General features: G+C 41.4%; 1 protein-coding gene across 1 annotated transcript; it reads right to left on the bottom strand.

Moving 5' to 3' along the window:
• Window positions 1-27,316: 27,316 nt before the first annotated feature.
• cdh24b (cadherin 24, type 2b) lies at window positions 27,317-120,279 on the bottom strand. The gene is made up of 13 exons (XM_078263328.1): window positions 118,765-120,279; window positions 99,797-100,091; window positions 90,672-90,791; window positions 85,036-85,203; window positions 56,278-56,459; window positions 45,338-45,594; window positions 43,725-43,861; window positions 40,688-40,809; window positions 36,597-36,714; window positions 33,727-34,047; window positions 30,952-31,159; window positions 29,481-29,964; window positions 27,317-28,309 (listed from the first exon to the last, which is right to left on the bottom strand). Exons 1-13 carry the CDS (start codon window positions 120,277-120,279, stop codon window positions 27,317-27,319), a joined length of 4,920 nt encoding a protein of 1,639 aa, XP_078119454.1.
• Between the last annotated feature and the right edge of the window lie 22,241 nt (window positions 120,280-142,520).

Genomic DNA, 142,520 nt, shown 5'->3' with positions numbered 1-142,520 from the left:
AGGCAAATACTAGAACAGTTACAACAGTCTGGTAAGTTCAGAAAATGACATCACTTTACTGTGATGCAGCCTTTAAAACCAGGAAAAGACCACACTTATGCCATATTACGATATTACGATATCCAAAATCTAAGACGATATCTAGTCTCATATCATGATATCGATATAATATCAATATATTGCCCAGCTCTAATATGGGTTATAAATTATATGTAGAGTTATGGATGTGAAAGTCAGTGGTTCAGGACCCAGATGGCCTGAGGGAAGAAACTCCTCCTCATCCTCTTGGCTTTGGCCTTGGGGCAGTGGTAGCGTCTCCCGGACCGCAGCAGAGAGAAGAGTCTGATGTTGGGGTGATGGAGCTATTTTATGATCCTGAGAGTTCACATTGGATGGTGCATTCAGCTGACTGAGAGCAGGTGATCCCTCTTATTCCCCCCCTATCTGGCTGTATAGTTGCTAAATTATGCTCCAAATGTTCGAAAGCTAGTCACTTACTGTGTCTTGTCTTCCATTTCGTGATAGGTAGGAAGAGTACAGGTTGTGTGCTGAAACAACTGCCTGTTGCTGCTAAAAAAATATGTTAATGAGAGCACTGACACTGAACGCTGAAATCTGATTGCCAAGGGTGGGGCATTGGGGTGTAGTGCCAGGCAGAGTATATATATAGAAAGCCAAAGTACAAAACACATGACACATTTGACAATCTGACAGGGAATGAATGGAAATGGGCCGGTTATATACTGCTGCATATATACAGCAGATGAGGGAAAGTAGAAACAAGTGAGCAGGTGGGTGGGGAAGATCAGATGACTGGGACTGGATGGAAAGGGGTAACTGCAGTGCAGATGAGGGAAAGTGGGAACAGGTGAGCGTGGATTTGAAAAATACTGGCTGGTGAAGCTTTAAGGGACTCAGTTTACCCAGACTGCATTTTATCATCGACTATTTAGTTGATCTCATTTGCTTCATTTAGCAAACAAGGTCAGTCGAGGAGATTTCTTTAAAATAATAAAAGCAGAGTCTTGTCTTTATTTTAAAGGCCCTACAGTTTTGTTAATTTTTTACGACGAGCTTTGTGTTATACAGTACAGTACATCTTTAAGGTCAGTAGAATGGAACTAGGTGATACCTGTTATATTATTCTACTTTTTTCTCTCTTTAATACATTTGATGATGCTCTGCATATTTATGCTGGAAATCTTTGCAGGATCGCAATGTCCCGGGGAGTATTTTTGAGCATACCCCATCCCGTCAGCCCTCGGACAAAGCCACGGGGAGCGCATCGACTCTGGGACGGAGGTCTCTGGTCGGGCAGTGGTCCAGACTGCGTTGGCCATGAAGGGCGGCATCCGCAGCCCCTCGCGATCCCATATCCGTTTTCGCGAGAGGGATAAAAAAGCGCACAGGAAACAAAAACCTTGAAAAATGATATACGACCCCGCCCAAATCACAGACATGTCGATTCGCACGGGACTAATATTATCACAGGACCTCGGTGTTCGGCGAAATATGGTAGGTCATTTGCGGGGGAATTTTTACTTCACAAATTACAGACATGGCCGATTCGCACGGGATTAACATCAAAGCCAACCTCTTTTTTGTATTTTGTATATTTTGTATACAACATGATGACAGTGGACTCATGAGTCTGATCTTTCAAGACCCACACATGATAGATGTCTTTAACCATTGTTAGCATTCAATGTCATAAAGTCTCACAAGTCTTACCATTAGCACACTGTAAACCTGAACCAACAAAACATTGCTTTTCTTGATTGACAGACTTCAGCTCTTTATACCAGGGAGACTATCACACTAATGTTATGCCATTGGGTGATACAATCCACTTTCTGATTGGATAATTAGTAGGTAGCCATATACTCTAATTAGCTGGTCTGACTGAGCTGTAAAGACAGACAAATATTGGACAAACATGATTTAATTTTTACAAATTGTTGTCTTTACCGCTCCTACTTTTAATGTCACACATAGAGTTGGAACTTTTGAGTGTTAATGTTCCCAGTTTTCCGTTTTTAATCTGCTTTCGCAGCTATTCCCAAAAGTGTTCCCTTTCTCTTAGAACTTTTGTGTTACTTCATTGTTGAAATCATGTGTAAACAAATGGTATTTTCACATCCTTAAAATGCTCCTATAAACTCCTTGACTTTGTCGTGTTGTTTTGCTTTACAAACTCACAAAAGCTGATCACCAACCACAGGCTGTGTGTCAAGCATATTGGGACTTTGATCTGATCTCGTACACCATGATTTGATCTAATGGACTCTAGTGGTTATGATAGAAATCTCCAGGTGGGAATGTAAGCTGCAGGAGTTTTGATGTAGCGAAAATGATCAAAGATTAGGTTGTTGTTTTTCTGAGGATGTTTCTGCTGCAGACCCCTGCAATGATCTGCCCTTCAGGTTAGTTTGTTTCCCAGTAAGAGCTGAATACACGGTGGGTTTCTTCAGGATGGTAGTCAACCCGGTTAAGCTGAAAGAAAAAAGGCCAGAGAGCATAACAGAGCTGTCATGCTGCAAGTACACCTGTTTCTCAGTCATTTTATTATTTTTCACAGTCAAAAAAAAACATTTCATGAGTTTAAAAATCTCATCGCACAAATCGTGAACAAAATAGTCATCGGCCCTATTCAAAATAACTTCACTCAAGTTGAAACAAGGGCTTGAAACAAGTCAACATATTTCTCAGGGGTGTTTTAGACTTAACATGGGATTAATGATTTATGAAGGTAAATATTTATATGCAGCGCAGCTTTGCCACTTACTTTAGCATCAAAGTAAAAAATGTTGGAAAAGGGATTAGGTAGTCTGGTTGATGATATATATCACTACCACTTTTTTAGGATTTCTAGCATGAACAGCAATTCCACATGCTGTGACAGAGCTAATTTCATAACAGTTGTACCCCTTTGATGCTTTGCAGCAGAAGTACAGGTTGAACATGAAGCCACTAATCGATCACAGCCTTCAAATCAAATTACTTTTCAATAACCAGCAGGCAACGAAACAAACAGTGGAGGAATTGTTCTCTTAGGCTTGGTACAAGTGACAGATGCCCTTTCCCTTTATTTAAGTGTATGGTTCGGACAGAAATTGAAATTGAGGAGAGGAGGGCAGGTGTGAAAAAAACATTAATCAATGTGTCTTTACAATGACAACACCAGACAAAGCTTTTCCTCTCTCAAGGACTCATCTCTTACAGTGATTATTAATTATGTACCTTCTTTCAGCATGTTTCCACAAAAAATGAGATATGTTTTATGAAAGGATCTAGGATAATTAGTTGTATCCTTTGAACTAATATCAAAATGTAAAAATAAACTAATTATCTCATATTGTTTTGACTGAGTGTGTGTGTTAGTTTGTATGTGTGTAATCCCATTCTTGAATAGTTATCATTAGACAGGGTAGCGTATTAATTAATAATGAGAGTGGATATACTGTATGTATGCCAAGTCAAGCATATAAATGTTCTGGAATGTAGAAGACATAAGCTATTAGGAGACTAGTACCGTGTGAAACCAAAAGCCGTAAGTTACCTTGTGTAAGAAACGTAACTTACATCACGTAACAAACAATCTTATTTTAACCTAAACCATGATCTTTTCCCTTTTTTTAAGATAATTTTTTGGCCTTTTATGACCTTTAATTGACAGGACAGCTTGAAGAGAAGAAAGGGGTGAGAGAGGGAAGGCGACATGCAGCAGAGGGCCACGTGTCGGATTCGAGCCAATGCCGATCAAAATTTAGCCTACATGGGGCGCACACTCTACTGGGTAAGCTAGAGGTCGCCTCTCTTTTCCTAGACTTAGCCAAGTAGTTTTGTTTCAATTCACAATGTTAACCACGTGTTTAAAACTGCGACCCTGCATGTGTCGATACGGGGACGTGTTGAAACACGCGTAATCCAAGATAATTGATTGACATGATGGTGTTAAAAGATGAATGATCAGGAGGTCACCAAAATCCCTAGGAATCATCTTTTGGTGAAGACGAAAGTCTTACAGGTAAGTCAGTAATAGCTGCAGTAATGTTTGTACCAGCTGCAGTTTTTTTCTTCTCTATTGTAGAACATAGGCGGCGCCAGGGATTCCCATAGCACCCCCTTAGCACCCGCAAGAAAGTGCTGTGGTTTCTTTATACAAAATATTTTCGTTAATGTGTAAATAATAGGGCTGTCAATCGATTAAAAAATGTAATCTAATTAATTACATACTCTGTGATTAATTAATCGAAATTAATCGCATACATAATTGCCTGAACCGATTTTTTTAAGATGGGCATTTTTTTAAGAAAGTAAAAAAATAAAATGAAAAAAAAGGGTACTAAACAACAGTTGGTGACATTAAAGAACAGCTTGTTAATTGCTAAGGCCATATGGTCAAAATTAAATGATTTAATAATAATGTATAACAATAACAATAACTAATTTCAGTAGTAAATTGCTGTTGAACGACAAAAACAACCATCAGACATTCACAATAACTTCAAATGCCCTACGAGGCTGTAGTTTACCAGTTTCATTGAACACACCGTCTGTGTTGTTTCCCCGATGGCAGCTGCAGATTGTTACATACCGGTGTTGAATCCTCTACAGTAAAACACAGTCAAACTTTACACCGTTTAGTGTTAGCTGTCAGCATTTTAACCGTTTTTAATCTAGCTACTAGCTAGCGGTAGGCTAACGTTAGCTGCTGTCGAGCCATTTTGATGCTAATAAGCCATCACCTCCCGTTAGCATTCCATTGACTGCCATTCATTTTGGCGCCACTTTGACAGTGAATAACTTTACATCTGAAGCGTTTAAAGACTCTATTTGTCCATTGTTTATTTCTAAAGAAACACGACGGTGTATAAAAGGCTCCATTACCTTGTACCTCACGTTATGGCTCCGTAGCAGACGTTTTTGTAAAAATAGGCTAACGGTTGTGTCATAACCATGCGACTTACTGTTGCATAGTAGAGGAATTACCGTATAGTACAGGAGAAGCTCGCAGGCAGTTTCGTCTCACATTAGCTGTTTAAGTGTAATTACTAATGTTAACTAGCATTTTAGTTAGCAATAATTAGCCTGTGCCTATGTTATCTCCTTACATATACCTACGCTCTCCGTCTCAATATTTGGAATGATTGAGATTTCTCTTGGCACAGCTACCAGAAGGCCTACAACTTTCAGACACGTTGCTCACGGCACATTTACGTTGTCTCTCTCAGTTGGAGGCTGCGCAGTAACGCTCAGCCATCACCAGAAAAGTGCTTCTAATGGCCTTCACCGGTCTCCGTCCAGAGCAACGGGATCTGTTGGTCCATTCTTATATACTGTCTATGGGATTAGCGAAGTGAGCGTAACGTTAGCAATGGATCCTTTTTTACTCCCTAAATGTCAACCTGTGGATACTTTATCTATTATATACAGATATGACTACATTAGTCATGTGTGTTTATGTGTGTAGTTGGCTGTGTGTGGTGTATTTGGCCTGCTGCATTACTCTTCTACAATATATAAGCTACTGTATGAAAGCTGCAGTAGTGATTGTGTAAACCCAGCTTGTTGGGTGGTATTTGAATATATGTTCGGTGGGCTAATCAGTGTTTTATGGTGCTGTTGTATCGGCAACTTTAGTTTTAACTTTAGTTAAAAAACATCAGTCTCTCTCTCCCTCTCGTTTGCTCAATTAGTAAACCGCAACGGAGGTGGGTGCGTATCTGCACTCGTGTGTTTAGGCTATGTGTGTTCACGCTGTGTGTGTCAAGGGAAACTCTAAATTTCAGAACACCCTCACTGAAACGTCAAGCAACCCCATAGCACCAGCAAAAGAAAATCTCTGACGCCGCCACTGTTGTAGAAAGATGTCACCTGTTGACTTTAGGGCTCTCCCTCTGGGGACCATGACATTTCTAAGCCATTAGTTTTTTGATATACCCTATCATGGACCAATATATTGACCTGCTGGTTGTGTTAGGAGAATGGTCAAATAGCTCCAGAAAGATTGGACTTAATAGATTCTTATCAAATCACAGAAAATTTCCCATTCATTTTGGACCAAAGTGTTGATCAATGCAAGATCTTGACCTGATGCCGAATGTCACCAAAATCATTAGGAATCATCTTCTGGGGAGCATGACTATATTATAAGAAAGTAGAAAACCAGCCTTACAATTGCAGGTGCATTGAGTGGAGAGCCGAAGTAACGCCCTTCTACTTCCAGTCCATGGGACCTGTCTTTCGAAAAAATATGAATGGGAGTGAACAGGGTGTTTGAATTGAGCCATGAATTACACATATGATGTTCATCAGTTTAAAAGATAATTTTTCAACTGAAGAAAGTCTAAGAAGTATAGGAATGTGAAAATACGTAATTAGAAAGACCACACACTTCAAAGTTGCATGGATGACGTCTCGCTGAAGCTACGATGTCTGTGTGTATCGTACCGGGGATGTAACGTTACTCAAATGAGCAGAGGATTTTGCCTGTTCTTTTGCTTCTCTGCTGAAAACACTTCCCTGGATAAAACACATCAGGTAAGATAACGTTACATGTGTTGTGGAACAGAGCTAAGCTAGCTAGCTAGCGAGCAAGTTGAGCATCAAGCTAGGTGAAGTAAATTGTGTGAGACGAGAGATGTAGTTCACTGAGCAGTTTCATAGAAAACTAAGTGGTCATATGACAAACCTACGGCTAACTGAGACTTTCTCCGGTTGAAAAACTATCTTTTAAAGTGATGGACATCATATTTGTAATCCATGGCTCAATTCATACGGGATCAAAAAATAATTTGCCTCTCCCTGTTCACTACCGTTCATATTTTTTCCGAATTAGGGTCCCATGAGGTCCACCGGAAGGGGCGTGACTTAGGCTCTCTATGGTTACTGCTCATTAAGTTGAATTTTTTTTGTGTATGAAAGGACCTGATGGCCGTACAAGAAAAATATCAGAGGTCTCCAAAACACTAGGACTTTGGGGACAATAATAATTTGAAACTAATTTCAAGGAAAATCAGCCAGGATGAACCTTAATAAATAAATGTGGGCTAATTAGGGAATTCAAACTAAATGACTGCTACATTATCATGAGACCATCTGGAATTCACCCAAAGATCCCTAAGTGTTCCCTTTCCCCCGCTTTTAGAGGAAACACTTAAATATCCACTTTCAAAAGATTTATTTTGCCCCTCATTATGGACTAAGTGCTCCACTTTTATTCATCTGTGCCATTTCTTAATTTAAACCCCCTGAGCCCCCATTCACAAATTCCTACTTCTCTGCCCCTAATTTTATTGACAGTTCTGTTTGCTCACCCTTCACAGCAGCTATCAAGAAAGCAGCTGTGGTCTATATTTTCCACCGCTGCATCAGCAGGGGACTGATGACAGCGATCAGAGGAGAAGGATTTGAGACAGCTGGGTTATAAAACCTACTGAGTCTATAAGTCTGTGAAAAATATTAAATTGTTATCTTGAGACCGAAGGGGGTATTATTGTTCAGTGCTCAGAGGAGATTCTCTTGACCTCTTGTAGCTGTTGCTCAGTAGGGATTTCAACCTAATATGGGAAATGCAATTACTGTGGCTTGGAGTTGCCGAAAAGTGAGTAGAACATAGACAGCGGATAGAAAAAGATAAAAGATGCCAACCAAATCTCTATTTTGCATACAGAGGAGAACTGTGTTGCATTATTGGCCCTCTTACAGTACCTAAATTAGTCCAAATTGTATTTTCTGATTAAAGACACATTTAGTAATCTATTTAATCTATGTAGTTGTCAGCAAAAATTTTAGCAGTGAAGATATAAACTGAAACATGGCAGTAGTGCAAGAGGTTTATCTGTGTAACCCACTCGAAAATAGCCTACAAACAGGATTAGGTTATTTCTAGTTTAATATTATATTATATTAATGTATTCTTAATTACTTGTAGTTATATTTTCTTTGCACGCCATATTTGTCCAGTAGTTGGCAGTGGTGGCGCTGCATAGGGGGAAAAACTGCTACACTGATCTTTAGAGAGAAGAAGGAAAAAAAAGCAACGGAACGATAGTGAGCTGAAGCCACGTTTGGATTTTCCACACTGAGTGAAAGAAAGTTAGAAATAAGACTTAAGAGCTAGTTAAAAAAACGTTTTTCCCACCAAATCTACTTCTAAGGAAGGAAAAGCAGAGAAAAAGAGTCGAACTTATGACAAGTTTATTTACTTCTATTCTTTTTCTCCGGTGAGTGTTTTACACGTGTTCGTCGGTTGTGTTACTAGCAGACATAGCGTGATATATGTGTTTACTGAGTCAAGCACGCAAAGTTATCTCTATCTTTCTATTTTTTTGCTGTTAATTCAGTTGTTTAATGCATTGTGTGAAAATGTATTGATATGTGTACTGCGTAAGTTAAAAAACCAATCGGAGTTGAACATGAGTTTAATGATTTGAAGTGTTATTCCAGGCTATGTTGAAGCTATGTTACTACTTGGTATGCTAGTGCTTGAGTTTCATGTGTGTAGTGAAAATAAGAATTTAAGCTACTACAATTCATGAATAAGAGTTATATTCCCAGATCTGGTAGTTATTGAGAGAGTAATTGAATATTGCCCTGCTCTGCAGGTTGGTTTTTTTATGCATGATTTGAGGGAGAGAGAGAGGGAGAGAGAGAGACTTCCATTGGACGGGTTTGCCATTGGACACACGAGGCAGAGGAGCAGAGGGCGTGGATGATCATCTCGCCTGCAACACGGACTGCTTCTACTCACCGTTTCTTCTTTGCATTGTACAGATAAGCGTGAGATCTCACCACACTTTAAAAAAAAAAGAAAACATACTACCCGGGTAGATGGACTTTGGTTTATTATTTTGGGGTTATTTCATCAGAGCTCTGATGAATCAACAAACAGAGTCTTTATTTTTTTCTGTTTTTTTCTCAACTGATGTGGAAAAGGGTTGAAAACTAAGAGAAATACTGATTTCCACAACTAAAAGGACATTACAAAAGAAAAGAGGAACAAGGTCATACTGTTGGATAATTGATGTTTAATAAATGCCGGCTATATCTTCTGAGTAAGCTATTTTGGTATCTTCTTCTCTTTTGAAAAGTTCCTTAGAAAGGCAGCACTTCACTCTACATTACTATATCTACAAGTGCCCCTTACATCTGCATCATGTTGCAAAATGCCCGAGGAAACCCCACATGGTATTCTCAGCATGCCTCAGTTTATGTTATCTAGAACCAACTATTGAATCTGATTGTTCGAGATGATGTCTAAAGCCATGGGGCAAGAAGTAGGAGGCAGACAAAGGTTTGGAGTAGAGCAGATTGATAGAAGAGAGAATGATCTCTGACTGGGAGGCTTCTGAGGAAAGAAGCCTGAGAAAACACATCCCATGGTGGACAAAAACGTTAGTGGATAAGGGCAATAGTACATTCAACAACACAAAAGTGTATCTAACCCATTTCTTTAAGCCGAGCACATGCACCCACGGTGCAAAGGGGAAAAAGCAAGCGTTGAAAGCTTGAAAGGACTATGATCCAAATGGAAACAAATAATAAATTGACTGACAGGTTTTCTAATACAAGACAAAACTGGATGGCAACAAAGTTTGAGGTGTTTTTTTCTATGCTGTTTAAAGTTCAATTTTTAAGTGTTTTTTGTTAACCAGAAGTAAAATATCTATTAGACAAACTGTCCAATTCTATTAATATACCTAGTCATACTAGTGATACTTAATGACTTTCACTGATTTCACGAGAACATTGGGGGGGGGGGGACAAATCCACAAATAGGCCTACCATTTTAATGCAGACAGGATTGAAATTTTCAATTTTCAATTTCAATTTCAATTTCAATTTTATTTATAGTATCAAATCAGTTACGTCGAGACACTTAACAGATAAAGTAGGTCTAGACCACACTCTATAATTTACAAAGACCCAACAATTCCAGTAATTCCCCAAAGAGCAATCATTAGCAATGGCTAAAGCGACAGTGGCGAGGAAAAACTCCCTTTTAGGAAGAAACCTCGGACAGGCCCAGGCTCTTGGTAGGCGGTGTCTGACGGTGCTGGTTGGGGGTGTGCTGAACAGTGGCAATAATAGTCACAAAGATAATGGAACAGTGACTACAAATGGTAGTCGTAGTAGTTCATGTCATAACAGGGCACTGAAGGGCGTTACAGGATGTAGCATGGCACAGCACAGCATGGGTGGGCGTAGCAAGACGCAGACACTTGGCAGGATGCAGCCGGACACTGCAAAGCATCGCCTGACATTGGAGGGCATTGCAGAGCGTTGGACCACACTGACAGCTCCAACCAAGATCGTGGTGGCACCCTAATCCAAGGGAATATTCTGGGCGGGAAAAGAAACATAAGGACTCCGGGGAGTAAACTCCCCAGAGCTAGGTTAGTAACAAGCATTTCAAGGTCAAGGATGCACACAAATGGAAACAGATGGAAAGAGAGAGGAGAGAGCAGCTTGGTTTGTCACAGGAAGGAAGGAACTTCCCCTGTAGTCTAGAACTATAATAGCATAACTAAGAGAGGCAGGCCAAAGAGAGGTGCCTGATCGGGCTAGAACTCTCCCCAACCTTGTCCGGGCTGTATCGGCCTGCCTCCCTCTACTCTACTCTATTCGCTCCCTAACTATAAGCTTTATCAAAGAGGAGTGTTTTCAGTTTATTCTTAAATATGGTGATGGTGTCTGCCCCTCGAACCCAGACCGGGAGCTGGTTCCATAGGAAAGGAGCTTGATAGCTGAAGGCTCTTGCTCCTTTCCTACTTTTAGAGACTCTAGGAACCACGAGAAGCTCTGAATTCTGGGAGCGTAGTGCTCTAGTGGGACGATAAGGTACTAAGAGCTCTTCAAGATATGCAGGTGCTTGACCGTTTAGAGCTTTGTAGGTCAGGAGAAGGATTTTAAATTCAATCCTGGATTTTACAGGAAGCCAATGCAGAGAAGCAAATACAGGAGAAATATGATCTATTTTCTTAATTCTTGTCAGAACACGTGCTGCAGCATTCTGGATCAGCTGGAGAGTCCTAAGGAATTTATTTGAACATCCTGATAGTAAGGAATTACAGTAGTCCAGTCTAGAAGTAACGAATGCCTGGACTAGTTTTTCAGCATCGTTTTGCTACAGGATGTTCCTAATTTTGGCAATGTTACGAAGATGAAAAAAGGCTGTTCTTGAGGTTTGTTTTAGATGGGCATTGAAGGATAAATCCTGATCAAAAATAACTCATAGATTTCTGACAGTAGTGCTGGAGGCCAGGGCAATACCATCCAGAGTAGCTATATCTTTAGTTAATGAAGTTCGGAGGTGTTTGGAGCCCAACGAAATCACTTCCGTTTTGTTTGAGTTTAACATCAGAAAATTGTAGGTCATCCAATATTTTATATCTTTAATGCACACATGAAGTTTAGCTAACTGACTGGTTTCGTCTGGCTTAACTGACAAGTATAATTGGGTGTCATCTGCATAGCAGTAAAAGTTAATTGAATGTTTCCTAATAATATTACCTAGAGGAAGCATATACAAGGAAAAAAGAATTGGTCCAAGCACTGAGCCTTGAGGAACGCCATGGCTAACTTTTGCGTAATTAGAGGATTTATCGTTGATATTAACAAATTGAGATCGATCAGAGAAATAGGACTTAAACCAGCTTAGTGCAATTCCTTTAATGCCGACTAAATGTTCCAGTCTCTGTAAAAGGATGTTATGGTCAATAGTGTTGAATGCAGCACTAAGATCTAATAAGACAAGTATGGAGACAAGTCCTTTGTCAGCAGCCATTAGAAGATCGTTAGTAATTTTCACCAGTGCTGTCTCTGTGCTATGATGCTTTTCTAAATCTTGACTGAAAGTCCTCAAATAGACTATTCCTATGTAAAAAGTCACATAACTGATTAGCGACTACTTTCTCAAGGATCTTGGAGAGAAAGGGAAGGTTAGATATAGGTCTATACTTGGCTAAGACCTCAGGATCGAGGGTGGTTTTTTTCAGAAGAGGTTTTATCACAGCTACTTTAAATGACTGCGGTACATAACCTGTTAATAAAGACATATTGATCATATCTAGTAATAAAGTGTTAACCACGGGTAACGCTTCTTTAAGTAGCCTCGTTGAGATGGGGTCTAAGAGACAGGCTTTGCTGAAGAGACCTTTAGCATTAATTGTTGAAGGTCTATAGGAAAAAAGCAGTCTAAGTATGTCAGGTCCTGTCGTTCTTTCTAGCACTCCTGCATTCGAAGGTGAACCGTTAGAAGTTGAGGGCCAAAAGTGATGAATTCCATCCCTAATTGTTATAATTTTATCATTAAAGAAACTCATGAAGTCGTCACTACTAAGAGCTAGGGGAATAGATGGCTCAGTAGAGCTGTGACTCTCTGTCAGCCTGGCTACAGTGCTGAAAAGAAACCTTGGGTTGTTCTTATTTTCTTCTATTAATGAGTAATCGTCTGATCTGGCATTTCTGAGGGCCTTCCTATAGGTTTTCAAACTATCTTGCCAATCTAAACGAGATTCTTCCAATTTGGTGGAACGCCATTTACTTTCAAAGTTTTCGTGAAATTTGTTTTAATTTGCGAGTTTGGGAGTTATACCAAGGTGCTAGTTTCCTTTGCTTCATCATCTTCTTTTTGAGAGGAGCAACAGTCTAAAGTTGTCCGTAGGCAGGCCGTAGCATCACCTACAAAATTATCAATTTGGGAGGGACTAAAATTAACATAAAGGTCCTCTGTTATATTAGAGCACGACATTGAGTTAAATGCTGTTGGAATATCTTCCTTAAATTTAGCTATAGCACTGTGTAGAAGGTTTTATTTAATTTCATATAGTCGGGTAGTAAGAATTTGAAAGTCTGATAATAAAAGATTCTGTGGAAATACTATTAAATCTTCAATTTTGATGCCATATGACAGCACAAGGTCGATGGTGAGGATAAAACAGTGCGTGGCCTTATCCACACTCTGACTGAAACCAATTGAATCTAGTAGTGAGTTGAAGGCAGTACTAAGGCTATTGCTGTCAGTGTCCACATGGATATTAAAATCACCTACAATAATTATTTTATCTGATTTTAGGACAACACATGACAAAAACTCTGAGAATTCAGATAAAAATTCGGAATACAGGCCTGGCGCTCGGTAAACAACAACAAATATAATTGGCTGTAATGTTTTCCATATCGGATGTTGAAGATGAAGAACAAGACTTTCAAAAGAGTTAAAATTTAGTTTAGGTTTAGGATTAATTAACAGGTTTGAGTCAAATATGGCTGCATCTCCTCCTCCTCGGCCTGAGCCTCTAGGAATTTGAGTATTAATATGACTGGGAGGAGTGGTTTCATTTAGACTAACATATTCTTCATGGCCCAGCCATTTTTCAGTAAGACAGAATAGATCAATTTGATTATCTGATATCAAATCGTTTACCAATAATGCTTTAGAAGACAGAGATCTAATATTTAATAGTCCACATTTGATTTTCCTATTCTGTTCTATCGTTGTAGTGGCTGTTTTAATTCCAATTAGGTTGTTAAATATAGCACCTCGTTGGTTTACGTTTGATTTTACCGATCTCAGTCGGGTGACATTATGAATGGGTTGCTGCTCCAAAGGAAGCACAGAGGAGCGTGTAGCGCTGTACCTCTGATTACTGTTATTATTGATTCTTACTGGAATGATATAGCTGGTCTGTGGGTTAGCAGAGTTATTTGTAAAGGAGTGAGAGCTTATGGGAGAATATGACTGGGAGGTGCGCTTGTGCGTGTGTTTACGGGGTGCAAACAGTCAATCTAAGGTCTGGAAATGCTACCATCAGCTGTCCCTCTAAGAAATCACTCGATTGGAGTAATGATTTCAAAGTACAGAATACTCACAGTCACAAACTGAAGACATCCATGCTACTTTTGAACAAACTTTCAAACTTTCATTATTCATGCCTCTCTTTTTGGCCACACTGTGGGCTCATCACGGACGTTACAGAAAGCCAATAAAACTTGCATAATGTTAATAGAGCTGTCAAACCGGCCTTAAACACAAGTATAATACCTTTTAAGGGAGTTTTACAGTGCCAAAGAAGGATTACGGCTTCTCCACTTTGCGACATCTATACCAATTTCAGGATTTCTGAAGTGACGCCAATTTCATGAACTGTTTTGTTCAGCCGGAGGGTACTGTGCCGGTAACTTTAGAAGTGTCATTTTATACAGACACTGTAATGGCAAAAATTTACTTTTTTCATCATGCAGCTGAATCAGCTAACATAATTACAGATATATAATCCTTTCCTTCATATCTGATTTGATCAATGCATTAAATCATTTTAACAAGCTTTTCAACCAAATTTAAATTCTTTAAATAAATGTGTTCTGGAGTTTAACCCCCCGGTGTGTTAATCTCCCACAAGAAGGTTTGATTTCTCTGCTCAGCATCCCCTCACATCCCAAAGACATGCAGGTCAGCTACAGTAGACTGGAGAAATTTAATTGACCAAAGGTGTGCATGTGATTGCTAGGCTGTACAATTGAGTTAGCTCTGTAATGAACAGATGATCTGTGAAGGGTGTTTCCTCTGTGCATGCTGGGATAGGCTCCAGACAGCCTCTGAATGAATATAAGCAGGGAAAGAACAAAAAGGACTTGGCCCGGGTGGTGATAACGGCACAGAGGATTGTAGGAGCAACGCTCCCGGACCTAGATGCTGTGTATGCTGGCCCCCTACAGAAGCATCGACACAACAACACACCCAGGACACTGTCTGTTTGTCCCATTACCATCTGGAAAAAGATACAGAACCATCAAAACCCAGACTAACAGACTGAGGAACAGCTTCTTTCCCACCTATCCATGGACAAGCACACAAATACACCTGTAGCTGCTAAGGACTAAGGACTACTGTCATGAAAGCACAATATCAGCACAAAATCTGCAAAATGCTCATATGAGTACTATGTGCAATGCCTTTTTTATGTCTGTTTTATCTTTTTAATTCGTTTTTTTTATCTCGTTTTTATTATTTATTTACAGCTGCTGCACTGGTTGCCACCAACGAAATTTCATTGTGTTGATACAATGACAATAAAGTATCTTGAATCTTAAATCTTGAATAAATCCAACCTTCTTTAGAGGTTATTATTCCAGCAGGTGGCAGCAGACACACATCAATGTGTGTAGCCAGCCAGCTGGGGCCTGTTTATGTAAGCTTGGCTGGAAATGTGCAGTTTCAGTTTCAGAGGAACTGTCGATGCTTCAATAAAGTGCCCTACATTTACAACACCATAGCAGATCAGAGTTGGTCCATTATTATAATTGTCGGGCATTTCAGAAACAGTGTGATGCTGGAAGAATCTACTGCATGCATACGCAGGTCAGCTTTATTCAACATTAACTTGCAGTAATACCACACTGAAAAGTGATGTTTCAAGGCCCTCTCTGATTGAAAATCTCAAGTCTGTTGCACCTCTGACCACACCCAACTTCACTGATGGGTGTGTGCTCTGTTGCACCTGTTTACTAGTTAATCCAGCTTTTGGGTTTGTTATCAATGGTAAACATTTGTCTGATTGTTATTCATAGCTGTGATTTTATACATGGATTATTACCAGGAAGCAGAGGATACAGAGGATCAGGGACATCCATCTCAGAGAGGTCCAATGCACACAGATCCTGCTCAGAGAGACCTCGATAACAGCACAGTTAGTCCCCAGACCCAGGATGAGCCAAAATGTGTGTTCTTATACACCTGAGGTGAAGGCAGATTAGGATATACATAATATTAAAGTGAAATAAAAGTTCTGAAGAGCATACATGGACCTTGATTTTGCATAAATTCCCAGCCAGGCACTTAAAAGGACTGTGCATTTGAAACTGAAAGACAATGAGTGTTTGTGGGATTGATTTAAGCCAGTGATTGAATGAATTAAATGCAGAGTGGGTTTTACACAAATCTAGTGTATATTCATGTATGTGTGCTTATTTTGGCTAACATCTATCTATCACATCATTTTCTAAATGTGCAAACAAATAAAAAAAAAAACATCTGGGACAGCCACAGCCCAACACTGCACAACCCAGACACTCTGCTACCAGTCCCATGTTCACCCACTTAAGTAGCTCCCGATGAAGAGACATCCCCCTCTACATCATGTACAACTAAAGTAGCTTGCAACAAGCAATTCCACTAAGGCAGCACAGCACCTATTGACCCTGCTGATTGGCCAGCCCTGTCGGATAAGGTGAGAGCAGAGGTCCCTGGGAGTTAAAAGATGACTTTTCCTAAAAGGGAGGATGGAAGAAGTTGCTACCATAACATCTTTCATAGTGTGTGTGTGTGTGTGTGTGTGTGTGTGTGTGTGTGTGTGTGTGTGTGTGTATGTGTGTCAATAGCATTTACTGCTTTTGCTGCGAGCTCTTCTCCCACAAAAATTACAAACTGATCACCACAGGATGTGACGACTGGATGAACTGTATTACTTTACTAAAAACGCACGAGGAAAGTTCAGAACATGGTAAGGTTTGTTTGATAGCTTACAAAATGACGACAACCACTGACAATTTAGTGCCGTTACAGTTAAGTAAAGCTGACAAAAGGTGACTGTCATGCGGCGACGACAATTAAGTTCAGGCACCAAAAAGACTAGTAAAGATTAGAAAAAAGCTTTGGTTTGAGTTAAAACACCAGTCTCCTTGACTTCTTCCAAGACACAAACTCCGCTCCCCCTGCTTAGGACCCAACCATGCACTCCAAAATCCTCCCTATCCCATCCCGTATTTTCACGGTCACAGTGGCAGTCAATGAGTGGCATACAGTAATAAGTATGTGCAATACATGCAAATTACAGTGCATTACGTTTTATATATGTAATAATGAGTCAATAAAACAGCCTTCAAGACACAAGTTGGTTGCAATGGACGAAAAAGCAAACTATCTAGCCTTTACCCCAAACCAATTTTGATCATTCTAACTGTATGGAAGTTCAATAACATATTGCTAGAGTACATCTTTAATTACCTATAGTATACATATAATATCTATCTCTGGATTTTCTTGGGTCACAAAAGAAAACACTGTACTGCACTCAATAAATCAATTCAGACTGCGTGGCTTTTTTATTGTCTTATTTCTTAGTGTGACAATATATTTCAAGCTTAACCAGCACTGTGTTCAATCAGATGGTGAGATATGGCTTATTTGGCAAGGCTCGACTGCTGCATAGAAAAATTGAGCCAGATGCGTAGGGGATTCTTAATGGTCAGACACACTTTTTGAGTGTCTGTTGGTATTTAGTGAGTGGGCAGTTGACCAAACACTGGCTTGGCCTTTTCTGCAGCCTTTAACTGTTAACTTCCCTCCATGCTCTATGTATGACAAGAGACACGACTGATGAGAATAAATCCCAATGAACATTCCACTAGCGGCAAAACATCCCCCTCAACTTATTATTCCACTCACTTCATAGGACAATTAACCAATCTGACACAGAGAGCTAATGAACGCACTTAGCTCTCTCTCTCTATGCTTGTGTGTCTGTAATTGGTTATATCATGTTCTATTTTTCTTTTTGCCTATAATGATCAGTTGTTTAAATAAAGTCTGCCACTGCCACATCTCCATACACACACACACACACACACACACACACACACACACACACACACACACACACACACACACACACATATATATCCACAGACTTCTCTCCTGAGTCTTGAGCCGCCACAACAACATTACAGCAGATATGATCACCCTGCTCGGAGCAGTCGACCAGTCAGCTCCCAGGAAACCGCGTGGAGCAGATAAATAAAACGAAGGTCCAGACACTATCTCCTGCCCTCACCATTTAAAAATATTCCGCAGCCACTTGTATCTTTATGTTCTCTGCAAATAAGACGGCAGCTGGACAGCTGAACAAATAATCTATTCTGTAGGGGGAAATACAGTTTCACTTATGCCCGGTTGCTGGGCTGCTTTTGTGGGCTTCTTGTCACAGGATTAGGTCCTGAGCTAGTCTCCCTCGGGCAAAAAAATCTCTTCTCCTTGGCTCATTGCTTCCACAAAGAGGACTGCAGAGGGATTTTTGGTGATTTCTGATAGGATAGCTAACTACAATAGAGCTACAGCGAGAAATGACATCAGTCACTGAAAGAATTGAAAAAGAAGCGCTGCAAGAAAGTGAGTTTCCTGCTTTCATGTTTATGAGCTGTGTGCATAGTTTAACTGTGCTGAAACAATAGTTTTATTTACCGCCCAATCCCTGCACACAGTGGTTAAATAGTGTTCTGTAGTATGTAAATGTAGATAAGAAGCAGAAGCGTTAGGCTGCATGCTTAGCTGTATCTTTGAATGATTACTGTCTGGTATTAGGCACATGCTCTATGCTTATGGGAGCATGATAAGGAATTATGTCGCCTCAAGTAACACCATGTCACCAAAAAGCAAGACAAGAAGCAATTCCAATAAAGATTTCTGACTAATAAGGGCCCCTTTAACCCCGCTCCCCTCCCCTCCCCTCCCCTCCCTTCCACTGAGCCCCAGTCTGCCAAGAATGCAGAAACAAGAATTGCACAGTCACCAACACGCATCTCACACATGTTGGACTTTCATTCCAGTTTCCGCCATTAACCAGCAGGCCACTTTATCCACCTGCACCATCCATTCCCCCTACCTCTGAAGTGTAAATACCTCTTGTGTAATTTACCCTGAAGTACCCATTCACTAATTACCCCCTCTAATCCTCGTCCCACCTTGCTGAAACCAACTCCTGCTCCAGGTCTCCCCCTGTTACATTATGGATTCCCTGTCGGCTTACTATAGGGAGATCAAACTCTAATTAAGATTCTTAATGAAGATTTAATTTTCCACTTCAAATGAGCCAGTGAACTGTGAGAGCGTCCAGAGCGAAATGCATGAGCGAGAGTGCACGAGAGGAGATGAGAAAGAGACGAATTGAGCCAGTATAAAACCACAGGGACAGGTGGAGTTAAAAGCTACTTACTGTAGAAGGCTGTTAAACGTTTAACTACAGGGCAGGAAGTCGTCACACTGGCATAGTTACACTCGCTTTGAGTTGGCGGCTGTTGAAATTCTCCTCCCCTTACACCTATTTCTTGTGTTGCCAAGCTGCCTTTAAAGGAGAATTCCGGTCAATTTCAACACGTAGCTCTGTTGTTGTTAATTTGTTGTAAATTTGGAGTGCTGTCAGTAGCAAGAAAAACGAAAACAATCGGTGCTGCCTACACCGTGTTATCCTCCTGCTAGCATTAGCACCCAAAAGGCTTAAACAGGGCAAGTTTTAAACTTGTTTTTAGCCTCTTAATCTGTTCAAAATGTCATTAAAAGTGCCTACCCATGTGAAGTGATTCCTTCCGAGTGAACACAGTGAATCTGACTGCAGTAGATGTGAAAGAAATGCATGAATGTTTAGTTCCGGTGTTGAGACAGCAGTTAAGAGTGCTTAGGGACCGTCTACAAACTACAACACAGAAAAGAGATACAACAAAAATATGTAGGCTATTAATTTCATGATTAAATAAGGTAGTGTCTCCAAACTTACCTCAATTATAACCTGTGTCCTGCTAGTTGTACTACAGCACTTACTTTTAAAAAATATGCATATGGCTATTTTTGAAAATATGTTTGCATCTCTTTTCGGTGTTGTAGTTTGTAGACGGTCCTGAAGCACTCCTTGCCGTATCAGAGCTGAATTAGCAGAACTTTTATGCATTTCTTTCACATCTACTGCAGTCAGAATCACTGTGTTCACTTGGAAGGAATCACTTCACATGGGTAGGCACTTTTAATGACATTTTGAACATGTTAAGAGGCTAAAAACAAGTTTAAAAGTTGCCCTGTTTAAGCCTGTTGGGTGCTAATGCTAGCGGGAGAATAACACGGTGTAGGCAGCACCGATTGTTTTCGTTTTTCTTGCTACTGACAGCACTCCAAATTTAAAAACAGCAGAGCTACGTGTTGGAATCAACCGGAATTCTCCTTTAAAGCTTATATGTACTTGAAATGCAAAGATGTGCAGACACACACTAACACACACACACACATAAACACACACACACACACACACACACACACACACACACACACACACACACACACACACACACACACACACACACACACACACAAGCACTCACACTATGCTGAATAGCCAGAGGGATTCTCAGTCAGTAAGGTTCAAACAGAATGAGGAATCTGCACATGTACTTGAATACACACACACACACACACACACACACACACACACACACACACACACACACACACACACACACACACACACACACACAACCAACTCATGTGTCCTGTGATGAAATCCTGCAGCACATTAAGTGTGTGTGTAGCTCTCCAGTACAGTGTAGTTAGTTATTCCCTGGTGTACAGTTTTAACAGAGCTAATTTCTATCTCCAGCTCCACCATTATACTATGATCAATAATGCATGCTGTAATTATTGACAGTGCCATGACAGCAGCAACTCACCTAGAATGCGGAATTGCGATGTTGATGCTTGAGGCAGACTGATAAACGTACATATAGGAGTCGTACATCGATAAGAATGTCGTGTCAGTTCCGAATTGGGAGGGGGGTGGGGGGGGCTTAACGCTACTCAAAGCTCTGTTTTGCCTCCAAGTGACTGCACATCCTCTTTAGATACAGGATGTTGCTTCCGTAGGGGGCAAGTCAGCTCCATGAATCTCATAATTATGAGAATGCACAGACACACAAGAGATGGCAAGGGCTTTTTCCTCAGCGCTCAGCAGAATCAGCTCTAACCCAATCACAAATACAGTTTTATGTAATGCAACAGACTTGCATATTAACTGCTAATATGGTTCTCTCTATCAATTCCCTCTCCCTCTGTTTCTCTCCCTCTCCTGACTTGAGGCGGGTATTATCATTGTAATCAAGCGGAGACCCAGCTAACACGATCATTCTCTAAATCACCATGTAGAAATAATCCCCTCCTTCATATTTGATTATTGTAATAAATCTTTTTAACCAGCTATTCAGTCACACAGCAAGGGCGCACATACCCCTGCTGCATCCTTCAGTGGGGACGAAGGCTGCAGAATACAATAGAGCTGCAAGAGTTCGTAAAGGGAACTTGTAAAATTTGCTCTATTTGCTGCTGCTCTTGAGTTCAAAATGTCTGTCTCTCGCTTCTTTTTTTGCTGGTGAACAAACAGAGAACTCCTTCCCTTCCCCCGTCTGAAAGCATGATTGCTCTGCAACTCTCTGTCTGTCCTTTATTACTGACCTTACATCCCCCTACCGGGCTGGCTCAGACCAGACAAGGTGTTCTTTCATTATGCAGTCACACACACACACACACACACACACACACACACACACACACACACACACACACACACACACACACACACACTATGAACACACTCGCTGTCTGTGGTTTGGAAATTTCAAGGGGCCAATTTGACAAGGCACACCCACCTACTCACAACAAGACATGCTCTCAAGGTGTGCACACATTTGTATGCACTGTACAGAACATCTTTCAATCGCTCTCTCCCTCTGTCTCTCTCTCTTGCAGATACAAACACAAACACCCACACACACACACCCACACACACACACACACACACACACACACACACACACACACACACACACACACACAGGCACACACAGGCACACACACACAAGCAGCAGAAGTCTGATTATCCAGAAATTCGGGAGACTGCAGTAAGGAGCACAGAGTTGGTCTGACTCATCTCTTTGAAATAGTTCCTTTTTTATTCAAATTTACAAAAAGAAAAAGTACAACAACAGAAATAAATACACTTTGCACGCAATTGTGGAATTGTATCAACATCGTGCAGGAGTCATGAAGTTACCTGGGGGGGGGCGGCACAGAACCAATGGGGTCTACCTGTTTGGGGTCAAGAGGACTCCTGAGGCCAGAGGTCCCGACCTCCTTCAACCTGCACCCTTAAGCTACATCTCAACATATCTAAATCCTAAGATAACTGCTCTCATCCTTTGAGTTGATATCCTCAGTATATAGGGGTTGTTTTTGTTGGACAGAGGACTTGACAAATGGCCTGACAGGACCACTTTCGTCAGTCACTGTGGGTTTGTGCTTCTTAGCTAGCTTAGAGATTGAAAAAAAAGAGCTGTGGAGTGCTGCAGAGACTGCAGGCTTTTATTCTATTTAAAACAACTGATTAAACTAATCACGATTTTGATTGAACCAATTTGCCAGGCTCAGGAGGTGGGATAATCAGCTCCGTCAAGTGGTTTAGTCGGTGCAGCACTCCAGAACTCTGAAATAAGCCAAATCAGGAGAATCATCACTTTGATTTTGACCAATCAGCTAGAGCAGAACTTTGAAATCAGACCAATCAGCAGAGATAAAACACCTGGAGCCAATCAAGATTGTGGAATAAACCATGAAATTGGAATGGCAAGAAATTTCACTTATTGGTATACCATGCTAATTGCTTTCGCAGTGGCTGCCCCAGAATAGGTGAAACTGTTATGGAAATGAGGATAGTTTTCTTTGTATGTTGAGTCACAGGGAATCAGAAAGTTGGCACATTCCACATACAGTAAATGCTAAGGAAAACGTTGCCCATATAATGCATTGGCAAAGCAACACATAAGTGCTCTTTACAACAATACTCATTGTCATAACAGAATGGTTCCAAGTTATTCTAAGTCATTTAAGGTTTACCAGAGAAATTATCATTCAAGACATCAAATCTTCATAAATCATTTGCCATTCTACTCCAATAAATTAAGTTTAAAGGATAATTCTGTTTTATTACAACTTGGGTCTTGTTTTTTGTAGTTTTGACCATCTTTTCAATTAGTTATTATTACATTGTACACACCTGACTAAGTTGTCAGTTTAAAAAAACGATTAGCCTATATTGGGGTTAAGGCAACACCCCCGGTCCGACTGCCCATTTCTCCGACGCTCCATTGTTCCGACCTCTCAATAACCCGAAAAATTCCCTTTGGTCCTACAGCTCACTAGTCCGACGTCCCTTTGTTTCGAAAAAAAATAAACCCTCTGCTCTGACATCCCATTGTTCCGACCATATAGGGTTAGGGTTATGGTTATGGTTAGGGACAATAATTTATAATATTTCTTTAGGATTTTTGCCTTGTTTAAAATGTCGGGAATCCCGAAGTCTCCTGTTTGAAACAGCCAAGATGAGGCGTCTTCTCACTGATCATGTTAGTTTCAGATTGGTTATTGCAGGGATATGCCCCATTCCTATTCATTATCATTGCAGGCTTATGGAAATATAAATACATATTCAACCCCAAACTAACTTTACTCTGTTGGACTTTGGACTTAGCCGACATTTTTATTTCAGTTTTTCAAAGATAGGCTAAACGTATTAAACTAAGCTTATTAAAATGTGTTAATAAGCTAGAGAAAAGTAATTTTGCTTGTTATTTTTGATTCAGATTTTAGATTATGGGAGATGATTTTTCGAAACAAAGGGATGTCGGACTAGTGGGCTGTAGGACCAAAGGGAATTTTTTCGGGTTATTGAGAGGTCGGAACAATGGAGCGTCGGACACTTTAATGTGACAGGGAGAACAACGGCTGATATCAGTTTAATACCAGTGTCACACAGAACAGACACTGTCGAGGCTACTTCCACAGACTGCTTACGGTGGAGTAAAGGTTAAGATTATTAGGTAAGTCTTAGAGGGGCAAATGCAATTACAGATTTTCAACATCTAGCTAGAATGCGGAACAATTGCTATCAAATTTGCCCAAGACACTTGGAATGACTCAGTGTAAATGAGGTCAAATGTTTATAATAATCCCTCCTTGCCTACAGCAAGTACCTTGGATCAAACTGGAAACAGAAAGTTGGTCTGTAGACTTAGCACAGACTTAATTAATGTATGTATGAAAATGCCAAGATGTTCCGCATTTGTGGAGCCCACAGAGCAAGCGCATTAGCGTTTCCTTTAACACCACCTCCCAACCGCTCGGTCTCGGGCTCATTCATATGAACGGAGGAAGGGAAATAACTCTTGATTTGGCTGTGAGTGAATTTTTAGGACATCATTATGACGATGAGGGCTATTTCAGTGTTCGTACTGGGAAGTTGATGTATCTGAAAAAAAAGTATCCGCTGTCTCTTTCACAATTTAAGTGTATGGAAAAAAAATATTTTTAGGCCCCCAATGCAATGGATCGGAAGTTGTAATTACACAGTTTGGCCACTATGTCAAATTGGCTTCAAACCCCAGCGCCGTTCCTGGGGGCTTGGTAAACTTTGATTGATTTTTACAACAGACAGTTGTTGTAATCATTCACCTCTGTTTTCTCTTCCAAATAAGTTAGGCTGACTGAGGGGGGTTGTTTAAGACCTATAAGCTTGGGTTTCTTGCCCCATTGGACTTAAAATTATGAAAATAAGACCCATGTTATAGTAAACCAGAATTATCTTTAAGGTTGGCACGTACGTATTGCTTCAAGTGTTTAACTGTCACTTGGATTAGTGTTACATAGCTGAGGAAAGTTTGAAGTAGCTTTGAGGTACTGTTGATTAGCAAAATTACTAACTCAGATCTCCGGCTGAGGTTCTGCACCCCCCCCACCCCCCACACACACACACACACACACACACACACACACACACACACACACACACACACACACACTCTTCTCCAGTTTTTGTGCAGTATTTGTATGTTGGTCCTGATTCCATCCAGTCTGCACAATGGCACTGTATGGACAAGTCTGTCTCAGGCAAAGGGTACAGAGGTGTATATGGGTTTCATTTCGGTCAGCGTGTAGCCTGACTTCCTGATTGGTTAACTAAGTGTTGACAGAAGCAGACCTTAACAACAAGATTATGGTGGACTAAACTGGTGGACAATAGCAAAGCTAGCAGCTTGACTTATGTGGGTGACTTTACAGTGAACCAGTGACACGGAAACATTTCTGCGATGGCACACCAAAGACGTCCACATTCAGGTTAGGGCATGTGGCAAAATTCCCCTCTGACAAAATGTGAGAATTTGATTTTGACTTTTTTGACTTTAGATCTATGCAGTGGTCAAGACAAAGCAAAATGTATTATTATTATTTTGGTTATAATAATGGTTATTGAGTTGCATTGCCTGAAATGCATGAAAGATTATGGACAGTCACTTTCCCGTACTTTTATTAAAAATCTTACTCTTAAATTTACAGTTTATTATATTTCTAGAGATAAGTAACTATAAAACTTTGTTTCATATCTCTCGGGCAGTGCAACAATAATGACCGAGCTGTATAACAAATTCAGTTTCAGTGTCTATCATTCTACTTTTGCAGAATAATAATAATCCAGTTTTTTGTTTTATGCCCATTAGAGGAATTCCCCCTCCTTCCATTGAATGTTCATCCCAGTGGACTCTTTGCTAGCTCTGAGGCCACATGTATAATTCAATCCCGGGCTTGTCCATCTCAGACGAGCGCTACCACAAACCAAACCTGTTCACTTATCACACAAGTGTAGAATACATGGTGTTGTTTTCAGTCCAGCAGGCTGTTAAGTCCAGCTCAGTTCATCCATTTCTAATCTACAGTACATATAGAAAGTCCCAACAGTGCTCCATTTGGACAAGTTCTGTTTTAGATTTTTTTTTTTCTCCACTTACTTTTCATTGTATATACTCTCTTTTAGCAATAATATTCAGTGGTATTTACATTTGAAATGCTTTTACATACAGTCAAACATTGTATATTTTTGTTTAATTGACATCTTATAAAACAACTGTAATCTTTGACATTATTCATTATCTATTATTGAACATCACACAGTATAAAAGTGCATTCCAGCTGAAAACTCCAGCTCATTTGCATCCTGACCTTTAACAAGAACAAAAAGCCTCCATGTCGTGAGAGTCTCTGGGGTGTTTTTTCCCTACAATTTCATTACAGATCTATGGAAAGTTTTCATCCGAGAATTACGAGTGTTGAAAATGGGATTGATTGCCTTTTTTAGGTTTGCTGTCGTTTTCAAAAATCATGCATACTTTGTCCTCAAGACGTGTCAAGTGAGACTACAGTGGGGATACGCATAAAAAATAGGAGACTTCTTCCATAAAAAAATGTAAGAGATGAATAATAGAATCGCTATTACTCCATAGTAGATGGAATACTTGTGAATGGTTAAGCTTTTATAATTTACTGTAGTACAATCAAAGCCTTATGGTGCTCATTAGTTCTTTTGTGTGTGTGTCTGTGTGTGACTCTTTGTAAACATACCAACACTCGACTACAAAATGCTGGAGGGATGGGGGTTTGAGTGTGTGTGTGTGTGGGGGGAGGGAGGTGGTGGATGTGTAGGTGGATCCCTAAATCATTTACATTTTTTACAATGTCTATTTTCCTTGTGGGCTGAGTGAACAGAGGATCTTTTGCAGGATTTAAATGATTCATCATTTTCATTTGGAATGAAGTAGTGAGCTGAATAATTCACTTTTCTGCCACAGCAGATGGAATAAAAAGTAACAGTTTATGTACAATCGTCTCATTTCTCCGACCACTTCTCTTTCTATACAGTACATCCATCCCCTTACCCGTTCACATTATATTCAAATACATATTTCATCCCACGTGTGTTATCCTAGTTTCGAAACTTCCTTGTTAAATGTTTACTCTTGCACATTGTCCCGAAAACTAATGTTGCAGCTAAGATATAATCAGTCACATCTTTAAATTGTCTCTGGGTACCATGAATTCTCTCTGCCAGTATTGCTCCGTCTTTGTTAAATATGCACACGTATGCACTCACACAAACAAGTGCTTGTATGCACTTCTGCTCGCACATCTGTCTTCCCTCACAGACTTTTCTCACACACAAACACACACACATGCGGACACAAAGAGCAGACCGACACACAACGAGAAACGTCTTTCTTCTTGTTTCCTGCTGTTTCTCGTTCCACACGTGAGAGTTGAATTAAATCAAGTCTTGGATGTTTGGGTTGTTTTTCTTTGTCCAAAGCGTTTAACAAATTGTTGCTGCCCCGAGCAGCAGCAGCCTCTGCATTGTCTCAGTATCTGTGCTCAACCATATCAGCGTTTCAACACTTATTGCTTTAAATTACATCAATCACTCCCTCCCCTGCCCTCGCACACTCCACCCTCCCTAGGCTGATTTTTCTCTGTCTCTTTTCATTACTTTCCCTCTTCATCTTTCTCTCCTTTAACTTCTCTTCACATTATTCTAACTCTGGTTGCCTTTTCATCATCCTCCTATTCCCTCCCTTCCTCTCTTACCCTCTTTGCCCCTATTTGATTCATTTGTATCCATCCTCAGTCTTTCCCCTCTTCTCCAGCCTGCTCCTCTCCCTCTTTTCTCTCTTTCTTCCCGGGCTCGTCTTTCTTTTCCTTCTCATTTTTGGCATCCACTTCATCGTTTTCCTTCTCTTCCCTTTCCTTCTCCCTGTCTTTGAAGAGTTGAGCTAATTTGTGGAACTGGGGTCCCCACTCTTCTAGCCCGGCCCCCCACTCCTCCTTCTCTGCATCCTTCTCTGCTTCGCTCTCGAGTGAGCTGAGGGATCCAGCCCGGGACCCTGTGCCTTCCAGGCCGTACACCTGCACAGAGTCGTACGGTGGCTGCGATGGGTCAAAAGTGACTTGGGCAAGACGCAGACGTAGGAACTCACCCACCCTCAGTGCCAAGGAGGGACCCCCAGGCCCTGGAGCTCCTCTCACAGCCTCCATTCCTGGAACCCAGCCGGCCCCAAAGCCCATCACTCCGCCGTATGCTCCCTGAGGCTGCCCTGGGAAAGGAAAAAGCTGGGGAGTTATATCCCTCCTGCCTAAAACATAACCCCCCAGACCCATCCGATCACGCCAGTCCCCAATTAAGCCAGCTGCTTCTGGGTAGACGGATGATATCCCTACGCCCTCCCTTTCTGGCCTTGCCACCACAAAGTTGCTCCCCATCTCTAGTCCTCCTCTCCCCAAGCTGCCGGGGTAGTCCCTCTGTCCCGATACCTCCCCCTGCAGGACAGTGGCATAGTTGCGTCCACTGGCAGGTTGTCCATTTGGAAAGGTGAACCCACTTCCATTTCCCCCTCCCCCTCCCCCTCCTCCTCCACCTCCTCCTCCACTGGGATCAGATTCAGGCTGGCCAGAGCTTGTGCGGTTTGGGGACAAGCCCGCACGGGAAGCCCTGCGTCCCGCCATGGGGAGGGTAGCCGAGTCGCACACCCAGCCTCCTGCGCTGGGACCCTGGCCCATCGTGGAGCCCGATCGTGTCATGACGAGGTGATGCTCCCTGGGTAATGTCTCCGACTGCACCTGGAGGGAACGTAGGCGAGCGCGAGTGGTTTTAGTTCGGGGCTGGGGTAGGGTGTGGTACTGTTAGGTTTAGGGTTACAGTACCAAATGGGATGAAGGATAATTTAATGAGAGGCATAATAAAAGCAGAAAGATGGGGGGGGGAATAACATAGGGCCCAAATGGAGGAAAAGCAGGAGATGGCGATGATAAAAAAAAATTATTGAGACGAAGGAGAGACAGACATTGAGCAGAACAGAGTTGGAAGAAGCCATAGATATTAATTGAGCACTAGAATGAGCTAACACTGCACTGTGAGAGGGAGATGGTGAGGGAAGTGATTGAGAGATAAAATATTTGAAAATTAAAGACAGAAAGGGCCAGACAGCCTTGCTATGGCCTTATAAATAAAACAAAAGGTAGAAAAGATAATGAACAGCAGGATATAAATGTGCTGACATGTCTGAATCATCAACTTCCTCCAGCAGTGTCCTGGACATGTCAGCTACAGTACAGAGATGAAAAATATTATAGCGTTGCAATCACTGCAATAAAATAATATATCAGGTTGACCTAATAATTATTTTATGTTTGCTTAATTACTTTCTTACTTACTCGTTTGCTTATTTAATTGAATAATTATTCATTCAACTTTAATGCGTTCTCCAATGCAGTTATCTATCATTAAACAAGCCATTTATTAAATTTTAAATTGTTTTTCAATGCAATCCTTCCATTCGTCCATCCATTCGTCCATCCATTCGTCCATCCATTCGTCCATCCATTCATCCATCCATTTGTCGATCCAGCCATCCATCCATTAAACTGTTTTAGTACAAAATTCACACCAAACATGCATCCTATGCATAGTTTGCACAATGTACAATAAAAAATGTCCGTACCTAAAGCATTAAATCCTACAAAACAGCTAACTTGGATGCTACATTGCTATTTATACAATACCAATACTTTTCTGACCTTATCCCTCTTCATCCCTCTGAAGATCAGGTAACTCTTTGAATTTAGAGTGCACATAATGTGATTCTCTACAGCAACATTGGAGCCTATCAGCGCCAGAATGCCATTGGAGGCTCGTCATGGAGGTCAGAATATTTGGGATCAAATCAGATCAGCTGAACTACGATCCCAAATTGTGCATTTATGGGGAAAGCGTGGTCGCAGTGATTCTTACCCAGTCCACATCTTGACTATGGTTGGCCTTGTCCTCACTGCTCCCCTCTGTGCAGTTGCTTGCAGTTCCTGTCCCTCCTCCTCCTCTCTCCTGGCTGTCACTGGTCCTCGGCGTTCCTCCATCCGATGCACTTTGGGGTGCAGTCCCGTCACGGCTTCCCGTGCGACTCCCTGTTCGGCTTCCCGTGCTGAGGTCTGTGGGAGCGATGTACACCGCACCAGACTCCATGGCCCCTACCGTGGCCCCCTGGTTCTGGATGACTAGAGAGTGGTCTGGTTGGCCTCCAGGAAAGCGGTATCCCAGCTCTGCCAGGCCTGGTTCAAATGTTCCACCTGGTGTGCGGCGGAGAACAGGTAACGTGTGGCTGCTGTAACAGAGGCGACCATAGAGAGGTCCACTTGGTCCTGAGTAGTTGTGATCCACACCCGGATTCTGAGCCCAGCTAAAGGTGCGAGCTTTGTCTTGGTTATGATGGGAGTAACGTCTGTGAGACACAAGGCAAAATCGCCATTCAACTTTGGGAAGTCAAGTTCATTTTATGGCATTTTTTACTTTGTTTGACAGCAAACAATAGAGGCAATATCCACGTGGGAAAAATCTAATTAAAGGGGTATTTCAGTGATTTTAATAGTCAAAATTGATGCACCCAAAGCCAACGTATATTTTGACTTTTAGCCTCTAGTATGAAGAGCAAACTTATTACAAACTGTTAAGTTACTTTCTCAGACTGAACAAAACCTTCCTCTAGAGCCACAGAAGACTTGCTGCTGCTCCCTATGACTACAGAAATCCATGTGTAGAAATTGGTGGGAAGTCTGCGTAAGATCTTACCAACGCAATACAACAGAACCACAAACTACAGCTTCAAAGTCACCATAAAGTTTAACCATCTGCGCCTCTGTGACACAGAGTCAAGAAAAATGAAACTTAAAAAACATAACAAAGGTATTGCAGCGATATTGCAATGGATTGCATTAGATTTAAAGGGTTTTTCATGTTGTTGTGTCCACATCCATAAATTGCGGGAGAAGCAATTTTCGATAAACTAAATGCAGCCTTTGTACTTGCTTATGGCCCCTCCATATGGCTTGAATAAATTCATCGGAACTAATTATTAGTCCAAAGGCAATAACAATGTTTCACAGAAACATCAAAGTGGGTGCAAACAACTCTCTGATGTAGCAGAACATAAATGAGCTTTAACAAAATGAGCACAACAAAGTGGTCTCCTAGGACTGCAGAGCTTGATAGCTTTCTGTCTCAGCATTTTGATCGGTGACAGATTATGATCAGGGAGTTAAGGCTCGATCAGTTACTTAAGGGGATCAAATAAGTGCTGGACTGAGATGAAAGGTTTTACTCTGAAGGAGTGCATTTGTTTCCTCCCTAACTTCCTTTTAGCACATAATAAGAGACCAGCCATGAGGTTTGATGTAATTAAACATCACACAAACACCCTCTGCCTACTTACACATTCCTGCTGTCCAGGGTGCGATAGCCACGTGAGCGTGAGCTGTGCGGGGCGCTCTGGAGTGCGGCAATGTCAAAGGCAGCCGTGTCGGCCTCGCCCCCGCCCTCGTCATCATACGTTATGATGTTCTCACGTACGTCGTCCTCCTCCAGCGGTGACAGGGAGTCGCGCTTCTGACGGCGCAGTGACAATGACAGCGCACTCACCGCTGCAGAGGGGTGGCAGAGGAAATAAAGGATATTGAGGCATAGGAGAGGAATTGGACAAAAGAATGATTAACAAGGGAGAAGGGGGCAGAAGTCACAGGGGAAATAAAGTAAATGAGGAAGAGGAGAGAGTGAGCAAGGGAGAATTTTTCAGGCAGACAAAGAGGTGAGACACGGAGACAAAACAAATACAGAAGAGGCCTTGGGTTAGTATATTATGGCATATCAGCAGGCTACATGCCTCCACTGTGTAATTGACTTTGAGTTCCAGTCAGGCAAATGGACGCTTTATTCTCCCATGACCCCACAACTCATTCCATATTCCATATTCCCAAAGCCGAGAGCTACATTTGACCCAGGGCTGTGGGCAAAGATCCAAGCTATGGAAGCTCTTGTCTATCAGGCTACCTGTGATAACGTCTACCCGGAAAGATGGAATTGTTCTGCTATAGTCATGCACTGTTTATTAAACTCATCACGTGTAAAGTAGGGAAATATTATACTTGTATATAGTTAATATAGGGAATACTTGGAGGAAGTCATGGGTCCAACATTTTGGAATTTGGAAGCTTTACCCTTTATATAAAAGATAACTGATCCAAATGGGATCCTGAGGACAGATCCAAAAAAAGACCCAGATAATTATTGACCAATCCCTAAGTCTTACTACATGCCAAAATTCAAAGTTCGCAGTACTTTTTGAAACAATGGGTCTTCGATTTGACACAGAAGTTAACAACAGCCAAGATTTGACGAGACCTACTGTGCTTAGTTACAGTTGCTAAGCTATGATTGGACAGTCTTTGCTTGGGGAAGGGGTTTAGCGACCAGTCAATTACACTGTATCCAGTTTGAACAACACCGTCCTCATAAAAATTACATTCCCATACAACAAAACTGCATTCTCAATTACAGTTCAATTACAGGTCGCTGTTTTAAACATGTGATTATTGTTGTGAATTGAAACAAAATTACTTGGTCAGGTTTAGGTAAAACAAATACTTAGCTAGGTATAGAAAAGGATCATGGTTTAGGTTCAAAAAAGTATGTTTGTTACATAAGATGATAACTATGTTACGTGGTTGACTTTTGGTTTCACACAGGACAGAACAGCATTCTCCTGGGTGAGAAGTCCTGTGTTTGTTTGACCTCTCCATCTACCTACGCTGACTTTATTAGAAACGTATTTGTGATATGTCAAAGACAAACATAATCCAAGACAAAAATATGCTTCCTTTGAAACGTAAGGGAGAATGCAGTTTTGTTGTATGGGAACGTCATTTTTAGGAGATAGGGCTGGTTTGAAAGACCTCTACTTGTATGTCTTGGTATATATGCATACCATGCACACTGTGTGCTTGTGTCTCTATATGAATGTACCACAGGTGGTTAAGCTGCTGAAGTGAGTAAATCTACAGCCTTAACATAGTTGGAGTTTGTATTATTTGAGCCATGAAACTAATCTAATGATTCCTGAAAGGAGTGGGAAATCTCTAATCGTCCCTAACAATTTGAGGGATCACCTTCATGCCACAACTCATATGTATTTCTCTCTTCATCGGAGCCTTTGAAAGTGGTTTACCAAATGGCTTCATGTTCACCTTATGTATGCCAAGCCCCTTTTTAATAACCAGATGGGATCCTGATGGAGCTGTTGTCAGAGCTTCTGTAAAACATTTGGCATTTTGGGGAAAGCTCAGTAATACTGTTTGGGATTAGCATGAACCTCTTATAGACAAGAAAAACTAAATTTTCAAAACCCTCGCTCTATTTTAAAGCTACAAACTTGAGGCGAATGCTATAAAGTTGTGTGTATTTCCTTATGTCCTTGTCACTTCGAGAACTGAATTCTAAACTCCACCAAAAGCCACTCGTCATAATCACCTTCACGCCATGTTGCGTTTCTTTCTTGATTGAACTGGTCTCTTCCAGAATGATAATGCCCCTATCAACATAGCATGAGTAGTGATCCAACCGACTGAACAGAAATTACAATGCTGCTGGCCCCGAGCCAAAGCCTTCTCAGCACCTAGACATTATCCAATTGAGCATTTGAGAGTTTCTGCAAAGGCGGCAGTGACATTTTATTATGTCGCTATCAAAAACTGCAGGGCCCAGATAATCACTCAGAATTGTTATTTTAGCAGTGATTAGCGCTGACCTTGCCAGAGGAGATGACTGGACCAAAATTGCGAGAAAAGTAAACCTCGCTATTGAGCAGCTGTGACTAAGAAAAATATTTACGCTGCTGCCTCCATTATTTTCATATGCAGATTAAGCATCCAGGGATGTGTTGGAGGGTAAACAGCCCTAAACACTATTTACTCATCTTTTTTATTTGTAGATTAGCATTAAACGCTTTTATAGGCAGTAACTCTTAATGACATAACTTCATAAATTATGCTAAGTGATGTAGTAAAAACACTATGTAGGTTATATAAGTACTGTAAGGGTCTTTCTAGGGACAAAAAATAAATTCATATTCATTTTTTATTTTCACTGTTGTTATTGTCTTATGGTGATCTCATCACCATGTCTCTTCATAAACTCTATGTATCAAAGTATTTACCCAGTAGTGTGGCGACACAAGCCAGGATAGCCAGCAGGGCGGCGGTACTGAGCCCAGGGGAAGGCAGAGTGGACTGCTGAGGGAGACACACCGCCTCTCTTTCCCAGTCCCACTCGCCCTCGGACTGTTTGTCCTTCTCTTTCTCCCCGGCCCGTGCCCCTCCTCTCAGACAGGGACAGACGGACACAGTGACCGTCCCGGTGCTGGTAAGGCCCGACGTCCCGTCCCTCAGGACCAGTGGCACGTGGAGCGTCAGGGTGGAGGATGCGGAGCGGGACAGCGGCTGGAGCTGGGACAGCAGCACCAGGCTCGCTGTGGGGCCTGAAGGAAGACAATTCATCCATTGTTAACTGCATGAAGCAATTTTCCCATTTTTTCCTGAGCTGAATGGCAGCAAGAGGTTGTTTTTACACATGGAACACATAATAAGCCCACACACCTTTATTCTTTTAAATTAGAATTCATCAATAACAACACAATTTAGAAGGACAGACAAAGAGCTTTGGCCTCTATTGGTCTGACTCTTACTGTGAAGTGTCTGCATTGGAGATATTTTTAGATTTCTTCTAAATTAAATGTGAAAGGACCACAAATAAGGGCGGAACACAAACATAGTGCAGAAAATATTTAATCAGCATGAAAGGCACTGCAAAGTCATATAAACACGACTCAATTATCACAACAATCTTCTCCGATCTTAATCACAGATGGATTATTACCGTTTTTAACAAAGCAAATAATACTGCAAGCCTTTGTCAGACAAGCTGTCCATATGAGAACAGAACATGTTTTTCTTTTTCTCTGTTCTACTGTTGGATGACATATCAAAGAGGCCTGTGATTCAAAATGTCAGTGGGTTAATCCTCCAGATCCACAGTCCAACCAGAGCAGGTTGGCTCCTCGTGGTTTTGCCAAGTTGAGGAATGATTAGCAGGCCAATGGTGCAAATGATAGCCAATGAGTTATTATGTCATCTGCTATTGTAAATCATACTGCTTAATGTGACAGTACTATCAGTCGTTAAACATCAGTACAGTAGACATTCCCCAAACAACCGAGGATGTGTGCACAGCCAAGGGACAGACTACACATGTCAAGATAACTTAACTATCAACTTTTTTATCATTTAGAAAAAGTACAATTTATTTAAACTTGCACTAATCACTCCTTTTTTTCTTAACAATGGATCAAATAACTGTGTGTAATGTAAAAGGGGTTGCTTGTACTGCCGAACCCACAGAGACTTATCACCCAACTCTGCTGTTTTTATTACATTACATGTCATTTAGCTGACGCTTTTATCCAAAGCGACTTACAATTGCTATATATGTCAGAGGTCACACACCTCTGGAGTAACTATGGGTTAAGTGTCTTGCTCAGGGACCCATTGGTTGATGTATCACAGTGGGAATTGAATCCAGCTCTACCACACCAAAGGAATGTATGTATCATATCCACTGCACCATCACCACCCCATCTCTCATCCCCTCATCTCTAGTTCTTAGCATATTTTAGCTAAATGTTTTGGTTTTATGTCCTGCAACTTTATTGTTTGGTTCACTGTCACTACTCTCAATGACCACCTTTTTAGTGAAATTGCTATGATAAACTGTACGCTGCCTGCTCAGCACCAAATGGCAGACATTGTGTTTTTTTGCCCTGCCCCGAGGTGGCTAAAAAATCTAAATAAAAGTTTTAAATTTGATTCTAAATTTATTTTAAGTAAATATATATGCGATTTGCTACAGCTTCTGGACAAGTGACACATCTCGCTAACATGATACATGAATTCAAGCAACTAAACAGTAACAGTCCTGTAAATGCATCAAAAAGTGTAGCAAAACAGCAAGAGTAGAAGACTGCTAGCTGCTGATCAGGGATGCACTGCACAGTAAATGGTTTCAAAAAATTCAAAAACGGCAACTTTGCAAATGTTTTATATTTTATTCCGCATGTTTGTTAGGCCTCAAGGATACAAACAGTGTATTTTGGTATGAAACGCAGTCTGCAAACATTCCTGTGTTTGTTTTCCACAGGTGATGAATAATTGCCAAAATATATATTTGTGGATACATTATTTCTTCTTTATGTATGAAAACTGTGAATGTGAATATCATCTAAGACACAAAATTGTTGTGAATGTAGCCCGGGACATATTTGTTAGTGAATGCAGAAACTTTAATTTAATTTGTATTATTAATTCAAAGTTTTATTCAGCAAAAATAACCCCTAGCGATTATGATTTGATGCAGTAGTACAGCACATCCTTGAATAACAAGCCCAACATGTGTATGTTTACATGTTTGTACTATGTCTATTAGATAGTGTGTACTTGCACTGTATATCCATTACTGTATGTGTGTATTTGTGCAGGGAAATGAAACCGGTACGGACAGAGAATGTACTAGAAACAAATACTAAGTAGCAACATTCAATTGAGCTGAAGTGAATTAAATGAAGCAGCTCTGATTTCTTCAAAAGCTTTTTATTGGAAACCGTATGTATATGTGGCTGTGGGGAGGAGAAGATTGATGTAGAGGATATGTGAAGGCAAACAAGAGGGGCAAATAAAAGAGAGGAGCATAACAAAGCAAAACAATGGGGCCACCGGAGTTAAGAGATGGATGGTAGAAGAGAGAGGCAGAGACAGAAAAAGGGAAGGGGGGAGGTAGAGAGAAGAGAATGAGGCAGAGGGTAAAAGTGAAAGAGAGACTAGGCGAAAAGACGAAGATGGAAAGAGAAAGGCGGAAAGAAAGTGTGGAATTGAGAGCATTAAAAAAGTAGGTAAACAACAAGGGTGTGTCTGCCAAGGGAACAAAAAAAAAAGGAATTAAGAGATATACAGAGAGAAGAAAAGATTGAGTGCCTACCACCACTGTCCCTGACACTGAAGTTGAGGGCGGCGCTGGACTCCGGAGGGATGCTGAAATACACAGTGCTGTCATTCCCTCCCTCATCTCTATCAATCGCCCGCAACACCTGCACCACCTGAAACCCAGAGATAGAGAGAGCAGAGGAGATTGGGTGAGGGGAGGGTGTTAATATGTGTGTGTGTGTGTGTGTGTGTGTGTGTGTGTGGGGGGACACCGAGAGTAGAGAAAAAGAAGGTAATGGCAGAAACAGTTACACAGAGAATGCTTTTACAGTAGCTACAAACCATTAGCCGACGTCAGCAGGAATCAAAACAAGCCAAACAAGTAGTATAGAGACACAAGCCAACTGTGTTTGATACTCACACCCAATAAATAACAGTGTCTGACGTGAATCGACCAAATTGCACAAATACAGTGCAGTGTGGATTTTCAATTTAGTAATAGCATCTGCACCCCGCCTTCAGTGGCATTCGTAACGAAATTAATCTAAAAAAATCTCCCGCAGCCTAAGCTGATGGGTAATTTATTTTTAATGAAAAACTCTGGTTGTCATTATGCAAGACGTCTTTTCAGAAAAGCTTTCGAGCACTAGTTACTAGACTGAATGCAGGGATGAAGGGTGCCGTATGCCCTCCGAGTTAGTCAGTGTCTCTAGGCCTTGAGAACATTTGTTATGTACAGTTGCATTATGTTATTAGTTGCTGGGTGTGAATATTTAAACATGTTTTGCCTAATGACTTGTCATATACAGAGACATGCGCACACAACCCGAACACATTCGACCATATCGTAATCTGTCTTTCCTGAACTGTCTCTCCCCTGCTCAGTCACATAACAGTATACACACAAACACTAACATCACAGGCAAAAACAAATCAATGTCGTTGCCACAGAATCACAGATTTAGTGGCAAAACAACAAAGAAACAAGCAGAGCAAAGAAAAACACCAGGAAAAACCAACAGATGGGCCAAGACACCAAATGATGGCGATAGAGCCAGCGTGGAATACTGAATTTGGGGATAAGAAAAAGAGAAAGCAAAGGATGGTTTCCAGGGAGAAATTGAGGAGCACAGATATGATTTCTATAATTGAGATAACATCAAGTGAAAACACAATAATGCAGAAAAATAGACAAGAACACAAAAAAAGCAAGATGGATGGCAGGAAAGAGGGAGACAGTCTAAGAGGAGACTCAAGTTAATTACAATGTGAAGAGCTGCTGCGTTCCGATAACAGGTCATGGAGGGTACACCTGCCTCCACAGAAAATGGGCACACTGTAGCGGTATGCTGCTATATCTGAATAAATAAAGCTAAGTACTACTAAAATGTATATGCTCCTATACTTGAATAGGCAAGTCCTTGTATGATATGCTTTGCTTTGAAGTACTGTAGCTTATGTTTATTTATAGGAGACATCACTATTTGAAATACAAGAATCAAACCTCTCATCTAACTCCTTGTCTGACAAAATAATGACAAAATAATGACATATTTACAGTTTGGCCATGTTTTAATCATATGATTTGTACATGAACATAGAGGACAATATTTGTGTGTCATAATAATAATGATGTCAACTTCCAGATTCATTATGAATATTTGTGCATGTTTTGTTTACCCTAGTGCCTTAGTACAACATACTATATGGTTTATATCTGGCATACAAAACTAAAACCTACTAAAACTAAAAAAGTCAAGAATACTAATCAGCCATATGCAAAAGAAGAGAGTAGCCTATACATGAGTATAAATCCATGATCTGTGGCAATACTGAGGCTATACAAAATGTACAAAAAACTGTAATTAGTATTATTTTCCCGGCAAATGAATTGCCTTTTGGAGGGGCTTAACATACTCAAAAACTCACCAAAATTGGCGGTCGCATCAAGTCTGGTGAAAATGTACGTATTTTATGGGTTTCTAGAATAGGTGCACAAAATTGGCTCGCTGGCACCCCCTACAATGTAGGACATCTATAGGCCAAAATTGACTTTTGGTCATAGCGCTTGAGCTGAAGATCTTTGCCCAAACCCGTTCAGCTCTACATAGCGCCCCCCTGCTGGCAACAGGAAATCAGCCTTATGTGACAAACATCATCCGATTTACATGAAACTTATAATGTGTAGTCTACATGTGATACTGAGCCGCCCACGATACTTTAACCACGCTCACTTACTCAGACCACAGTAACATTTGAACTGTTTAAGGTAGAGTCTTGTGTGAGGTATAATTGAACTCAGCAGAGTTTCTTTTTGATTGGTGATGGTTTGAACCGCCCCCTATGATGTAGCCACGCCCATTTTTTTTTATAACTTATGACCTGTTTGATGTAGACCCTTGTGTGAGGTATCATTGAACTCAGCAGAGAGTTCCTTATTCATTGGTTATGGTATGCTTAAGCCACGCCCCCTTTCATAACTGGTGACCCGTTTAAGGTAGTCTTAAGTGAGGTATCATTGAACTCAGCAGAGACTTCCTTTTTTATTGGTAATGGTTTGCCCTGACCCCTATGCTTTGGCCACGCCCCCTTTCACAGCTAATGAACTGTATGACATAGAGTCTTGTGTGAGGTATCATTGAACTCAGCAGGGAGTTCCCTTTTCATTGGTGACGATTTGCAGTGTCTGAATGCGCAAGGAGCGGCGTCCGCCAGTAACCCCGATGCGCGCAGAGGCGCGAGAGCCAGGCCAACGCTGCTTGCAGCTTTAATTGTATGTTGATATTTAAAGCAAGTACATTTTATCAGCATAGTATAGCAGTGCAAGTTCCTTTAATCAAGTCTAAGAGTCTACAGCCATGCCAGCAGCTCTGTTAGGGTGTACTAACATCAGCATGCTACCAGGCTAGCAAGCTAATGTTTAGTTGGTATAATGTTTACCACGTTCACCATCTTAGTTTAGCATGTTTGCATGCTAACATTTGCTGATAAGCAGTAAACACAAAGTACAGTTGAGGCGGATGGGGACCCGGTGACTGCGCTAAATTAAATGTGATGGTGTGTACCAAATTTCATGGCAATTCATCCAATAATTGTGGAGACATTTAATTGAAAACCATGAATGCCATCCTCATGGGTTTCAGAAAAGAACTAAAATGTATCAAAACCCACAAATTTCTTTATTTGGCACCATCTGATGGACATAATGAAAAAGACACTGTGGCAGAGAGGAATGCAAATTGATTCACCCCACAACCCAATCAGAGTCTGATGATCAGACCCAGGTACATTGACAGAAATGGTTTAAAAACAACACATACAGCCCTTTTCCAATTCAGGAACTTGACAACCTAGGACTTCCCATAACCTGATTTTTAAGAACCTTGTGAGACTTTGGTACTAGGTTCTTTTGTGCCTTTTTGACGAATCACAATCGTCAGCATTGCTGACCACTTAAAAGCAGTGTTGCCAACATTTTTTTCCAATTTAAGTAGATAACACTAGCTCTAAAGTCACTAAAAGTTGGCAGATGACATGTGCTCATTTGTGTATTGGTGACGTCATTGAGCATCATTTCTATAAAGGTTAGATGTTGTATCGGCCCACTTCCTGAGCACTGCGCAAGAGGAGAGGAAGAGATCCATCCCGTACTGTTGGCAGAAGAGCTGTGGACTAAGATTACACTGAGCAGCATGCATGGGTATGAATTACAATATAATATATGAATACATCGCTAAGAGGGTCTGAAAAGTCGCTAAGTCTAGCGAGAAAGTTGCTACTTGCTGCTTGAAAGTACCTGGAACAAGCATTTATTCTCACCACATGAGCAGCGCCAAAATATAGTTCTAGGGACATGTCTCAGAGGGGGGTAGAGAAGCATGGAAACAAAAGCAGAACCGGCGACAATGGCTAAACCTTAAATAATGTTTGGTCATGTTCCTGCAGTAGAAAAGGATGAATAGACTGCACCAATTTTCACTGGGATTGTCCCATTTTTATACGAACAAAGCTTGTTCCAGCAGAATTTGAAAGCTGTAATTAAATTAATTTTATACTCATAGGGACTTTAAATTGTAGTTTTTTTTAACATAACTTTTCATACAGACAAATACATTGACATCAAAGGTCACTCAAACACATACTGACCTGCCCGATGGAGGATGAGTCACACATGGCAGTTGTGTATTGCCTGTCGAGTTCGGGTGCGTTGTCATTCAGGTCTAATGTCTCTATTGCAACCAGAACTCTGGAAACCTGGCTGGGATTGTCTGAAAGAGCCAATCAGAAACAGGCAGTTTACAATAGAGCACTCTAAGATACCTATGACTGCTGTATTTAGAAAAAAATTATGAATACAATTCCCCAATGCAACAAACACCAGTGTGCACACACAGAGGTGCCTCGTTTAATCCATTAAATCCATTAAATTGTCCTCATAGGCGAGATCAAGCTTTTCAGTCTTTGTCCAGAAACTTCAACAGCACTCAGATCACATTAGCGAGCACAAAACTGGCTAAATATACAGATTACATTTAGTTTTATTTGGGTTGTGTTACAGCTCAGAGGCTCCCAGCTGGAGTACGACTGACATTCCATAGCAGTTAAATTTTTCCACATCAAACTGTTCCATTTTTAGCCAAAGCACATCGTCAAATGTGTGTGTGTGTGTTGCTAAGAAAGAGAGAGAGGAAGCAGAGGAGGGATGTAGAAAGCGGTCAGTGTGCATGCAGTTACACAAGGGCGCAGTTTAAATGGATTGTCAGAGGGTCTTCCATACCCCATTCACTTGGATATTTACACACACTCGAACATGAAGTTCTCTCAGCCACGCTTTAAACGCACAGTCATACTGTGAGCTGAACATTTACCATTACATGTTATGCTGCTCTTGTATTGGGATCCTCAAACACAATCCAGGCTCACCAGCACACATCTTCACTCATGTATCTTAGCAGGCAACAGCGGGCCACACATTCTGTAAATAAAAACACACACACACACACACACACACACACACACACACACATACCCTCCCACATAATGTTCTCAAACCTAGTATTAACACTGTGTCACGGATGACAGTGAATGCTTCCCACCACGGAAAAGCTGAAAATGAGCTCTTGCTGTAATGCTACTGGGTGAGCTGGCCTGCCTGTGGCCATGGCAGGGCTCCTACTGTGTTTTGTGTCAACTCAGCCTCCAACAGTCTGTTTATTAGATAGAGCTCATTATTCAAGACAAGCACTCACTGTGCTGCCTTCACAGTCCTACCAACACTGCTGCCACAAGGAGCCCTGAGTAGATTTTAAGCAAAGATTAACTTTGTCAGGAGCAAGACTTGGCAGGGAAAACAACTTCCTCTCCTTGCACACAGTTTAGTTTGATTGAGATTTTTTTTAATTTTTTTTAGGGCTGAGAGGAAGATCCAAATTATATTGTAGGACTTGCCAAAATGACAATTAGAGCCAGGATTAAGCAGGAGGCTGGTGTTAATTTTAAAAACGTCATTCAGACTAATCAAGAAAACAGGTTGTTTGTCATTGCCTTCCAAAATGATTCATACATGTATGAGCATTTTCTGGCACCACTATCAGCAGAAAGACATTATTTGTCAGTTCTTTCTAAAAACGAATATGACCATTAAAAGAGACATATGCTCATTCTCAGGTTCATACTTGTACAGTATTTGGGGATTCTACTAAAACCTGTTTACATGCTTTAAAGGTCACAAAAAACATTCTTTTCTCATACTGTCTGTCTCAATATACCTGTATTCACCCCCTGTCTGAAATGCTCCATTAAAGTGCCTGTCTCTTTAAGCCCCACACCCGAAAAATCCCAGTCTGCTCTGATTGGCTGGGGAGAAAAATATGGCGCACCTTTGCATGAGCAGTTCTCAAGCTGTGGGTGGATATACTCAAATAGGGGGCTGTATATTATTGACCCCACATGTGACATAGGAAGAGGAGCCAAATCTGAATGTCTCATTGGTAGGCACTCCAGATACCCAAATGTATGTGCACAAGCATGTCTCCTGCAAGGATAGGTGATCTGGTGATATAGATTTTTCTTTTTGTCAACAAATCCCATGAAAAGATAAAAATCAACAAATAATTAATCCTGTTACAGTAACCGATTATCTACCAATTGTCTGTGTATCCATATAGCTCCTTTGTTGTCCAAAAATTAATAAAAACGTGAGCATCAATGAGGCCACTCCTTTTCATTGGATGATGTGTCCTTTCCATATTGTGAACATGGTAGTTTGAGTCAGTCCCACATCAACCTACTACCATGTGTGTTAATCCCAAACTGTTGTTAGGAGATTATTTTACTGTTTAAAAAAAATTGAACTATATATTCATGACCCTTTTTTAAATAGGAATTGAATTGGCTCGAGAATGACTGCCACAGACAGATAAGAGAAATAGAAAGAAAGAAAAGTATTGAGAGATGAATTTGTAGGCAAAAACATAAATGTACAATATTGCCAGTCTTATCCTTTAAACCCAACCACATTACGTGTTTTGTTTCTCATGCTGTCACTGCAGTCCATGCTCTCCCCCCCCCCCCCTTATTCTTGACCCTGGAAATAACAACTGACAAAACATCACCTTGTTCACGGTTAAAACCTCCAGAAAAGCGACAAAATAGACATTGCGATTGTCCTTTCATCTGCATTTTCCTGATTGAAACATGACGTGTGAGGTGCCTCGGTGTTTGTTGAAATTCTCTGCTTGGAAACGGAAAGGTCTTTACCGTTCTTCTCTGGCTGTGTTCGATTTGTTGCTTTAATTCTTTGTTTCCACTTGAATCCTTATGAGAACAGATCTATCGCAGCATCAGATTACTCACACAGTATAGATCAATTAATCCTCAGGCAAGCTGTAACAAACTATTTGTGGAGCCAAACATTCCCCTCATGGCTTGATGATTCGAGTGCTAAGCCGCTTAGTGAATTGCATCACACACTGGATACTGTGCTTTTCAGATACCGTACAATTTACAGTTTACACCTTCTTAAACCTCTTACACTCTTGTGCTCTTCAGTGGGTGCAGGTGTCAGTGATGGTAAAATGTTGGTTTAATTGAATAGTTTTAGCAATGAATAAAAGAAACGATCCAACGGACAAGCTCTTATGATGGCTCAGTGTGAAGTGGTGTACAAAGAGTGATCTCTGACCTCTCTGGGTGGCGATGACAGTAATGTTGTGCCAATGTTCCCGTTCCCGGTCCAGCTGCATGGCTGTGGTGATGAGGCCGGTGTCTGGGGTGATACGAAACAGAGCCTCTGGGTCTGACTGGGGATCAATGGAGAACCTGGAGAAAGTAGGGTGGGAGGAGAAAGATAGTTGTGTTGAGAAAAGGAAGGTGAATGCAAGTGAGTATAGAAAGGAGAAGTGAAGGGAAGAAGCAAGCAGAGATGGCAGTGGGGTGCAGAGTGAAAGAAGCACACAGGGCAAGTGTGTGAGGGAGCGATAAGGAAGTCTGCATTCAAATGGCCAAAGAATTAATATAGGGAGATTATCGCATCTGATAGGAGCTCTTTTGAAGTGACTCCGATTATCTTAATATCTCCATGAATATACCAACTATCATTCCTCCCCACACACTCACTCTTAGCATTTTGCCGGTGCTAATTGGGACACGGTTTTCTGTGGTTGTCACAGGCAAATCATTCGCCTCCCAGACAATACCTACTGCAAACAGAAGGGAAAAGTTTGGACCGCAAAAATGTATGTGGTTACTGTTGGCTCAAGGGAACACCAAGTAGGTATTTGGTTGGCTTATATTTATTTGGTTAGCTCTTACTGTTGTGTGTTGTTTCTTTTAGTTAGAGAGCTGAGTTTAAATTTCAAAAACACTATTCCCCTTAAGGCTTAAAAATCTTTATTCCCGAGATTTAACAATCGATATTAAAAAAAAAACAACCAAAAAACAAATCCTATCCTATCCTGATATTTTGACGGTTGACGGTTATTTGAACCCTGCAACAAGGCAAAATCATAGTGAATAGATCTTACATTACATGTCATTTAGCTGACGCTTTTGTCCAAAGTGACTTACAATTGCTAATTATGTCAGAAGTCACACACCTCTGGAGCAACTAGGGGTTAAGTGTCTTGCTCAGGAACACATTGGTTGATGTATCACAGTGGGATTCAAACCCAGGTCTCCCACCCCAAAGGCATGCATCATATCCACTGCGCCATCACCACCAATATGAAGCCAAAAGCAGCAATAATATACTTCATAATTCGTTACAGATGAAGATGTGACTCACCTTATAACTATTGAGATGTAACCCTAACCCAAACCCTGTCTTTAAACCTAACCCTAACTGTAACCCTTCATAGATAGCTAGCTGCTAACTTAATTGTTGACCTGCACAGTATGCCAGGTTCGCTCGGTGACTCGATCAGTGCCTACATACTAGCATCTACCCACAAAGACTGGGAACAGGGGGAAACAGCTAGCCTGGCTCTGTCCAAAGATAACAAAACCCACCTATCAGCACCTCTAAAGCTCACTAGTTTTCACCTTATACCTCATTGTTTAACGTTTACAAAAAGAGCCAGGCTAAATGGCTAGCGAACTCTCAGCAAGAAAACAAATTAGCATATTTTCCGAAAGTATTCAATTAATACAAGACTGTCGACAAACCTCAATAAAGAGTATAATAAAGGACACAGTAAAAGGTAGACTAGCTTTATCTGAGTGTACCCACATAAATCTTTATTCGCTAAATTTGTAAGAAATATTAAACAGTACTGCAAAAGAGGCCGATTACTGTACCTAATATTATTGGTAAGACCAGTATCGGGGTCTACAGCGCTGACCCGGCCCACAGTGCAGGCCGGCGGGCAGTTTTCAGATACGTCCATGAGGTATCGGGTTCGGGAGAACCTCGGAGGCTCGTCTGCATCCAGCACTGCTACTCTGATGGAGGCCCGGTCCTTGAAGGGGCCTCTACGCAAGAAGCGAGGATCCACTATGGGGTTGAGGACCTCAACAGAGAAGGAGTAAGAGCTCCGGCTCTCATAGTCGACGGCCTGGGGAGGACAATAGAGAAGGGTTAGTTAGTAGGGTAAAAACATATTAAATGTAGAAGTATATAATCCTCTAATAAGAAGGGTGACACTTTTTTAGTAGCAATAGATTATGCAAATGACACTGCTAAAAACATCATTTCCAATGAACTGCCTTTTGCTTTCATTTAGTCCAATTCTCACAATCAGTTTTCCAAAGATAACTGCTAAATTACATATCAAAAGCGGCGAGATGGCAAATAATGAATTATTTCAACAATAACAGCTCACAGAGGCTAGAGAATGGTCACATCCAAAATCAGCTGAGAATGATTTGGAGTAAATAATACCATGGTTACCCTACATGGTGTGTGGTTTGGAGTTTTGAAGTGATACTGTGAGTGCGGTTGTTGTGGGTGGATGCTTAGATTGTGGGTTTGTGTGAAGTAGGAAAAGGAATTCATGAGGTGTTGATGGTACAGCATTGAAGAGTTGAAAGGATTTTGAGAGCTCTGACACGGAAGTAACTACATGTGTGCATGTCGGTTTGATATTGCTTAAACGTTGATGTTGGGATATTCTTGACATGCTAAGACTAGAGGATACACTGTATAGCTGTAGAGTTCACTGCCAGGAAATTGAATGTTGATGCTGTATTTGTAGGAGTTGTATAAGATTAGTGCTGCTATCTAATGCAGTACAGATGGATGTAACCAATCATCTCGCTCCTGCATTGTTTGGTGCTGCAGTGTTGGCAACACACTTGGAACTGTGTTGGTGGATACCTGGCAGCTGGCAGGTAGTGTGTTTTGTCATAATGTTACAAAGATGTTGGTAGGAGTAGTTTCAGAGCTTGTGAAAAATTGTGAAACTTGGACAGACTTTGTTTTTGTGAGAATGGATTTGGGAGTTCACTTTCAGAGGTAGTGCAGATCGGCAATAGCTGCGATGTCGACAAATAGTTGCCATGAGCAATATATTTTCCTATGTTGAAATTGAAAACAGAACCACCCAGTACTTTCATAAAAACACCCTTGTTTATAACATCATCTCCATGGTGACTCTGCAGTCCCCATGGAGACTCGTACCTTCTATGAGAAGCATTGAAAATTCCTTTGTATCCTTGCATCTACACAGGTAGAAGAGATTTCATTTGGGATAAAGGCTCAGGACCCAGTGATTGTTTATTACTGAAAAGTTATGAAGCCTATTTGTCTGAGGTGTCCGTGTGATTGCGTACCGCACTCCCACCAGCGCTGCCAGAGAGATAGCCTCTGATCGGGTTTGCCGAGATGATTGTTAGCGAGGGCAGGAGGTGCGCACACAGGTAATCACATACATCCACTTGCGCGCACACGCACACACACACACATACACACACACACACACACACACACACACACACACACATATATAGTGCGTGGCACTATCTTTGTGGGGACCCATCATTGACATAATGCATTCCCTAGCCCCTTACCCTAACCTTAAACATCACAACTAAATGCCTAAACTTAACCCTTACCCTCACCCTAATTCTAAAACCAAGTCTTAACCCGCAAACAGCCCTTTAAAGTTGATGGGGCCAGCATTTTGGCCCCACAAAGCTGTCCGGACCCCACAAGTATACTGGACTCCCCAGTACACACACACACACACACACACACACACACACACACACACACACACACACACACACACACACACACACACACACACACTGACATATATCTGTTGTTGATTACTACATTTCAGAAATGCAACATGTTTCAGTCTGGGTTTAAAATACCTGTTTGAGGTGTTGGTGTTTGTAAGTACAAGTGGTTCTTTTGAGCCTGTCTGTCCTCAGATCCTTTGTCAGTATGTGTGTGTCCTTAACTGTGCATATAAATCATCTCAGTGTGATTGGCACAGAGAACCATGTTGGACAGAGGATAAATAGGCTCCCCGGCTATGCAGAATATTCACTGTCAGATTCAAACAGGGGAAAAAAACATTCTGAGGATCCCAGCGGCAGTGAGAATATTGATACGCTGTTGCTCATGCTCTGTCCTTCCTTTCCGGAGCTCTCTTTTTCTATTTCTTTGTTTCTTTTCTTCCCTGTTTTGAGCTGTAAACCTGCCTCACAAAAAATCTGCAGTTTTAGAAAGAAGTGGTGAAGATTGATTAAAGATTATGCAGAGAAAAGACGAAAGATTGAAAGACGTTGAAATGTTGGCAGTTTGAGGGAATCTCTGCAGAAAAGATAAATAAACAAAATGAATTGTTTGTGGAGATGAGTGTATGTGTGTAGACGGGGTTTAGGTGGGTAGACGGAGGGAAACAGGGTCCCCATTACAGGGAGAGAGAGAGAGACAATCTGTCTGAGGAGGAGAGGTGTCACTTATACTGTGAGCACACACTCATCACCCCCCCGCCCTCCCTCAATCCAGCACTCCATCACAGCACTCCCTCTCCTTCGCCCGCTCACACACTCCATCACCCACCCTCCTACGCACCCACCACCCATCTTTTTTTCCCCTAGTGTGTGTGCGACAGGGGCCAGCTCTGACAAACCCCAACGCACACACTCATCCTTCTCCCTCATTCGTCTGTACAGGAAGCACTTATCACACAGCGACCCGACCGTTTTTCGAAGTTTTTGTGTTTTTCTGTTTGGTGCACGTGTGTTAACCGATGTGAACACTCCTCACAAATGTTTTCACACACAAGTGCTCTGGTGGCTCTTGTGGAACACGTACACACACTTAAAGTTGCACTTGCTCTGCAGTTTCAGTATAATTGTGTAATACTTATTGTGTATTGTGTCTGATTATGTATTGTGTTTTATGCCCCTGTAAAGCAATCTGTGACTTATGTCTATGAAAAGCGCTTTATAAATACCTTACTTTTTTACTTTCTTAAAGAGCAACTTAACACCGTTTGGGCTTGAACAGGCACTCATGTATTAAAATACATATATATATATATATATATATATATATATATATATATATATTTGAACTCTGACACACACCCCACCATTTTTCAGCCATTTTAATGCCTTGATATTACATCCGATGGTAAAAAAAAATACATCTGTATGTGTATATCAGTAGCACTACCAGAAGCATCTTTCTTAATGGCTGAAATTGAAATTCTATTCCCCCCAAGTCACTGATGGCCAAGATTCATATTTGGTTTTAGGCATTATCTAATATGGTTTTTTGATTTATTTTTAATAATTTTATAATGCCTATTTATTTGTATATTTTATCTCACAGGGCATGTGCAAAATGTTACATATCTTTTGTAATGTATTACTGTTTCTTCTGGCTACAGTACATGCTGTTTTAAAAGCCTCTGAACACCCACACAGGTGATTTCAGTTATTCTGGCTAATTAGACCTCTGCTCAGGTTGAAAGTGGGCCTGAGCTTAGATGGGAATTTATTAGGTCACAAATCCTTTCTACCAATTAGAATGATAAAGCTGTCATTTGTCCTGCCCTAACAGGTGCAACAGAGCTAACACGAGACTCAGGAAGATGTTTAATCAATCAGTCCATACATACCCTGGGAAGAGGTCTAACCAGCCAGCTTACTGTAACTGAAAACACCTGTGTGGGTGTTCAGAGCCTTTACGTTAATTGCAGATGTGCGTAGTAATTTCAGGAACAGGAGTCTTCTTCTTTGCCCAGAAAAAGAAAAAGGATATTGAAAAGAGCAAGAGAACCGGCGTTTTGAAGTGTGAAGGCTACCGTAGCTGTAATACGTACTTTGAACTGCGTGGTGCGAGAGAGTTGATTGCGATATATGATCTTAACGCTAGATGGGAGAAATTCCTACACATTGAACCTTTAAGACTTTGGTTCAGAGCCGTTTGAACTGCTAGCATAACGTTAGCTTAGCGAGGCTACAGCGGAGCTAGCAGAGGCAGTAGAGGTAGATGTGAATGAGTGGTAGAGAGGCTGTACACACAAACACTGTAACACTAGTCAACACTGTAATCTAATAGCTTACAAGAAATAGAGGCAGTATTTATACTACTGTAGTAGTTCTTCAATTCTCAGTTGAAGTTCTCAATCGTACATACTTCACATAGGAAAGTGAAAGATAGTGTAATAAAGTGACTCTAAAAAAATTACTTTGAGTTAAGTTACTCTTTAAACACACTCTCTTCTTGGGACCTCTTCCACCTCTTCTATACATTATCATAAAACAATAAATGAAGAAAATGTGTGTACATGCAAGTGCTTAAATTAAATGGAAACGGAAAATGAATCAACAACTTTGAGAATTGATTATTGTGATTGTGATGGGAATTGTAGTTTTTACCATTTTCCAACCTTTTACAGATATAAACAATTCATAATCAAAAACATAACAAGTTAATTGACAGTTTGGACGTTTTTCATATTGTCGCCTTGTTGTTTTACACACACACACACACACACACACACACACACACACACACACCACACACACACACACACACACACACACACACACACACACACGCTCTACAAGTGTAACGTTCTCCTGTCCTGCAATGCTGCCAATGTCCTTTTTGAAATTCAAATTTCTCTTTACAATTTCCTATTTAAATTTGCTTCACAGTTAGCAGAAATGAATTAGCTCACCTGCATGCTAGACTGGTGATACATAATACATCTCTTCTCGGAGGGGCCGACCCACAGGCATGCATGCTCCAGTGAGAAAGTAAGTGTGTGTGTGTGTGTGTGTGTGTGTGTGTGTGTGTGTGTGTGTGTGTGTGTGTGTGTGTACGTGCTTGTGTGTTCTGCACCTTGGCAGCTGGAGTTCTTTCTTGTTTTTGTGCATTCTAAATCAAGATCATACATCACATTTGTCTGATGACAAACACAGCTTTGGACATTTCTGCCAACAAGCACAACTGCAGAGTTGAGAGAACAAAAGCGCTTCGAAATCTCCCTTTTGACTTTGTTCTTCCTCTGCCGCCATCCCTTCCCTCACTTGTCTCTTGTCTTATTTGACTCTCAGATGCCCCATGTTTTCTTTTTTTCAACTTACAGTATGAGCAAGACATTGGGCTATCTTTTTCTTTTCCTCTTGCTCTCTCCATCTCTCTCTCTCTCTCTCTCTCTCTCTTTTTTTTCCCTCTGAGGAGATTAACACAATCTCTCCTCCGCGTGAGAAAACAAACACAGATAATCCTGGGCGCGCTGCTGGCGTGTGACCGAGGATTAGCCAGCCATTTTAAGTGAGAGCATATGGAAATAATAACGGAAAACTGGCACATGCACGAGCTGGCTTGTCCCCCAGGTAAGATGAATGAAAGGTGCTCAAATAGCAGGCTTACACAGCTCACAGAACCCTGAAAACATACCTCAAAAGGGAACCTCCTGAATTGGGATACTGCTGGATTCGTAGTAATGATGTTGTGACATGCCTTGTGTTGCATTAAGTGATTCGACTTTCCATGCTATTAAATTCTTTTTTTTTTTTTTTTTAAGTTTCCTTGCTGCATCAGTGGCTATAAATGCTCTCACAATCAAAACACACTGAGCCTTTGTTAAATCATCACGTCTGATTTGCATGTTGAATATCTGCGTCCATCAGCTGATGGCAAAGACAATCTATGTATTTTTCCTTTTCTTTTAATTGCCCCTCTTTGTCGCAAATAATAAGCTTTAGATTCCAAGGAAACCTCAGCCATCATCGTCAGTTAGAAATTCCATAAATGTTAGCCTCTGGCCATTAGGGGGCACTACTGCAGAGCAATGTCAAGGTGCTAAGCTACTGTACCTACCTGAGAGTGTTATGCTAATTCTTCAATTACCTGCTACTTATGCTGTGGCCTTGTTCACATGCTGTATCAAAAATCTATTAGCAGCAATATGTACATTCATTATCAGCAATATTTAATAAAAGAATAACTAGTAGTGGAGCAGAGCTGACCGGTCAGGAGAAAAAAATAAAAAGAATGAAATGAGAGACCATAAAACAACACAGAAGAGAAAGTACACAGAGGAAAGCAACTTAAATTGAATGGAGGAATAGTTCATATGTGTGTGTTACTGTGGCTGATTTTGTGTGCATGTATCTTATTCTGGATGTGTGTGTGTGTGTGTGTGTGTGTGTGTGTGTGTGTGTGTGTGTGTGTGTGTGTGTGTGTGTGTGTGTGTGTGTGTGTGTGTGTGTGTGTGTGTGTGTGTGTGTGTGTGTGTGTGTGTGTGTGTGTGTGTGTGTGTGTGTGTGTGTGTGTGTGTGTGTGTGTGTGTGTGTGTGTGTGTGTGTGTGTGTGTGTGTGTGTGTGTGTGTGTGTGTGTGAATTAGAATGAGGCAGACCTGGGCTGAGTCAGAGCCAGAGACAAACAACACACGCTGTCTGACATGGCCTCTAGACACAAACCAGAGCGAGGACGAGACGAGGAAGCGAGCGATGGGGTGGGGAGGCTTTGTGTGTGTGTGTGTGTGTGTGTGTGTGTGTGTGTGTGTGTGTGTGTGTGTGTGTGTGTGTCTGTGTGTGTGTTTTTGCATCTACTTTTATTTTAGCTTGTGTGTCTCCCTGCCCTGCATATTTTGACATGTGTGGGGAGATCAGACAGAGAGACAAAGAGAGAGAGAGAGAGAGAGAGAGAGAGAGAGAGAGAGAGAGAGAGAGAGAGAGAGAGAGAGAGAGAGAGAGAGAGAGAGAGAGAGAGAGACTGCAAAATGCAGAGAGACAGCGTCTGATGATGAGAAGGGGGTGAGGGTGGGGATGGGAGGGGGGAGATAGAGGGAGAATGGGAGGAGAGAAATCTTTTTATTGCTGGGGGTCTCTGTGGGGCTCACAGTAAATAAGCAGTGATAAGCAGCAGGCAGCTTCAGTCGGCACCCTGACTTGCAGGCTGTTAATGACCCAGCTTCCCTCTCGTGTCCTCCACCGAGCCCTCGCCTTTCCTTCCATGCCTTTACCGTGTTCTCTTCCTCCCTCTGCTCATCTGCATGTCTCCCACAGTCTTCTTCATCTTCATCTGTCTGATTCTCTCTGTCTGCCTTCTCTTCCATTTTGTCATCACATACTCCCCCCTCCACTAACCCACCTCCCATCATCTGACACATCATTCTGAGGTGAGGACGAGCACTGCAGCATGCCTCTCCGTCTCAAATGAGCAATCACGCCTCTTTGCAGCTCTTTCTCCATCGTTCCCTACAGTTTAAACACGGAGCTGCAAGGTCAAGTGAGTTATAGTGATGTGTGCCTCCGTAGCTATCTCTCTCCGTGGTTTATTGGTGCTCGTGTAGGTGTGCTTCTCCGTTATCTGTTGCTGCCTGTGTGAGGGAGTGTGCATCTTAGGTCAAGGGTTAAAGAGATTCAGCCCACAGCAGTGAGATGACCAGCAAGGTCAAGGCCGACTCTGTTGGAACACAAATTGTTCCACTCGGAAATCTTTCTTTCTTCGGGGCCACACAGATCATCTGGTTCCCCTGTTAAAATTCTTCACAGTTTGAAAGGCTTCTGCCTCAGGAAAATGGATGCCGGGGCATGTTAATATTAATATTAACACACCTAAACATTTATGCAAGCATTAAATAAAGGCTTTTTTTATTGTATTTTTTTGTTCTGTGTCACAGAGTGGAAACTGAGGGTGATATTGGCGCTAATTTAACGCTTTGTTTGTTTTTAATTGTATTAGTTGTAGCCTATCTTACAAGTCCTGCGTGGATTCCCTGCAAGGCTAAAGCCCTTTTTAACCTATTCAAGTCAGATCGTTTTCTAGTTGTGTGAGTTTCCTGTAGCACACCCACCTTCCCACATAATCCCAATACTGCTATAGGGCTACAGTTGACTTCTAAAATGGTGCCTTGCAGCATCTGTGCTCAATATATGTTCAACTTAGCTTGGAAGCATCCAAAATGAATCCACATGTAACCTGTGAGTCTTCATTTATCTCATATTTCACCCATAGAAGCAACGCTGGTTTAATCTATTTATCTGCCTCTCTCTGTGCCTTTGTAGAGGGATTAAAGCAACACAGAACAGCATGAAGGAGGCCATGTTGTAATACTAATTGTGTGTTTTGTTTGTGACTTTGAGATCACTGTGGCTGAATGCGGTGGGAGGAATACTTCGGGTGGGAGGTGTTTACTGTGTTTATTTACATGTCATTTCCCTGCCCATTTTGCCAGTCGCCCAGCACATGTTGAATTGTTCGACTCTCCTTTTACACACAGCAGGTTGCTGTTTTTTTTCTCCTCCCCCCATGTTCTCACTTCTTTATTCCGTCTTGTTGTTGCCATTCTGCCCCCCTCCCTACCTCTAAGTTTTTTTTCTCCGTTTTAACTCTCCTTTTTATTTTATTTGTACCTGCTTGTCCTACTGGATGGGTATGTCTACCTCCCTGTGCTGCTCAGTCTCTAGCTGTGCTAATTTATGTCACTGATTTCACAGCTCTTGCTGTCTCTGCATCTTTCTCTCCCTCTCTCTTTGCATTCCTCTTTCTGGTTCCTTCATGCTCTTACTCCCTTGTTATACTGCACTCTCTGCTGTCAATGCCTCCCTCAGTGCTTCCATCTTCTCTCTCTTTCTGCATCCCTACTCGTTCCTCTCATTCCTGGGTCCTTTCCTTCGATTTCTTTCTTTCTGCATCTCTTACCGTATCCAGTCCTCTCCCTGCCTCTCTGCTTCTCTTCAAAGGAGCTTATGGTGGGCTTGGAAATCCTGCTCAACACACCACCTCCAGGTGCGGGTGGTTTTAAAGAATCCTACAAACCCCAAGGCTGAGAACTAGCAAGGTGATGAATTCACACAAACACACACACACACACACACACACACACACACACACACACACACACACACACACACACACACACACACACACACACACACACACTCTGCATGCACATACTCCAGTATACATTGGCTACCTGACTTTGAGAACACACCAGTGTGCACTCACCAGTAAAAACATCCCAAACTCACAGCTTCACTAATATAGGCTTTGAATAGAAAAAGCTGTTATTTTCTGCAGATTGTCTCTATTCTTCAAAACAAAAATCTCCCAATTGGAAACATTTCAGAAACTTCAGGACCATATTTGATGAGTTTTCAAATAATATTATGGACATACTAGTTTGGAGACTTTTCTTCAGTTGAGTTGAGTTGAGTTGTCTGAAAAATGTAAAACTCCCTTCAAGGGTAGGGATATACTGTTTTTCTAGATTGTGTGGGGTTTTAGACAAAAAAAGGAATAGGAAGACACCACCCTCGTCTCTGGGACATTGAATTGGCATTTTCAGTATTTTCTCAGGCACTTTTATTCCTGCTATTACAAGCCTTCATCATCATATCAGTTCTGGACAAAATGACCAATATTTTATATTTGAACGATATGGGTGGCAATATTTTACATTTTTCTTATTGTCAACAATACTTTCTGCCTTCCCTACTCTGCCTGTTGCCTTCAGTCCATTTATGAGAAGCCTTATTCTTTAATAAAGTCGAGTAGATCAATCTCATCATAATACACAAACATGTTCTGAATAAACAAACATACACAAATGCGTGAACACACTCTTGCGTTGAAATGCATATACTGTAACACCCTGTGTAGTGCATATTACACAGAATACACAACAAGCACACAGCACACACTCTCATGACTGTCATCCCCTGGATCAGAGAGGAGGCTGACAGCATTAAGGGAGACACACATTTATTTTTATTGAAGTGTCTGAGGCACTGTAGGGCTCATTTGAAATGAAAGAATCATATCTCATGCCTCTTAAACAGGGCCCCTCTCTACATTATGTCTACATTACATGTGAGCGCAGAGGCCCACGTCCTTGCCATGAGACAGACACATATGTATGTATGTTACAAGCCATACTGCTAATGAGTGGGTGTTGCCCTCCCACTGTGCACACATATTTTCATAAGAAGGCGATTATTGCAGATGACAGGCAGCTTAGGAGAATGCTTGAAATTGAAATCATCTATTATTACACTAAAGGGAACCATGAGCCAGCTGGACTTAAGATGGAAAGGCAGCGCCTTATTGATCCGTCTGTACATGCAAATGCTCAGCACGGAAAACCTTTGCTGAACGGCAGCAGTCAAAACACCTTAACACTGGTCAAAACATTCTTGCTGCAAATTTACACTCAACTCAGCCGCCGCAAACATTTGCATCTGGATGTGTCGTGCATTGATTTGAGTTTTGTGCGGATGCTTCATTATGTTTGCTGTAAACAGATGGAAATATTGATAAAAAAGGGAGGTTGGTTCTTAGTGAATCAAGCAGGAAATTCATTTGTCAGAAACCCATCAAACCAGTCTTATCTGATGGGAGTCAAATAAGAAGAACAGGTGAGATGAATATAGATCACCTGTTCAAAAATCCTCACTGAAAAGGCTGCTGAGAGATGAATCATGTCAAATCTTACAGGCTTACACAGTGTCTCTGTGTCCAGTATATCCAGGTAATTCCAGGTTAGTGGACTTAGGCAACACAGACTAAACAAAACTCCTCTCATGTCATCTCCTCTCCTACTTCTCATGTCTTCTTTTTCTCCTATCCTGTCCTTTCTTTTACCTTTACAAACCGGCACCTTTCTATATGTGCTCCCCCCCCATCATAGCTGTTTTCATTCTCATGACATCCAAATGGCCCTTCTGTCCTCTTCCTCCCCTTCTCTCGTACACGCCCTTTTTCAACCCCTCCCTCCATCTGTCCACCCCTCTGTCTCTATCATCTTCCCCTTACCTTGTTGAGCGTGATGACCGCCTCTTGGTTCACTCCGGTGATGTTGAACGTTTCCCCGGTCTCCCCCTCCAGGATGGTATACTCCAGCTTAGCGTTCTCGCCGAGGTCAGCGTCGGCCGCCGAGATGCGCCCTATCTCAGCCCCTGGGATGGCCAGCTCGGAAACGGAGAAGGACCACATACCTGGGATAGACACATGACGACGGCACATATTAGGGAAGCCATCTTTGTCATTTAATTAGCGCTGATACACTTAAACGTAAACATTGAACATTTGATTTTGTCTTTTGGTCCTTTTTTTTTCAAATTGCTGTTCTCCACCTGTGCTGAGCAAATGTTTGCAATATGTCATTCAAATAAGGCGGCATTCAATTAAACAGAACTGAGAGGATGAAGGAGAGAGATTAAAGAAGAGAAAGGCAGAGTGTGCGTTTGAGCGATCTGCATTGAGATGTTATTAAAAGCCAGGTAGAAATGTGGCCAGAAAACCTTGCTGTAAAAAGATAACTTAATTAACTAAAAAAAAAAAAAAACACAGAAGCAGAGATTACAGCTATGAAAAGACATTTGAACTTGATAACATGAGCCAACTATTCATCATCACAAACATCCACTTTTTAGTCTCTGAGTCATCCATTCCTTCCTCCTGCTAACAATAATTAATCAAGATAACAGGCTCTTTCATGTCCACTGCCATCATATTTAAACATGCTGGTTTTACTTTTAGTGCTTGGCCCATTAAAGCAGCACATTATTAGAGTCATTCTGCTGGCTTTGCAGTTTACATACAGTAGGGTACACACATTACATTTCTCTTATGATTCACCCGATGCACTTATGTGTATATAGGGAGTACATCTGTGAACTCGCATTGCTGCATAAAAAGCACACATGCACACATAAATTCAAATATCCACCTACCACTTTACTTCAACCTAACACGTACAGAGACACAGCGGCCACCAGCTGCACTGACAAGAATATGTATGGTAGGGAAGATAGAAATTGAGCGAGGGAAAGGATAAGATATCACCATTTGGCTTGCACGCAGAACAGACAGGCTCATTCAAACAGAGCTGTTATCTGCAGCTGAAGCTAAGGCAATCAGATAGACCTGTAAATGCGAGAGAGAACAACGTCGCACAAACACATTGGGTTGACAGAATAAAAGATAGCCAGCACTTTAACAAGACAGTATCTGGGTCAACACTCAGTCAGATGAATTCTGTAAATCTGACAGCGAGACAAACGAGAGGTTGTTTCACTTTGAGGATCAGGATTACGGTTCACACATCAGAGTGGCATCAAAGTGGCAAACAAAGTTATCGCCTAGCAGGTTGTTTGATTGTTGTCTCTTTAAAGTCTTCATTCTTTTTAAAAGCAACACAAGGGTTTATCACACCAACAAGTCCTACAGCGTGAACAACTAAACAGGTTATTTGTCTGTGCCTTCCATCACAAAGATGATTGAGTTTTCTCGTTTTCCTGATCTGTCACCTGTACGGATACGTTTTAGTCATAGCTAGGGTTTGATACATACTAAGGTTGTGGGCCCCAATGCTACTCCAAACCCCCAGACACAATTATATATACTATTTGGATTTTCTGTTTCCATGTTATATATTTTAGTCATTCATTATATTTTCTGTACATTTCCCACGATGAATGTCTAAAAAGAAAAACAATACACACCATGTTTAAGTTTTACTTGTAGAGTGCAAACCCTCCAGGATGCTAAAATACCCAGACAAAATACAGAGCATGTGACCTTAATGTTCTCTGTGGTACAGTAGATACGGCCCTGATTAAAACTACTTGATAAAGGTCAGAGAACGATCCTTGTCATTGTTAAACAAGGTAGGAACCAGGTTCAAACAGCGGTTTCTAGTTTCAAAGTCTACCCAACCTTTTCCCTTAAGGCTTGTCTACACAAAGTGTGACGGAACAAATATGCCTCTGGATTAATCAATACAGCAGTCCACATAAAGGGTTGCAGTTTACTCACGTTTTACACATTTTTTTTACTCATGTTTTAATCACTTTTTAATCATGTTTTGCTCATGCTTTACTTACATTTTACTCACAATTTGCTCGCCAAAAGAGGTCACAAGTCAGGAAAACACTGTTTTTTTTGAGTGTTTGACTTAAAGACTAAAGTTGTTGTTTTTCTGGTGAGCACAGTCTTCATTACATTGGTAGTTTCACACAAGCGTCATTATTTGGGACAAATCACCTCGATTCTTATAAAGGTTACATTACCTGTTTGACAACCACTTTTTAGAATATTACAAAGTACATGTAGAGTTAACTAGAGCATATTAAAATTCATGCTGTCCTTGATTCTTTTACTTCTTGTCTAGAGGTCACTTCCAGTTATGGACTTTATTGTCTGTACAGAACATGGACTGCAGAAACGGAATACCATTTCAAATTCCCACTGACGAAACAAAGTGTCAACCTTGCAATAAGGACACCCATCAGTGGGATAATGACTTAACACTGGATCAGGAGAAGGAGTTCACAAAGATCAATAGATATGGCAAAAGGGAAGAATCAGTAACCCTGTCATTTCCCCAGCTGACAAACAGTTATCAAATTAGGAATCAGCATGTTATTGCTGTGGTAATAAGAGTCAGTATATTTGCATGGACAAATCTCTAAAATTACAACAGCCAAGATAGATTTGATGGGATTAGAACAAATTCCCTCCTGATGAAGATGATATAATAGTTTACCATTCTTCAATAAGTTGCCCTTTGTAATAATGCTGTTTCCCAGCTATGATTTCCGTGTTTACCTGATTGGCTTCGATTAATTCTCTTCTGGAAAATAAAACATAAATCAAATGTATTATTCATTTATTAGTGTTTCCACTTTCTGGCTGCTGCAGTAATGGCTGTGAGATTTTTGCCAGCTGTTTCTCAATGGTGATTACATAACAGCACAAATGACACAAATTCCCCACTGACATTCGATTGGGATTTGTTTTCATCGCTAAATGTGCTTAAGTGGTTAGCTGCTATAGCTAGCGCCACAGCATTTCCTTTGCACACATCACATGCAGTGAGAGTGACAGCAGCGTTACGCTCACTGCTGGCCTTATGGCTCTAAAGGGCCATGAATTGGCCCCATTATCATATGCTGCTCTCCAGGCTGCTCTTTACCCACTTCTTTTTTTTTTTTTTTTACATTTACCTCCTGGTGAACAAATGCTACCTCCTCCTCTTCCTCTTCTGCAATTTACTCAAGCAGGTTTTCCTCTCCTTAAAGTGTAATGTACAGGATGTGATGGCTGGTTTCAGTGTACTTACCATAACTCATAGACTAATAGCTACTTTTTGAAAAGAAACAAAACTGGAACTAGTAATTTAAAGGTCATATGACATGCTGCTTTTTGGATGCTTTTATATAGGCCTTAGTGGTCCCCTAATACTGTATCTGAAGTCTCTTTTATATAGACCTTAGTGGTCCCCTAATACTGTATCTGAAGTCTCTTTTATATAGACCTTAGTGGTCCTCTAATACTGTATCTGAAGTCTCTTTTATATAGGCCTTAGTGGTCCCCTAATACTGTATCTGAAGTCTCTTTTATATAGACCTTAGTGGTCCCCTAATACTGTATCTGAAGTCTCTTTTATATAGACCTTAGTGGTCCCCTTATACTGTATCTGAAGTCTCTTTTATACAGGCCTTAGTGGTCCCCTAATACTGTATCTGAAGTCTCTTTTATATAGGCCTTAGTGGTCCCCTAATACTGTATCTGAAGTCTCTTTCCCGAAATTCAGCCTTGGTGCAGAATTACAGCCACTAGAGCCAGTCCCACAATGAGCTTTCCTTAGGATGTGCCATTTCTGTGTCTGTAGCTTTGAATGCTATTGAGGAGGAGAGAGGGGGGGCAAGGTGGAGGGTGGGGGTGTGGTCTTGACCAACTGCCATGTTTCGCTTGTTTCCAAACCATGATGTCTCTCTCTTTCTCATGGGTGGGCCAAATTCTTTGGGCGGGCAAAGCAGAGAAAGGGGAGGTAACCTTGCTCCTTATGAAGTCATAAGGAGGAGATTCCAGATCGGCCCATCTGAGCTTTCATTTTCTCAAAGGCAGAGCAGGATACCCAGAGCTTGGTTTACATCTATCGCCATTTCTAGCCACTGGGGGACCATAGGCAGGCTGGGGGAACTCATATTAATGTTAAAAAACCTCATAAAGAGAAATTTTCATGCCATGGGACCTTTAAGGTTACTTAAAAGTAGTCCGTGAACTCCAGAAGGAGGGAATTCGGATGGAAGAATTTAACCCACTTTTTTATTACACCCAACATAAAAAATACAGGAGCAATGCTGGAGTGACTCACTGGACCCACTTCAATTTGTGTGCAGTAAACAATAGATAAACAGATGCATCCCCCTCGCCCTCCACACTGCCCTTTACCACCTGGACCAGAGAAACACATGTGTGAGAAGGCTGTTAATAGACTATGGTTCAGCATTCAACACCATAGAGCCCTCCAACCTTGTGACCAAGACTATGGTTCAGCATTCAACACCATAGAGCCCTCCAACCTTGTGACCAAGTTTTGAGACTAGGGACTCAGAGAATAGGCTCTACCACCGTAGCGTCCGGTCCCGCATCACCAGGCTCAGGGACAGCTTTATCCAACTAATGCCGTTTTTCCATTACATGGTACCTGCTCGACTCGGCTCAGCTCGACTCGACTCAACCGCGGTGCCCCGTCCTCCTTTTGCCATTGCAGATTTAGTACCACTTCATGCGTGAGGCGAGCGTGGCTGGTCGTCATAGCGCCGCCGCAGGAAACTGCCGTGACCTAACGCGACACACACACACACACACACAACGTCGAAGGTGTGTTGTTGTTGCCACAGCCAGAAGACACATTTAGTTTCAAATGAAGCTGGAGGTAGCAAAAAAAAAAAAAACACAGCTGGCTAAACTATTTAAAAATGGCGGGTTTGTTCAGGACACACCCTTCTGTCGCTTTCATGTCACCTTTTGGTATCTGCTCAGCTCGCTTGGAACCTCGATAGAGGTGGTACTAAAAAAAGTACCTGTTAGCAGGTAGCAGGGACTTTTTTTCGTAATGGAAAACCAAAAAAGGCGAGTAGAGTTGAGGTGAGTCGAGCAGGTACCATGTAATGGAAAAACACCATAAGACTCCTCAACTCTTCAGCTCTGAGCTCATCGCATGTCACTTAACCTTATTTCTTTTTTAAGATTATTTCTTTGGGCTTTTCCGCCTTCAATTTTTCACAGGACAGCTAGGTGAGAAAGGGGGGAAGACATGCAGGAAATATGCCACCTCACCCACATATACAGTATCTATTTATTATAGATATGCATTACTACATTCCTTTTACATTCTGTTGTATTCATTTTTCAATACTGTTTACACAAATTATTACTGTTTACTCCATTTTTATTTTAGCCCTATATCTTAACTTGCACTATATTTTGTCAGATTTAGTTTTTACTTGCATGATTTTCTGTTTTTATTTATTTAATGAGCATTGTTGGATGTGCCTGAGGCCTCAGATTTTCAATGTCAGCGAATACTTCTGTATTTGTTGTGCACATGACAAATAAAGAACATTGAACCTTACTGCTCTCTGTGAATACTTTCTTACACTTCCTTCAGTCACCAAAACTGTCAAATTCCCTACACTCTAATATTTGAAAAATTGGATAAGTTGGCTCCAGTTCTTGAGAGAGATCACAAACACCACATGGGTATTTTTTTTTGTGCAAATAATTTCAAGCCTGTAAGAGACAATTTTTCATGCAACTCTGTCTCATAAATATTATGTTTACATACTTTTAATTTGCAACAGCAAATATGTTCTGGGAGAAATGTAATGTATTACCAACATAATGAGAAAACCCAAGTTGAATGGACCAGTTCTACACTAGAGGAACTGTTGCCGGGGAACATAATCCAGGAATGTTTCCCCCAAAAAAACATAATTGGCTAAACAATTAGTAGTATATAAATGTAATTTCTAGGAAACAGGGTTGTTTTGTGTATTCCTCATCTAAACGTGCTAGAAAAGTTATCTGCAAATTGTGGTTATGGTGTTGTTTTTGGAATATTTAATCATAATCGTTATTTAGCAGATGAAGGTTCAATTACTGAAATGACATTTTAATTGGTATGTTACTTTAATAATATTAAAATGACACTATATATAAAGGTATACGGACATAGTGTATGTTTGGCTGTTTTCAATGAAAGGAAAATGTTAATGCTACATTATACAATGATGTTTTAGACAATATTGGGCTTCCAACGCAACACATTCTCACTCCAATTGCGTAAAATATGGACGCTTGGTCAGGTGCCTTTGGCGTTGTTATTGACACACTACAAGTCACCTTTAGCGTCATATCTAAACGCGCTTTATCTAAACACGCCTGGTCGGGACTATCGGCGTCACTTTTGATGCAGTTAGGTTTAGGAAAAGATCGTGGCTGGGCTTATAAAAGGTACGTTTCCGTGACACGCGGGACAAGAACGGGACAGTTGGGTTTAGGAAAAGAAGAAAGCGACAGTTTAGGAAAAGTGACACGCGGCACACAAACTCCGGTCTCCGGGGTGAAAGTCCTGTGTTGTTTGACCCATCCACCACCCCAACCAACCTCCCTATGTGGAATTTCAGGCTTTCATACTACTCGCTACAGTTGACGCTCTTAATACTATGTCATCTTCAAGCGCCACGTAGCTGCTGCTCTGCCCGGTACGTTCTACACACACGCTTAAGGTTGCTTTTTGCGTCTTATCTGACGCTGACAGTCACTGCCCAAGGGTCCGTATTTTACGAGTTTGGAGTGAAAACGTTGGATGGTCCAACGTTGTGGCAACAGTTTGTCTTTGACCCTTTCCTTTTTCAACATGACAATGTCCCCTGCACAAAGCCAGATCCATAAAGAAATTATTTACTCGGTTCAGTTTGGAAGAACCTGTTCAGAGCCCTGTCCGACCTCACTGATGGATGCTCTTGTTGCTGGATGGGAGCAAATCCCTGCAGCCAGGTTCCAAAGTCTAAGATGTTCACAACTGGATGTATATTTCTTGTGCTACCTGCTAAAAGAAAAGATTATTGGGCCCCAGCATGTTATCATATAAAAGTAGTTTGTACTACATGATAAAACATAAGAAAGCATGTGTCACACAGTAATCTCTCGAGGAAATATATGACTATATCTGACAGAGTATGCTAACCCCCACGTGGCTCTGCAGGGGTCTGCCCATTGGAAGGGATAGCATGTGCCTATAATTCTACACTCAAGTCCCGGTTTATGTGGCGTGACTACCATGACTACCATCTGGGACTGACGCAGCACCAGAAGGCTGAGACGAAGACTCAAACATAAACAGTGACATTGCTAATGAGACAGCAAATTAGAAAATGTATTTACCAGTCAGAGACTGTGGTTTCTATTGATCCGTGCTATTGTACGGTGAAACTGGGCAACGCACGCCTACGCCGGTACAACAGCCCCTGTCATGGGCTTTCTCTATCACACACACACACACACACACACACACACACACACACACACACACACACACACACACACACACACACACACACACATAACAGCAGAGTGAAGAGCTCCAGCCTCGCTCTCTCTTATACACACTTGCCACACACAGGGAGCACTCACAAGGAATGTGACAAAGGGGGTGTGATGCTGGCAAAGTAGGCTAGACTTTGTCATTATCAGCTTTCTGCTCACACAGGAGAGCAGCTGCCAACACAAATCATACATTATTCCCACCTGTGATGGACTTGGGGAAAAGAAAAAGGGGGATCCCGCAGGGGAGAGGAGGGAGGGGGGGGGGAGGTTGTGAAAAGGTGAATGGCGGGGAGAGATTCCCAGCTCATTCTGCACATAAGGAAGCTCAAAAAGTAGCACAGGCATCTGATAAGATGACACGTTAGATGAAAATAGAGACTGACTGAGATCAGTCCTGTGCCTTTGTTTGCACAGAGAAGTCATTAGAGTGGGCTGAGAAGAAACAGCATGGGTGCGCCGGTTCAATGCTTCATGTCTCACTAATATAGGTGCTACCCGCTGAGCTGGCCATAATTGCCCCACGGAGAGAAGATCAAAAGCCCTCCTGTGCTGTACTTGGGCACTACACAGACAGGAAGACACTGTCTGCATGTCTCTTTGTTCTAGTTCATATCGGCCTGCTCTGATTCCCCATGACACACTAAGGGACGGTTATTTGAACAATTGGCCAGGGATTGCTTGTTTTTGCAGGTGATCGGATGAATAGTGCCATGCTGACAGGAGGATTAGTTGGAAATGAAGTGAAATGACAGGTGGTGAGTGTTAATTGGGGGGGGGGGGGTTGTTTAATTCAGGTTTAAATGTGCAGAAAAAGAGCTTAAATTGACATACTCCTGTATGGAGAAGGGAGGGGGACTGGGGATAATCTAAAATAGGAGGGGGGCGACTGTAAAAGGACGGATAAATGTGAAATGAAAGATGCAACATGAGAGGGATAGAGAGAATGGGAAGAGAGGAATGCAGAAGGTGAAAAACCTGCAGGGAACCACTTTTTGAGTGTGGACCAGGGCCTGTGCTGTAAAACCACTCGGAGGAGAAGAGAGAAGAGGAGGAGAGAGGAGAGAAGAGGAGGAGAGAGGAGAGAAGAGGAGGAGAGAGGAGAGAGGATAGGAAAGGAGAGAAGAGGAAAGGAGAGGAGAGGAGAGGAAAAAATATGCCTCAAGTATGTGACTCGGCCGTGTCTTATCTGAAGCAGAGGCAGAGTGTTTACTCGTGGTGGTGGTGGTGGTGAAAGGCGTCGAGTTTGGGGAGTCATTAAAAAAATGTCTAGTCGGCTAAAGGGCAGGCACTGATTTTGAAAATAGCCTGAATAAAATCTGCATCCGTTTAGGGAGAGTCCATCACACAGGCACTCACACTCAAGAGGGCTTAAGGGAAAAGGCTAGAGACGGAAGGGAGGATCAAGGCAGAGAGTGTGATTTAGGCATCATCATGAGTGTTAGAGGCAGAGAGAGGGTGGATAGCTGAGGAAGGGATGGAAACAGTGTTTGCTGTATAGGCGGAATTTTTATTCTTCCCAAGCAACTACAGGGTTAAATCAGACTGCATGCAGCGAAAGTGAAAGTGAGGCCTTCTATCTCGGTGCTAATGGGGTTAATAATAAAACAAGGTAGATATTTTTTCTTTACAGGCTCCAGGGCAAGCGGCATAAAACACTCCATGTTGCTGTTTAACTTGCCTTGTGTAGAGAGGCAGGCCATTAGCCATTACTCAGCTCTGTTCTAATGCCATATGGAGTAGGAGGATGCCTGAGTGAGTGAGTGAGTGAGTGTGTGTGTGTGTGTGTGTGTGTGTGTGTGTGTGTGTGTGCGTGCGTGCATGCGTGCGTGTGTGTGTATCGGAGTGTATGTCCATTAGTCCATTAGTAAATAAATGCATGTACTTGCATGCTGATGTGGGCCCACCCAGGTGCCTATGTGCAATCACTGCTAAAAAATGTGGCGACTGCCACCCTACGTCAATGCTGAATCAACGGCTGCTCCTTTCAGGTTAAGGATAAAGTAAAGCAGAAATGAACTAGTAACTTATATAATAAGGCTTTCTGCAACAGATTCATCGAAATATTCTTAGAAGTCAAGTACTGTACATTATATTCAATTTAAAAACATTTTTAATCCAGCAGCAAGGTAATGCTCTGGTAACATTTCTGTGATATCAAGTGGCTAAAAAGCTTTACATTGACTGACTCTAGAGCTCACTGATAAAATGACAATGTGGCAGGCTGGCTGGCTGGCTGGCTGGCTGGCTGGCTGGCTGGCTGAATGACTGATGGGAAAGCACAGTTTGTAGCTGGCTCAAACCAGTTAGACATGCCGCTGACATTCGCTTCCACTTGCAACATATTATGAGAGCGAAACAAAGAAATGAACGGTGAGAGCTTAAGGGAAGAAAAAAAAGGGGGAGAATTACGAACGAAGGAGGACTGTGAGTGAGACGGGGAAAAAGACAGAGAGAGAGATATGACTGAGAGCAGTGTTTCCAGCAGTGATTTTACTGTCTATTGAAGCAGAAAGCACTGAACTTTAGATGAAATATTAATACAGAGTGAGAGAAAACAGAGGGATAGAGAAAATAAAAAAGATAAAAAAGCATGCTGGTATTAGCCACCTCCATTTTAATTAGTTCCTCCTTTCATTTTATTTCCTCCATCTCCTCTTTGGGCTCGGAAGATGTAAAACTTAATTAGAGAATAACAATTATTGGAAATTATTGCCTATTACTCAATTGTTTAAGATATCGCCGCAATCATTATTACTCTGTGCAACCACAACCCCAGCGTTGGAGCTAGATGGAATTAGTCAAAACCATTTTAGGAATCAAACACTCAATTTTCCCCCCAGAATGTGCTGGTGCAGAGCATGCAAATTCAGAGGTCAGGGTTAATAAGCACAAGGTGGCTAAAGTCTGCAGCCTGCCATGGATTCACTGAGATGAGAAATGCTTCCTATTGAGACAAATAGGCATCAATATATGAGGTTTTAAAGAAGAAGACGCTGGAACAGAAGGACCAAAAAGAAGTGGACGAGAACTACATTGAATATTCTTGCAGGCTTGTTAGTGTAAAGTGATTTACACTGATTGAATACATTATGTGGTGCCAGTGGGTTTGGGAAATGCAATCAGGGCCCGTATTTATCAAGCGTCTTAGAATCACCCCCAGGAGTCATGCTGTAAGTTAACCTAGGACTAAAAAACACTCCTACCTCAGAGAAGGACTTTCTACAGCACCAATGACTGCTCTGTTCTCTGAGGACGACACTCAGCACAATATCATTAATAATGACGTGTAGTTTAGGCTAACTCCTACGGCTGTAGAGTCACACATAACCTAGTCTCTCTCGCATTGCCAGACCTTCCTCCACAGCGCTGTGAAGGAGGGTACGGCTAGTCCACACAGCATTCCGGGAGGGGAGAAAAAACGTGCTCTGGTTTATTGGCATTTCTTTAAACCAATCCCAACCGTCTTGGGCGGTGCTAAGCGCCGAGCGGAGCCACGGTGCCGCTGCAAAATAGCCTCGGGAAGGAACTTGTTTTGGTGAAATGTGTACGTTCAAAGGTTGTTTTAGTCGTGCAACCGAAAACTCAGATTGGACACATAGTCTAGCTAGCTGTCTGGATTTTTCCTGCAGAGATCTGAGGAGCAGTTAACCATAGTCCTCATAAATCGATCAGAGTTTAAAATTACAACAAAAAGTAAGCGGAAGGTAACGGGACAGCCCGAAAACGGACATCTGAAAAGAGTGTCATCCGGCAGAATTTCCAGCAGAACGAGAGCAATCCTGGAAGTGGAACGTCGTGGAAAGAGACTACACATAACCTAACCTGCATGTCTTGTTGCTGTGAAGCGACAGTGCTAACTGCACCACCGTGTATGCAAAAACATGATGCAAAAAATAAATAATAGCTTAAATATCATAGTGACATTTACCAAAAAGCTACTTTTTGCTGTAAGTAAACAATAGAACAATATCAATATAAGGGTTTGATTTGACTTAGCTGTGTCTTCATTGTTTTACAATGCCTAAATTAGAGCCACATGTCGTCTGTATTGTGCAATATTAGGCACTTAGCAATTATATTGCTACTCTGCACCTGTTTTTTGCCCTTATTAGGTGTTCCTTACAAATGATTCATGTCGAGAGAAAGGTTGTTGTGAAATATCTCTCTTAAATATAATGCAGCCTGTTTTTCCATAACTTCAGACTGGAGAGTGGCAGGGGAATGAATGAATCATTATCTGTGAAGTTGCAGCGATATAGTTAGATTTTTTCCTGCAGAAATTGTTGGTTGTAAGTGTTACAAAGCTACACTTTCCTGTTGCTGTGACGTTGCGAGCATACCGCCCAAAATCAGTCAAGAAATTGAAATATTTCCTCAAACAGTATCTCTTAACAATCTCACTGTCATCCATTAATATCCCTCCTCCCACTGAATGTTCCTAAAGGCCATCTCCTGGCAGCTCCTAACAGGTTTGGACACTTATGGAGCTATTCTTAAGATCAGCAGAGATAGAAGTCATTTCATGAATTGAGGAAAGGCTTTTACTCCTAGTCATAAAAGTAGGGCCTAAAAATGCATTACTCTGAGAAGCTTTGTCCAGTTACAACTTATTTCCTACTCTGAGATACACTAATGTGTCAAAGAAGAGACAATTTGTATGACATGTATTACATTAATTTGATCGTAGCTGCAATGCATTGTGTTTACAGTTTTTATTGTAATTTCCATCATTTTATACATCTTAAACTAACATCAGGTAATGCTGTCAGATGTTGAGAACACCATGAATATACATGTACAGATTGTGAGCTGAATAAATACGTAATTTGCATTGATATAGATAAAAAAAAGCAGTTTATGTGTAACAGATTACTTTTGGAAACTAGCCTTCCCCTCTCTGCCGTTTAGCGTGTTTTATGCAAAGCGGCGTGCTCTGCATTCATGCACTGCAGCAAAATGAGCCTGGTGAGAATTGAACCCATAATTGCAAGTGCAGCAGTTACAACATGCTAAACCCCATGGGAGCCTTCGTACAGCTCTGGAAAAACAATGCAGGTGCACAGCTTTCGACAATGTTGCCGGAGAGAAAAACACTACTTACAGAAACAATCTAGACAGACATTTTTATTTGAAGCCAGAGTATGGATGTTTCCTCTCCCCCCCTACGAGTCGCTGCAACAATGAATAGTTTGGAGCTGTGATAACAGTTTGTTTATTCCTCCGAGCCATGATATAAGGTTATATTCAAGACAGGCCTTCTGTCTTCATCCAGACTATACCCTTGCTTTTCTCACAATCACCAGTCCTTCAGTCCACCAGTTATTCCAGCACATGAAAGTTGTTTGTTTCCATCAAACAACAAGCCACTTCTGCTTATTTGTAACTTGTTTAAAACAGCTGGAAGCCTCAGATTCCTGCAAGGCACTGCGGGGTCCATCTTAGCATCACATCTGTCTTTGTGCATCCCCAAAAGTTTACTTTATACATATTCGGCTCACAGAATGATCATCTGTTTACCCAATATGTTGAAGTATATTCATGATTTATGAGAATGTCGTAAACTTTTGGAGCAGCACTCACTTTGGCCTTGCCAGGCTTTATGTATAAGGGATGAGAGTGCAGGGCAGAGGCGATTCATTTTGCACCCCCGCGGCAGAGTAGTTTACCTACCGCCGTTTTTCTGACAGAGACCGTATAGTGGATGGAGCTACTAAGCATATCTCAGAGGAGATGACACGCTGGACCATTTCTAGCCATGTTTTGAGGGAGCCCAGGGAGAATAGGTTCAAGAGTGCAGAGAGGGCAGGAAGGGATGGAAAGACCTCAGGGAGCATGTCCAGTTGGCTGCTCAGGGACCCTCAGAGTGTTAGGTGGGAGTTGTACGTGTTCAGTCGAGTGGACATCAGTGGCAGGGGATAGAGGAGTGTTGTTTTCTGGATTTGCACGTGTGTCTACCAACATGAGAGGCAGGCTAAGTGAAATAAAAAAACACCCAAAAAACACCCAAACACACACTGATGTGTAGCAATGGGCCCGCCACACCCCGTTGAGGATGTGCCGCTCACAGTCCAGCGACTCCATTCATCAAGCTAGACAGAGAGAAAAAGAGATTGTGCGAGAGGAGAGGAAGAAAGGAGAAGTAAACAGAGGCTGAGAAGTGAAAGGTAACATTGCAAAACAACAGCAGGAGAATTGAGTGCTTGGGGGACGACAGCAGGTAAAGGTAGGTATGCACAAAACTGAGGAAGGAGTGATGGAAGCAAGGAAACAAGGGAAAGGTTTTGACGCTGCCGGGAAGGTTCCCATTAACATGGAAATCACTTCCTCTTCCCCGGCTCTCCATGGCTCACTGATGGCTCGGCAAAAAGAGAATAGCTTTAGCTCCTATTATTCTGCGTGAAGGGGCACACTGCCAGGTCAGATGAAAAAGTAACCCAAAAAAAAAATAAAAAATTGTCAAGACAGTCTCTTTGCGCCCCGTCTCCCTGCCTCTACTGTGTGTTCTCTACCAGAAAGAGGATCAAGGCATTGCTGCAGAAAGTGTGATGGATTCACCTAATTTCCACAGAAGCCCAAGCTTATACACTGGGAAGAGAAAAAGAATCAGGGACAGAAATGGCCCTATTTGGGGGGGGGGGGTTAACGAAGTCTTAAATTTCCCTGTTTTTCTTCTATGATGGCAGGTAAAGTTGTGAGAATGTAAATTCTCAGTGTGGAGAATTTAAGACCCTCTTGGGTTTCCATAAAGCTGGATTGCCTGGATGTAGGTCTATTGGAAATCTTGTGTTGTATAGGGCGATTACTGCCGATGAATTTCTCCTCACAGACTCTTCTGGCTGCACAGGATTGTGGAAGAAAAGCCCATCAGGGAGAAGCGCTGCCCGTGGATGTCTCACGAGAGCCGCCAATTTGGTGTGGCTTGAATGTCAGTGCAAAGCCTCATTTGTTTGTTTACGTATATGTGCACAAAACCAAGAGAGAGCGAGAGAGGGAAGAGAACAAAAAGCCACTACGCATGAGGGTGAATGATCCTGCTACTTCAACAGTCTTGCACCCGCTGGACACATGACACACACACACACACACACACACACACACACACACACACACACACAATACAGTTAGTGGGCTGCAGCAGCATTCAGACCCACGGAGGGTAAAAGCCTTGAGGAATCTATCCAAGCAGAGCTCTGTATTGTGCCACAATTGACTCCAGGGCAAAGGCACTGCAATGGCAGGCCTAATTGTGCGCGGGTGCCATTTCAGGCTTTTCATGCCTCAGCGCTATCTCCACCCCTGAGGTTGACTGGCATATCCAATGTTTGCATATATACTGTATGTGACACTGTACGTGTTAGTGTGCACAGAATGAGCCACATATGTAATTATAAATCACATACAGTCCACCCAGCCCTAAACTTCATTCCCTTTTAAGTATACATGTACAGAAATGCATGCATTATGCATATATACACAGAAACTGACATATGTGTCTGCACTATGGCTGCTAAACGCAACAATGAAAATGCTTTATTCCATTTCCCAGCATCCCTTCAACTCTGTGTGAGATGAAATGATTTTCAGCTAGCCTGATTATCACTGTCGCCATTAAACCATTAGCTTTACTCCTCTCCTTTCTTTCCGTTTCCCCTCATCTCTATCCCTCCATGCTGTCGTCTCCCTCCTCCCTCCTTCACGCATTGGTGAACTTGCCCCCAGGACTCACTTTCATGCATTCTAAAGAGGGCCGGCTTCATGTCTTTATCGTGCCAGTCCAAACAATGGGAGACGTAAACACGTGGGTGGCAATCATTGGACAGGACGACAGGACGTGGGAGGCCGAGTTGGACCGGATTGGCCTACATGCGTTTCCCTTTACTCTGATGAGCCCATTACTAGTCCGCAAATGCACATTAGTCATGCCATTTAACTAAATTCATTATCGATGGCCTATTGAAGAGGACACAAGTTATTATCGACATGCATTACATTTTTATTGAATGTGATGCGAATGCTGAATAGCATATAACAGAAAATGATGTAGGCCAACTCCAGCACTGGTGGCTGCTCTGTCTATATATGCAATTTCATTCCACTTCCATTCTCTGTGTTGTTTAAAGCCTCTTTCCGACCAAGTAGTTAGGGACCGCTCATTATTTATTTAAGGGGCCACCGGAGGAGTTTTGGGACCTTCAGGCTAAAAAGTCTTGACCCTCCCGTCACCAGTAATAATTTTTCTATGACCCTCCCCTTATGGCCTAGTTTGCAGTTAGCAAAGATGTACAGATGCCATTTGATTTTATACAGCCATGACATACATAAATTAACCTCTGCATTCTCATCTTACACATCCCACTCCTCTGTTATGGTGTGGTGGCCATTTCAGTAGATTTACTCACTAACATTGTTGTGGAAACACAATAAGCATGGAAACTAAATGCACACTTCCTGCATTACTGCATTACTTCAAATACTAAGTTACTCCTCTAGTAAACTAGTATTCACATGAAATAAAACAATAAAACATTGAGACCATTCAGCAAAGGACACTGGGAAATAACAAAATCAACAATGGTTGCATAGGCTTCCTAAGTCATTGTATATTTTAGCACATAGGTAAAGCTGCCGAAGCTGAACATTATATTCCAAAACATATATTTTTATTTTTAAAGCAGATTTTGAATTACATTGTAACGCCCTTATGAAATCCAATCGCGGCACGGCTGTCTTGGAACGCAATAGACAGACGCTTAAATTCAACTAAAATGTAACGGTGAACAATCAGTGTTGGACCTACAGTCTGTTGAGATGCCTCTCCAAACGCAGAAACGAAGCTCAGTCACACCATAAAACGTTAAGACACGTTAAGAAAAAAGATCTGTATTTTGCCGTAATCCAATAACAAAGAAAAAAAAGTAATCCACAGCGATCAGTAGATCCACAAACAGAGTCACGGTGTATCCAGCAAGGCCTATACGAGCGTTACATTCCCCAGCCAGCTCCAAACAGGTGAACGAGGCCTCTCCACTTCGCCGTTTAAACAAAGTGGAAGAAACGTATAAAAGTCCAAATCTACACAAAACCCGCAATCAATTAGTAAGCTGACATCACATTTATATACATGGCATTTAGGAAACCTTTATTGCAAGTTTGGCACGGCAAGATGTCCAGACATAGTGCAACAGTAAGTTTCGTTTTTTTGCATCCTGTTGCTCTCATCGTCAGCCAGGTAATATTTCTTTTACTAAAGCAGTATATGAAATCAGATGTATTACCTACCACCATTTAGTAGTTTTGTGTTATTTTTAGGGCTGTCAATCAATAAAAAAATTTAATCTAATTAATTACGTACTCTGTGATTAATTAATCGAAATTAATTGCATACATAATTAATGGTGCCTGAACCGATACTTTTTAAGAAAGTAAAAAAAGAAAAGAAAAAAAAAAAAGGGTACTAAACAAAAGTTGGTGACATTAAAGAACGGCTTGTTTATTGCTAAGGCCATATGGTCAAAATGAAATGATTTAATAATAATGTATAACAATAACAATAACGTCAATATGGAATGGATTAATCTGCGTTATTTTTTTTAACGCCTTATTTTTTCTCAGATTAATTAATCGAAATGAACGCATTATTTTGACAGCCCTAGTTATTTTATATTTATTATTTATATTTATAAAATATCTGGTCATGCCAGATGTAATTATTTCACTCATTTTTTAAACAATGCATTTACCCATTTCAGCAATGCTCCCCCTGCAACCCCAGCAAGCTCATTGGTCAGACCCATCTGGTAGCGAAGGAGGGCAGAGACTAAGAGCTACATGGAAAAATATGCACCAAACAAGCCACTTTGAAATGTTGCTGTTTTCATGAGTACAAAAGTACACCCCCCCCGGACTAAAAAATGTTGGGTGAATCTCCCCTTAACAAAGAATAAAAAGACATATATATTATATTATATATTATATATATAACACACATTATTTTCCTTCGGTGGTCCATTCCATAAATACCGAACGGTCCCTTATAGGAACATTTGCATTCGCACTGGCCAAGTGGCCATAGGAACTGGTAGGAGGGGTAAGGGAGTGATGCAAGCACGGCACCGGTCTTTATAGCGTTTTTATAGAATCCTCATAACGGAGTTTGAACGGCGCCGTTTAAAGACTAGGCTGGAGTACTCAACAGAGAAACACAGAAGACGAAGGCTCCAGCGTAATATGATCCTAATTAATATGATGGAAGAAGATAGAAGAGCAGACCACAACAGGCAAACGAAACAACGGGTAAGTTTAACTAGCATTAACAATTAGTTGGTTGAATGTGTGATGTTTGTCGTATGAGTTAGCATACGTAGGAGAATTGCAACAGACAGTGAAGAATATGTACTGTTTGTGTTTCAGACGTTGCTAGGTCACTAAGGGTTCCTATGCAGAAAAGGGAAAAGGGAAAATACCCTCCCCTGAAGTAGGGGCTGAAAGAGTTACAGGAACTGCGGTCAGAGGAACTTAATAATCCCCAAATTGGTCCACGAGAAAAAAAGGGTTCTAGGAACGTTATGTTCTAGGAAATGCAAAAATCCCTCCGGTTGGAAAGAAGCTTAAGTGTGCCATTGTTATATAGAAAGAACTATGAAAACACAAAAAAGGCAACATACAGTACAGTGTGTCCCTCATGTTCTATTAATATCATTTTAAGCATTAATATTGTATAACCCTTTATTCATAATTGAAGAACAGTATTTTGAAGAAACTTCAATGGCTGATGCCCGATATTATTAACCCGCAGGAATGGGAGCTCTGGCTTGGCAGCGAACACTTATGTTCATTAGCAACAGCTACAGCAGTGTTTGGTGGGATTATGAAAGTGGACCGTTTGACAAATGGGATTTCTCAGCACAGACACTTTCTGCCACACTGACTAAAATGATTGTGCGCTGAGGGTGTTTTAAAACAGGAGCAGATGGGAGAGAGTGTGATAAGGGACACGAGGGTACCGGGTGTGTGAAGAGCACACACTGAGAGAGTGGGAGTTAGGAGTGTGTGTGTGTGTGTGTGTGTGTGTGTGTGTGTGTGTGTGTGTGTGTGTGTGTGTGTGTGTGTGTATGCGTGTGTGTGTGTGTGTGTGTGTGTGTGTGTGTGTGTGTGTGTGTGCGTGCATGCCTGTGTGTGTGTGGGAGGGAGAATATATGTGTGTCTCTGGGCCTGACAGGAAATGACTGTCACCTCTCTGTCTCCTTCTCTGACTGATATGTGACCCAAATGTGTGAGCACGTATGAAAGAAAACATTTTAGATTCCAACAGATGCAGAAAAAGCAACAGATACAGAAATCACACAAGGTTAAGACATTATGCCAATCTGTGAGTACTCTTTGAGCACACCCACTCATCCCTCTTTGTTGTCTGTACTCCTCTTCGCCTTTTATTTTATTTTTTGCATCTCATTCTCACTAAAGGACATAATACCCTGATTATCCTTCCTGACGTCCTCCGTTTCATTCACTCCCCCGCTCCCTTTCTTGTACGTTTGTCTACTTGTCTCTTCCTCTATGTTCTCGGAGCCTCTTCTCACCCACTCTCTCTTTGTGTCTTCCCTTTGTCTCACTCTTCTGACAACTTGATCACACCTTTCTCAGCGGTTCCATTTTTTTCTCTTTCAGGAAAAAAATTACACACTTAAGCACAAAATAGACATACACACTTCGGAAGACTTGCACACACCTCCTCTTTCTCTCTTTCTATCTCCTCCTATTCACACTCTCTCTGTTACAGCCTCGCTCTCCAGGAAAATGAATTAGTATTATTTATGATGAAGCCCTCTCCGAACTACTGCCTCTATTTCCCCCCCTCTCTGTTTCATCTCCCTGGCGCATAAAAATGACACTGATCTTATCGGCGCTACCTATGTAGTCATCTGTCAGCCCATCTATCTTTCCATCCATCAAACTGCTGGGAGAGTGATGGCTCCCTCAACACTTTTATGTGGTACCGTTGGCAAGCCAAGGTTGTTCGGAAACCACATAAAAACAGGAACCAGCACCTGCGTCTCCGTCTGTGGACTTGTCACCGAGCAGAGTTGTAGCTATTCAAACAGTTCTTGCAGGCAGCGCAGAAGAACCAAAGCGTTCCGGGAGCACAAGTTATGAGTCTCCGGATGCATCTGGGATTTTCTGTGTGTGTAGTTAAACTATAACAAAGTGCCGCTCCAACTGTCACAAAGCAATGAATGAATGTTTTACCCTTTGACAGCCTACAGATTCATCTGAGCTCCGTAAAGGGGGTGCAGTTGGCGTACAGATCTCAGGGATTGGGCCAGACCACTCATCAAATGTTGACATTTCACCGAGAAGAAGCAGAGGAAGAGTGACATTTCACTTTCTGATATATCTGGATAGAAGATCGTGGTGAAAAGTCTTTAATTCAGAAGATTTTGTTTAAAGCCAAGGTCGTCTTGTACATATTAAATATATGAAAGTAGTAATATTTTGAAGGCACTGTGTTTTTAATTATTCTCTTTATACTTTTAGAGCACTGAATGTGAACAACCAGGATTCTCTTTCAACTCTACAGCACTGATGGCCATATTTCTTTTAGGTATTTATTTGTTAAATAGTTCAAAATTATGCAATACATGTTGTATTATGAAATAAATACAGCAGGTGGATCAATAAGGAGTACAACATAATGTCTTATCAGAAACTCGCACTTTGATCTACTGAATGGGTGTGATCAGAATAGACTGCAGCAGTGTTCATTCATTTCTTATTCAACCTAAACAAAAAAACAAACAATGTAAACAAAAAGAAAACAAAAAAAGTCAATAAGAACCCAAAAATCCACATTGGTTAAACAATTCCTAATAAGAACATTTACACGTGGCTTGTGGTGCTCAAAGCTCCAAAAAAGACTGTACATTTGAAAAACTAATCAGCAATGTCTCTTCCCAGAAATCATGACCCGGTTACTTAAGATAATCCACAGAGCTGGATAGAATGCAAAACCGATTTTACCTTGTCATAGTTGAATAACGACAGTTTGGTGGGTAAATAGGACATACATAGAACTTTAAAATCCCATTGACATCCCTTTCCTCTGCAAATCTCACAATTTGAAACTGCCTCTGAAAACGGGCAAATCTCAACAGTGGCTCCTCCTCATTTGGCTCTAGTCTCTATCTTTGTCACGCCCCAACATTTACATAGGCTACACCACTGATCTGAGATCAGGTAGTCTTCTGAATAGGTCGCGCAGATCTCAGAAATTGTATACATTGTTCATCTACTATTTTACCACTCAATTCTCTTCTGAGACTTTTTTATGTGAGAAATCAATTATGTAGAGGTCAAATATGGGCCGTTTTATGAAAATGTATGGCTAATTGCAAATTTTGTCCGACTGTGTCGGAATTCAGCGGCCGGTGCTGCCTCGGTTGCTGCCTCGCCGCCCGGCCTGTCCTCCTTCACGGCACGCTATGAGCTAGATGGAGCTCCGTCACAGCCAGCAGCCCGCGGTGCTCCATACAAACATGCAAAGTCACTTTTCTGGGTTACTGGACTACCAAACGCCGCTGCCTTGACAGAGCTCCAGGGCCTGCAGCTCCCCTCTTCCTGCTAAATGGCCGGTGTGTGTGAGTGAGAGCACGGTCAGCGAGCTTGTTACTCCCGCAATCTCTTACCACAGGTTTCAGTTAATCTTATAATGGATATGTGTGTTGAGTTATTTAAAAAAAAGATTGGGGAAATAAACGCCTCTTGTCCGAGAGTGAGCTGGGGAGCTCTATCGATGAGAGCTAGCTTGTCTCCTCCTAACGAGACCTCTGAAATTCACAAAAATGCATTAAATTGAAATCGGACAAAAGTGTTAGCTAAGCTTTGTAAGACCTTAGGGTAGCTGTGATATACATGCCGTGACGAAATTCAAAGTGTAAATATACTATAGTTATGCCGAAAGTGTAGCGGTGATCTTTTCCCATAGGAATGAATGGGACACATAGCCTAGCTAGCAGCTCCTCCTAACGAGATCCCTCAAATTCACAAAAATGCCTTAAATTGAAATCGGACAAAAGTGTTAGCTTTGTAAGACCTTAGGGTAGCTGTGATATACATGCCGTGACAAAATTCAAACTATAAATATACAATAGTTATGCCGGCAGCTGGTCAGCTCGTGGAGCCCCGAGCCCCGGTAGTCCAGTAACCCAGAAACGGTGTCTTTGTCCTGGGTATAGAGCCCAGCAGGCTGCCGCTTTCTCGTCAGACTGTGTGGAGCTCCTGAAGTCCGACACGTCTTACCAAATGTGCAATTAGCCATAAATTTTCGTAAAACGGTCCATATTTGAGCTTTATATAGTTGATTTCTCTCATAAAAAAGTCTCAGAAGTGAATTTAATAACAAAATAGCAGACAAACAATGTATAACGTTGCCTGTGTCTGAAATATGAGACCTGCTGTCTCGTCTCCAATGTATGTGTATGTGGTTCGCTCAACCAATCAGCGCACAGCTCATCTAAATATTCATGAGCATACCATATTTGGAAGAAAAGCTCTCGTTCCAAATAGGGCCAAAACACAGGGATGCATAAGGGCCCATAAAACAGCAACCGGGCCATTTTCAGCCCACTCAATGTTACATACCCTATAAGGAACAGTGCGAAATACCTTATGTAATCATTCTATCACCCCTCTAAAGCTATAGTGCGTAGTTTCTGAGGAATTCTAAGTATTGACAACAAAACTGTTACAAGCCTTTCGTGACCAAAGCTTTAAGTAATGAAGGAAAAACCCTGTGTACGTGTGGACTAGGCCTAATAAGATATCGAGTGAATCTTTGACTCGGGAAAAAGAAGAAATTACATTTTTCTTTGCAGATTGTCAGCAACAATATCAAATAGTGTCATTTGCATGGTAGAAAAAATATTTCAACAACCGAAGGACTCTGCTGAATATATTTCAGCAGTAAAAATGTAATACGCTTCAAGGACCGTTCCAATATTGTACTGGAGGATAAGTAAGATTCAAAGGTTTTGTGAAGAACCAACATCATGTAGTTTTATGCATGAAACTTAAGTCTTGGCCTTGAAAACCCAGTCGTATATTGAGAAAATAATCCCAGTTTATGGTTTATTTATGTGCTTTTTCAGAAGCCTTCAACAGTATCTCATGGTCTTCAATTTGTTCAGTTGTCATGGAGATGTATCTGTTGTGAGCTTAGTAGTAGTTAAGATTTCATCCATAAAACTTTTAGGACTTTTCCACTGAGCACACTCCATCCACTGATGAACACTGGGAAGGAAATAGATCTTGGGTTGGGACTGTTTTCTACAACTACTTTGTTCCGCATCAAGAATGAATGCCTAACTTTAAACCAAGATGAATAAGAAGCATAAAGAAGACATTATGTATATATATATATATATATATATATATATATATATATATATATATATATATATATATATATATATATATATATATGTAATATTCACAGTGAACTTGGGGATATCTTCCACAGTGTACTAAGACTGCTATTCAAAAACGCAACATTCGAATAAGACAGTTATTTGAAGAAAGGCTAGGAATAATCATAGGTTCAACTTTGGTGCTTGTGTTTGTTATATGGCACATTGTTTTATGATACATTGCAATATTGGAAATATTTTCATACAACAGGAAGAACTGGGTCATGTTTATTTTTATGTGTTTTATAGATGTGAAAAGCATGTGCTTCCACGTTTGTTTCTTTTTTCTTTGAGCTGTTTCGCATATTGTTTCCTCAGGTGTCAGGGTAGAAATTGCTGAAACTATGAGGCAATATTTGCATTTAATGTTGGTACTGTATGCAAGAGGTGAGAAAAATATGGTAGAAAAAAAGGTGGATGCCCTGTTTGCTGCTTTTGTTTATATGATATTTATTAGTAAATATAATCTGTGGTACAATGGAAAATCCATAAAAAAAGACTTTAGAATAAGACCGTGCATGTTTTTCATCATGTGAATTTTTAAATAATGTCAATATTCTCAATATATACAAGTTACCCTCTTAAATAACCAGAGTCATTTCCAGAGTGGTTAGAGTAAAGAAGTTGTTCTTTGGTACAATTCCAGCCGATGCCCCCGTCGCTATTTCAATTTATCCCTAAGAGAATTCAGCTGTGGAGTACGTACACACAACCATAAATTATTCAGCTACAGTAAACATGGAAAAACATGTCTGAATAAATGACAACATGGAAACAAGGGTATGAAATTTCACATCAGCCCAACAGCAACACAATGGCCCTACTACAAAGCAATATGATGCTGTGAAAGTGCTGTCATCTTAATTTCCCTATGGATTACCATAGGAGTAAAAAGCCATCTACCATGCCTATCCTGAAGCTTTGTAACAGGAAGTTGATCATTTGAGATGTGATTTGATACTCAACACCCTTGTTTACGCTCAGATAATAAGCCAACCATGTATTCCACACAGCGCTACCCTAATTACGAGCTTAATCAGGCAAGAAGTTGTGATGGTAATAGCAACTCCCCTTTAGCACAATTTTACATCCGTCTGCCTTGTTAACTACCAGTTTTAAGGGAGCCTTGGAAAACTAAGATGTCTCTGTTCACAATCTGACATGTTCTAATAAAAAACAGGCCCACTGAGAAGTATGTAGTCCAGTGAGTATTAATGCAAATACAGCAAAACATATATATAGTTCCAATGATATTTTTGGGATAAAGACTTCAAAAGATCTTTGAATATATTAGTTTGTCAACCATGTGTCTATAATATTTTTCACCTTGAAATGTTCAAAAAGCGCTGCTACCTTTAAAAAGTTAATTTGATATGGATGAAAATAAAATTAAAGCTTTTCTTGCACCAAGGAATGAAGAGCTAAAACATCAAAAAAACATGCTGCTGTCCAAATAAACATTTGGAGCACGGTGTATGCCATTTGATAACGAGACCCAAAGGAAAGTGTGGTTCGAGCGTTATGTTTGCCAATGAAGCGTCTGGAAATATCCCACATTTTCCACTTATCATTTAACCAAACAACAACTACAATCTGTACGGTAGCCTACTTTCCCTCTGCTATACTGCCTCCTCCGGGCATAAGAAATCCCCTGACAGCGTTCAAAACTGTACACATAACAAACCCACTTAGTTCCTGGAATCATGTTTTGGATAGGGAGAAATTCTAGGACGCAAAAGAAAAGCCCACAAAGCAGGGCCCTTTTTTCCCCTCTTGTTAAAGCTATAATGTACAGCCGATACCTGGTTTGTACGCTCCAGTGTAATCCTCTCCCTCTGGTAAATGCCACAAAGCATAAGCAGTGTTGACCTTGGGAGACACGGAGACCGGATTTGAGGGTGTCTTTTTAAAAGCTTGGGTGTGTAATTGAGTAGAGCGGCGGGGTGGCTCGCTTTGATGGTGTTCGCGCAAGCACAAGGGAGCGTGGTGCGTGAGGGAACATAAAAAAAGGCAAGCAGAAGATCAGGGATACACACAGACACACAAAGACCACACACAAACTGCAGGAGTAGGCTAACATCAATGCTTTCAATTAAGCACATGCATGCATGGAGTCATCAGCAGGACAAGTCGAGGCAACAGACAGGAGGTTTTGGTGGTTCCTCGTCACCCAGATAAATCAGAATGAGCCAAGTATTTCTCCAAGAAGCCCTCCCGTCCTCAGAGCAGCCCGATCCAAAACACCAGCTTTGATGGGAGTTCAACTCGACCAACAAACCTCCCACCTCAGGACATCATTAGTTCAATTTAGGCCTTAGAGCCAGTGGTCTGTTGGACTAAACCCTCATCGCATGCCTATCTAGCTGCTAGACAGCTTTAAATCTAACATGCTGGTTTCATTTTACAGCTTTTCTTTATTAAAGTTATAAGTAGATGTGAACAGATTCATTTTATACTTAATTTTTTCAGTGTTTTTTGGGTGTGATTTTCAAACTGCAAGATATGAACTCTAATTTACATAATTAACACTGTCTTTACAAGCTGTGACGAGAAAGTTTTAGTCACCGAGCATTGATTTGGCCAGTGACAATGACACATTTACCTAGCTGATTAACATTAATTCTGAGTTGGCCAAACAACTAGAGTAGAATAAATTATCGGCCTGTCTGGTTATACAGTATGCAGAGGGAGAGACATGAGGCAAAGATATTGCATGAGCTGGAAGGGACAGGTGCCGGTGTTCGAAAATAAACTGGAAGTTAGTTATTGCAGTTTGGCTGCTGATTTGACCCGCTTATCCACACAGATCATGGAGGCTATCAAGGTACTTTAAAACAATGAACGCAGATTGCTGCAATTTGCAGCATAATCCACACTTCTTGGAGTTATAACTCAGTCCAATCGGAACACACTGTAGACCTTATACACGTAGTTTTCAGTGTGACTTACACTTTCCGAGTCATTATCATTATCTACATTGCCTAAAAATGGTAATAAATTCACTTAGAAATTATATTTTTTTAAAGGCTACTTAGAAGTGCAGAACTTGCCTGAGAATCATCCCGTTTTTAAGTTTTCTTCAGTATGAAAGTAATCTAGTGATAGTCATCAATGCAGTGCAGTCTATGGTGCAGTGCAAACAGGAACTGATAATAGCTACTTTGGCATACTTTTGATGATGCTAATTTGAGGGCGGCCTCACAGTGTCAAACAAATCCCTGATCTAGGTGATGGCCTCATGTCAGTTTTGGACAGGTAGCTAGCAGCTAGCGTGGCAGTTCTCGGTTGTAAATGACAGACAGCTGGCAGACAGAGTTGTGTGACACTCATGTTAAACTTTAAAGCAACTGATATCATTATGCTAAGCTGACCATCTCCTGGGACTCTCCTTGGATTCAGAGATGTGAAGCAGTCTGTTTGGTCTAGTCTATATCCACGACGTTTCACTTCAGGATTTCACCCTTTTCGGCCGGATGTCCAGTACCTTCTCCTTTCTTTGTGTTGGAATTTTAAAATCCGATTTATAATTAATCGACTTTTTAAAAGTCAATTTATGAGGACTATGGTTAACTGCTCCTCAGATCTCTGCAGGGTAAATTGAGACAGCTAGTTAGACTATCTGTCCAATCTGAGTTTTCTGTTGCATGACTAAAACTACTTTTGAACGTACACACGTACACACACCAAAACAAGTTCCTTCACAAAGGCTATTTTGCAGCGGCACCGGGCCTGCTGCCAGTGCTTACAGCCGCACAAAACGATTGTCAGATGCCAGATGCCAGACCCTCCTCCTCAGCGCTGTGGAGGAAGGTCTGGCAAAGCGAGTTTGGTCAGACAGTGACGCTAACGTCAACGTTAGCTTATGCAGCTAAAACGCAGACCTGTCAACAGTATCATTAGGGGTCGTAAGTCAGATGTCATAGATTTGTCGGACAACACTTAGATTAGTTAGTTTTATTCTGCCATACAACAATGTACTGTACAGATAACACACTATGTTAACAATGAATACAACACCACATTTAAATATAATGATTAGATTTGAATATTATCAAGTGATTTCAAGTATATGTCAAGTAAATTGGTCGATTTTCCAAAAGAAATCTTTTCGGATTTGCTGGTTTGAACCCTGGGAGGAAACAGCAAAAAGCAACAGCATTATCTTATCTGATTCTATTCATGTGCAACAAACGTGTCTTGTTTTAAACTATGTAGAATGAAAGTACAAACTTTGAGTTTCATTTATTGAAAATAATTAACCATATTAAAATTGTCAAATTGTCTCAAAACTATGACTTTTCCCTGAAAGAAGTGATATACAGTATCTCTTGTTATCTGGATTTCAGTAATACTTTAATGGAAAAGTTATCTTTCCCATCAGCCCCTCTAAAAAATCCAAATGAAATGTAATTGTACAAAAGCAATATATTCCAGTGTCAACTCTTTTCACTTTAATTGGAATAAGGTCAGCAATTTTCTTGGGACAGAGGCTTAGATGAGAAATGGCAGAAAGGATGACATGAATTAAGGGATGACAAGAACTGGCCATAAAGGCGGTTTTGGTTCCTCTATTCATTCATTAACAGGAGGACTTACTGGCCCGTCCTTTTGAACGTAATAAAGGACACACAACCAATTCTAGAGCTATAACAAAAAAAACAAATTGATTATTTTCTGCCTCTAAGACACATCGGTGTACTCCATCCAACAACAGAGGCGAAAAAACACGGAGACGCCAGAGCAGAGCTGCATGGGGACCAGCTCGCCAGCCTCCTTCTGTATAACTAAAAGAATGATTTACAATATAATGTCCAACTAGGACAATAATGTCTAATAATTCAACTTGATTACAATATCTTCATGGCGACCAGTGGCCATTATGTAAATGACTCATTTGGTTCAAATCTTGTTTACACTAATGCAACAGTAGACTAGGCCACACGATAATTCAATCTAATTTATCAATAATATAAGTCACGCAGCTACACAGCTAGACCTTCTCCATCTTTCCTCTACTTTCTGCACTATATAACTTCGGATCACAAACTTAAATTAAGTGAAATGCTACCAAAGAAGTTATTTAGAAAAGCCAGTTAGGTTGGCCTAAATTGTGGTGCTGTCATAATATTTCCTAATATGTGAAAGTACAGCAGGAGTTGGAAATAGTAGCTGATCTATCATTGCAGAGGCGAGTGAAATCCATGAGTGAATGTTTGACGAGGCACTTTGCAGCCCTGCAGGAGTCTCCTCTGCTGCTGTGAAAATCCTGAATGGACCTGCAGGTCATAAAGGTCTGAGTAGTCTTCTGCTTTCTGGTGCAAAACAAACACTGTTTATGCTGTGATGCAGCCTAGTGTTTGTTTTCTCATAGTGTTTTCCACATAATGAGTCTTATAAAGTTCATACAAAGTCATTAAAAGTAATTTCTGTTGCTTTACAGTGACTGACAGCTCACTTGATACTGCACTCTTCTAATGAGGTGAAGCCACACTGATCTGGTACTCCAAGCTGGGTAAAAAAACCCACAAAGTGTGGTTGGGGCTGGGGTGGGAGGTAAAACATACAATTACTGTAAACATACATGTAACGTACAGAAAACGCAGCCTGTCAAGTTACAGTGTGTTTTTCTATTATCTTGTGCTGCCTGTCTATTCCTGGTTCTAGGCATTCATTCTCTGTGGGTGTCTGTGTGTGCTGCTGAGTAACTCACTCTGAGTGAAGCGTGGAGGGTTGTCATTGACGTCAGTGAGCTTGACAGTGACGGTGGTGGTCCCAGATAATCCGCCCAGGTGGCCCCCCATGTCCTTGGCTTGAAGCAAAACCAGGTACTGGTCCTGGGTCTCCCTGTCCATGTCAGGTACAGCCGTACGCAGAATACCTAGGGAACAAACACACACAAACATTAGCATCAAGGGTGGCCATGTAGCATTTCAAGCAAAAAAAATAAGGTTTTTACTGTGGTAAAACAACACCAAATGACCTTAATATATCTGTGAGGAACTAAAAGGGTTTTTTGATCAATATTTATAACTCAATGATTACCAGGCACTTAACCTTCTGGCTTCTGGCTGTTTTGGAATAAAAGCTACACATTGGGACTCTTATCCAGCTCTACTCAATAGTTTAACTACAGATGTTTCATACCCATGAACAATATCTGATAAATTAATGAGAATAAATAATGATCTTCACAGAGTTGTTGTTTTTTTTCCCAACAGTGGCGGCTATAGATGGCGGGTGCAGCTAATCCAGTTATACGGCAATAGCTTCACTTAATTGAGCCAATCAAATCGATTGTTTACCGTGCATAGACAGTTCGCTAAAGAGAACGACAGCATGAGAGAGATGTGAGAGAGATGACAGCATGGAGCATGAAGCAACTCCCTGCTGCTTTCTGGCTACAGACTGTCTGAGACAGTTTCCCCTGGTCTAACCAAAGTAGCACTACACACCTTGACAATGTTTGGATCGACTTACAGATGTGAGTCAGCTTTCTCCTCTATGAACATAAATTAAAACCAAGTACCTCCCAGACTTGCCAAAAAGAACCTACACATGTGCATGAGATAAATAAATAAAGAGAAATATATATATATATATATATTTATTTTAATTTTTAATTTTATTTTAAATTTTTTTATTTTAATTTTTTTATTTAGAAGATTCTGTCTTTTATTTAAAAAAAAAAATTAATTTAATTTTATACTTTTTATTGATCCCCAGTGGGGAAATTACTTGTTTTTTACTTACTTTACTTTACTTTTAGTTTCTTGTGCTAGGACAAATTTTCTTTATGGTAAAGATAGCTATTTGTTTATACACGTTTAATGTGTCTGTATGTTAAAATGATCTTACTTTGAAAATTGACAATAAATATTGTAGGTGAAATTGTATGGAAATGTTGTTGTATGTTGCTGATTTTATTTGATAGACATGGGGGTAGGCTACAGCAGTGGTTCCCAACCTGGGGTCCGGGGATCCCTCAGGGGGGCGGCAAAGATCACAGGGGGTGCGCAAGTCTTTATCTGGTTTGAGGTTGAGGTAAAAAAAAAATATTTGCACGTTAAACAAATTATGATAATACACTAGAATATATAATGTATACAAAAGTATGTATAAAAACTATATATATTTGTTCTGGCTTAAAATTGTAGGCAGGCTACTTAGTAGGCCAAACCTCCGGGACCTCTTAACCTGTGACCTTTGCTGTCATCAGGTCAGCTGCTAGCTGCTATCATCCTCATTTTTCCTGCCGCCACGGCATCACTATTTTATGAATGAAACATGGCGTGGAGAAACGTAAAAGTGCTGATAACTCCTCTGTATCAAAAAAGAAAGTAAGGCTCTATCTCGAGAGTTACCTCAACTTCGGTTTCGGAGGGGGGGCTCAGCTCTTCTTAGACATAAGTAGGGGGGGCGCCAAGGTTGGGAACCACTGGGCTACAGGACGCAATTTACACATTATAAAATTCTTACCTTTGCTGGGAGGAAATTTTAGTAACTGGACCTCTTTGAATTTAACTGAATAGCCCTGCTCTACAGTAGAGTGGTATCACATCTTTTGTATCATGATATCTTATCTCTTCACCAAGCATCTGTAGGTATAACTTCATAATAGGCCTACAAACCGTAACTAATGACCATATTAATGGTTATTAAATCATTAAGCTTATTAATACTTTGTGGATCAGTAACATGCCATTTGTAATAATTACTTTTGGTCCATCATGTCTTGCTTTCTCTCTCAATCCAGCTCCTTAACTCATCAGCAAAGTAATGCACACATTCTTTACAATTCTATACTTGATGGATTAGTGTAATGTAATGTAAAAAGCCTTTATTAATGACTTGCTAACACGTGTAACTGCAAACCTGATGGCTGATTGTACTGTGACAAACCTCTGACCTTTTTCAGAGGCAACTGGATTAACTGTGTTCCAGTACAGATCGTCCTCACCCAGGAAACAACCGTATGGGTCGATTATGCAAGCAGCTCTTGACGACCCACAATTAGGTTTCTTGTTAGGCGGTGACCTCTCGTGGCTGTAGAAATTATCGCGAAAGCAAACTAGGAAGTGAGGTGATGAAAGTAAAGGTTGGGGTGGTGGGTGGGTCAAACAAACAGAACTTTCCCTCAGGATACCGGGGTTCTTTGTCCAATGTGAAACCAAAAGTCAGCTGTCATTTTGAAAGTAACCGAGACGCAATGACATTATGTCACGTCCTCATTTTAGTAGTTTTATGTGACTACTTTTAAGCCAATGCCTGATGTTTTACTAATCCTAACTATTTTGTTGCCTAAACTTAGTTTCCATAGTTCCATTTTACAACATTTACTGCGTGTTTAAAACTGCAGTGACCGTCACATGATTACGGTCGTCTTTGGAAATTGACCTATAATGTCATTAAGGTATGAGGATATGTTGTCCAGTAGTTTAACAGCAAATCCAGCTACCTTGAACTGGACACCCAAAGACATTGTGGACTGAGAATCTTAATAGACACCGTGACCTTTTATTAATGACTTTTTAACATTTATAACTGCAGATCACATTGCTTATTATGAACTGAGAAAGTCCAGACCCTTCATCAAAGGCTTCATCAAGACTGCAGTTATACATGTTTGTAAGTCATTAATAAAAGGTCATGGGTTTCATTGCTTTTCAATAAGCCATTTAACCTGCAGTTGTGAGTTAATAAGTTAATAAGTTGTTATTTCATGGAGGTTGGTCCAGATGCTCTGCAGCTCTTCTCTAAAGGGTAACTGGTAAAACGATTCATTGGAGGGGTCTAGCTGATAATAAAAGAGAGTCAAAGTTATGGGGCAGCCAGATGGATTTCCTTACAACCGGGCAACCCAAAAGTTGTTCTTATGGCTAATTAGTTATAAAGCTGGGCCAGTAAATTAGGTTGATATATTAGCTGATAATGGATTATTGCAGATATATCAGCATCAAGAAAGTGTTCTTTAAAAAAACATGTTTAAAATATCATACATATCATTTTAGAATATTTTAAAGTATCAAATATTAATATTGTATCAGCCACAGAAATCTAGTTTCAGTTGGGCTATAATTACTGATTTATAAAGCAGTAATACATCATTTAGTAACTATCTAGTAACCCTTTCATAAAGTATGCCTTATTAGAAAGTGGTGCTCACTTATATTAGGTACTGTAGCATACTTATCCTCATTGTATTAATAGGACTGTAATGTATGTACTTAGTTCATGTAAACAATGCTGTCAGCAGCTCCTCGATTATTATCAATGGTAATAAAGTCCAGTTGTTGCTGTGTAAAAACCCATAGCTTCAGTTATAGTAATTGAAAGCTTTCAGTCTAATTGACAGATGTAATTCTTCTTAGACTTCTTGGGCTTTTGAAGCCCTTTTAAAACCTATTGGACAAAGCGCCATGTCATCAGGCAAAAGACATGACTGCTTTTCCTGACAATCTGACAGCTTTTCGTACTTTTTGGAGACACCCAATTTCTATTTGACAGCGACAATATATTACTTAATGTCCCGTTAAAGGCACACAGCAACACACACACACACACACACACACACACACACACACACACACACACACACACACACACATATATAAACACAGATATGTGAGGAAGCTCATATGGGAAAGATAAATCACCTTATACCAACAGCCAGACATGCTGACGGAGCGTAAAATATTGTTCTATATCTCACACTCTTTAACAGCACAACAAGACACATCACTTACACACATTCGACATCGATCACCTCCTCTGTGTAAATGACCTAATTTTGCTACATATGATTGGATGTTGCACATCAAGTGCTGGCTGCTCTCGCCCAACATCAGCCACAACACCGGCCTGGATGACTTGGCAGCTCAAGGTGAATCACATTCACGGCAGGCTGTTTTGAATTCTAACGAACAAGCAGGTATATGTCTAGGTTTCTGAGCGGAATTCATAAGCAAACAAACTGAATATATGAGCAAATGTGCTCACCTCTGAGTGTACGGTTTTGAAAAAGACCTTTGGTGATGCACCCAACGGGGAACGGTGTGATTGAGAAAAGGAGATAGACAGCGGAAAGAAGAGAGAAGAGAGCGGACACGTTCAGAATACTAACGCTCGTCTAATAGCACAGTGTCACAGCTAATACACACACTGGGTGGAATTAGGTTTATATTCCCTAATTAACATTTCAAAAAGCGCTGCAGCTCTCTTCGCTTGTTGCAGAGGTCCTCACATGTCAACGCAATCAATTACTAAACATTGACATTCAATGAGCAAAACACAAGTAGCGGCCACCTGTGACCCTTGTGGGCATAATAGACGCTCACATGTAGGCACATACTCCCACATGCACAAAAAAACAACTTCAGCAGCCTCATCTTGAGCTATATACAAAGTGTTTATATGTGCGCTGTCAATCAAAGCAGCATCTAAAGCATCAGACAGTTAGAGCTCCATTTCTGAGTCAACCCAGCAATGATTTCCCCCCAAAGGCACAATGCTAAAAAAAATTAATCATAATAAAATTAAATAAATAAATAAAGCACCCTCCACTGAACAAAAACCTTTTTGCCCTTGGGTGACATGCTAGACACAAAGGCATATCAAAAATACACACAGCAGACAGGTCCTTTGTGCCCCCTGTAATCTGTCCTGTGTAATAGTTCACAAACCTCTGCTGACATCTCTCTTTGAACACATGTCTTTTTGTTTTTGCTTCATCCAGAAATAATAACATTAGGCTGTGTTTTGTGTTCAGGCCTTGGCAGCATGAATACATTTCTGCCAACTCATAGTGGAGCAAACCGGGAGGGGGGACACTGGTAGAGGGGGAGATACATGTATGTGTGTGTGTGTGTGTGTGTGTGTGTGTGTGTGTGTGTGTGTGTGTGTGTGTGTGTGTGTGTGTGTATGTGTGTGTGCATTTGAAAGCAGGGTGTTTGAGGCGAAGGGTAAAGTTGAAATGGAAATGATGGATGACTAAGTGTGACAAGAGAAGAACGGATGCACAAGGGGGAAAAGTGTTAGTTTGAATGTGTGTGTGTGTGTGTGTGTGTGTGTGTGTGTGTGTGTTATCATGTCCGTCCATCCTCACATGCTCATCTGTGTGTGTGTGTGTGTGTGTGTGTGTGTGTGTGTGTTCGAGACTCAAGCCTGAATTTATTTGTTGGCTCCTACAGTATGTGTTTGCACTGCAACATCTAGAGTATATTTGCTTTTCTGCAGGGTGTGTGTATTTGCTTCCTGACATCTGCGCATCTTACATTTCTCTGCCCATGTGTGTTATGTTGGGAACACATACACACACACACACACTCACAGATATATAAACACACTCACCTGTCTGGGGATCGACAGAGAAGTACTGTTGGCCCTGCACCAGTGTGTACACTAGCTTGGCGCTGTTCCCATAAGTCGGGTCATCAGCATCTGTCGCTGTCACCTGGATTATAGACGTGCCTGCAGGGAGGAGAGACAAGAAAGGAAGCAAAGGAGGAAAAGGAGGAGAGAGAAAAGGGAGGAGGAAAGGGAATAAGAAAAAAAGGAGAAAGAGTCAAAACCAGGCAGAGCTGGAGCTAAGTGGACAGACTGCACTTTCAGAGCATAAGAAACATTTTTATCAAGACAACCTCCACTCTCCTCTCAATCATTCTTTTTCAATCTCTTTCAGACGGCAGTGTGACAAATACTTTATTCGGCCCCGCTGCACCTACCCTCTTTTACTCCCCCCCTCCTCGATTCCCTCTGACTCACTTCATTTCTCTTCATCTCCGTCTCCAATTCCCTTTAGCTCTCTCTCATTCGGACCGTCTGTCTCTCCAACAGCCTCCCTCTCACTCCCTTAAATATTCTTGCTACGGCTCATGGAGTGTCAATTTGGCAGGGACATTTCGGAAATTGTGAGCAAAAAAATGGAAATATAGTAAATACAGTAAACACATTTCATATGTAGTGTATTCATATATGTCTATATTTATACAAGTGCAGGGAGACAACTTTGCCCAGTGGGACTTGAGCCAGACAAGATAGGAGGAAGAAGGGGATTTGTGGGAGCAGCTGCTACTTTATTTCTGATCAAAGCCATGACAGCATCACTACGGGGAAGATAGCGGGGAGCAGCGCATGAAATCCTCTGGTTGATGATCCACTACAGGTAGTTGAGAATCAGATGGGTTATTGTATTGACAGATGGCAGATGTAAAATCGGCAAAGATTGCACCAGAGAGCGTTCGATAACAGAGAGCGACATATTGTGTTCTTTCGGTCTATTTTATCAGCAGTATTTTTAATTTTGAAAGTACATTTGCTGTTAAATCGTGTGCACTTATACTTGAATAAGATGTTGAATGTAGGACTTTTGTATAATGGAGTACTCTTCTAGTTACTGTAAAAAAGCCAGTTCATTAATCATCCAAACCCCTTCATTTGCAGGTGAAACCAAAGTGAGCACTCCTAGAGTATAATGCTGGTCATAAACCTCAAACCTTGATTTGTTGTTTATTAATATACAGTACATTCTGTATATAATTAGTATTAAGTAAAGTTAAACAGAGAGTAGGCACATCTTTCTTTACCTGTGTTTTCAGATGTTTGGTGATTATTTTTAATACCTGCTCACTTCTGATTTCTAGCCAGCTAGAAAAAAAACTATTACAGCACTATCTGCACTTTCTGTTTTTATTTCAAAGCACTCCATCACCGAATCAGCTTCGCTCACAGGCTGACACAGACTACAAAGTGTCTGCTTATGAATCCCTTTATGTATTAGGCTTTTCTATTATAGACAATGTAGATGCAGGGGGGCATACGCACATAGGTAGACAGAAATGTTTATTTTGACAGGAGTAAAAGCTAATCAGACTTAGGGATCAAACAGATTGGCTCTGAGGTTGATGCAACAAGTGCAAATCGGAAGCAAACCTATATAATTGGTATGCAGCCTGCCAGCCGTGCTATACAGCCAGTTACACTCTGCAAGGATCAAATATTCACACTGCCATGCTTCCATCTGGATGCATGTTCTTACCATAAGACATTAATCCTCTAGGGAAAAAGGAATAAGAGTTGCTCCCTAGTTTGTGTATACAATATATATATATATATAATATTTCTACTCAAGGTTAAACTTTAAATGCGAGTCATTTTCCCAGAATGCAGATACACATCTGGCAAGATGTTTATACCCAGTCGAGTGAAACCAACACAAAACACTTTGCAGACACAAATTTTAAGTGGGGAACTGGCTCGGTTCCAGCGCACCTTGCGTCAGTGTCTCATTGGCGTAGATGAGACACCACCCACTCTCCCCCCCCCCCCCCCCCCCCCCTCGCCCTTAAATGTCTCATGTAACGAGCCTTTGATAGGATCCTCACAGCAGCGCTATCTCCCCAGTCACGCGTGCTGCAAAGCACCTTGGTAAATATTGAATCGTCAAGTAAATATTGAATCCATGATTGACTGAACAACTCAATCTGAAGACTGAGCTGCTATGAAGAACAGACGCTTATAAGGCAGCTGATAGGATTACTAAATAGTGCTCGTCTCCATCGCCCCCTCTCCATGCTGCTGGCAGGGTCATTATTCTAATGTGAATTAAACAATTCCGTGCGGGAGGGGCCTTGATGTTTAGAAACAACCTATAAGAGGCAGATGTCGAGTACCTCAGGCCACATTTGCTGAACTTTTCTAAACTAATCGGTTTAGGGGTGAATTATTTAAAATAATACCCTCTTTTCTGGCAAATTCAAAAGTTTTCCAGAAAGCAATTTTCCATGCTTTTAAAAGGGAAGGGTGCTCCACAAAGTAGAACCCATTTTCAAGAAGCAGAGCGGAGTTTAAATGGAGATTAGAGTACTTTTTGTACATACAAACTGTTTCCTACAGGCACTCTGCAGTCATGCTCTGAATTACAAGCTCAGACAGTTATTGTCACTCCAACATCTCACTGCAATGAATGCAAAAGTCCCCCCCATCTCTGCCCTCATCTTTTTTTTCATTCCAAATCCAAGTGCTTCTGTCACACGGTACATGGTCTTTCTTCAGTCACAGAAATATTATCAGGTCACTGTGGCTGTGGCATGTCTGTCACAGCTATTTAAGTAAAAAAAATGAAATGAAAATAATTTCTTATTAAATTGGAAAAATGGTCATTTCTCTTATTTGTACCTTAGTTTCTCTGCTTTCGAAGAATTAGTCCACTCTGTTCACATGAATTTAGTTGATAAACTGTATTGTATTGGGGTGTGACTATTATCTTATACACAGACACTGCCATACATCAATGCCAACAGGAAACAGGGCAGTGTTTAAACAGGAATTTCTAAACAGTACCCTTAGATTTAGTTTAGATTTTCATGTTGTACAACTGAGTTATCCAGGATCCACTTTTGATGGATTTTTAAGGTGTTTTGCACCAGAAACCCACTTTTCTTCTTTACCATGACTGTCGAGGTGACTGACTTTGATCATTTGAAAGAATCCACCAATTCTGCAACAGTAAAAGCATTTCAGACTATATTACCTCACAAACTAAGAGTTCTATTTTACTGAAACTGGCTGCGAACACAAACATAGGTTTCAAGTGCAGTAGGTGTGACCAACTCATTCTTGGTTGTATGTGCAACGAGGCTAGAAATGTATGGCTACATGATTGGTAGGCGAAATTCGCAGGTGGAGTCAGGGTAGGTTTTAGTTTTGGCCAATCACGACGCTAGCTCCTTATCCCATTTAAAAGTGGCTGACAGTTTCCTAATGAGCCGAGAGTAAACTGCTCTCCTCTGGAAAGAGCAGATCCCAAAGCAGCAACACGGTAAACACGACTCGACTATGAATAGACAGCAGAATCCCTAATAGGCTGATTATGTCTTCTTTTTATGTAGTACAATACAAGCTGTTTCTGTGTGTACTTTTTATGCTCAAATGATTAAATGTATTGTATTCATTTAAGTTGTATCTGTGTACTTTACATTTACATGCACACAATCAAGCCACAACTGCGAGATAAAAACAATAGTCTGTTTAAGTCATTTACATGATTACATAACCTGGGAGCTCCCCATATAATAATATTAATAATAACCCAAACTGTTCGGCCTGTGTATAATTACAAGCACCAAATCTCTTAAATTAGAGACTGCAGATGGAGCGTATGCACTGTATCATTCCTGCTGCTGTGTGATGTCTACAGGTATTTAATCAACAAAAGGGAAAATACCTCATACATCCTGCAAACGGCTGCGGTGACAGTATTATTAAAAATCACCCATTAATCCAACCCATTACAGAATCTGCCTGCATTGCATTTAAATTGTGTTCCAATTTGCATTTGATTTCCGGGTTTTTGGAAAGGCTCTGCGTGTGCACATTCGCCAACTCCAGCCATGAAATTTTCTCTGTCTGGTCTGAGCAGGCGGAAACTGAGATGCAATTTCATGCCAAAAGAGTAATAAAATTGAACAGCACCGCCTGACCTGCCTGCCCCCAACAAAAAGTGCATTTAAAACTTCTACAAAAGGTATATACTTTATGGTGTAAGATGTATTCTTTACATTCAAGATACATTGAACTTTATTTTTTGTAAAAGTTGGTTTAACGCCATATACTGTATCTCTGAAAATTCTTTATCAGGAATAACCCATTTCGTTTTCGAGGGGGTCCTTAGCGACATAAATATATAGTACAATCACAATTAGACACAACAGTGAACAAAACAACAACAGCAACAAAGACAGAAAAAAAAGCATCACAATCAGCCAAACAGGAAATCATATTTGAGTTCTAGGCAGAGCAAGAATGGATATTAGTAATAATATTGGAAGTGGTGGTTACAGTGTTATCATGGTGTTGTAGAGTTGTTATGGACAAGTACAGTTGGTACTGTAATAAGAAGACAGGGCATAAAATGGATCAAATCTTTACAGGTAGATTATTCCAATCTGAGGGGGCTTTAAACCTAAAGGTTTTCTTAGCTGTAGAGGAAGATACAGCAGGAACAGAAAGAAAAGCTGTGTAAAGTGTTTTAAGTTGTAGTTGGAGGAAAAGTGTACCTTGAGCTGTATAAACTGTAACCAATGCTGCTGTCTTCTTATTGAGGGTGATGATAAAGCAAATTGTTCATATATAATACAATGATAAATGATATATATTTTATATCAAACATATATAGCTATATATCTATATCAAACTCATATACAAAACATTTTTATGAGACTGGAGACTGTAAACAGGAGGTAAAGCATATGGCCTAGATATAAAGAAACTATTGCAGTACAAATGTCCTTCACTTTGTGCCGCGTTTAGCTTGTAACTGCACTCAAAAAGCCCTTTAGAAATTATATGTAGGTGTTAGAATCTGAAAAGGGCAGATCCTTTAATTCTGACATGTGCTACGTGGACAAAGCTGTGTTGAAACTATACAGAAGGGAATATTTCCCTTGCATCTCTCTTGCACCTGACAGCCAGTTTGCCAGAGTTCTTTCATTAGTAAATGTTTGCACAGTTATTCTCCGACTGCCTTTGACTTTGCAAAAGTCTTCAAGCCTAAAGGGAAACATGGAAAAGATCAAATAGGCCTCTTATTAACATATGATACGGACACGCGTCACTGAGTTGTTCATTTATTAGACCTACAGCAGGTTAATCTCTGTGTTTACTTAATTATATTTCAGTATATTAGGTGCTATAATTTGGCAATCGCTCAAGGCACACAATGTTGCTTGTTTTGAATACAATATCAGTTTGGCTCAATAAAATAAAACTGTCAAGACTACAGTATGAAACTGAACTGAATTTTACTGAATACAGACCAGTCAAAATGTCAGCCTATTTTATTTTACAGATACATTCTCATCTTGTGTGTATAACTTCACCTTGACTATAAGCCATAGGGCTGTTGATGAAAATCTGTACGTGCTTGTGATAATTTACCATACCAGTTTATGTGAGAATAAGATAATTAATTGCTATTAGTATCCTAACACTTTATTGTATGTTTACATGAGTGATATTATTCTATTTGTGTTTGTTTGATGCAATAAAGTCCCTGAAAACTCCAAATGGTAACACTTTATAATGAGGGTGCATGAATGATTATGAATTCATGCATGACTTTATATATGAAAAAGCATGAATTTATTCATGTAGTAATTCATTAACTATCAATAATATAAAAGGATTAATAGTATCTAATGCATGACTTAATGCAGGAACACTATGTAAAGTAATGCCTTAATTGGTGCATTAATTATTTAATTATTAAATATTGTTTTTGCATTAAGTCATGAGGTACATGAGGTACTATTAATCCTTGTACATTACTGATAGTTCATGGAGTATTGCATGAATGATTTCATGCTTTTTCATGCATGAAGTCACAAGTCATCCTTCAAATCTTAAGTATTTTTCTATAACTTTTAATATTCATGACTAAATGAGCAACACCAAAATTGAAGAAATATCTTAAGGCATTTTTTATTTAACAGACAAAAACTCATCCTAATTTGCAGGACAGTGTGGGTGTGGTTTGATCACATTTGACTGCCAGTAACCAAACAACCTCACGTTTAATTTGCTCTGGCATATTCTATATCAACAACGTTTCATTTCCGGAATTGTTCAGGTGCCGCCGGAATTTCTGCCGGATGTCCCTCATTTCGACCGTCAAAATGTCCGTCACTTTCCGCTTTCTTTGTGTTGGCATTTTAAACTCTGGTGGATTTATGAGGACTATACTGTAGTTAACTGCTCCTCAGATCTCTGCAGGGTAAATCCAGACAGCTAGCTAGACTATCTGTCCAATCTGAGTTTTCTGTTGCACGACTAAAACAACCTTTTGAACGTACACATGGTCCACCAAAACAAGTTCCTTCCCGAGGCTATTTTGCAGCGGCACCGTTGCTCCGTCCGGCGCTTAGCACCACCCAAGACGATTGTGATTGGTAAAAGAAATGCCAATAACCCAGAGCATGTTTTTCTCCCTTCCCAGAATGCTGTGTGGACCAGCCAGACTCTCCTCCTCCGCGCTGTAGAGGAAGGTCTGGCAATGCGAGACTAGCTCAGACAGATATATCTGGTCCATCGCCAGCTCAGACAGATTTCCAGCCTGCCAAACCCTGGTGGGGGCCAACCACAACCGTTTATCTCATATGGGGCAGGTTTTAGACAATGACTGACAACCTGCGGCCAATCAAAATTCAGGAAATTCTTTTAATCAGCTGCAGTAAGCTCTGCAAAGTTGTTTAGATATCAGAGGCAGTATTCAGACTCCATCTTTAGTTAAGTAAATAAACTCTCCCTCACAACTTTATATTCTGAAAACTATCCATCTATTAAACCTATTGAACTGTATTTAACCTGCTAATGTGCAGCAGGTTTTCCCACCATACAATACCCATTTCATGAATCATTTTGATGAAGGCTAAAATGGTTGTGTACAAAATGGTAATACAGTGTGAATGAAATCCTAGCAGACAGTTCGGTGTTGTATAATGGCTGCATAGCTGCTGCTGTCAAAACCTCATATGGAAGACATCTACATTGACGTGTTCGTTGCATTTCAAATATTAGTTAATGTCACACTTTAAGTGCTTTTTTCAAATAGGTGTTTATATTACAGTTCATCTAATAGAGGAGTCAATTAATGGTTTAATTTAGCTGACAATAATTGATATTTTGTATTTTTCAAAATATCACATTCTTCTCATTGAAAGGGAAGTTTTTGAGCCGGCTATATAGACTACCATTTCAAAGCTGCTGAATAAAATACCTTCAGACAATTCAGCCTTCTGAGATAAAAATAATAAAATATGCTGTCTAGCTGTGGTCAGAGGGGACATCCATCATTTTGGAGCTTGACAGTAGCTGGACTGGCTAGTACTTTGTGATTAAACAGCAAACCAATAAAATGCAACAGCCTTAGTTTATACAGACTGTGACTTCAATAACCCGCTCAATCAAGGTAAGTTCTTAAGATTATTTTTTTATCATTTTTGCTCTCATTACTGAATCACAGCGGAGAAAAGACATGAAAGATGAGATAAAGAAATGTATGCGACATGTAACAAAGATTCCAGGCAAAATTTTAATCCATTAGCCAAATGAGCAACCAAAAAAAATCTCCAAATCCAGGGTTGTAATTCTGTTACCTCATGTTCAGCTTTGCACAAATGTTACCTGGTCAAACTATAATAGCAGTACCTCCATGTTGTCTTCTGGTCGAAAGATTAAGCGTAATCATCTTTCTATCATGAAAAATGTAATTATTCACTGCTGTCTGGATGGCAGATGGCGTTGCGATAGCAATTTATTCATGTACTGAGCCAGTCAGATCACAGCAGAAAGTTCAGATGATCATATTACGGGACAGCTTTGAGCAGCTATCCTTCTAGAGGCAACTAGTTTATGTACAATAATTCATTTTTGGGGTGTACAAGGACACAGGAATTCAAAGTGTTAAATAAGAAAATAAGACATATAATGTATATATTTTATATATACATTAATACATAAAGTATACATGATGTGTATACATTTTTAAAACGTAATTCATTATTATGAAATTGAATTTCATCATTCTAATTTTCAAATGAAGTTTTTTGAAATTATGAAAATGATGCTTTTATTTTATAATGTCACTTTTCACGATAGCATCACCAGTGTTTACCTCCTCACGTTTCAGCTGATCACATGTTCCCTAAACTTCACTAACAATCCCAGAGTGCAATTCACCACTCATTATAGAGCAAATTGTTGGGAGAAGTGAACGAGGGAGTGATTTCGGATAGCCATCTAGCTAACACTGTTGACGCTATCTCTTGCTCTTCCCTTTATTGCTAGGTAATACATCCAAGCTCATAGGCCAACCAAGCTAGTTAGCTGGCTAGTTATGTAGCATGTATAGCGTTGTGAAGGTAAAAAAAAAAAGAAGAAAAAAAAGAGGATAGTTATTGTACTGTAACTGTGTTCACTGTGTTCAATTGTAGCAGCAGCTTCCAGTTGATTGGTTCAGAATTAATTAATCATTGTTACCCAAGCTAGCTAGCTGGCTATGTTGTTAACAGTTGGATAGCCTGCTAAGGGGCTGAGGGCACATGCTGATTGGTTGAAAGGTGAGGGGGGCGGGCATTGGTGACTCTACTGTAAATAAAGTGGCATTAGGGAATAAAAGTGACATTGAGAAAAAAATACCATGATACAATAAAAAATGACTTTTCAAAAAAAAGACTAATGAAAGAAAAAAAATCACATAATAAGGAGCTTAGTTTTCATAATAATGAACTGAGTTTTAAATTAAAGTTTTAAATTTGAAGTTCAATTTATTAAATTATTTCACAATTTATTGGGTCATTTATATATTCTACTTTATTTATTCATATGATTAATTATTGCATGTCATATTTATTATTTAACATTGGAAACTATGAGCTCCATACACTTCTCCCCCCCACTGCCCACCCTACTTCCAGTACCTATATTTGCCATCTCAGGCACGGTGGCGATGTAGGGGCCTTCGTCAAAGATAGGTGGGTTGTCGTTGATGTCCTGCACCCGAATTATAAACTGTGAGGAGGGCTCCAGGGCACGGTCTGTCTGCCTGTCAGTGGCCGTGGCGATGAGACGATACTCATCCTTCTCCTCGCGGTCCAGTGGCTTGGTGACGTGGATGTTACCTGTCTTCTCGTCTATCACAAAGACTGAGCCCGCTCCCTCGCCTCGCAGGACATACTTAGTGCGTCCATCATTCCTGTCCATGTCAGTGTGGAGCTGGGTGACAGGATAGGAAGAGGGGTCAAGATAACAAAAAAAGACAGATAAAATAGAAGCAAAGCGGAAAAAATAGAAAGGGGGAAATAGAAAGTGAGAAAATGTGAGAGGAAAGGAAAGACAAGGACAAAAAGGGTGGGAGAGAAAGAGAAGAGTAAACACCAGTTAAAAATTAAGTTGGTTTTTTCAAGACAGGCAATGAAGACAAAACAAGCAGATTATCCTCTTCATGCCTCCAGGATATAATGAATTTAAGCAGAGGCAGACAAAAGAAATATGCACAATACCTCCCTCTCTCTCACACACACACACACACACACACACACACACACACACACACACACACACACACACACACACACACACAAACACACACACACACACACACACAGGGACACACGTTTTTCCCATTGTACTGTGTCTCTTCTTTCTATTCCTGCAGTATGAGCAGTTATGAACCAGGATCTCCTTGCTCTCCAATGATATCCAGAACACATACTCTCCTGCTCACTCTTAAAGCCTCTATTCACTTCCCAGCAGCTGTGGATGGCAAGATCTTACTAGTCTGCGCACATGCAATGCCTTTGCTATTTAATGAAAGCACCTAATCAAAGGAATAATAAACAGTAGGCCAATCAATTATTCCCTAACTAATAGGTGTGTATGAGGGACAGAGGGGTGTATGGGAGTGGGACATGCTGTTATCGATCACAGCCTTGTGTTGAGCATTATTGGATCAGCGCCTGGCAGGATGGCAGAGCAGCGAAGCGACTAGCGGCCTCTCATGCAGGGAGAGGTAATATCAGGGAAGGCTCCACACTGGCCTCCGTCCCCGACGAGAGAAACACGCCAGCGGGACGCGGCCAGCACATCAAGATTCAATCTCATTACCCCACACCTACGTGGATCGAATAGCAACTGTGACCAAAAACTTTTGCTAAAACAGTGATAAATTAGCCGCCACTCGCATGAAAGTGTGACAGTGTGACTTTAGAGGGAGGGAAGAGCGGAGAGTTGGCTGGGGAGGGGATGGGTGGGTTCGCTTAGGAAGGCATTGTTGCATGGCAACAGCTAAGCACATTTGCTAAATGAAATGAGAATGGATACTGTGAATCGGAATGTTCATTTAATTTGAGGATCGCCATTTTTCAAAGAGGAAAATAGCATGAATGCGCCAGCTTCCCAGGGGGTAAACGATAAGTACAGCTGTTGACAAGGTTGTTGGTAGCTAAGAAAATAATCAAAAGTTCAGACTGTTTGAAAGTTTAAAGCTAAAATTTGGCACAAAGTCAAAAGTTACACAACACTTCACCTTCAAAAGATCCCTTTATTTAAATGACAATGTAAATTGGAATTTTTAAAAGCACTCTGGCCAACGTAGAGGGTGTTGTGTGAAAGCAGAATGCACTTAGGAAACTAGAAATAGCCCTAATGCTGTTCTGAAGTCTTTTCTCTATACCCATGCACGCACCCTGTCATGTAACAGAGGGGGGTTATCTTTGAATTAGTCTGGCTCAACGGATTTACATTGCTGGTATTTAGCCTGTGAATGGTGTAAAGAAAAACAAACAAGCCAGAGCGCTTTGTCCCCTATCCCAGAATAGATAAGCAGTGTAGCCAGACCATACTACATCAGTGGAGATGTGGCAATGTGAGACTAGCTATCTTTGACTAACTTATCATGTTCATGCTAGCTCGGTTTGTGAAGTTAGCCCAAGGAACTTTTGTAACAATAACTAAAGTGATCATGTGTAAAATAACTAAAGTGATCATGTGTAAAATAACTAAAGTGATCATGTGTTAAAGTGATACTTGGCCTGAAACCTTGAAACCTTGCTTTGAAAATGTTGCAGTTCGTTGTGGCCGGCTTGGATTCATGGTGATTTTAGCGTTATCAAATAGTGAGGAGAAAAATAATTAAAAAATTCACAGAAACATCTTAAACCACTCCTGCAAAACCAAGTCTCCGCTGCCAATCCATATACTACTCTGTTACATATAAAGTATTTATATTTTAACCAATAATTTAGCTACATTATGTCAATCCTCGTGCACTACGCTCATAAGCAGGTGTGTGTGGGTGCACTGGTTAGAGTAGTTCTTCCAATAGTCAGACCGTAGAGCATGAGCTTTGCTAAGTACGCCTTGTATTTAACCATTCTGACATACTGAGAATACTGACACATGGCAGAGGAGTCGACTGAATAATGATGCAGAGGTGCTTTGAAAAGTTTCTCTTGACATTTTTATACTATATTTCTTTCCAGTGTGAATGCTCTCAAAAGAGAGGCGAATAATTTTAATATGTCATCACATACGTTTTCTCAATAGACAACAGCAGCATCTCAGTTTATTTTTGTAGTTTTTTTTTGTGTGCCATTTTTCCCCCAGTCATAGTAGGAAAAGCACAGGTGTTACTAATAACATTAACGATGGTTCTGTTCTATTCATGTGCCCCAGTAAGCCATGACAGTGTGACATTGAGCCAAAATACCAGGACCCTGAAACTGAAGCAGCTGAATGGAATTCAGACGTCATTAACTGTTTTATTTACACCTGTGCTTTTCCAAATGAGCCATGTCAAAATGTATTTTATGAAAACGGCAGATCCATACCCTGCCATAACCATCCTGTCAATTTATCTTGAGGACCTTTACAGTTTAGGATATATAAATTAACATATGATTCTGTAGGAGTAGAGCACAGTGGGGAAAGACCACTATAAAGCCAAATGTCTATTTTTTTTTTTTTTTTAAAACTATGGTTCTGTAGTTACATTTCTTAGCCATAAAACCATAAAATCACCCCAGCTCTTCATACCTTCCTCAGTCATATTATCAGCCACTCCACATATTTACCTTCTTTATAGTGACTTTAATTTACAAACACCAGTCCCCATGTAGCTTTTGCTATCGCTAACTCCAGACATTTGTTCCTGCCTGATTTTACTTATCTGCCTGTTCCATATTATTGTCTGCCTACGTTTTGAACAATAACTAAGTAAACCTTACTTTTTACCTGCCCACACAGCACCTACCACAACTGTGACTAGGCTTAATATTGATGGCAATGCCCTGTCAATTCGAATACAGTAAATCTAGAATCTATCTAGGACAGACTGGTGCACCATCTGTAGTTATAGTAAAGTAAACAATGACCTCCACATGGACCTCTTCAGGTCGCTCTGGGACAATATACAAACCTGCTAGAAGCAGTCCTGCAAACGTTCAGGCAAACTGGTGTTTGCCTCAATTTCACTATATTTCAAAATGACACAAGGAAATGATGTACAATCAGTGCAAGGCGAGCAAAACACACTTTACCTGTCATAGACAAATCTACATGCACACAGCCAACAACGGGCCAATAGCTATAGTAGCTTGACAACCTGCAGGTAAGCTATAACCTGGTATACCATCTAATTATGTTGGCCTTAGTCTCGCTTTGCCACAGACCTTCCTCCACAGCGCTGCGGAGGAGGGTGTGGCTAGTCCACACAGCATTCCAAGATGGGAGAAAAACATGCTCTGGTTTATTATGGTTCATTTCTTTAAATCAATCACAATCATCATGCGTGGCGCTAAGTGCCGGACGGAGCCACAGTGCCGCTGCAAAATAGCCTCTGGAAGGAACTTATTTTGGTGGAACATGTGTACGTTCAAAGGTTGTTTTAGTCGTGCAACAGAAAACTCCAATTGAACAGATAGTCCAGCTAGCAGTTAACCATAGTCCTCAGTTTAAAATTCCAACACAAACAAAACGGAAAGTAACGGATTGCATCCGGCTGAAAAGAGTGAAATCCTGGAAGTGGAACATCGTGGATATAGACTATGTTGGCCTGCTTCTTTTATTTATTTGTTTTTGTACTAAATAGTATAGTTCAGTGGTATAAAGTGAGGTCCAACCAGTGGTTGGGCCTACCACCTATGTAGGTTTACAAGTTTTGTTACTATATCAAAATGTATATTGTTGCAGCCAGGGTCACACTAGTTCACTGAAAAGTATTATAGTATTTTAACCTACAATGAGTTTAGACTTGCTCTCATCCTCCATCTTCTGTGGGGGCCAACTGGGGCCAATTGGCCAAAACACCCGGCTGGTCAGGGCCACCATGGGAGCCTGGTTCCTCACTCTTCTTAACGAAGAGCCATTAACAATCAAAGTCTTAACGGCCCTGCAGCTTAACGAGGGGACTTAACGAGCTTCTTAATGAAGCCCCGGACATCATTACCACAGTGAGCGGTGGCAGCACTGATTGAAAGCACTGCTCAGAGTCATTCTGGAGCAGGAGAGCCCAGCCGAAGGAAACCAAATCCATTTAAGGCTGACCTCTCACCCTTATCTGTTCCTCCTAGATTAATAGGAAAGTAAAATAATGAAAACCCACTTAACCAGATAAAATGGCTATGGAAATGTTATGGCTACAAAGGTGGCACAGCTTTGGGATATCTTTTAGCAACCTGTCAGTGTGCAAGAATACCCAAACAATATTATAACAACTGGATATCACCATATTTCACATCCGCTTAACTTGAATAATATGACATATCTCATAACTCCTGCGTTTCATATCCCCCTGATATACCATCAAATATATCAAGAGCCAAACAATATGAAGACACTGGCCACAAAAGCCAAATTTACTGATGTGTCACCTCTGCTTGGAGAGCGATTTCAGCCTGATAAGCTGCCATTTCAATTTTCTCTGGCGCCAGTTGTGTGTGCAACACCCAGCCTCCCCAGACTCCTAAATCTCTTCAATTACTTATATTATCATAAGGTAATATGCTTATACTCATATACTCTATTTCACATTTTTGCAATAACCATAAATCATGAAGCGAGGAGGAAAAGTACTCTCTGCCAACCCCTAAATCATTTAAATAACTAATACCCCATATACACAATTTCACATTTCTGCTGCACAATAAATCATAAAAACACCAGGAAAATGTGTTTTTTTCCACAGCCGTGCATTAGCCTAATGAATGTGGATGTTTCCCCCCCACAAATCCAGCATGTGTGTGTGTGTGTGTGTGTGTGTGTGTGTGTGTGTGTGTGTGTGTGTGTGTGTGTGTGTGTGTGTGTGTGTGTGTTTGTGTGTGTGGTCGATGTGCTTGTGTGAGGTTAATAGGGAGGTAACATTATAGAAGCAGGAAAAATTATAAACTGTGGAAAATCAGCTGGCAGCTCACGTGAAACGCCAATAGGCGTACAGTGGCACCGCTGAGCCCAGGGATTGACAGCAAGGTTCAATTCCCTGAACACATCAGGGAGAGTTTGCAAGGGCATACAGGCAGGTGTAAGAATATCCCCCAATCTCCTCTGCAAGGAGGTGGGGAAGCTATTCATATTCTGTGTGGCGACTTCAAAAGAACCGCAGGCCTAAAGGACAACCGTGAGCCCCACCAGCGAGTCAAATTCCACAACAAGGCTGAGTGGTGGTATTGCCGGGGGCTGAGACTGAGCCAGCTCTTTCATATGAGCCAGCAGGGTAGAGGGGAGAGGGTCAGCCAATCGATTTGGAGCAGGCCCGCCAATTCAGAGAGATGTCTCAAGAAACATGCCGATCAGGGAAAACGGCAGCAAAATGAATTTGGGACAGGGCCATATGAGTTCAGAGAGCCTGTTTGAAATAAAACCGTGCCTTGTGGCCAGCATACCTAGCACTGAGATATAATTTGTTTTGCTTGAGGGTATGTGTAAGTGTTTGTGTGCGTTGGTGTGCGTTAGTGTGCGTTTTTGTGTGTGTGTGTGTGTGTGTGTGTGTGTGTGTGTGTGTGTGTGTGTGTGTGTGTGTGTGTGTGTGTGACCTGGAGAGAGAAGAAACAGTTGAAAGCAGGCCTGGAAGCGTGTGCGTTAATAGAGCACAGCACAAAGCTGAGGCCAACATCTACACAGTGACTAGTAATTAAAGTCAACAACTCTCTGGGTTGGCTGTGATCAGCTCTGCCATCATCACGTCTTAGCTCTGTCTCCCATCTGTTAAGCAATGGATCCCCATCTGGGCCTCAGGAGAGCGAGATACAACACATACCTACACCTACACACACATATCCAAATACAAACAAGTGTGTGGACACAGGTATTAGTAGCAGTTTGTGTGATGTCTTTCCAATTCAAGGGTGGGATTAACTGCATCAGTACAATTCATATTTTATAACAGTTAAAGGACAATTCCGGCACAAAACAAACCTAGGGGATAATAACGGATGTGTACCCACTCTGTCGCTCTCTGGGACATGTTTTCATGCTAATTGATTGTGTTTGTAGCTTGAACGAAGCTAGCGCGGACCGCTGGTTAGCTTACAACGCTAGTATTCGGGGCACAGGGAAAGTAAAAACAAATCGCTATTCATACCACTAAAAAGGCTCAAAATATCACCACACTTCAACGGTAGCATAGTGAGGGTCCCTGCATGTTAACCGAAGCATTGAGAACTTTATAAGTGTACCGACAGTTTTTTGAACGAAGAGCTGCGGGAGCTCCGTGAAAGGGCTACGAGAGCGAGAGAGAGCTATGCCGCAACAGACATGCGGACATTGTGAAGCTATGGCCACCGAACAGGAGTGTCTGTGTTGCACGGGTTGGGACCTGTTGCGTCGCAACACCCAAGAGACGCAGTGTTTTGTACCTCTCTGATTTGAAATGACTTTTTTCCATGTCCCGAAAATAAATTGGAGACGGCGACCCAGACCGGAGGGACAAGATGGACAGTTATCCACTGAGTAAGTAAACTAGACAAGTTATGTTTTACATCGGTAAAACAACGATATTTTCAGATAACCGATTATTTCAGATATATTGTGCAAATTGCTTTTGATTTTAGTTGGCATCGCCAGCTGTAAGTCATGGCTTGTTTCCCGAAGTACGAGGCTCTGTTGCGGCATAGCTCACTCTCTCTCGTAGCCCTTTCACGGAGCTCCCACAGCTCTTTGTTCAATAAACTGTCGGTACACTTACAAAGTTCTCAATGCTTTGGGTTAACACGTAGGGACCCTCACTATGCTACCATTGAAGTTTGGTGATATTTTGAGCCTTTTTAGTGGTGTAAATAGCTTTCCCTGTGCCCCGAATATTAGCGTTGTAGTTGTGTTGTCTGCGCTAGCTTCGTTCAAGCTACAAACACAATCAATTAGCATGAAATCATGTCCCAGTGAGCGACAGAGTGGGTACACATCTGTTATTAACCACTAGGTTCGTTTTGCGCCGGAATTGTCCTTTAAGGGACTGTATGAAAGTAACTGGGGTTGGAAAAGATGTTTATGTTTGACCCACACACACACACACACACACACACACACACACACACACACACACAGAATGTTTGAGAAAACAATCTCAAAGATCGCCGTTTCATTCTTTTTGGTGGCACCTATGGCGATAGGCAGTAAATGCAGGTGTGTTTTTTTTTATCTCACTTCCCAGAGATGTAAACAGTGTGGCCTTGTATTGATTTGTCCTGGGAATGACGCCACAGCCACCCACTTCGTAATACTGCAAATGCAATACTTTCTTTAGTGGGCCATAGGCTCAATCACCATTGTGTTACCTCATTCAGCAATAGAGCAAGACTGAAAAGACATTTTTTTAAATGGAAATCTTTGAGATTATTACTTTAAATTGAATAAGAAATTTCCTGAAAAAGACCTATGGTATTTAATAGTAGTTTGTGAGAACTGAATGTGAATTATCTTGAAAGAAAAGCAAAAATTATTTTTTTCATTTTATCCAAGTAAATATATATTGCTTACTTTCTTATCATTGGATAACAATTGTTGAATTAATTTATTGGAAGTGTACCAACTCAAGATTACGATGTAATTGTTCATATAACTGCTACCTTATTCCATGATTATTAGGAAATTATTAGTACATTATTTAGAAATTACAAACTCATGAAATAAGGCTTTACCAAATTAGCCTATGCTAAATTAGCCTATATAAAATGTTTTTTAAACCAAGAGCTACTAAATCAACAGTTATAAACACTGTCACTGAAAAAGCACATCAGGCACATTTAATTTGCATAGAGTCCCTAATAAGTCACTCTTTATACCAGGATGATGGAAATAAATTACAATTTTTATGTTATTGTCATAGTTCTGGGCACATTTCTTTTGTGATAATAACATTGAATAACATTGTACTCATTGCTAGGATCTAGAAACATATCAACCCTGCTAAAAACAAGTCAGATTTATCAAACGTATTTAAAAGAGAAAACAAGGCAAACAGTAAAAGTTATTACCATAATTGTCCATCATAAACATCTATCTCAGTTTTCAAACCTGAGAGCCTGGTTCAACTTTTACCAACTGTATTTGCCATAGATGTGCACACAGTTTTCCACTGCAATGAGGGATTTATTACCAACATTACGTGTGCATACAATTGTGATTTTACATCCATATAAGGTGGATTGAATCATTTATGGCTCATTTACATCTCGTCTGTCATCTGGCCGTTTGCTTTTTGCCCTGCCAGACTTAAAGCGATTACTTTGGTAAGTATGTTATCCTAACAGATAGAAATTATGTCAACACTATAAGAATAAGACTCAAGTCATACTTTAATTTTAAAATCCTTCCCCCACAATTCCAAAAAAAAGGTAATTGAAGATGTGAAAACACTCCCTACTAGTCTAAAACAAGCCATTATAACCACATTAAACATAACCATAAAAAGTATGCAAATAGTGTTTCTCACAGGTGTGACACACACACATAGATACAAATTTGCTCGCTGTACTTTGACTGCTCGGCTCTCCTCTCTAATCAATGCAGACACGCATAGCAAAAACACATTCCAATTATGCAGAGGCATTCGAACATAAACTCCTCCACAGAAACAGAAGCAGAAACCAGCCAGCCTCTGAGGAGCACTTGTGACTTCAGAAGACAGACCTTTGTACTGTGAGAAGTTTTAAATTCTGTCTGAACTTTCAATCAAACCCATTCTCACAGCGAATGCAGGGGGCAACAAACCTTCTGTTACTGTCTGACAGTAAAATGTCAGACGGTATTGAAAACGCTTCCTGTCTGTTTGTCTTACAGCAAGACACGGTTTAAATACGTCATGAGGAGCGGTAGTTAATTGTTTAGCATTGATCCGCCATTGATTCAGCATTGAAGTTTGGTTAGCGTTGATTGCCTCTTTAATTCAGTTGTGGTGTGGACATGTTGCCCTGTTCTCGTTTGATCCAATTCAGTCTGTCTCTGGAGGGCACACTGTGTGGCCTCCACTTCAACACATACCCCACATAAACTGTGAAATCCCTCTCTGTCACACTAACACACGCTTCCTCCCACTCCCACACTTCCTAATAGAACATTCATTATTCATCATTATTAGACTTTTCCTTTAGCACCAAAAGCTGTTCAATGCATCTCGCCACTGTTCCCTTCCTACGCAATACATTATTCAGGACAAAACTGTGCTTTTAGCCTCAGAGTATGCAAATTCCACTTTTGATTATCATAATCAGCTGATGTATGAGAGGGAGAATGTGTGTGTGTGTGTGTGTGGCGGCTTGTTGGGCGATTGTTTGTGTTTTACTGCTTCAGTGTTCCACTCTGGTGGTGTATACTTCACATCATATTTTTAGCTGAAGGAGACGAGCTTGGAAAAGGCCACTGGAGGCTTAACTCACTGCTGTACATTTAAAGGGCAAATTGCCCACATATATGCCACCGCGTGCCACTGCCAAGAGGAATGGCTTCTACTATCGGGAGCCAAAAGTCTGTGTGTGTGTGTGTGTGTGTGTGTGTGTGTGTGTGTGTGTGTGTGTGTGTGTGTGTGTGTGTGTGTGTGTGTGTGTGCGTGTGTGTGTAAAGAGAAAAGGAGCAATGTGCAACAATTAAAAGGAATTTCAAGCACTGTTTAATATCTTTTTCATTACTTTTTATTATTGAGTTTTTGTGAAAAGTGGGCACGATTGATTTTTTTGTTGCTACAAATGTACAGGTTGTTTAAGATGGTACAAAAACTGTTTGCATTTTTGAATGTTGCAAAATATCTGTAGTCCATGCACATTATCACACAGACTTTAAATATATTATATAATAAGATGTATGGGCACATACTATATGCTTTATTAATTTAGTATGTCACTGTAGTTGAATTATCTGAAGAATATGTGTGTGTGTGTGTGTGTGTGTGTGTGTGTGTGTGTGTGTGTGTGTGTGTGTGTGTGTGTGTGTGTGTGTGTGTGTGTGTGTGTGTGTCATGAATCTCAGGATGCATTAAAATATTAACCTGTGTCTGCAGATTCCCTCCTCCTGCCCTTCTACTCCCATCTTCCTCCTCCTACTTCTTCACATCTGCCCCCCCCATCATGTGCCACCTATCACCCGTTCACTCAGCTTCACTCGGCTCTCCCCTGGCCTCCTGCTTCTCTCATCCTGACCCTGCTCTCTTCTTCTGACCCGTCCTTGACATGCAACTCCTCCCCTCTTCCCTCTCTCCCATGGCCTTCATTACTCACACCAGTTGATGACCACAAATAACTGCCTAGTTTCCACAACGAATAAGTGTTTAAAGAAATGTATTAAAATATTGATGCTTTAATTACAATACTAGAAAAGCTTAAAGCTACTCTAATCCATATTTTTAAATTAACAATGAATGAAATAACTCTGTTTTATGGAGTATGTCAGCGCCTTTCTGCTCATTATTTTGCTTTTACTGTTTTACTGCGTGGTTCAATCTCATAGCTTTTAATCAACCTTGTTTTCAGCCCCAGCAGGCAGCTGTTTTCAACAAAAACAGCTCTCATAAACCCACTGTATGCTGCCTGCTCAGTACCAAACAACGGACAGAAAGACTACATGTAGCTGGGAAACAGAGGAAAGCATTTAGCAGTTAAAGAGCTAGATATACTGCTCATGAGTTAGTAGAGACCAGGAGCGTGTTGAGAAATCTCAGATTTGATTGTAGTTTTTGCAAGTTCAACATGGATTATAGGTCAAAAGTTGAATGAACGAATACTTATGCCCTTTCGATTTGTTACAGTTTGAATCGTTATTGCCCATAACACGCTAGCATTCTGCTAATGAATGCTGATTGGTCAGTGAAGGACTGATTACGATCGGAGATCCCACTTGACGGCATTCGAAGCAGAGCCAGAATGTCAGAGTGAATATTTCGGCGTGGTCTTTAAAACATTAGCAAACCTCTTTCTAGCACGTGTATTAACAGGGAGAGGCTAACCTGTCAGCTGTGTTGTCGATGCCGGGGACGCTTGTAGTACGTAGCTGCAGCCTCTCCGTGTTACCTGCACTGATTCGGGTCTGGGTTTTTTCCTTCGAAAGTACTCGTGTAGCTATAGCGATCAAGATTAACGTAAAAATTGGCCGGAATTCTCCTTTAACGTGGTTTAATGTATCTAAACAATGATCAATGATCACCAAATTTCTCTCTTATATTGCTCCTCATAACCACTGAACATTGTCAAGAAATCTAACCCAAAGTCCAATTATTATGGACGTTATCTGACATTAAGCGTGGTTTAATGTACCTAAACAACGATCAGTGATCACCAAATTTCTGGTTAGATTTTTTGACAGTTTTCAGTGGTTATGAGGAGCAATATGAGAGAGAAATTTGGTAATCATTGATCATTGTTTAGGTACATTAAACCACGTTAAGCTTTTTCCTCGCCACAGGCGCCAATGAAGAAGAAAACGTTATGTATGTTAAATATGAGATAACTTCTATAATCGTTGGATTTTGGTTTCGTTTTTTTTGACAGGCTTAAGTGTTCATGACAAGATATGACCATGATAAATTTGGTGATCATTGATCGCTGTTTAGGTACATTAAACCACGTTAAGCTTTTTCACGTTAAGCGTTTTAGAATGTCCCGACAGGCAGTGTTGTGAACAGAGAAGCATGTAGCCAGCGCAGCAGAGAACGGCTGAGTCTGTGCCTGCCCTGTGGGGATAGAGATTTTTGTGGATTTGTTGGCATCTGTCGCTCAAGAATTATATGTGTTATGAACTTTATTTTTTTTAACTAAATTGAGCTCGAGGTTTTCAAAAAAAGTGGTGGGTACAAAATGACTCATGACGAAATCTGATAGGTACGCGTACCCACCGTCCCCACCGAAATCGACGCCTATGTACTGGACCAATTTCAAAGATTGTTGCTCGTATCAGTCGCTTACACACAAAAACATAGGAAAATAGGGTCTGGGTTGAAAAAAAAAGGGTAGTTACCCTTTAACATGGGAGCACTCCACACTGATTACAGCAAATATTCATATTTTGATATAATGTCATGCTGAGATTGGTGAAAACATGACACAAAATTCATAGCATTTATGAGCTAAAGTTCAAATCAGACGTGTTTAGCAACAGTGATGATTAGCTGATCAGATCCTATTATTAGCTGTTCCAGCTGTGGCTGCCTGAGGGTGAGTTGTATCACCTCACAGCTCTTTGCCTTCATTTCTCTCTCTCTCTCTCTCTCTCTCTCTCGCTCTCTCTCTCTCTCTCTCTTTCTTTCTGTCATGTGGCTATATCCTCCTCTGCCCTCCTCTCGCCGCACCCTCCTGTGACTCACAGCCTGTTTTAGGGCCACAGGGAGAAGTGGAGTGCAGGGTCCAGGCCAACGCATAAATTTCATCTCAAGGTCACAGAGCTCACACTTTGCTATGCATAATCATGAATTCAACTCCTGCACAGACTCTTCACTTCACACATTCCCTATGTCACATTACTGCACACTGGCTAAACACTCACTGTATGTCTCACCATTGAACCTTGAAGGGTTACAACTAGTGCTTTATTTTGTGTTATTACATTACAGTAGGTTGTTAAGATTTCACACATACTTACCCAAATTTCCAGGGTTATCTACAAATGCATTTTTATATGAAGTTGAAAATGGTGTAAATGTATTATAAGCGGTTCATATATTCTCAGAGATAAAATACTGCCATTCTCACATCCGGGAGAAAGATGCTTTAAATTCAGATGCTCGCTTTGCTGATTTGTTCGACATTATCCCGAGATGAAACATGGGCTGTTAAGAGAGAGGGGAGATTGGAAGTAAAGAAGAGAAAGGCAGGCTGTATTTCCTTTGAATTTCATTCTTTAATAGACTCCACAGTCGCTCCTCTTTTCTTCCTCTTCTTTTTCTGTGATCCAGCGCCCAGTCACCACAGAGACACAGATTTGAATGTGGCCTCCATGGGGTCTTGCAATAAAATGGTATTTATACGGCTTTCTCCATTCTCTTTCACTCTCTCTCTTACTCTCTTGTATTTCCTTCTGTGTAAACCCTGCCCGTCCCTGTGCTCATGCCCTGGATTCCCTGCCGCCTCTTTTCATAACCCTCTCTTTGTCTCTCCTGTCTGTCTTTCTGCGCCTCGCTTCAGGCCTCGTCGGCCTGCGAGGTCAGCTTTAGAAACGTGTGATCTCTCGCTCCTTCCCCTCCTCTCTTTTTCCTTAAACTGCCTCACACGTTCTTCCCCTCTGCCAGTTGTAAGCTATTAACCTTTCCTCACTTTGCACCACTCTCACTTTTTTCCCCTCTACCCCTCCGCTCTGTGTATCCACTTGCCATTAACGCTGTCCTTCATGTGCTTTATATTACGTATTCCATTTCACTCCCTTTCTTCCGCATCATCCCTTCTTCGTCCTGCATGGTAATCTCGCTCTCTTCTGTCTTGTTAGCTCCCCCTCTCCTCCCTCCCTCCACCACTGTAGTCACTCTCTAATTGCTGTCTCACCCCTGCTGTGCTCGGACCCGGAGGCTAAATGATTTCTACAGGGAGTGGAAGAGTGAAAGCACACAAAAACACAGAGCTGCTTGCAAGGAAACAGTTTTTTTTAATCATTATTGATGAGTTTTTTTTTTGTCAGGTGTGCGTTTACAGTTAGTGCTGACCCTCCTATTGGCACCATCACACACTCTTCTTAGTTTGTTTGTTTTTGTCTGCATGACTCCACGCCTCTCTCCTCTCTCCTTCAGTTTCACAAAAGCCCCTTTTATCTGAGTTGTGCTATTTATGACTTTAAAGCAGGGCTTACAGGGAGTTTTGTGATGTGTTTGTGTCACAAATATGTATTTAGAATCTACAAGTCCTTTGTGTGTTTATGTCAGCCTCCATTCAGGTCAGGCTCAAGCATTGACATCTTTGGCTTTAGTACATGTAGCAGTACCACAGTGTAAACATACTCTCTATCAAGTAAAGGTTCTGTATTCAAAGCGTTTAAAGTTTCTCAAGTGAGAGTGTACAAAAAGAATCGACGACATGTACTTCAAGGTATAAGATTTCTGTTCTGGTTGATTTAGCAAAACCTATGGTTACTGGTGGTAAAACGTCTTAATAATACAAGTCCCAGAGTTCCGTGCAAAATGAAATATTTATCGATAACTGGAGGCAGGAAACGTGAAATACAACAGAGGAATTTAAAGGGGTAGTTTTTTTCTTTCCTAAAGAGGTTGGGGTACTACAAGAGACAGACATAGAAAAAAAGTGGTTGAGATATCCTTACGTTTTCTATTAGTCAAGTTCCAATAACGCGGGATACTACACTTCCCATAATGCAATTCAATAGGGTATGTTAGACCCCTTCTGTCTGGTAAACAACCACAAATTCTAGCTCCAACTTTGTAAAGCAGACCTTTTGATAAAAGTTGAAGTCTCAAGCCCAGATAACCGTGACGATATCAGGATTATTTTCTCAAGCTTAGGGATGTCCTGCAGAGCCACAGAAGAAATGACACGACTTTTATCAAAGGTTAATAATCATGTGTAAAATCTGTGATGCAGAAAGACCCTTTTCAGAGTACTTACTATTTTATATATGGTGTTATTTGGATTATTGTTACAGATACATTCACATGTAAGCAGCATTTCAATGTGAAGAGGCCAAAGTGGAGTTTTAGCTAAGTTAACCACTTTAGTGTGGAAGCTTTATCGACTACAATGCATCATATCTCTTTGTTTATCATGCATATGACTTGCGTTTGCAAAACTAGCAACTATAGCTGAGAAATAAAAGTAAAATAAAGGGTGGAATATCCCTCTCTGAAATGTAGTGGAGCAGAAGTATAAAGTAACATGAAATATAAATCATTAAGTAAAAGCACTTTACCTCAAAATTGCACTTGAGTGAATGTACTTAGTTACTTTTCACCACTGGCTTGTAGCTAATGACCAAGAGGCCTTTGCTCGAGTGAGCTTCAGAGGAAAACATAAAGTACATGCACACGTACACCAAACACCAGCACTTAACTTCCTCTGACAGCCTCCTTCTCGCCCTTGCATCACACCGCCGAGGAGCGCTTTCGCAATATCATGTGTGTGCACCTTGCACCCAGAGGCGCCGCACAGAGGTGCAGCAGTTATCAATACCAGAGTGGTCAATAACTATGTTATTTATACATCTTTAGATGCCTTCGGGCTGGAGGAATCTTTTAACTGCATTTAGCAAAGCTGTTTTCAGCAGTGACTGTACCCTGCAAATCGGTTGGCATCGTTTGGTGTGTCAGAATCTTAAAGTATTTCATTACTGATTCACATTGATGTCTGATGTTCATACTCTACTGCTGTGGGTCATGTGTGGCAGAGACAATAATGCTAATTGTGTAATATTTCACTCACTATGAATTATGTATGTTCATGCTGATGTTAATGATATGCTAATGATGATGATAGCCTAGGTTTCCTGTTGCACTGTAAAATTGCATATGCGTGTTTGCCGACTTGTCAGGTAGCTCACACACTTAAGATGTCATAAAGATGAAACAGGGCAAGATGGAGACGTTGGAATTTCCTCCCAGAGAAGAAGAAGAAACTACTATATATATATGTCACGTTGTTTCCCCACACAAGGTGTTAGGGAGTTTGCATTTCAAGAGGAGAGGAGGAGAGAAAGAAAAGCTAATCAGAAAGTGGGTTTTTTTCTTAATCCCAGCTCTGCTGAGGCGCCTTTTCTCCTCAAGAAAAATCTGTGTTTCTTTCACATTGCCTCTGCAATCGCTTGAAACCCCATTACAGACCATGTGACAGCATCAATTAAATTCACAATTATCATGGGACACTTCAGCGTGAGAAAATATAGTAACATGGCATCATCTGCGCGTGTGTGTGCGCGCGCGCGTGTGTGAATATGTGCATGTATGTGTTTGAGTGTGTAGGTCTGTGTGTGTGTGTGAGAGAGAGAGAGAGAGAGAGAGAGAGAGAGAGAGAGAGAGAGAGAGAGAGAGAGAGAGAGAGACTGTTAATAGAGAGCAGAAAACTAAGTTAGACAATTCACTACTTAAGAGTTATTCTTGCCTTTTTTTGGCAACTCTTTTGAATCTGAACAACTCTCCAAAACACAGATACTACAGTAAACAAAAACTTTGATCTTTGATGGTATTAAGAGATTTCAAGGGACACTCTGTCCATTCACTGTTGTTCAACAACAGTGAATGGACAGCTGGTGACTCATTGGCTGCTTCTAGATTTAATACCAAATGAGCTGGGGGGGTTTATAGCATTTCTAACAAAAGTGCTTATGAATATCCATGCAAAATAACACTAGTTGGTGTCACTGTGTCCACACAGTTGGCCCCTAATTCATTATCACTTTAGCAGCAGAGCCTTTGTCTCCTATTGACATCACAGATTAGAGTCTTGGCTCTTGTTTCCAGCTTTAGTAGAGATTTATCCCAACCAAACTGTCCGAGATCACAGGGAAAAAAGCCCAGTGTGAATCAGTGTTAGAGGGCGGATTTTTTTTTAAGGACAGCCCACAATTAAATACAGAATCACACCTTCAGATGTACATGGTTTGTGTGTCATGGTTTGTGTGTCATGGTTTGTGCGTGGACATGGTATAGCCAACTGAAATAGCGACACGTGTTATGAGTCACAGGCATGAGTGTTTTGTAGCTGATTGAGCCTGTCTTTGGAATGTGTTGGATCTGGCAGGTGGAGCTGTTCTGGCTTGTACAGTCAATTTCTTCACACTCTCCATCACAGCTCTCTCCATTAAAGCACAATCAGGTCCCTCATAGGGAAAAAACAAGGCAGCGTGGCAGCATTGATCTCTCTACCTATAGCACCAGCCTGCACTGGAGCACAGCAGGAGATTAAAAATTCATAAGCGTATTAAGATCTATAAGAGCATTATTCATGTATGCCGTCACTGTCTAATACAGTAGGGTACTAATCATACGCATCTCTAGCCCAGCACACACACACACACACACACACACACACACACACACACACACACACACACACACACACACACACACAGTCACAATAGCGTTCTGGGTGTACTCCAAGTGTCAGCACTATCATATGGGCATGTGTGTGGCCTGGCGTTGTTCCCTCCTTGAGTGCCATACAATGTGCTGGCATAAATACCTGCTTGACACAGCAGATTGGCACTAATGGCTTTACATGCGGTGCCATCTGTAAGCTGGACCGCTAGCTCTTGCATCTTCTCCATTGCCACTGACAGTGTTTCATAGCATCCAGCAAAGACCATCATCAGTCATAGTGCAAAGGCAAAAACAGCCAAATTAAATGTTGGCTAATCATCAGCACACTCAGGGAGGGCTGCAGGCTCCTGTCCATCTGTGTGCACCTGGATATTAAAATCAAAAAACACAAAGCAATTTGGGCCTTTTTGTCTATCAAGTGCGAGACGGCTCCCACCGAGCCGAAGCTCCAAACCACCAGTGCAACTTTGAGCACTCACATATACACACACCAACTTCTAACTCTGTGGTTTCCAACGGCCTGCAGCAGTCACACAGGGATCATTACTATTCATTTGCTCAGCAAACTGGCCACACAGGCTTATAAATTAGCTCATCTACCGCAGCTGGGTACTGAGACAGTTGGCGCATACTGAGAACCGAGAGCGCAGCCATTACAGTGCAGGGTCCGAGACACCTTCTGTGCAGTCCACGTGACCTCCTCCACGCTCATCTGCTCGCACGTTCAAAAGGAGGAGGGAGTGTGTGTCGGGGGTTTGGGTTGAGACATGCCCAGTCATTGATTCTCATAAATTACAGAGCAGAGCAATAGGACTGCAGCCCTGTGTGTGTTGTGCCGAGGTAGAACGCGATGATAAATCCTGTCAAACCAAGTGTAAATCAGTCTAAATGAAAAAGCATTAGCGGGACCTTGCAGACCTCTGACCATGAGGGAGGAGAACTGACAGATCTGACCTACAGGGAAATGAGGGAACACTCAGACTACTCTTGCTTTCTGCCTCGGAGCGAGGATCAATGGTGGAAGGAAAAAGTAAAGCTATTAATTCTCCTGGATATGTCAATTTCCATTGGCGGGCGCAGATTGGTAGAGATCATGACTAGCCCCTTGGGCAGACAGGATCTGGGGCTTTTGTTGTGCCTCAGTACACCATTGATTCATTGAAGTTTTTACTGCTAGCTAGAAGGCACCACACCGCACTGGAGCAATGTAAATCAATTCCAATTGCAGGTTTATAAGAATGCACACAAAAAACTTGGAGCGTGACTGTGGGGTTAAATTATGCTAAGCACTTCTTGTACGAGAGAGTGTGTACCTGAGAGAAGGACCTGGGATTAAATAAGCCATGTAAGAGACCTGTAACAGTGTCTTAAATATTCATAAAACATTCATAAAATAGTTCACCGCCCTTGTAATTGATGAATGAAGTTTGTCTTTTTTCTTACCCGTCCGATGAGCACAGGTTCAGGCCCGGCGTATTCTTCGATCACAAAGAACTGGTTCCAGATCCAGCTCCTTCTGCTGCGAGAGCGCGACCCCTTCCCTTCCATGCGGTCACGCACCTCCTCTTCCACCTCGGACTCTGCCTCCTCAAACACAAGGCCCTTCTCATTTTCTGGATCGACAGCTTGCATCCCAGCGTCGTTTGTATCGCGGCTCCATTCGGGAGCTGGGTGGAGCCTCAGGACATGACTGCTGTTGACAAGTTTGTTGTCTTCATCTGCAGGGTACTGAGCTGTGCTGAGTTCGGTCTGAGCAGCGTGAACTGACTCTGTTAATGGGTCTCTATGGGGATCTGCTGCTCTGTTCCCCGGTCGTGCTCCCAAGGGTTGCATTGTCAGCACAGATGCCGGGGAATCATTTGTTTCAGAGGGAACATACACTGGGATATGTTTTGTCGATGTAAATGGCGGTTCTGTTTGGCTGATTGGTGCTTCTTTCCCGGGGATGAGACTGACCTCGCTGCGAGGTGTTGACAGTAAACGGACGAGGTGTTTGCTCTTGCTATCGCCACTATCTGAACCCTGCATTCCCAAGTTGCCCTGCCCTTTACTTAAAGCTGGGTTGACTTCACTTAGTGGATTAATACGAGTGTTGGCTCCCTGGTCTCGATTAAGATCTGGGGTGGTGACTGGACTAAAATAAGGAAATGCAGTCTGATTATCAAATCCATTGTGAAGCTGAGTGACAGCCATATCTTGTCTCGACATTTTCTGAGCCTCCAACTGTCTGTGATTAACGTCAATCAAATCTCTCTTCCTGCTCCGGCTGCCCTTGCTCGGAAAGCTCAGGCTGGGAATGCTCTGCATTTGGGAATTGACGATCCTAACTAAGTTCTCTTTCGACAGCAGCTTCAGAACCCCATAACTGCCAGTGAGGTTCAGCTTTCGGTTTGAATCTATGCTGAATCCTTTGGCATTCCTTGGCACACCTGTAGTATGGACACTCAAATCAGGTCTGCTCCTGGATCTAGAGCCTGATTTAAACCTGGTTTTATTGGTATGTAGATCTGGCTTATGGTGGATTGTGAATGCCTTCTCTGACCTTTCTGTCTTGGTAGAAGTCTCAGCCGTCTTGCTGTCGTTCTTGACTTTCTTTACATCCTGGTTCATCTCCTTGTTATTGGCTAATATGTGCGAAGTCACTTCTTTTTTATTGACAGAGTCAACCTCACGCTTGGGCTTGAAAGCTTGCCTCTCCTTGTTAGCTACTGATGGAGCAGCATGACTCTGCAATATTTTGGAATGAGGAAAAGATCCAGCGTCACCCGTCTGCTCATGACTCATCAGGTTTCTAAAAGTCACCATGGGCATTGCATTCGCATCCACACTTGCATCCCATTGGTCCGCAGCTCTGCTCTCCCCTAGCTTCAGCACCCCTCTCCTGCGAACAATCTTACTGGCCGCGAGCCCCTCCCACAGGCACAGGGAAACCAATAGGAGCAGATTTCTTGTAATCATCATGTCTTGTGGCGAGATGTCCTAATTTGAGCGAAGTTTGCTGTGAGGCAGGCCTTGTTTTCCGGTTGTCTTCATTCTCTCCTCTGTTTTCCCTCTTTTCATGCCCCTCCTCTTACTCTCTCATTCCGTGCCCTTCACACTGGTGCTGGAGGGCAGGTGTCAGTCACTCCTTCTCCCTTCTGCTTTCACGCTGCCTTATATCTTCCTCTATCTCACCAAGCCTCTCTCTGCTGGTTCTCTCCCACTCCTCTTGCGAAGCGTCTCATTCAGTTTCCCACGGAGGGTTTGGCACCCTGAGAATGAAGATAAAGATAATTAAGTTAAAAATGTAATCATTGCACTGCGTTAATTAAAAGTGAAGCGGCATAGACAGGTAGGAGGACTCGCAGACAAGCAGGCAGGACAGGCCTTTTAACAGAGCAGCAATCACATTTTCATAAGCACAGAGGGCTTTTTTAGGCCCAGAACACACATTCATTTATACCTCCATAATGACCCAAGTGTTTTTTCTCTCAGATCTATTAGGTAGACGGAGACAAAGTTATCATCTTACTATTCTATATGGAAAAAGATAGGAGACCACTATTAGAAAACGCTCTGAGCAGCGATTAATGGGAACTACTGTCAAGGATTTTTGACAGCAGTGCAAAAAGGGACCAGCTAGCTTCATATCACTTTGATGCGTGATTAATTGGCCGGATTAATACTATGCTTTGATCAGTGAAAATCCCAATACAGACGCAAGCTGTAGATGCAGATGCACTTTGCTGTACACGGCGCCTTGAGTGATGTAAACGGTTCCTAGGCTCTCATGCATCTGACTAACTCTCTCAGCGTGTCTCTCACACACTCAAGCCTCAAATAGAAATATTACGCCAAATCACAATGTCAGATATTAATCAGTGTGCTTGTTTTTAGGTAAGAGCAGGCATACACTTCAGTTGTATTTCAAGAACATCAGCCTACACATCTGACAAGTTGATAATGTGGCTGATTGCTTTAACATAAAAACCTGTTATGTGTGCAGAAAAAGACAGGCATGTGTAATTAAAAACAATTTAAAGGGGCACTTGTAGCAATTTGGCAGTGCACTTACATAATGTTGGAGGACTCACAAGACACAGATTTCATGTAAAAAAAATGAATAGTCAAAATTGAAGCAGCAGAGACTGATATATATGACTTTAAGTCCCTGGCATGGGTCAAGCTCGAAAAATACTGGATCCTACATATCCCATAATGCAACTCAATAGCATTTAACCCGCCTTATAAATGCCCACATCTTTCAAACTCTATGGCTTCCTGTTAAATATTTGGAGCCTTAGAGGTGAATTATACTGGCCGTTCCCAACCTGGCGCACGCCATCGTGACGTCAAAATGACGTAGATCTTGCCAGCGCGCCCGGATTTATAGCGCGCAAGCCGAGGTCGCGCACCACTCTTTTCTTTTCAGCGGCGTGTGACAAAGGGGAAACAGGAAGCATGAATGAGCTCCTGGGCGACCGGATGCCAGGACTCTCAGAGTGACTGCACGTCTCTCTTGTAAACTTACTGGGTTAAGATGAGTTCTTTTATGGTGAATGAAAGGCTTGATCCGACCAAGTAGCTCATCGAATCAAATCGAAGCATTGATGTCAATGCTGCTGCCAGTTATGCCGTTGTTTATCTTCTTTATCTTCTTCTTCTAGTCCGAAAGAAAGAGCAAAGTTGGTAGCCTTTCCTCATTAGCGCCACCTCTGTTCAGGAGAAGACTGCAACTAGTGTCGCGACCACCAGCACGGGTATAAATAGTTACGCCGATTTCATGACGTCACATATGCGCGCGCCAGCTGGGCTGCGGTTACTGTAAAACATGCTCTATGCATTCATGTGATGTTGCAAAAAATGACTTCACTTGAACGCCCCCCTCAAGTCTGGACCAAGTCTAGTTAGTTGCTGTCCACGTATAGTGAGCTAGATACATTTAAAAAGTTATTAAAATTAAACCTCCCTAATAGCAAGTCAGGTTAAGCAATATTTAACTGGTTTTAGGGAATGTGCTGGTACAGGAACAAGTCTGGAACAAAACCACTAATATAAAGCTTCAAACTAATAATAAATACTGGAAACAGCTATCAATGTTTTGTTTAAACACTCTTCCTGTGTGAAAAAAAAGCAGAAAAAAATGAACTAGCAAAATCTGTAAAACTGTATTTAATGTTTATATATTTGGTGAAACTTGTGGTCTATGGGTTAAGTAGTTCAACTTTCATCTAGTCCTGTTCAGTGTGGTGTGGTTTGTCAGAGTGTATGACACTTGCTCCGCTGTGGCGCAGACAGACCCTGTCAGCACATTCACTGGGGCATGACTGAAGTTGGGATGTTCCTCCTAGAATACTTTTCACCCTTTTCCTCTCTCTCTCTCATCTTCTCCTCAACGTCCTCAGCCTCCTCTCTCAGTCTCTCTTTCACTAAAAAAAAAAAAAAAGCCTTTTGATGAACAGTAACGAAAAAAAAGATTATCCACTCCTCCTCCGCCTTCTCTTTTTTCCCCACCTCTCCCACTCACCACCTGTCTCATTCTCGGGCCTATCAATCTCCCTCTATCCTCTCTCTTTAACTGGCTATTGTTTTAGTATCCTGTCTTCCAACTGCTGCTCACTCCTATCCTCTTTTCCTCTCTCTCATCTGTGTCAATCACAGGCCTGTCACTGCGTCCCTCACCCTCGGTGCACTCTGAGGCTTCAATCAATCAGCCAATCCCCTTCCTCGGCCTTGCTACATTGGAAGTGACAGGTGTCACGCTGGCCACCATCTTGACGACAGGCTACAACGCCATAATTGTGCGTGTAAATCCAGTCCTCAAATCATATAATGCGGTAAAATATGATGTATCCAGAAGTTACATGAAACTAGCTGCAACATGCTGGACAGAAATTTACAGAATATGTTATATATAAACATCACTGAGGCCATTACAGAGGATGTGAGGCTGGCTTTGGCTGCGTGTTATCTCGGATGTACAGCATGAGCAGGCGATGTGGTATTCAATGAGTGCAGGGTGAATTCAATGACATGGCTCCCTTCTCTCCCAGAGGAACTTATCAGGTGGGAGTTTGATGGCCAGGCAATCAATGCCACGGGCACCTTGTTAACAAGCCTGGGGCAGGTGGTGGGATGCAGGGCAGAATATCAACATGGCACTGTCGCGGGCTGAGCACAAATTTTAAACATTTTTGTGTGGGACGTTTTATCATTGCAAGGTGTTTTTGAAGCGCCAAAGTAGGAAAGAAAATCGCTTTTATCCTTTTTATCTTTTACACCATCTTCAAGGCCGAAATTCCACTCAGAGCAGAGTCAAGGCATTTCTGTAACGTATTGATCTGTGTCAAAGCCTTTCACATTGTGCTGGGCACCTTTGTAGAGAGCTATTGTTATGCCATTACCCTGGGTGCATCGGCCTGTACAGCCAGTACATAAGTGAAGATAATTGGGTGCTCCGGTTTGAAGCGCAAGGGAGCTCATATTTCCTCATTCCAGTTTTTTATAATGTAATATGACGAAATTGTTGTTTTCATCCTTGTGGAACCGGCAAGCATCAGGATGGGGATTTCACCTGTAGCCTTAACATATGCTGCCATGATTTCTAGTTAATAGAAAGGATAGGGTGACACATTTGGTGGCTCCAGGGAGCTCTCCCTTCCTAATTAGATAGAAAATGTATAACTGCAGTATATTTGAAAGAGTTTAAAACCATGGGAATCCAGCTGTATTTCTTTGTAAGTTCTGTACACCTACAGCAAGTTTTTCAGTGACCTGATTAATTGGGTCCATAAATATCTTAATGAATTCCCCCTTACTGGTCCCATTCCACCTACAATTCAAATGGTCTTTTGAATCATTAGTATTGGAGGCAGATCCTCACCATCGATCGTGAGCTGTCACCAACTTAACGACACTGAAAATTTTAATTACGATTCACCTCCTTGCTTGCTGTCTGTCTTTTTTTTTTCTCTCGGTAACCCTCCTGACGAACAGGCAGGCAACAGCAGCACGCCCACGCGCACCCTCTCCACAACAACGAACAAACACACACATGCCGTGTGACTTGAAGCCCGTTTTTTGTTGACAAAACAGTCTCCGGAAAAAAACATTTATTTATGTACTTATGCATATAAAATGCCTGCACAAAGCCACATTCATCTACCCTCTCCAACACACTTTCATGAAGATAAACCTCACATCAGGAGGGAAGAGAAAAAGCATCCATCCCAAAAGAACTATGCATGGAGTAACAAAGGTTAGCTCCAAAAAAGAGATGAAGAAGGAGGAAAAGCAGGAGAATGGTTGTGGGTATGTAAGCATGTGTGGGAGAAGGGATGTTGGGGGGGGGGTCCTTTTTGGAAGAACGAACGGGTAGTTTTAAATGCAAAGCGTCATAAAGCAGCTCCATCCTCGCCTTGAACTTTGGCAGATAAAAGCAGACCTGTCAGTGTGTGCGGAGATGACAAGCAGCAGGGGCTTTCGCCTGTTAATGTACAGTATAAGTACCTTCTTCGCCTCTGTCCCCAGCCTTGTCTCTGTCTCAGCTTTACCGATATACTGATAGCAGGTGCTAACCTCCCTTGGGAGAGTACATAGCGTCAGCCTATGGACATAAGATAATTCCCCAGAGGCTGAAGGTTTGTGGAGGACGAGTGGAGGAACAGCAGGTAAATAATGTGCAATGTGACAGCGCACAGCTTTACAGAACAAAACAGTGGAATGAATATACAGTTTTGCATGGTGTAAGACCTGTGAAATTCAGCCCGCTTATGGGTGGCTGTTTGCCTGTTGGTGAGATTAAGACTAAAGAGACTCAGTTTAACAGAGCTGTGACAGGGGGCTTTGGATTTGCTTGGCTCTCAGCTAGATCAATGGGGTTAAATGGCAAGAGTCAGAGGCTTGTAGAGTATCCGGCAAGAACACTGCATTTAAAAATACAGTATTTGTACTGAAAAACGCAAACATGAGAGATTAAAGAGTTTTGTCTTGTTAAAACATGTTTACAATAAGACACAGGATTGGGCTGCGTCAGCAATTTGTTAATCCATCCAAGTTTATACTAATCCTAAAACTGGTGATTTACTAAAACGTGTTGCACCAATTAAAACTTAAAAAATGTCTTGCCTAGGTAAAACCACCTTCTTCGAATGTTATCAGCCAATTGAATGGACGTTGATCATGGTCAGTTGTTATCGCTACCATAGATATAAGGCGGTATGGCCCTACTCTACCTTCAGTAGGTCATTATCATCTATTGGTAAGATGGATCACCCATCCGCATCAATATTAGACGCTCAGAGTACTTGCTTACCCACAGTGCTGTAAAATGACGGAATTTATGAAGAGAGACAAGGGTTGGGAGTAGAATAAAGAGCGAAAGTCTGCGTAAGGAATGTTGGGGTGGTGGATGGGTCAAACAAACACAGGACTTTCACCTGGGAGACTGGTGTTCGTGTCCTGTGTGAAACCAAAAGTCAACATTGACTTTTTTTAAATTACGTAGATAACATAACTTTCGTACGTAAAGTTCCTTAGTTAAAGTTCTTAACTAACACCACAAACGTAAGCATTTTAACCCAAACCACGATCTTTTCCTAAACCTAACCAAGTAAAATTTGTCTTGTTTAAATTCACAACGGGATTCCCAGAGCGTTAAAAAGTGACGCCAAGGGGTCAGGACCAAGCTAACGTCGACTGTTACCATGTGAACAGATGATAACGGCCTTCTGAACCTACTAACCCATATCTATGAGGCTGATAACCACTGAAAATGATCATTCAATGTAGTGATAACTATAGTGAGAAATGGGTAGTGCAGGCTTGCTGATGTTATTTGGTCATTGAGCAATAAAAACTTCTGCCGTTTTAGTAATTGTACAAACATTTTGGACTTTCGAACAGCCGGTGCAACTGGCTCCAGCTGTACTGTGTACTGCAAACGCAAGCTCCTCAGCTGCTGTTTAAGCTTAGGCTACAGTATATAAACTGTGAGAGGTGCCATAAAGATCAAATAAATCTTGACAGCAGACAGTCCAGAGAATCACAATGCCAGGAGACGTGCCAGTAGGTCACAACAGGGACAACATTTGTGGCCCATATTTTACTGCCTTGGCATAGGTTCAAGTAGTTCTCAGTCTGATTTGTCTAGTCGTAAGGTAAAGTGCTGGCTAAGAGTGTGTGGATATACCAACTGTGACAGCACTGACCCACTGAGCGCCTGTGATTTACAGCAAAATTCTGCTCATCATTCAGGCCTTTTAAAATTATAAATCATGCATAAGTAGCAGGGTGTATGCATTATTGGTTAAAAAAAGGCAGAAAGTAGTGCCATACCAAGGATTTGTTATATGCAATGATAAATAATACAGAACTACTTAATGTTACTCTAAATTGTCTCTTTTCTAACTACTGTAGCATGAAAACAGTAAAGCTGAGAACAGGCTATTGAAACCTACAAAGATTAGACACCTCACAAATAACTATTTTAGCCAAAAGAATGAAAATTTGGATGAGATAGTGGATGGAGAGATGAGGGCAGTAAGGAACTCTGCAGGTAGAGCAGCAGGGTGGTGAACTCACTACTCATCCAATATAACAATTCTCTCATATTGGCTGCCCAGTGGTAGCACATGGAATTTGGAAGTGCCATTTTGTGAGGCCTCTGCAATATATTTTTTATTTATCCTAGGTTGTTTTTTAATCCATATAAAAGGTTGATATCTGATTATTCAGATGGGGGGGGGGGGGGGAAGCCTGCGGAAAGCGGGACGAGGGTAGGAGTTGGAGCTAGGTAGAAGCTAACGATAGCCAGCCACCTGTGCCTGTGCTACGGAGACCAGCACAGCCTCAGTAGCAGCTCTGTCACCGGGTAAGACTAGCTAGCTAGTGGAGGTGGGCTTTTTTAACACGGACTGTTGCAGAAATGGGGTGCTTGTATCCAACTAACTGCTAACTGCTGGTGGAGTTTGTGACTGTTAGATGCCGACCATTCTACATTCCACGCATATTTACGGCTCTGTTTACAGCCTACCAAGCGCTAATGCTAGTATGTGTTAGCTGAACTTTACGGAGCATATAGCTAAGGTGTGTGCACTAAATGTAGCCTGTTTCGTATGTCGTTTTTATATATTTTAATTGTGTAACCACTTGAGCCACGGTGAAACGTTGTTTCGTGTATATGGTTGAAATGACAATAAAACACAGTTGAGTAGTTGATCGTCTCACTGTCTGTCTGTCTGTAAACGGTAGGCTTGGGAGTGGACTCAGAGCAGCAAAGCAAGTGCATTCTGGGATTTGGTGTCTTTCATCCACATTAGCCAAAAACACATTTCATGGCTTTTAAAAGAATTTCACATTTATACTACATAAGTGACCCAATTTAAAGATATATTCAGCTTTCCAGCGGTGAAATATCGGGGGTCCCAGTGCTCAATGTCTTAGTTAAGGTTGGATAACAGAGGTTGATAATTAGCCTTATAGAGATCCTTGTAATCGTGTATAACCCATATACTGTACCTAGATATATGACGTTGTTAGGATTGCTTTTAAAGGGAGCTGACCCAAAATCTGTCCCATCCACGGAAGTGATAGGCATAAGTTCACTTTTCTGAAGGTTGACTTTCCAGTTATTCTTACAAACTTTGCAAGTAACATTTCCCTAACCTTAAACGGTCCCATATTATGCTCATTTTAAGGTTCATACTTGTATTCTGGGTTTCTACTAGAACATGTTTACATGCTTTAATGTAAAAACAGACACTATTGTCAACACACCGTCAGAATATACCTGTATTCACCCTGTCTGAAACTGTTTTAGCACCTATCTCTTTAAGCCCTCCTCCCGAAAAAGCCCATTCTGCCCTGATTGGTCAGCATTTCCGGGTCTTCCACATCAGCACTTTCGGAGTCTCTGCATGGAATGACTATACTGCGGCGGCACTTTCTACACATGTATAGTATAGTTGTGACATCATAACTGTACAGAAGTACTGACGGCTCGTTTAAAGGCACCATTTCTGAATACAAACTGTGTGTGTTTCTCTTTGGATTGAGCGCTTTGATACTTTCACAGTATTTATATAGCACCTTGCCTGACCTCTAACTTTAAATTATATGTGGTTATATCTACTGTGGATAAAGTATTTAACATAGAAGAGTAAAGTTGCTTTAATCTCAAATGTAGCATTTTTTTATTACTTATGAACACCAGCAGGTGAAATCTATCTATTCCATTTATTTTTAAAGAAAATATAATGCTGTTTTCATGGTGGATGATCCCACTTCTTATGTTTACGTTACGGAACTACAAATACATCTCTCCACCTTTAGGCCCCTGTGCTGGTTCTGCGCTGAGAAGTTGACGGAGCTGATCAGCTTCAGTGATCTTCATGCACAAAGGTCAGGGGATGTTTTTGTATCAGGTAGCTTATCTGGTTTGAGCCAATGTCTTTCTAGGTAGGTGCTCAGCCTGTGTTTTCTAAATGGTGAGTCATCTGCTGCCAAAGCAGTTACCAAAATTACACCTGATGCCTATCAAGCCTGTCTCTCTTCCTCTTCCGCCTGACTGAACGTGGAACGTCAAAAAGCTATCTGATCCTTTTCAACACAGGCTGACATTTCAGCAAGTCCTCGGGAATTGGAGATGGACTTGTCTCCCCAAAGCTGTTTGTGTGTGTGTGTGTGTGTGTGTGTGTGTGTGTGTGTGTGTGTGTGTGTGTGTGTGTGTGTGTGTGTGGGTTTGTTTAACTATATTCGTGGGGTCCAAAAACCCACAAGTTTAAAGGGCTGTTTGAGGGTTAAGACTTGGTTGTAGGATTAGGGATAGAATTAGGTTATGGTTAGGGTGAGGGTAAGGGCCTAGGGAATGCATTATGTCAACGACGGGTCCCGACAAAAATAGTGCCACAAACCTGTGTGTGTGTGTGTGTGTGTGTGTGTGTGTGTGTGTGTGTGTGTGTGTGTGTGTGTGTGTGTGTGTGTGTGTGTGTGTGTGTCAATAGAATGTATAAGTGTGTATCAAGATATAAGAATGAGAAAAGACAGATTTACTAATGCAAGGTGTCAGAGACAGATTGTAAGAAAAGAGGCTTTTTGCATGAGCTCAGAGTATGCTCACCTAGCATCTCCATGAGCCACAAAGCATCATAGATCAGGTTAATAAAGTTAGGCCTTTATTGGAAAAAGAAGTGCTTTACTGTACAGCACTTGATTTACCCTCACTTTATCCCTGGGGGGGAGGAGCCTTGAATAAAGCCTTGAAAATGCAAAATGCAATAATGGAAAAGCTGTTTCATATTTCATTTTCAAAGTTTTACCTCACTATGAAATATTCAATTGTAAATTCAAACTTGAAAATTAAAATGCAATATAAACAACATTTATGCAAGCAGTATTTAAGTCAGAATTAAATCTGTGGACAGTGGACAATATATTAATGTTGCACAGCACTTGTAGATGTTTTGTCTTGTCTGAGTTTTAATTCACGGCAGCCGCAGCCTAGTACACTACCTCTGCTGTTTACCTTTCAAGGGTGTTCCTTTGAAGAGGCACTGAGGCTGGACAAGAGGCTGGTGGAGAGGGAGGTGGAAGACGGTTGTTTTGGAGATAAATAAACACAACACACCCAAGGTTGTCGGGGTGGATATGTGATGAATTGACAGGGAGGATATGGCACATTGCAGGATAGCACCAAGGCTTTTGGCCAAGAGGGAGAGTGATTAATGGCAGTCAATATTCCAACTTAATCGGCCAGATTCTCTCTTCAATCAACATTTAAGGATCTTTTTCATGTTTATCTCCTATCCTGGCGGGCAGTGAGTGAAGAGGCGAGATTGGCTTTTTAATGGCCGTCTGATAGAATCAATAAGCCTCTGCTGTGCACCGAAAACTTTCTCTCAATGTGTAGTCCACAGGTGTTCAGGGTACTATTTCCTAGTTCAGTTTGTAGTAGCACGATGGGGTTGATTCTGAACTGGAGAAAGTGTTTGATTAATTTCATGGTACAACCTAAATGTGGTAACAATATACATTATATATATATATATATATATATATATATATATATATATATATATATATACCTTTCCAACATCAGAATTGAGGTGGGCTGCACCCAACAATATCTTTAACTTTCAGACACCAACAACCTGACAAGGACGTCCTTGTCACGCAGAGTTGGGCCAGGTGTGCAGAGGAGAAAGGAAACAGGATTTCAATATCTCTTCTAAGCTGTTAAATCTTCACACAACTACTGCTGTCACTTTTTGTGCATACAACCAGGGATAACATTGTGAATGTCAGGAAGAGGGCATGGTTATGCTCCTTTCTGGGATGCATCATCCCTCTTCTATGACGACAGGCAAGAACAGCTATAAACACATGTATCTTAGATGTGGTCTGGCAAAACCTCTAGAACTAGTTAGTTTCAAGCATACCCCAGCCTATCAAAGCAGTATTTGAGCTAAATGCTAACATCAGCATGGCATCATGTTCTAAATTGTATTATCGGCTGTTTAGGGAAATCCATCTGATTGATGCCCTACCAAATCAAAGCTAGAATACGGTACTCCGCTTGCTCCTGTCTATTCAACACTGACGCATTATCTGTGTTTTGTCAGAACCATCTATCCCAAAGATGTTGTTGTAGCCTGCTGCGCTGGTTGAACGGTGTGTGAACATGTGGGCCTGGAAGCCTGTACTGTCACAGCTTCAAATCCCCCTCGTTGAAGTCACTAAATCCCAGCCTTATTAGCATATATCTCCGTCCCGTCCCCTCCCCCCGTCCCCTCCCCTCTTTGTATGACTTTCATGCACCCTCGGTCCTGCTTCTGCATCATAGCTGACAGTATATTTTTGAAATTCTAATGACTTGGCCCCAATCTCAAATTCATTTCGCTTTTGTCTCTCTCTATTTGGGTCAGTTTGTTGTTTATTTTCCAGCGGCTCAGGGAGACAGAGCAGATTGCGACATGTTTAAGTCGCTATCTTTGGCAGGTTAGAGCGCAGGGCCACCTTGGGTGAGGATCGGATAAAGGATGTGGAAATTAAAACTGAGTGCTTTGTGCAGCAAGATGTTGTGCAATATCCGGTAAATCATCAGCAGTGTAGCAGTTGTTTCCTTTTCAGCTGGGCAGTCGTCTCTTGAAACGACAGCCTCTGCTATGTACATAGGCAAGCACTTCACACCCTGTTTTTGCTTTCCAACAATATTTGTGGCAGCGATGTTTTTGTTGGGACCTTCTTCCATGCTAGTTCAAACAAGGACAACAAGGCTGTGGGTGTATGTTGAAGGAAGACTTCCAAGCCAAGTTTGCCCGTCTCAGTGGTGTGTTGCAGCGCGGTGTAGGAGATCAAAGTTTGGCAGTGTTATATTTTCTGGCCGATTTTTTATGTGGGGTGCATCCATGCTGTGTAATGTTAGGGATGTTTTGGCGCCGCTCCAACACTGGGACTATAAATTCTATTTAAGACTATGGCTAGGGGGGATCGACAAAGAGACACACACACACACACACACACACACACACACACACACACACACACACACACTACAAGACACACAAGCAGAAATATCCTCTCAAAAACACACGACCACTTTACACCAATCCCAGCATCAAAAAAGAGCCGAGCTGCGAGTCTCTTGTCGTTTTCTAAGGTCACCTCTTCCTCGAAATAGGTGCAGTAACGATCCCACCTTAGGCGTGTGAGGGCACCGAGGTGGGAGCCCGGGGCGCCCTCCAACCTGTCCCATGGAAACCTCTTTCTCCCTGCATCAGGGATGGAGATAGCAGCCATCAGACAGCGAACACCGCAGGGGGAGAATCCCCTCCGCCCTCTGCCTTTGTCTTTAATGTGGAGCAGGGATAGCAGGGGCCGCTGAGTTTAGAAAAGCCCTGTGTTTCTACCATAAAAACCACATCTATGGCCGTGGAGAAGCTTACACTGTAATCCTGCATGACGGATTGAGTCTGCCACTGCAGCACTCTCCCCCTCTTTTCCTTTCCTTCCTTGTTTCCAACAGAAACTTCTGTGGTAGCAGGCATGTGCTCGAGTGTGCGGACACATACATTCGTCAAAGACATCGTGATGTGTGCGTGGGCGCGTATACGTCCGCATTATATTCCCGCGTATGTCTATGTGCGCTTTTTTTGCATTCATTCCATCACCCCTTTCTCCTTAGAAAATATATGGCAGCCTATAGCTGTTTCTGTTGAAACTGTTGAAACAGTCAAGAGAGTGAATAAATAGATGTCAGTGGCAGGCAATGGAAAATAGGTTTCCCTATTTTTGCAAGTGAAAGAACAGAATGTAAAAGATACCGTCACACAGACTTGCACAGTACAAGAGAATGAATCCCAATGGGAAGTCTCAGTAAAAGTGAGTGCTGGAGAGGTATATAGATGACCTGGATTTTGTATCCGTGCTCCCATGGCATGGATTACTGCACACTGGTAGAAATGGCTTGTAATATAAAGGACATTTATATGCTCACGGATCACTGCTATTAGGACCCTTCTGAGCCTGATTTGCTCCTGTCCTTATCTATCCATCCTCTTGTCACTCCAGCTCTCTCCTTCTTCCCTGTGCATCCACTTTGTTGTTTGTTATGTTTTAGCTCTTACTCTTTTCATAATCTCCCTCTCTCTCTCTCTCTCTCTCTCTCTCTCTCTCTCTCTCTCTCTCTCTCTCTGTCTCTTTTATCTGTCTCTCTCTCTCTCTCTCTCTCTCTGGGTATTAGGCATTCAAAGATCTTTCTGTGGCATGTGGTAGAAGTTATCACCCCCATCTCTCTCCCTTTCTCACTCTATCTCTGTAATCTTCCTTAATCTTCCAGCCCAGAGTGAAGTGAGAATTAGTTTCTCACTCTCGCTCATCAATCTCTTGCACCTCCTCTTCTTCTACTTCCCTCAACCCCCCCACTCTCCTCTGGATCATCCTCATCAGCTGCTTTCTTAATCCTCCTTCTTGCTCAGTTTGTCTCCCCTCTTCTCCCTCGTCTCTCCTCTCATTCGGCCTAATGTCATCAACAAAACTGCAGAGGTCATTTCTGCTTTGCCCTGGTGTCTCCCTCTCTCCCTCTGCTTTCTCTTTTTATTTCCACCTCTCGCTCTTTGATTCTGGCTTTCACTTCAAAAGCTCTGGGGATTTCTTTTGCATTCAGCCTGGCCTGTTAACCCTGAGCCGTGTCCTTACCTGCTGGCTGTCCATCGTGCGCACAATCTCTGAGGCAAGGCAGATGTTAACACCCGCAGTCCAACACTTGAAGGCGTCAGGAAGCACAAAAACACTTAAGTAAGAAGTTAAGGTTAGATTCAATTCAGAATAAAGATCCCAAATATTTCTATTGAAAAGCGTTTTCTATAAAGCATTTATATTACACGTTCAATCGTGTCCCAGTTTCAAAAGCCAGTCATTTCTAACCTTTTCAGGATTTGAGTTTTGAATTTTGCTGATTGTACTCAACTGCACTCAGACTCCCCCTCTACGATTCAGAGCACAGAAAGCACTTATCACAACCATCAACAGAGGCACTGATGGCATGCTACAGCACCACAGAGAGGAATTAATAAACTGCAAAGTTCAAGTCCAGGAGGGGAAACTACCCCGTTCAGCACATCCCCTTCAAAAATCCAAAAATGTATCTTTTCTTCTTTTGTTCGAAGCACATTATGCACGATTTTGTGTTCTAATTTTCCACTGTGCACAAGACTCCATGTTAGAGCTGTTTGTGTTTGTGTGTGTGTGTGTGTGTGTGTGTGTGTGTGTGTGTGTGTGTGTGTGTGTGTGTGTGTGTGTGTGTGTGTGTGTGTGTGTGGGGGTTTGTGGAACAGTACCTGATGTTATTTTCAACTTCAAACCCCCGTTGGAACATTTTACTTACAAGCACAGACTCAAGAGAAGCACAGCAACAAAATGCAATGCGTGAGCAGTCACCAGTATCATTAGGTGCCGTTTTACAAATCTAAATATGTCGCTTTTTTCTCCAATTTGTGCCAATAAAAATCATTTGTGAGTCTAAAACAAAAAACCTTCTACTTAATTAGCCTTGGCCACAAGTGCTACGGAGGGAAAATAACATCCCTGTGCACTAAATGCTCCTCATGCTGGATTTACTCTACAGCGCTGCATTATTTTGACTACTAGATACTAACTAGTGTTACATTCAACAAGACTAAAGGCCATATTCGCCAAGCTACATGGATGACTAACTCACTAAGTTTCAAAGTAGCACCACGCACTTTCACTTTGAATCACACTTTGATTGCACATGAGCCGATGTGCCACACAAGAAGACACCCATTTACATTTTAGAGTCCCGGAGGATGGAGAGCGACAAATGAATATTAATTCCACTATTTCTCATTATCAGGGCGGCATAATCATGATGAATGCTATCCCACGTCGAGTGAGCCTTTAGGATAGAAAAAACAAAAAGGCCGAAAATATTGTGCATCAAGAAATTAGTCCAAGTGGGGGGAAAAGCAATGCAGGAGTAAAGAAATGCTAGACTTAACTTAACATTAACCCACTGGGGTCTGAGGGTGTTTTCAGACAAATCTAAGCTGTATTTTCAAAGTACCATATTTTTTTTCTATTCAGGGCATTGAAATTCATTGAACATTTATTGCTGAACTGTGAGCTGCTGCACTTTAAACAAGTCTACAGCTGTTTGCTAGCTGCTCTATGAAGCTACACTACTACAGTACAGTACTGTACTGTACTGTAGTACACAGAGCAGTACTTTGAGCTAAATGCTAATGTCAGCATGCTAGCATGCTCACAATGTTAACATGCGGATGTTTATACCATGTTCGCCATCTTTTTTTTAGTGTGTGTGCACCTTATTAGCATTTAACTCACAGTAGAGCTGAGGCGGGGGCAGAGACTTATTTGGTGTTAACCAATTATTGGACAAATTGAAATTTTGACGTTATGATGGCACCAGATAGGAAGTCAGGGGATCACCAAGATATTACAACTCAAATTGAGAGAGGAATGAGCATCAGTACCAAATTACATAGAAATCCATCCGATAGTCAATGAGATATTTCACCAAAAAAAAAGTAGTGGTAAAGGTTACAGCTATAGCAAAACAGGCTACTTGTGCTGCTGTTTGTTGAACCAATATATGCAGTAACAATCTTAATAGCATATTCCAATCTCACAAAATTAGCGCATGTTCCTCTACTTCAGATAAATATTTTAAATCCTGTTTTGAGTTATAAATTGTCTCCAGAGACCTTAACACTGTATGCCAGAACTAGCTATGAGCCAAAACGTATCTCTCACTGTAGTTCCTGTGCACTCAATCTGCTCTGTGAGGAACACACTTAATGCAGAGAGCAAGGGGTGGTAACGTGTATATAGAAAAAGATTAGCGAGACTGGGATAAACAGATAAGGAGAGCATGCACGTGATGAGAAGCAACAAAGTTAAAAAGATATAGCGATGAGAGGGGGGAGATTGGCATTTGATAATCCCAACTCCTCCTCCTCTTTTCTGCCCTTTGTGGCGGTGGTGGTGGTGGTGTGGGGGGAGATGAGTTGAGGAGAGAGAAAGATGGATGAGAGATGAGAATCGCACTGAGCTAAAATGGATAAGGGCTGATTACTGCGTAGTCGTAGATGAATGCTGGGTCAGGTTGTCACCTTAATCAGGAGTGGATTTGCCGCTGCAAGGCATGTATTAATACAGTAGAGTTTAAATAGTTTGTGCTGCTGAAAGGAGAAGGGAGCCTGGTGCTAGTCATTAGCATGCATGCAACAAAGCATGAGAAATCACATTAATCGCAGGGAATGCTAATGACAGTGATTGGCGTAATCACAGCAACACGGGCAGAAGGGGTGAGACAACAGGTGGTCAGCCATTTCTCTAGTTATTATTCTTTCATGTTATTCCACCCCTGCTGATGTGGCTCCTCGGAAAAATAATGGCACTTTGTCTAACATCCGACTGCTGCTGATGGAAGTTACGCTACCAGCCCATTAATCCTGATGATTGGCAAATATTGTGTTCTTATATTCGAATTTCAACGACTGTCATCAATTTCGAAATGCAAAACTGACGGCATCATGACTCAGTACCAAAACATCCCACGTCAGTGCTGCCTCTTAGCTGGTACTATACTTTCCAGTCCTCCCTTATTTCTGCAATGACTGCGTGCACGATTGCTAACAGCTAACACAATAACAAATGGACTGCAGGTTGCATTCCCGGCGGTATGGTGGAGCTATATCCACAATCAAGGCAATTAACCTGTATACGTCTCCTGGGATCTCCAGCTGTGGGGGAGACTGAGTTTAACACTGTAACCTACCAACGTCTAGCTGGTAGAGGGCATCTGTTCGACAAATCAGCAAAGCTACAGTATGTAATCACGTTTCACACCACACTAATCACTTCAGCCTAATTTATCACTGCTATGAAAACAATCTTATGCGCTATTAAGGGAGAGCAGAAGAGGAGGAGGAAAAGGAGGGGGGGAGGGGGAGAGAGACTGAGCGACAGAGGGAGAAGGCGGCGGCAAAGCTGTGTGAGGGGAGACAGAGATGAAAATAGGGAAAATGAAGAAAGCATCATTGTGAACATGTCCAAAAGGGCTCTAATTTGTCTAGAGCTCACTAATTCAATCTTGGAAATCCGATGGAGTGACTGAGCCATCCCCCTTGCCCTCCTCCCTCCTCCTCCTCACCCAGGCCTCATCTTCACCATTTGAGTGCAGAGCTCTCAAAGTCCCTAATCCGGCTTCTGATAGAAACACCCTGCAAGGAGGGAGACATCGACACCATACAGGTGGGGAGAGAGCAGAAGATGAGTGGCAGAAGATGGAAGGCTGCAAAACAGAAGGGAAGGCAGGCAGACAGAAAGAAAGAAAGAAGTGGGGCGAGGGAGAATAACGATCGGGTGGCAACTGAACTCAGTCTGTTGGTCGCATCAAACTCCTCTTTAATTAAAAGTCTAAATCCTCCTCACTTTAAAGCCCCTACTTTATAATTAACACTCTGATCCCCCCCCCCCACTTCTTCCTCCCCTCACTCAAAAAGAAAAAACAATTAAAAACTTTTGCGATTTTTACTTCAAAACCCATTAATTAAAAATCGCCAATGAACAATGGTGCAATATCGAGGCAGACCCCCACTTTGCTCATTAGCCGCTGGTTAATTGATCCTAACGGCAATGTTTACCAAAGGGATTCTAAAGTCGAAAACATTATCAGTTTACCTCGCCTAATTGCAGTCTTTAAAGGAGGGGGGGGAGGGACAAAAGGGAATTTCTGGATGTTTGAGATCATAGGGAAAGTAGATTTCAAAGGCTCCTCTGTGGTTTTGTCTCTGAGGGTTTGCAGTCGTTTTATAGCACTTATAAAAAGGTTATGGGATATTCAATATTACATACCTAAACATTTTAGCTAGATAATTAAACATGTGGGTACAGGGCGCCAGAAGCAGGTGATGCTGTAATTTCTGTAGATCAGATATTGATAGTGGAGTCAGTCGTACCCGCCGTCCGCTCAGAATCCAGCACTGGCCAGTCCACTACTCATCCATCAAAACTCCATTACCCAAGATCCATCATAACAGCTCTCAACAGCAAAAAAAACTGCAATGTTTTTTTTCATTTTTCAGAGGACCATAAATACACTCACAACTTCCTCAGTATTAACTTTTCTTTTGGCTCCCTTTCTCAAAACAATTTCGACTTTTATTTCCTCATGACTTCGTCTCCCTGCTGCTTTCACCTCGGGTCGGGGGACGGCTAATGAAAAGCTGCTCTCAGAGGAACACGGGTGAGGCATATCATGGTGTTTCTCAGCCATCTCACTGTGAAGCCAGCTATGAAAAATTCAGGGCAGCTGCTGCTGTCCCCACCAGAGAGCTTCCCTCTGTCATTACGCCAACTCAGGTGCAGGCCGATGCACCCGTCTGTCTTTTTGCGAGTATCTTTTTTTCTCTCATTCTTCAGTTCCAGGCATTATCACTATCTTATCAATATTCAGGCCCCTACCTCCCGCCTGGTCTCTCCTCCTTTTTTATCAGTGCCCTATTCTCTCCATTTCCTTCTTCCCTTCTCTCCTTACAGGTCCATGTCAGGCAGAGCGTGATTTGACCCTGATTAATAAATTCATTCTCACAAGATGGAGCGGAAACACAGGGCAGATGCCAAAATGGATTTTTTTCTTCTTTTTTTTGCCCCTTAGTTATGATTTTTGTCTGTCGTTTTAATGCCAGCAGAGAGAGAAAGGGCATTGGAAAAGCACGTTGTGTTATTAACATGAGTGATGATGTCGTTAGCGTGATCCCTGGACCTGTCTCATTGCGTTGTTTAGCATGTTTGCGGTGCGCCGTGACAATTTGATTTGCAGCTTTGGATGTGGAGCCATTACACTGCTAAATCAAGTCTGACAAAAAGGGCAAGACACAGATTGACTGCCATCTCATGTTGACTCACAAATTCACAGAGATAAATAGAGCCATCTACACGCTGAGACACACTAAATAAATGCATACTCATCACATTACCCACACTAATAGCCATTTAAAGTTGTCTTTTTTATTCTTGCTGGTAAAAACCTGCTGTCTTTTAAAGGATCGTTTCACTGAAGTTGCGCGGGAAAAAAACTCATTCTCACTGAGCTCTCGTAGTATTTAGTCATGTAGAAAGCCTTTTTTGTGTGCCAAGGTTTTGAGATTTCTCTCCCTACCACAATACAATGAAGGTGAATAGAGTTGTGAGTCTGGTGGCCGCAGCATTATAAACCTCAACAGCAATGTGTCCTCCAGGAACTGTGTCCTTTTTTATTTGGACTACTTTCTGCTGAAGAAATGGTTCTATAGTTGCCAATGAGGTCTGTGGATTATCCAGAATAACAGCCTTGCCACACCAGCATTTAAAATGGCAACACTTCAGTCAGAAAATCAGTTTACATCCACGGATTTATCACAATCAGAGGATTTGCTTGTGGGGATAAAGTAAATCTGGCCAAATTCTTCAGGTGGAGTTTTCTGTAATTTTGGTGAACTTTGACACTGTTGACCAAAACTAAGCTGTCTTGACAGAACTGACCGGGGGAAAAGGAAAGCCAAAATGAAGAAAGCCCCATCCACTTTTATTTAATCTTTCTCTGTCAGAGTATAAACTGCCCCACAAAACCGAAATGGTTTGCAGACAGTTATGAGACAGGAGTCAATGGTTCAAATACGTCTTCTGAATAACCACCCGCTTCAAATGTTATCATCCGGTTGAATGGGTGTTATCAGTTGTTATCACTACCATCGCTATGAGGCGGTATGGCCCTATTCTACCTCCTAGTTGGCTCAGTAGTCCGATATCATCCATTGGTAAGCTGGATCACCCATCCGAGTCAATATTCGATTATCGCGGCGCTGTAAGATGACGTGGTACGAGCGGCAGTGGTAAGGAGAAGTATCAAAAGACCGGAACTCAGCGTTACGAGGAAGGTTAGAGTGGTGGATGCACTGGGGAAAGCGGGGTTTGTGTCCCGTGTTAAACCAAATGTCAATGTTGAGGTTTTTTTTAGTTGTGTAGGCTACGTAAGTTAATTTTATTATGTTTTGTGATTTTAAAGCTACAAAAAGTAAATATTTTAGTCATGTTTAGTCATGTAAATGGGATTGTTCAACTAAAACAATTTGTCCCTACCAGGAGTGTAAGCTATAATACAGTTTTAATGTGATTTGTTGTGATAATGATGTACATATACTTGAGCACAAAAAGTGTGTTGATAATGTTGTTTAAGATAAGCTAGCATGATCGTGCTAGACTTCAAGTTTTATGTAATGTTGAGGACATGAATGACACACATTTTTGCCACAGTTTAAGGCTTATGATTCAAGGTTGTTGAAGCAGGGGGAACTCCAACCTGTAACTTCATGCTGTTTTCAAATAAAACTGAAAAATAATGACTTTTGTTGTATTGCGTAGTTGTCTTAATTTAAATGTTCTAGTTTAGCACATTCAATGAATACAAAAAAGGTTTAGTCACTTTAACTTAAAATAGTAAGTGGAGTTCATGTGACAAGGCAATTGATATTACAAAAGATTGTAAGTGAAATCAACTTGGCATTTAGTGTTTTGAACTTAAAATAACAATTCCACCCTTTCAAGCATTTAAGTTAAATGCTATATGCTATATAAATGTTATAAGTTGTCATAACCCATTACTTAACATTTTTAAGGGAACCAGTTTCCTAAATTTTTTAAAAGTAAATTCAACTTATCCGGGCGTACAGTGTAGTGCTAGCATGTTCCCAGCTTGCTAGTGTGTAGCAATTAGCTTGCCAGCTACAGTAGTTTGCCAACTAGCCGTTCAAGTAGTCGATAACTGAGACTTGAGCACCACGTCGTCTGCAAACAAGCCCAGATCAATTTGCTTTGCTACATGACAGGGCCTCAACTGGGTCATTGATTTCAGAAAGAGATGTTGCTGTTAAAACTTTTCAAATGTGATTTATTTATTTTTGCAATACCAGAACACGGATGAAAAGTAAAACCACCCATTTATACCTAACCCACCTTTGGAAAAAGAATAGAAAACAACCAAAGCAAAGATCAATAATAATAATAATAATGCTGTGAGCACCAAAAATGAAATTCTATTCTCTTCCATCATTTGGATGGAAGCAGGTATTTCAAAAACATGCGTAAATAAAACGCTGTGCTTCCCTCTCCTCTCTTGGCAGTCCCTTTTCTTCTTTAGAATTCTCATTTCTCCCTTTTTCGCCACTCACACTCAAAATGTTGTCAATTATTTATTAATCTCTCCGCTCAATAATGTCTTAATTGTCCGCGGTTCTCTTGCGCACCTAGTCACGCTCCTTCTAGAGCACTCACTGGGCCACTGCCTTTCACACTTTCCACTTCACCTCATGTCTCCCTGTTTTTTTTCCCTTCTCCATCTCTCTTCCTCTGTGCATTTACACTCCCTCCTTCACTGGAGGTATCCCCCCCACTTCTATTTCACTCTCTTCTTTTTTCAGCTTCTCTGTCATCATCTTTCGTCCTTTCTACCTCGCCATCACTCCCACCCCCTGTCCATCCTTTTCTTTTCTTTTTCAACTCTCCCACCCACCTCCAGATCATGAGGCTGGCTGCCAGTGCCCTTTTTCATTCAATTAAGGCCCGAGTGTTGCTGTTATTGTTACTACTAATAATGAAGGCCCTACGTCTAGCTTGCTGCCAGGCTGTCAGAAGCACGATCATCAACAGGCGCCATCCCTCATCTCCATCTCCGGCAATCACCGGCCTTATTACTATCATCTGAGAGGAGAGGAGGTCACACATGCACTGAGACCAACCCACACAAACACACATATAGGCAGTGGTGTGTGTGTGTGTGTGTGTGTGTGTGTGTGTGTGTGTGTGTGTGTGTGTGTGTGTGTGTGTGTGTGTGTGTGTGAGTGTGTGTTTGGGCAGACAGAATGAGACAAGTAGGGGGGTGGATGGATGGATGGAGAGCCTGAGGAAAAGAGAGTGAGAGAAATGGAATTGGAAGACAGAGGAGGAAAGTGACAGAGGAGATGTGTGTGTGTGTGTGTGTGTGTGTGTGTGTGTGTGTGTGTGTGTGTGTGTGTGTGTGTGTGTGTGTGTGTGTGTGTGTGTGTGTGTGGATGCTGGGTGGGAATGTGTTTGGCTGGTTGGTAGGTGGGTGTATGTGTGAGTGTGTGTATGGGTGACAGAGAGACAAAGCTAGAGGGAGTGATGAGATTATTATGTGTGCGAGTGTGATATGTGCATACACAGCGTCTGCGCGCGTGTGTGTGTGTGTGTGTGTGTGTGTGTGTGTGTGTGTGTGTGTGTGTGTGTGTGTGTGTGTGTGTGTGTGTGTGTATGTGTGTGTGTGTGTGTGTGTGTGGCAAGAAAGCTGGAGTGGCAGCCAGGAAGAGATGTTGAGTGTGTACCAGGAGAGTGAGGGCCCCTCTGGGCTGTTGTTGCATTTTGAATCCAGGACCCACAATGACATGAATGTAATTGGTGGAAACTAGCTCGGTTTGTGGTCCCGTGGAAATGGAGACATAGTAGTATGTCTCTCTTACTTTGTCTCCCTTTATCTCTCCATCCCGCCCCGCCTCCATCCACTCCCTGGCTCTTTCTACTTTCTCGTCTTGTTGATTTTGCTTTATGTAGTGTCGAACCTACTCATGTGTAAGACAAATTCCCTTTGGAGCAATTAGAGTACTTTTTGCTTCCTTTCTCATTCA

Source organism: Sander vitreus, chromosome 12, assembly GCF_031162955.1.
Source record: "Sander vitreus isolate 19-12246 chromosome 12, sanVit1, whole genome shotgun sequence".
NCBI lineage: Eukaryota > Metazoa > Chordata > Actinopteri > Perciformes > Percidae > Sander > Sander vitreus.
This window is presented reverse-complemented; position numbering and strand designations above follow the sequence as displayed.

Excerpts from the sequence above, each read along its gene's own strand:
- cdh24b (XM_078263328.1), bottom strand. The coding sequence starts at position 120,279 with ATGATTACAAGAAATCTGCTCCTATTGGTTTCCCTGTGCCTGTGGGAG. Across the intron at positions 100,092-118,764 it reads AACCTGTGCTCATCGGACGG|CTCCACACTGACATGGACAG; the intron begins GTAAGAAAAAAG and ends CCTGTCACCCAG. Across the intron at positions 45,595-56,277 it reads CGGTCATCACGCTCAACAAG|GCCGTCGACTATGAGAGCCG; the intron begins GTAAGGGGAAGA and ends TGTCCTCCCCAG.